Source organism: Bufo bufo, chromosome 1 (assembly GCF_905171765.1).
Source record: "Bufo bufo chromosome 1, aBufBuf1.1, whole genome shotgun sequence".
NCBI lineage: Eukaryota > Metazoa > Chordata > Amphibia > Anura > Bufonidae > Bufo > Bufo bufo.
The window spans coordinates 263,955,723-264,073,823 of record NC_053389.1 but is presented as its reverse complement, the minus strand read 5'-3'; the positions used below and the strand labels follow the sequence as shown (position 1 = coordinate 264,073,823).

Sequence of the window (118,101 nt, the reverse complement as noted above, 5' to 3'; positions counted from 1 at the left end):
GTTTGAGCAGACACATGCACATTTGTGGCCTGCTGGAGGTCATTTTGCAGGGCTCTGGCAGTGCTCCTCCTGTTCCTCCTTGCACAAAGGCAGAGGTAGCGGTCCTGCTGCTGGGTTGTTGCCCTCCTACGACCTCCTCCACGTCTCCTGATGTACTGGCCTGTCTCCTGGTAGCGCCTCCATGCTCTGGACACTACGCTGACAGACAGCAAACCTTCTTGCCACAGCTTGCATTGATGTGCCATCCTGGATAAGCTGCATTACCTGAGCCACTTGTGTGGGTTGTAGACTCCGTCTCATGCTACCACTAGAGTGAAAGCGCCGCCAGCATTCGAAAGTGACCAAAACATCAGCCAGGAAGCATAGGAACTGAGAAGTGCTCTGTTGTCACCACCTGCAGAACCACTCCTTTATTGGGGGTGTCTTGCTAATTGCCTATAATTTCCACCTGTTGTCTATCCCATTTTCACAACAGCATGTGAAATTGATTGTCACTCAGTGTTGCTTCCTAAGTGGACAGTTTGATGTCACAGAAGTGTGATTGACTTGGAGTTACATTGTGTTGTTTAAGTGTTCCCTTTATTTTTTTGAGCAGTGTACATAGTGCAGTCGCACCCAGTGCTCCCGACATGTCTTATGTCAACTCCATATTTCTTTATTTTATCTATATTTTTGTAGTAACATTTAAGGATTAGCTACGTATTTGTATGTAAGGAACCTCACTTTGATTTGTAGGTGTCAGAACACTGTGAACCTCAGCTTGCGTCCTATGGAGCTGTGTAGCCACCACCAGTCTTTTGAACCCTGTCCATCACCAGTGACATCTACAGTGGATACATCTGCTTTAGAACTGGGTCATGTAAGAAAGTGGCCTGGTTTGATGACTGGTTTCTTTTACATCATATGCCTGATTTGTGAGTGCCACTAAGTTGCAAAAGAAATGCTAGAATGCCCTATGGATTGAAGGCAAGCGATGTTGTGAATCTGGAAAGTGTGTTTGAAAAACTAAGGGGATCATTTATCATTCTGAAATACAGGTGCAGATTGCGGCGCAACAGTTAGTTGCGTCACAATCTGCAACTTCTCCCCATTCACGGCAGGTCTAAAATTGTGGGCGGGGAAGGGGGCTGGCCAGTAGGCCCATCTAATTTACCATTTTCGATGCCTGTTTTAGGCGTAGAAAAATATCTAAATGTAAGACTGGAAGGAAGCTTACTTTCAGAACTGGCGCTGGATGTGCTGAAGTTATGGAGAGGGCGGTGCAGGCTTAGGACTTTTGTAAGACCAGTGTCTAAAGCGATAAGGGGCATAAATCTAACTCTCCGGACTCCTAATAGTTGCTATAGGGAAAGAACGGTGACTCCATTACTCTGGCTACCCTTTACTTCATCATCTGGCTAACTGATTCCATAGGAATACTCATGCAGTAACCCCAGCCTAACTGCACCACACAGCACCCCATAAACACCAGCACACTAAGCTAGATCACTGCAACCTTCCTCTTAGCGGATGGACAATGATGTGGGAGTCAGGAAGGCTTCCTTTTACAGTGCTGCTGTTACTCATACAGTCAAAGCAAACTTGTGTGAATTTCGTGAGATGTTACAGGCCCACCACCCCATGGATGTTGAAAAAAATAAATAAATGAAGCTTGCTGTAGCAGATCACTTCAGCCAACAAAAAAAATCTGGACATGCATTGGAATATTTCCTTTTAAAGGTGTTATCCAGAAATATATTGATGTCTTATCCTCAGGATACGTCATCAATATCAGATCGGTGGTGGTCTGACTCCTGTCGATCAGCTGTTTGAAGAAGTCACTGTGCTCAACTGTCTCTTCACAGCTTACCAAGCACTGTTCTGTACACTGTATAGACGCTGTGCTATGTGAATGGGACTGAGCTGCGCCTAGGCACCGATGTACGGTGACGTCAATGGCCTACGAAAAGGCTTAAGTGCTCACAGAGCTCTGCAACCTCTTCAGTTGATTGGTGTGGGTCCTGGGAGTCTGACCCCAACAAAATGATATTGATGGTCTATCCTCGGGATAGGTTATAAATATCAAATTCCCAGATAACTCAAAGTATATGTTCAGTGACTTTTATTATATATTTTTTTTTCTGTACTAAAAATTTTTTGAATCCTTTTCAAAATGCCATGCAGTTTTTGGTCCTGCTCAGTGGCTGCTATGTCCATGTGACTACTGCAGCCAAGTAAACAAAGACTGGAGGGAGACCAAGGAGTGGTGGCAATGGTTAAGGGTCAAATGGGGTGTTTTTTTTTTTTTTTTTTTCGTCTTTTCCCCCCTTCCCTATGACAGAACCCTCCTCAGGACAGGAAACGGGGAAACACAACCACTTTAAAGGAGGTACTAACCAACCTCCCTCACGCCAGTTCTGTTTCCTGTCCTAAGGGACAGAGTTTGGATTCACAACCACGCCAAGGAGAGCTGCGGGCGCGCCATGTGAGTACTTATGAGGAGGCGTAAGGCTGGCTTCACACGGGCGTTGTGGGAACATGCACGATTTTTCCGCGCGAGTGCAAAACATTGTAATGTGTTTTGCACACGCATGAGAAAAATCGGCATGTTTGGTACCTAAACCCGAACTTCTTCATAGAAGTTTGGGTTAGGTGTTGTGTAGATTGTAGTATTTTCCCTTATAACATGGTTATAAGGGAAAATAATAGCATTCTTAATACAGAGTGCATAGTACAATAGGGCTGGAGGGGTTAAAAAAATAATTTAACTCTCCTTAATCCACTTGTTCGCGCAGCCCGGCTTCTCTTCTGTCTTCTTTGAGGAATAGAACCTTTGACGTCACTGCGCTCATCACATGGTCCATCACATGATCTTTTACTATGGTGATGGACCATGTGATGAGCGTAGTGACGTCACCACAGGTCCTTTTCCTGTGCACAGCAACGATGAAGACAGAAGAGAAGCCGGACTGCGCGAACAAGTGGATTAACCACCTCAGCTCCCCTAGCTTAAACACCCTTAATGACCAGACCACATTTTACAATTCTGCACTACACTATTTTACCGGTTTATTGCTCGGTCATGCAACTTACCACCCAAATGAATTTTACCTCCTTTTCTTCTCACTAATAGAGCTTTCATTTGGTGGTATTTCATTGCTGCTGACATTTTTTACTTTTTTTGTTATTAATCGAAATGTAACTATTTTTATTGCAAAAAAATGCCTTTTTTCACTTTCAGTTGTAAAATTTTTCAAATAAAACTACATTTCTATTTACATTTTTCTCTAAATTTATTGTTCTACATGTCTTTGATAAAAAAAAATGTTTGGGGGAAAAAAATGGTTTGGGTAAAAGTTATAGCGTTTACAAACTATGGTACAAAAATGTGAATTTCCGCTTTTTGAAGCAGCTCTGACTTTGAGCACCTGTCATGTTTCCTGAGGTTCTACAATGCCCAGACAGTAGAAAAAACCCACAAATGACCCCATTTCGGAAAGTAGACACCCTAAGGTATTCGCTGATGGGCATAGTGAGTTCATAGAACTTTTAATTTTTTGTCACAAGTTAGCGGAAAATTATGATTTCTTTTTTTTTTTTTTATTACAAAGTCTCATATTCCACTAACTTGTGACAAAAAATAAAAACTTCCATGAACTCACTATGCCCATCACGAAATACCTGGGGGTGTCTTCTTTCCAAAGTAGTATACTAGTAGTAGTATACAGTAGTTATACTGCCCTGGCATTTTAGGGGCCCTAATGCGTGAGAAGTAGTTTGAAATCAAAATGTGTAAAAAATGCCCTGTGAAATCCTAAAGGTGCTCTTTGGAATGTGGGCCCCTTTGCCCACCTAGGCAGCCAAAAAGTATCACACATCTGGTATCGCCGTACTCCGAAGAAGTAGGGCAATGTGTTTTGGGGTGTCTTTTTACATATACCCATGCTGGGTGAGAGAAATATCTCGGCAAAAGACAACTTTTCCCATTTTTTTATACAAAGTTGGCATTTGACCGAAATATTTCTCTCACCCAGCATGGGTATATGTAAAATGACACCCCAAAACACATTGCCCAACTTCTCCTGAGTACGGGGATACCACATGTGTCACTTTTTTGCAGCCTAGATGCGCAAAGGGGCCCAAATTCCTTTTAGGAGGGCATTTTTAGACATTTGGATCCCAGACTTCTTCTTACGCTTTAGGGCCCCAAAATGCCAGGGCAGTATAAATACCCCACATGTGACCCCATTTTGGAAAGAAGACACCCCAAGGTATTCAATGAGGGGCATGGCGAGTTCATAGAAGATTATTATTTTTTTTGCACAAGTTAGCGGAAATTGATTTTTTTTTTTTTTTTTTTTTTTTTTTCTCACAGTCTCCCTTTCCGCTAACTTGGGACAAAAATTTCAATCTTTCATGGACTCAATATGCCCCTCAGCGAATACCTTGGTGTCTTCTTTCCAAAATGGGGTCATTTGTGGGGTGTTTGTACTGCCCTGGCATTTGAGGGTCTCCGCAATCATTACATGTATGGCCAGCATTAGGAGTTTCTGCTATTCTCCTTATATTGAGCATACAGGTAATGATTTCTTCATTCGCATTGATCAATGTGGATGAAAAAATCTCTGCCAAAAAAAAAAGAGGGGAAAGGCGTTTGCCAGGACATAGGAGCTCCGCCCAACATCCAAACCCACTTAGCCCGTATGCCCTGGCAAACCCGATTTCTCCATTCACATCAATCGATGTGGATGAATAAATCATTGCAGGGATTTTTTTTTATATACAACGTGTTTGCCAAAGCATATGAACACCGTGCCGCTCAGCTCATATGCATCGGCAAACATATCTTTTACTGCAGAGGAGAAATCTCGTCTTGCAGCGCCGCATACACCAACTTTTGTGTAATCTTACAGCAGCGCAATGCTTCTGTCAGAATGCACATCAGTGCTGCAGCTGGTTCATCGGTTGGTCCACCTAGAAGGTAAAAAAAACAAAACAAAAAAGAAAAAACCAGGCCGCAACGCAATAAATTTATTAACTTTATAATAACATTTGAATGGAACATATAAACTTTATTTAACTTTTTGAACAGAACGTTAACTTTTTTGCTTACCGGTGATTTTTTTTTTTTTACCTTTTATAGGACAAACCTCTCCTTCCCCATGGGACAATGTGCAAAGCGCAAATCGCCCAAAGATGTGGCGAAGTACATTATGCACTTTGTCCCAGGTGAAAGGAGAGGTTTGCAGCAGCTGTGAGTGAAAGGGCCCTAATAGCCCTGTGTGCCTGTCCTGTGAAACGCAATCCCTATGCTAAGTGTACCTGTGTGTGGTACTTCCGGAAACACTCCCTAAGCATAGGGCAGGGTGGTCAGGACAGAAATAGCGGGTGTCACGCCTTATTCCACTCCTGCTACAGACACGACCATTTTTTTCGGAGTGGCGGCAACCAGCAACGACACTGGAAATGTCGCTCGTGTAGACTGCTCACTACACTGGTGGATGGGGCCACGGAACCTCCTGGATACAGGCGGTTCTTGATGATCTCTTCCTGAAATTTGAGGAAGGATCTTGTTCTCCCAGCCTTACTGTAGAGAACAAAACTATTATATACAGCCAATTGAATTAAATATACAGACACCTTCTTATACCAGCGTCTGGTCCTGCGGGAAAGTAGATAAGGAGCCAACATCTGGTCATTGAAGTCCACCCCTCCCATGAGCGAATTATAGTCGTGGACACAGAGGGGCTTTTCAATGACACTGGTTGCTCGTTCAATTTGGATTGTCGTGTCTGCATGAATGGAGGAGAGCATGTAAACGTCACGCTTGTCTCTCCATTTCACCGCGAGCAGTTCTTGGTTACACAAGGCAGCCCTCTCCCCTCTTGCAAGACGGGTGGTAACGAGCCGTTGGGGGAAGCCCCGGCAACTAGGTCGCTCGGTGCCACAGCAGCCAATCTGTTCTAGGAACAAATGCCTGAAGAGGGGCACACTTGTGTAGAAATTGTCCACATAAAGATGGTACCCCTTGCCAAATAAGGGTGACACCAAGTCCCAGACTGTCTTCCCACTGCTCCCCAGGTAGTCAGGGCAACCGACCGGCTCCAGGGTCTGATCTTTACCCTCATAGATCCAAAATTTGTGGGTATAGCCTGTGGCCCTTTCACAGAGCTTATACAATTTGACCCCATACCGGGCGAGTTTGCTTGGGATGTATTGTTTGAAGCCAAGGCGCCCGGTAAAATGTATAAGGGACTCGTCTACGCAGATGTTTTGCTCAGTGGTATACAAATCTGCAAATTTGGTGTTGAAGTGGTCTATGAGGGGCCGAATTTTGTGGAGCCGGTCAAAAGCTGGGTGGCCTCTGGGACGAGAGGTGCTGTTGTCACTAAAGTGCAGGAAACGCAGGATGGCCTCAAATCGTGTCCTGGACATGGCAGCAGAGAACATGGGCATGTGATGAATTGGGTTCGTGGACCAATATGACCGCAATTCATGCTTTTTGGTTAAGCCCATGTTGATGAGAAGGCCCAGAAAAAAATTTAATTCGGAAAATTGGACGGGTTTCTACCGGAAAGACTGGGCATAATAGCTTCCCGGGTTGGCGGCTATAAATTGAGTGGCATATCGGTTTGTTTCTGCCACAACTAAGTCCAAGAGCTCCGCAGTCAAGAACAGCTAAAAAAAAACAGTCCTGAACCAATCTGAGCTGTCTCAACCCGAACTCCAGACTGGGCGGTGAAAGGGGGAACTACAGGTCCGGCTGAAGTTGGGGACTGCCAATCAGGGTTTGCCAGCACCTCAGGGACTCTATGGGCCTGTCTGTGCGGTGGCTGCGACGGGGGAACTAATGCACGTGCCACCGTACCAGCTTCAACTGCCCTTCTGGTGCTCGCCACTTCACCATGTTGTACGGCAGTGCTGGTACTAGGTCCAGGATGGGCTGCGATGCTGGTGTATGCCTCACCACGTAATCCGACAGCGCCAGCCCCACTCTGCTGCCCTTGAAGCGGATCCTGCGCAACCTGTGGTGTAGCAACACGGGGCCGGGTACGCTTGGTGCTATCAGGGACCTCAACCTCCTCGTCCGAACTTTGGGTCAGACTGCCACTGCTTTCTACAGGTTCATATTCTGACCCGCTAGATTCGTCAGATGAGGGTTCCCATTCCTCATCCGACTGGGTCAGAATCCTGTAGGCCTCTTCAGAAGAATACCCCTTGTTTGCCATTTGGTCAACTAAATTTAGGGGGTATTCCCTGAGACTACCCAAGAAAAAAAGCAAGCCTGTCTTACAAATGGGAGGCTAGCAAAGTACCGGAGGCCGCTGCGATTGATAAAAAATATCAAAACTGATTTTTTTTTATCGCCGCAGCGCTTGTAAAGTGATTGTGCAGTGATCAAAAAAAATAATAATTTTTGTCACTGCGGCGGGGCGGGCGTGGGTGAACGCACGTGTGGGCGACCGATCAGGCCTGATCGGGCAAACACTGCATTTTGGGTGGAGGGCGAGCTAAGGTGACACTAATACGATTATAGATCTGACTGTGATCAGTTCTGATCACTTACAGATACTATAAAAGTACCAATGCTGATTAGCGATACGCTAATCAGCGAATCAGTGACTGCGGTGCGGTGGGCTGGGCGCTAAACGATCGCTAACTACCTAACAAAGGGGCCTAAACTATCCTAAAACCTAACAGTCAATACCAGTGGGGAAAAAATGTGACAGTTTACACTGATCACTTTTTCCCCTTTCACTAGGTGATTGCACAGGGGCGATCAAGGGGTTAATTGGGGTGATGGAGGGTGATCTGGGGGCTAAGTGTAGTGTTGGGTGTACTCACAGTGATGTGTGCTCCTCTGCTGGGACCAACCGATGAAAAGGACCAGCAGAGGAGCACAGAAGCCATTTAACAAATTATATTTATAAATATAATGTGTTAACTGGCTTCTGATTAGTTTTTTTGAAAATCATCAGCCTGCCAGCGACGATCATTGGCTGCAGGCTGATGACGAACTTGCCTTTTAACTTTTGCCGGCCTGCTTTGCCTGAAATCTCGCGTCTCGCGAGATGACGCGCCGGCGCTTCCACTCGGAATAACAGGGCCGACGCAATCCTGCGTACGGCGGTCCTGTAGTGGTTAAGGTGAGGTTTTTTTTGTTTTTTTTTTATAAACCCCTCCCGCCCTATTGTACTATGCAGTCTGTATTAAAGGGAACCTGTCACCTGCAAAACGCATATTAAACCGACCACAGTACCTTACAGTATCCCCCAGTGTGTTGCTAATCATGTTTTTCTTTCCTCTTTGTGTTTCTTCATACTTGTTAAAAACGCTGTTTTAATGTCGGTTGGCGCTGTCTCTGAGTCAGGCTTGAAGTCAAGGGGACAGCGGCCTCCTTGCTTCAAGTAAAGCTAATCCCGCCCCTTGCCCCTCCTCTCTACAATTAGATGGACATGCTGCCGTGAAGCCAGGATCGCGCTCTTCTAGCGCATGCGCGGTACGCTGCCTGTTACAGCGCAATCCTCACTCACCCGTCTGCATTTTGCTGACTGCGGATGCGCCGGACAGTTCGATCGCGCGCGCGCCCGGCCGTAACAGGCAGCGTACTGTGCATGCGCTGGAAGAGCGTGATCACGGCAGCATGTCCATCTAATTGTAGAGGAGGGGTAAGAGGCGGGCTTAGCTTTACTAGAAGCAAGGAGGCCGCTGCCCCCTTGACTTCAAGCCTGACTCGGAGACAGCGCCAACCGACATTAAAACAGCGTTTTTAACGAGTATGAAGAAACACAAAGAGGAAAGAAAAACATGATTAGCAACACACTGGGGGATACTGTAAGGTACTGTGGTCGGTTTAATATGTGTTTTGCAGGTGACAGGTTCCCTTTAAGAATGCTATTTTCCCTTATAACCATGTTATAAGGGAAAATAATAATGATTGGGTCTCCATCCCGACCGTCTCCTAGCAACCATGCGTGAAAATCGCACCGCATCCGAACTTGCTTGCGGATGCTTGCGATTTTCACGCACCCCCATTCACTTCTATGGGGCCTGCGTTGCGTGGAAAACGCAGAATATAGAACATGCTGCGATTTTCACGCAACGCACAAGTGATGCGTGAAAATCACCACTCATCTGCACAGCCCTATTGAAGTGAATGGGTCCGGATTCAGTGCGGGTGCAATGCGTTCACCTCACGCATTGCACCCGTGCGGAAATCTCGCCCGTGTGAAACCAGCCTAAGTCTTCTCAGGGAGCCGCTGCAGAGCCTGGACCTCTGACCCCCCCGCTCCGCTCCCTTCTCCATCGGGAGGTTTTACAGGTCTCCTGGATGCGCAGACCTCTGTGGCTGTGTCCGCATGTTCGGCTGCTGGTGTCTCGCCACTTCCGGTTGCTGGCGCCGACGTCACTTCCGGTTTCGGCAGCAGGAGGAAGAACAATGCTGTAGAACGGAAGTGGGGGGGGGGAGTTGGTGCATGCCCCAGCAGTTTAATTTCAGCCAGCTCACACTGGTAGCTGGAGAAGAAGCTAGCAGTATCTGTCTCCATTTTTTTTTACTGACTAGAGTGGGATCATGGAACAGACGCACCACGCAGAACCCACTGCGACCACCAATGAATCTTTGGTACCGGGGTGGGGTAAGAGGGGTGAATACCCCAAAAAATCTCTACAGCTTAAGTTTTATTATAAGGCTATTTTTATATTTAGGTTCCAAGGACAGTAGAAGGGTTTCCAGATCTAAAGACAAAGGGTGTGCTATTTGTAAGAAAAAGTTACCCTCAGGCTGGGGAAAACCTATTTGTCAAGTCTGCATAGGCAAGCTGCTAGAGGATGAGGCACCATCTCTTATGACAAGCCTAAAGCAGATGATCCGGGATGAAGTTAAGAAGTCGGTGAGAGAGTTGGTTAATAGCCTCCTGTAGAATCACCCCAGCACCTATGCAGCTGCTTCTATTCCCTCCTCCAGCGATCAGGAACTGTTGTCAGGATTGGAGGAAGAGGGAGAAAGACCATCATCGGATGAATCCTTTGATGATCATGTAGCGGGAAAGCCACTTTTTCAGGCCGAAAATATTAGCTCCTTACTCAGAGTAGTGAGAGCCACCATGGGGTTGGATGATTGTAAAGAGCCACAGTCTGTTAGAGACTCCATGTTTTGAAGGTCTGGGCCCTAGAAAGATTAAGGGTTTTGATGTCCATGAAAATATTGCCGCTGTTATCAAAAAAGAGTGGAGTAGACCAGATAGAAAATGTTTAATTCCCTCTGCCTTAAAACGTAAATACCCGTTTGATGAGGAGGTTTCGGCCTATTGGGACAGAGCCCCAAAATTGGATGCCCCAGTTGCCAAAATTTCCAGAAAAGCAGCCCTTCCCTTTGAGGACTCTGGTTCCCTGAAAGATCCCATGGATAGAAGGGCTGAGATTTATTTAAAAAAGAGCTGGGAGGCTACGGCGGGTGCCTTTAGACCTGCCATAGTGAAGTATTTAAACTTCGCTGAGAAGGAAACCCTCCTGACCAAATACAGGAAGGAGACTGGCCCAGTTCTTTTGCGAGGACATAAAATTCTGCTTTTTGGGGATTACTCTGCTGAAGTGGCCAGAAAAAGAAGACCTTTTCTTCCATATGTACACAAATAGTCAAAGAAAAAACAAAGTTCGCATTGATCTATCCAGCGATATTGCGAATCTTCAAGCAGGACGGTACTATAGTTACTTACCTCACACCAAAGGATGCTAAAGCGGAGTTTGGGGACAAGATCAGCCCTAGAAGTCAACAAGGGACTCTGAGAGGGCAGCATCACCAGGGACCTTCACGTAGAAATCCTCATGAGTCTGCCTCAAGCACCCCAAGAAGGGATCTAAACCGAGCATCAAGTCCAGAGTGGGACTGAATACGTCAGTATGAACTTTTCCTCTCCCACAAGAGAGGACGGGTATGATCTGAGAGAGGAAGAGTGTTATCTGTAATGTCAGGATATTCTCAGGGAGCTAGATAGAAAGATATGTACTAGATAATTTCTCTTGGCTGTATGGGGGGGAGCAAATTTAAAGAAAAAAAATCAGAGCACATTGGAGCCAGAAAAGGGAGAGAGTTAGGTTTAATATGTCTTATGTTAAGAGGCAAAATGTTAAGTGTTGGGGGGGGGGGGGGGGGGGTAACTAGTTTGGCTCAGCTCCAGGGTTGTAGTATGTATAAGCTCTGTAAAAAAGATATTCAGTTACTGAGGTCTGAAATGACAGTTGGTACACCTCCTCTGGAGAATCTTCCTTGCATGATTCACAGTAAGATAAAAACATGAAAATAGTGGCATGGAATGTCAAAGGCCTAAGAGCCCCACAGAAGAGAGTTTTGATTCTCAGACATCTTAGAAAATTGGGGGCGGACATTGCCCTCTTGCAGGAGACCCATCTAGAGGAGGCAGACTTTTGGCGAATGAAACGCCTTTGGGTGGGCCAAGTGTTTGGGTCCTCATCCGATGGTAGAAGAGCAGGGGTAATGATCCTAATACATAGAAAGGTACGACAGAGTTATCTCGACTCACAGTGATGACAAAGGCAGAGTGATAACAATCAAACTTGAAACCGATGCAGGGGAGCTGTCTATTTTTAATGTCTATGGACCCAACTCAGCCCAGACCACCTTTTTCAAAAATCTGGAACCTGAGGTGCTCCAAGAAGGAAAGGGACAAATACTGGTGGCAGGGGACCTTAATGTAGTAAGGGATGGAGCGGAGGATCGCAGACACCTCAGACAGGTCGCATACTCAAAGAGTCAGAGAGACTCCCTGCTTGAAAACTTCATGGAATCAACAGATATGACTGATGTCTGGAGATTCTTTAATCCGACTGAAAGGGAGTTCACCCACTATTCCCATGCTCAGCAATCTTGGTCGAGGCTGGATTATGTCCTGGCCTCGCGATTACTAATGCGGAGAGTAGAAAGGGCGGAAATAGCAGATATGGTAATTTCTGACCATGCTCCTGTAGTGATATGCATAGCGGAAAATACTCCCAGAGGGACGGACTTCATCTGGCGTCTCCTGAGTTATCTAACAAATGATGAGAAGTTTATTGAGAGATTACGAGGGGGGTGGTGGGAATACACTGACAACAACAAGGATCACAAAAATCAACATATTTTATTCTGGGAAACTGCGAAGTCAGTAATTAGAGGAAACATAATGTCTTTTGTATCAGCCAAAAAGAAAAAACTACAAACTCATTATAAATGAGCCACTGACGAAGTACGACAGGCATATACAGCCTTCTTAGGAGATCCGTCCGACTCCAACAAAATAAAATGGGTGACGGCAAAACATACATATAATCACTATGCTGAGATAAAAACCAAAATGTATTTAGACCAAAAATCGGCTGAACTTTTAAAGTTCCGCAATAAAGCGGGGAAATTGCTTGCTAACCTAGCTAAAACACAAAGAGGTAGTTTATGGATCAATAGTATAATTGATGAGGGGGGAATCAAAATACAAAACCCAAAAGATATCACAAATTGTTTTGGCAGTTTTATGCTAAGTTATACCGCCAGGATCCCCCAGAGACCTCCAAGGCAAAAGAATTACTGTCTAAAATAAAACTCCCACATGCATCAGATGAAATGCTGACACACATTAACACTAAGATCACGGAGGAAGAGGTTAGACAAACTATTAAATCCTTAAAAAATGGAAGGGCATCGGGACCGGATGGATACTCAGGTGAATTTTTTAAAGCTCTGGTAAATGAGATAGGCCCGACCCTGACATCGTTATTTAACTCCTGTATGCAAGGAGAAGATATTATGCCCACAGGAAAGATGGCCCATATAAAAGTGATTCCCAAACAGGGCAGGGACCCGACTCTTCCTGGTTCCTACAGACCGATCTCACTATTTACCGTACATTCTGAAGTGGAAGATGATCATAATTGAGATCTACATTCTTCATTGTTGCTGCACGTTCAGAGTCACTTATGGATTCCAGTACCTCTCTGTTGTTTGAGATGAATTTGTGAAGGCGCAGGTTTCCTCTTGCGCATAACTCTTGGCTTTCTTTCACTAGTTTGATTGCAGATTCTGTAGACTCTAGACTTATGAGACCATCATCTACATAAAAGTTTTTCTTTAGAACATTTTCTGCTGATGGGCATTCCTTTTTATTCTGATTAGCCAGGTACTTTATACCATAATTGGTGCAACCTGGATATGATGCTGCTCCAAACAAGTGTACTTTCATTCTGTATTCTGCTGGCTCTGTATCTGTATCTCCATCCTCCCACCTTAGAAACCTCAGGAAGTCTCTATCTTTATTCTTCACATGAAACTGGTGGAACATCTTTTCAACGTCACACATGACCGCTACGGGATACTTTCTGAATCTACAGAGTTCTCCAGGCAGAGTGTTTGTAAGATCTGGTTCTTTTAGTAGATTATCATTCAATGCAACATCATTGTACTTTGCTGAGCAAATACTACTCTAATCTTATCTGGTTTCTTTGAGTGGTAAACACCTTGATTGTGGGATGTACAACACTTCTCCTTCTTTAGGTTTGTTATTAACTTTCTCGGCATGTCCTTCTTCGAGGATGCCTTCCATGAATTTCAAATAATCCTGCTTAAATTTGGGATCTCTTCCCATCTTTTTCTTCAAACATTTCAATCTTGCTAGGGTAAGATTTCTGTTATTTGGCAGACGAGGTCGTTCTCTAAAAGGTAACGGCATTTCAAGATGACCTTGTTGATTCTGCTGAATACTTTCTTCTAGAGTGTGTACGAATTTTGTGTTCTTTAGATACACTCTTTTCTTTAGAACTTATGTCTGCAAAGTCGGATTCAAGGATCTAGATTACTTTCGCTGGACTTACAGTTGGTAACTCTTGGACAGATATTCAATGACACAATCCTGTCACCTGTCTTTAGTTTGCGATCTGCTGTTTTCCTCTAACACCCCATCCTAGATAAGTTTGAACAGCGTAGGGTTCACCCTTTCCTCCTGTGATTACCTTTCGTTTTCGTGGTACCAAGGCTTCGGGACAATCGTAGCCTATCAACAGTCCAACACCAAACTCCTTCAGCAGGGACATTTCATGAGATATGACAGATAGGTGCTCCCATTCATTGGCTGTTTCACAGGTAGGTATGCGATCTCGATCTAGAGGTATATCATCTTTTATATAAGCTGGAGGTAGCTCTAATGTGAAGTTTGAATGAAGTCCTCTAACTCTCAGTCCTTTGACTGTTCACTAATATGTCTCTCCCTGTCATTGTGGTGAGTTTGAGCTTCACTGGTTCTGTAGCCACTTGTAATTTCTTGCAGATTTCTTGATCAATGAAGGTGACGTCACTCTGGGCATCCAGTAGTGCATAGGCGTATACCTTCTTGTTCCTCCTTTTAGGATTTGAAATGCACACTGGTACAACCATTGATGTGCCATTGCTTTCTCCTTCCCTCACTCTGCAAGAGAATACCGATACTTTCTTTCCTTCCTCAGTATCTTTAGGTATTTATCTTTCTTTGAACGTTCTTCATGTAGTGGTGTAGGATGGTGTCCTTTGCAAACGCTGCATGTGGCCTTTTTCTTTCACTCCTTAGTAACATGGCCTTTCTTAGGCATCCGAAACACAGTTGGTTATCCAGCACAAATTTTTTACTTTCTTCTGGGGACTTTGCCTTCAATTGTGTAACGCACCTAGTTGATCAGTTAGGATCTCAACTGCGGAAGCAATGGACATGCACTATTATCCCACTGCCCTTGTTCTTGGCTGTGGGATTCGCGGTTACTCAGTATGTACCCCAGGCGTCTCTCTCAGTCTTGGGCGGAGAGTTTGGGGTAACAAAATCATTTACCGCTATCCATCTATTTAGTATTACTGCTGGAGAGGAAGGTCTCCCAGTATTACAGGAGTCACAAGTTAGTATAAGCTTGTGCACAGTTCAGAGTTAGTATCTAGTATGCAATAGGTTCAGGGTTAGTGTATAGCATGTCCTCAGTTTAGTATATTGTATGCCATAGGTTCAGAGCATGTCCACAGTTTAGTATATAGTATGCAGTAGGTTCAGAACATGTCCACAGTTTAGTATATAGTATGCAGTAGGTTCAGAGTTAGTATAGCATGTCCACAGTTTAGTATATAGTATGCAGTAGGTTCAGAGTTAGTATAGCATGTCCACAGTTTAGTATATAGTATGCAGTAGGTTCAGAGCATGTCCACAGTTTAGTATATAGTATGCAGTAGGTTCAGAGTTAGTATAGCATGTCCACAGTTTAGTATATAGTATGCAGTAGGTTCAGAGCATGTCCACAGTTTAGTATATAGTATGCAGTAGGTTCAGAGTTGGTTTGGGAGTATCGTCTCACACCAGTCAGGAACCACCCCACTCAGAGTTCCAGGACATTAATCAGAGCAGGTAACAGGCATATACTTGCGGTTAGTTGGTCCTGGCTAGGAAGCCAGCAGTGGGGAAGCCAGTGGCAAGAAGGTAGACAGTCCTTCACGCTGCTGTTAGGGATCCAGGTCTGGATATGTGGACAGAGTCCTCAGATGCAGTGGAGCTAGCAGGGTGCGCACTCCATTAGTGGAACACCCTGCTTAGCACCTGTCTTCTATTTAAGGGCCGGACGGTAAGTGGGCGGAGTCACAGGAAGGCCCAGCAGCCACTGCGTTCCACGCTGGAGCGCAAGCCAGCGTAACAACACAGGCGGTCGCTGCGTTCCACGCTGGAACGCAAGCCAGCGTATCATCGCAGACGGCCGGTGCGTTCCACGCTGGAGCGCAAGTCAGCGTATCGTCACAGGGAGCCGCTGTGATCCAGGCTGTACTGTTACAGTACCCCCCCCTTAAAGGACCCCTCCGGGGTACCCCACTAGGAGAGGGTCGGTTGGGAAATCTTCTATGGAACAATCTTTGGAGTCTGGGAGCATGAACCTTTTGCACATCTTCCCAAGAGTCATCCTGGGGACCATACCCCTTCCATCTAATGAGATACTGGATCTTCCCCCGTCTTCTTCTGGAATCAATGAGCTGCTCAACTTCAAATTCTTCTTCTCCTTGGACCTCTATCAGAGGCAAGGGTCGAGGATCACTTGATGGGAACGGCCTAGATCTAAACGGCTTCAGTAGTGACACGTGGAATGTGGGATGTACCTGTAATCGCGGAGGAAGGGCGAGTCTCACCGTGTTGGGGTTAATAATCCTTTCTATCGGAAAAGGACCCAGGAATTGTCTTCCCAATTTCTTGGAAGGTACCCCCAACCGAAGGTTTTTTGTTGATAACCAAACCGAGTCCCCGACCTGGTAGGGAGGACACTTCTGTCTTTCTTTTGCCCATTGAAGGTTGTCTTTTAGCGTCTTAAGGGTAGTTTGCAAAGTGGTCAGATAATCGTCTGTGGCTGGAACGTTTGTGGGAAGGCTGGTTTGAGGAAAAGACCTAGGGTGAAATCCGTAATTAGCAAAGAATGGAGTATGTAATGTGGAGGAATTCGTAGAATTATTATAGGCGAATTCAGCGAGAGGAAGTAGGCCCTCCCAGTCATCCTGGAGAAATGAGCAGTGACATCTGAGATACTGTTCCAGACACTGATTCACCCTTTCAGTCTGCCCATTAGTTTGGGGGTGATAGGCGGTAGACATTCTGTGGTCGATTTGAAGTCTGGAACAAAGTGCTCTCCAGAATTTGGATACGAATTGCGAACCCCTGTCTGATATGACCTGGCTAGGAATTCCATGTAACTTAATAATATTAGACAGGAATACCACAGCCGTTTCCTTGGAGGAGGGTAACTTCTTGAGGGGCACGAAGTGTGCCATCTTAGTCAGCAAATCCACTACCACCATGATGGTGTTGTTTCCTCTGGAAAGGGGAAGTTCAACTATGAAATCCATCGAGACCCATTCCCAGGGTCTGTTGGCGATGGGAAGACTCATTAGGAGACCATAAGGTCGGTTTCTGTCAGTTTTACATGAGGCACAGGTCTCGCACGTGGAAACGTATTCCTCAATTTGTTTGGTCATCTTTGGCCACCAGAAGTTCCTGTGTATCAGGGTTGTGGTTTTAGCAATGCCGGGATGTCCCGCGAGGGGTAAATCATGGCAAAGTTTGATCACCTGATTGGTGAGGGAGGGTGGTATGTACAGTTGGCTGTCCTTGTAAAGGAGACCCTGTTGGTTCTGCGAAAGACCAGGGGGGGTATTAGCATGGTCATTAATTAGAGCATCCTTGAGCTGGGTTTCCAACGTTATGGTGGCAAGGACGAGTTTCTTCGGTGGAATGATCCATGTGGGGGCCGTGTCTGAGGTGCGAATTTCAGCCAGTCGTGACAAGGCGTCGGCCTTCCCATTTTTTGAGCCTGGTCGGTATGTAATTTGGAAGTTAAACCTGTCAAAAAAAAAACTCCACCGTACTTGACGGCCTGATAATGTTTTATTGGTTTTCAGGTATTGTAGATTACGGTGATCCGTATAAATTGTGATGGGGTGTATTGATCCTTCAAGTAAATGCCTCCAATTTTCCAGGGAGCACTTTATGGCGAGGAGTTCCTTTTCGCCTATGGGGTAATTGAATTCGGCGGTATTTAGCGTCCGGGAGTAGAACCCGATAGGATGTAACGGAGTTGAAAAAGAGCTTCGCTGGGACAGAACAGCTCCTATGGCTGCCTGGGATGCGTCTACTTCCAGCACGTAGTGATGGTTCGGATTTTGGAGAGTCAGTATCGGTGCCGTAGTGAACCTGTTCTTTAATAACTCAAACGCTGATTGGGCGTCCTTGGACCAAACGAACTTCGTGTTGACACTAGTTAAGCGGGTTAGTGGTTTAGTGGTAGCGGAGAAATCTTTAATGAATTTCCTATAGAAGTTTGAGAACCCCAGGAACCGTTGAAGAGCTTTCCTGGAATCCGGAATCGGCCAATTTTGGATGCAAGTGATTTTTGAGGGATCCATCTGGATACCTTTGGGTGAAATTATGTATCCGAGGAAGGGAAGAGAGGTAGTCTCGAATACACATTTTTCCTGTTTGACGTATAAGCGATGAACACTTAACCGTGCGAGAACCCAACGGACATGTTTCCTGTAATCGTGTAATTTATCGGAATACACTAGTATATCATCAAGATAGATGATTACACATACGTCCAGTAGATCCCTAAAGATGTCGTTAATAAAATTTTGGAATGTGGCAGGGGCGTTGCACAACCCGAAGGGCATCACTGTATACTCGAAGAGACCATACCGAGTGCGGAAAGCTGTCTTCCATTCATCACCTTTTCTGATCCTAATTAAGTTGTATGCGCCTCTCAAATCCAGCTTGGTGTAGATTGTTGCTGTTTGTAATCTTTCTATGAGTTCGGATATTAGTGGCAAGGGGTACCGATTTTTGATTGTTACTTTGTTCAAGGCTCTGTAATCTATAATGGGCCTTAGGCTTGAGTCTTTGTTTCTCACAAAGAACATCCCTGCTGCTGCCGGGGAGGTTGAAGGCTGAATAAAACCTTTTCGTAAGTTCTCTTCTAGGTACTGTTTGAGGTGAACAAGTTCTGGTTGTGCCAATGGATAAATTCTACCCGTGGGTATCTCACTACCCGGCAGCAAGTCTATGGGGCAATCGTAAGATCTATGGGGCGGAAGAGATTCCGCCTTCTTTGAGCTGAATACCTCAGCAAAGTCTGCGTATTTGCTGGGGACCTGGTTCACTCCCACTTGCATGAGAGATTTGAGAGGAAAGCAGGTCTCCATACAATAAGGTAACGTAAACTGAACTCTCCCCTGTTTCCATAGGAGGGTTGGCTGGTGTATTTGCAACCATGGCAACCCAAGAATCACGGGAAACAATGGAGAGTGTATGATATCAAAGGATAAGAATTCTGTGTGGTTATTTTCACATGTCACCATGAGGGGTTGAGTCTGACTGTGGATAGGACTAGAAGTGGTACCGTCAATGAAACTCACGGATATCGGAACGTTTTTTCTCATGTGGGGAATTTTATTTCGCTCAACCAGATGCATATCGATAAAATTCCCCGATGCTCCCGTGTCCACCATGGCTTCAACGATAATCCGGTTTTGGTCCCACTGTAAGGTGAGAGACGTGTATATGTAACCACCAGTACTATTTTTTGTACTGCCTAAGGTACAAGACGTGCCGCTCTTACCTTCGCACTTCTTACGTATCGCGGGGCATCCGTCAACGGTATGGTCAGCAGACGCACAATATAAACAGAGGTTGAGGTTACGTCTCCTGGCTTTCTCTCTCTCGGTCAGAGGACCTCGGATCGCCCCAATCTCCATCATCTCTACAGCAGGACCCTGGCTGGACGGTCTTGGGTTGGGTGTGAAGCCTGAGACTCTCTCGGCTCTGCGTTCCCTCAGCCGTCTGTCAATGGTGGTGGCCTTCTGCATCAAGGCATTAAGTGTAAGTGGTAATTCTCCTCGGGCTAATTCGTCCTTCAGGGCCTCGGAAAGACCTAGGCGAAACTGATTCCTAAGGGTGAGGTCATTCCATTCAGTCTCCCGGGCCCAGCGAGTGTATTCCGCAATAAAGTCCTCTACAGGTCGTCTCCCTTGTTTAAGGCTGCGTATAGCGGTCTCAGCGGTCAGCTGTTTACTATGGTCCTCGTAGAGAAGGGCCATTTTTTCAAGGAACAGAGGGAAGGATTCCAGGACTGGGTCTTCTTTTTCTAAATAGGTATTGGCCCATGCTCTGGGCTCCCCCCTGAGGTATGAGATCATGGTAAGTACTTTTGTTCTGTCAGTTGGGTAAGTCCGGTGCTGCAGCTCAAACATTAGTTTGCACGCGTTCAGGAAATCCCTGAACTGCCTTCGGTCACCCGCGAATATCTCAGGTGGGCTGACCTTGGGTTCTGGTCCATCACGGGGGTGTCCTGGCCCCTGAGTGACAAGTTGCCGTATTGCCTGGTTTTCTAGCTGGAGATGTTGTATAGTCACATTGAGGGTCTCCACCCTCTTAGTGAGGGTGACGAGGTGACCTGCAACTTCCGCTGGATCCATGTAGGTTCCACTAATATGTAACGCACCTAGTTGATCAGTTAGGATCTCAACTGCGGAAGCAATGGACGTGCACTATTATCCCACTGCCCTTGTTCTTGGCTGTGGGATTCGCGGTTACTCAGTATGTACCCCAGGCGTCTCTCTCAGTCTTGGGCGGAGAGTTTGGGGTAACAAAATCATTTACCGCTATCCATCTATTTAGTATTACTGCTGGAGAGGAAGGTCTCGCAGTATTACAGGAGTCACAAGTTAGTATAAGCTTGTGCACAGTTCAGAGTTAGTATCTAGTATGCAATAGGTTCAGGGTTAGTATATAGCATGTCCTCAGTTTAGTATATTGTATGCCATAGGTTCAGAGCATGTCCACAGTTTAGTATATAGTATGCAGTAGGTTCAGAACATGTCCACAGTTTAGTATATAGTATGCAGTAGGTTCAGAGTTAGTATAGCATGTCCACAGTTTAGTATATAGTATGCAGTAGGTTCAGAGTTAGTATAGCATGTCCACAGTTTAGTATATAGTATGCAGTAGGTTCAGAGCATGTCCACAGTTTAGTATATAGTATGCAGTAGGTTCAGAGTTAGTATAGCATGTCCACAGTTTAGTATATAGTATGCAGTAGGTTCAGAGCATGTCCACAGTTTAGTATATAGTATGCAGTAGGTTCAGAGTTGGTTTGGGAGTATCGTCTCACACCAGTCAGGAACCACCCCACTCAGAGTTCCAGGACATTAATCAGAGCAGGTAACAGGCATATACTTGCGGTTAGTTGGTCCTGGCTAGGAAGCCAGCAGTGGGGAAGCCAGTGGCAAGAAGGTAGACAGTCCTTCACGCTGTTGTTAGGGATCCAGGTCTGGATATGTGGACAGAGTCCTCAGATGCAGTGGAGCTACAGTAGGTGTTTGTGAGATTGTGCTTTTAGCACGACAGCGTCGCGCTGATACTCGGCAACATGGTGCCGAGATCTCGCACTCACTGGAATAGTGACAGCACATCCCAGCAAGCGCGTCATAGAAGCGACGGGAGATCCGACTTGGATTCCCGCCAATTCTACACGTGTGCGGCGTTTGTTATGAATCCTGAGGGGGAAGTCCCCGCCGGATTTTAAATAAAAATCCGGCCTGGGTCCCCCCCTCAGGAGCATACCGGGCCCTTAGGTCTGTTATGGGTTGTAAGGAGAGCCCCCCCTACGCCGAAAAAAACGGCGTAGGGGGTCCCCCTACAATCCATACCAGACCCGTATCCAAAGCACGCTACCCGGCCAGCCAGGAAGGGAGTGGGGACGAGCGAGCGCCCCCCCCCCCCTCCTGAGCCGTACCAGGCTGCATGCCCTCAACATGGGGGGGTTGGGTGCTCTGGGGCAGGGGGCGCACTGCGGCCCCCCCACCTCAGAGCACCCTGTCCCCATGTTGATGAGGACAGGGCCCCTTCCCGACAACCCTGGCCGTTGGTTGTCGGGGTATGCGGGCGGGAGGCTTATCGGAATCTGGGAGCCCCCTTTAATAAGGGGGCCCCCAGATACCGGCCCCCCACCCTAAGTGAATGAGTATGGGGTACATCGTACCCCTACCCATTCACCTGCAAGAAAAGTGGTAAAAACACAAATAAACCACACAGTGTATTAAAATATTTTATTTTTCTGCTCCGGAGGCCGCCCCCTGTCTTCTTTATTAGCTCTTTTACCAGGGGGGGGCTCTTCTTCTTCCGCTATCCCGACGGGTCTTCTCCGCTATCCGGGGGGTCTTCTCAACTCTCCGGGGTTCTCCTTCTGTCTTCTCCGCTATCCGGGGGCGTCTTCTCAACTCTCCGGGGTTCTCCTTCTGTCTTCTCCGCTATCCGGGGGGGTCTTCTCAACTCTCCGGGGTTCTCCTTCTGTCTTCTCCTTCTGTCTTGTTGACTCGGCGCACCCCGGTTCTTCGTCTCGCGAGACTCGGCGCACCCCGGTTCTTCGTCTCGCGAGACGAAGAACCGGGGTGCGCCGAGTCAACAAGACAGAAGGAGAAGACAGAAGGAGAACCCCGGAGAGTTGAGAAGACCCCCCCGGATAGCGGAGAAGACAGAAGGAGAACCCCGGAGAGTTGAGAAGCCCCCCCGGATAGCGGAGAAGACAGAAGGAGAACCCCGGAGAGTTGAGAAGACCCCCCGGATAGCGGAGAAGACCCGTCGGGATAGCGGAAGAAGAAGAGCCCCCCCTGGTAAAAGAGCTAATAAAGAAGACAGGGGGCGGCCTCCGGAGCAGAAAAATAAAATATTTTAATACACTGTGTGGTTTATTTGTGTTTTTACCACTTTTCTTGCAGGTGAATGGGTAGGGGTACGATGTACCCCATACTCATTCACTTAGGGTGGGGGGCCGGTATCTGGGGGCCCCCTTATTAAAGGGGGCTCCCAGATTCCGATAAGCCTCCCGCCCGCATACCCCGACAACCAACGGCCAGGGTTGTCGGGAAGGGGCCCTGTCCTCATCAACATGGGGACAGGGTGCTCTGAGGTGGGGGGGCCGCAGTGCGCCCCCTGCCCCAGAGCACCCAACCCCCCCATGTTGAGGGCATGCAGCCTGGTACGGCTCAGGAGGGGGGGGGGGGGGGGGCGCTCGCTCGTCCCCACTCCCTTCCTGGCTGGCCGGGTAGCGTGCTTTGGATACGGGTCTGGTATGGATTGTAGGGGGACCCCCTACGCCGTTTTTTTCGGCGTAGGGGGGGCTCTCCTTACAACCCATAACAGACCTAAGGGCCCGGTATGCTCCTGAGGGGGGGACCCAGGCCGGATTTTTATTTAAAATCCGGCGGGGACTTCCCCCTCAGGATTCATAACAAACGCCGCACACGTGTAGAATTGGCGGGAATCCAAGTCGGATCTCCCGTCGCTTCTATGACGGCTCTGTCTCCATCGCGGCAAGCCAGCTCGGCGCTGGCTCCCGCGATGGGGCTCGTAGGTGCTCAATCTCGCCGAGAAAGAGAGCGAGATTGACACAAAATCGGGTTCACCTACTGTAGCAGGGTGCGCACTCCATTAGTGGAACACCCTGCTTAGCACCTGTCTTCTATTTAAGGGCCGGACGGTAAGTGGGCGGAGTCACAGGAGGGCCCAGCAGCCACTGCGTTCCACGCTGGAGTGCAAGCCAGCGTAACAACACAGGCGGTCACTGAATTCCACGCTGGAACGTAAGCCAGCGTATCATCGCAGACGGCCGGTGCGTTCCACGCTGGAGCGCAAGTCAGTGTATCGTCACAGGGAGCCGCTGTGATCCAGGCTGCACTGTTACAAATTGTTGGCACTTATGTATGGAGTGGTTCTCTCCACAGAACATACACTTGAAGGTAGTCTGAAGATTTGTCGGTTCTGTCTCTTTACTGATCCCAGTAGTGACTTTGAACTTGCTCTCGTAGGTATCTGGACCTTTAGCTGCTGTGTTGGTTGCAAAGCTAGTTGCTCTTGCAATTCTTATCTATCTTGCAGGCCTTTCTTCTAAGGATTTTAAGACGTAAGATGATGTTACTGGATTACATGCTATCTGTGCTTCCTTATTGATGAACTCAGAGAACTCTTTAAAACTTTGGAAGTCCTTACCTAGATCTAACTGTTCAGTCACATAGTGATTCCACCTAGAAGCCACTTCTTCAGGTAGCTTAGTTAGCATCCTGTGGTTTTCTAGATAGTTGTTCAGTACTTCCAGTCCTTGATCGTGTGGGATGGCATTGCTGCATGCTTGCAGGGAGTCACGGTACTCTTGGAGTCTGAAGTGTTCTTTAGGACCTATTTTAGGCCAGTTATTAAGTTTCTCTCTAAAAGCTCTTTGTACTAAGAAAGGATGACCATATCTTGCATTAAATTTTTCCCAAGCTTCCTTGTAGGCTTCTTAGTCTTTTCTATAGAAGTTACCTTCAAGAACTTTCTTTGCTTCCCCACCCACATATCTCTTAAGGTAGAATAACTTGTCGATTGCACTGAAGCAATGATGCTAAATGATCATTTCAAAACTTGCCTTCCACTCTATGAACTTCAGTACGTCTCCTGAAAATACAGTGGGTTCCGGAATGGGAAGTCTAGCTAGGACTGTTCTCTGTGGTATTGCTGGGACAATGGTTGTAACACTCTCCTGAGCATTGCCATGGCATCTAGGAATATAATTATTCGGTTCTATTTTCTCACTTACTTCTGAATTAGGTGAGTCCTTTTCTTTATCTTTTCCAGTAGAGCGAGAGGGTAAATTCACACACCTTTTTCATAACACTGGACTAGGCCTCTCTTTGTTTTTATGAGCAGGGATGGAAGGATACTAACTTATTTCTTCACTACATGCTGGAGATTTCCTTCCATTCTCCTGGGCATATGAAGGAAAGTAGGAGTCATTTTCTTCACTTAGTACAGATTTGAACCTATGACTACTCTGACTCATATCCTCCTCATGTACTCTGAGTCTGGCTTCTATGATCTTAACTTCTTTCTGCCTTTCAAGACTTTTATCTGTTGGCGGTGCCTCGATTTCAGCTTCCATTTGATGGCGCTGTGCCTCGATTTCAGCTTCCATCTGATGGCATTGTGCATCCTTTTCAGCTTCCTTTTCAGCGATCAGTTGGCGCTGCGCCTCGATGGCAGCTTTCATTTCAATTTCTGCTCTCTTGACAGCAAGTTGTTCAGCTAATTCCTTTCTTTTGGCTGAAGTATTTGAGGACTTTGATATGTGGGTGGCATTTGGATTGCGAACTTTGTAGCTTGCAATTTGTAGCTTGCAATTTGTATGCTGGCAATTTGAATTTGGTGGAACTGTAAGTATAACACATATAACTGGTTCAGTATACAGTTCTCATTACTATACTAACCATATGAACATAATATGACTGTTCTAAATACCTATTTTGGCCTCTTGTTCCCATAAAACTGGACTCTGACTGGAACTGTGTGTCTGTTCAGCTCCTCTCTCTGGTGAGAGGAATTCCCAGACAGGCTGTGTGTGATGCTGGATGTGATTGGTGAAAACTCTTGCTGTATGAGAAGCTGACTGTGATTGGTCTAGACTTCTGCCCAGCAACAACAGATTAACACTATGCTTTCTGTTGTTTCTGCTGTGTCACTGAATTTACCTTACACTTTCATGGCAAAGAAGGACTATGCAATTCATCTGATCACTCTTCATAACATTCTGGAATATATGCTAATTGAATATGCACAAAGAAAAGTCCAGCTCACCCAATTATCCAAACACCCGCGTGCACGGAAAAGGCTGGTGAGCCTGTATATCCTTGATATGAAAACAAATGAAGTTCCAGCACTCACGATTTTTGGTAGCTAAAATCTTCGTCTTTTATTCAGGCAGTAGACAAAATAGACAGGACATCCACCCACCAGTGTAGCAAACTTGATGCGTTTCGAACAGAAGTTCTTAGTCGTAACAATGAACAGTGTCTCTTCAGGTGATTTTATACTAGTCTGAGAAATAATTACTCTCCCCCCACCTGGAGGGCGGGGGAATAAAGGAGGAGGAAAGCATTTTAACCTCTTATTCTCCGGATGAGGCACTGCTCATGGGTTTTACAATATAGATAAATTACGCATCCATATAAAGTCACAGATTTTTATATAAATATAAAGTGCAAAATAACCACAAATAAAACAGTGAACATATTTAAAATTGCAATAATGTATCAAATGTCAAGATAAAGATAAAGTACAACACTGAGTATATATAAACAACTTGATTAGTATAAATTCATATGTGTTGGTATTGTAATATTGATCTCAACATGAACCCTATTTCTCTATTACTATTCTTAATGGAACTGAAAATTGAATAGACAAATGGTGAGAGGGGAGATGAGAATAGAAAAATCGGGTTAGAAAAAATGCATAAACTCGTTTTTCATATTCAGGCCGTTCGGATGTCTGGTGTTCAACTTAAAAATCCAAAAAGCCTCTCTAAGTCTCACAAGTCGTTTAAAATCTCCTCCTCTTCTTGGTAATCTCACTTGTTCGATTGCAAAAGCTTTGAAATTTCGCACTTGACTTTCATGTTTACAGATAAAATGTTTAGCCGCATTGGATGTGTTCACACTGTGCGGATTTTTTATGTAGTTGAGATGCTCCAAAATTAGAACTTTGAATTTTCTGGTGGTGCATCCCACATACATCATGTCACAGGCTACACATTTTATGACATATATCACCCCTATTGAGTTACAATTAATATATGATTTGATTGGATATATATGAGAATTATTCGCATCATGAAAGGTTTTCGTATTTACCGCATATGTACAAGTGCGGCAGCGTGAGCCCCCGCATCTAGTAAAACCTTTATATATGAGCCAAGGATCCTTTTTTTGTTTAACCCGTTGTGTATACATAGAGGGGGATAGGTAATTTCCTAGGAGGCATATGTATATAATATCAAAAATCCATTCGTGGAACATGTGGTCTGGTATGGCAGGTACATCGACGATATGCTCATAATATGGAGCGGCGATGTGCCTGCCATACAACACTTCATGCAATATCTCGAAAATAATCCATATAATCTAAAGTTCACATATACTGAGCATCCCAAATATATTAATTTTCTCGATCTTACACTTTCGGGAATACCCGATCAAATTATACAAACGAAAACTTTTCGCAAAGAAATAACAGGAAACACACTATTACGTGCAGATAGTCACCATCCTGCCCACACGATAAAATCAATCCCTGTGGGAGAATTCACACGTGCCTACAGAAACTGCAGTACCGCAGCGGCTTTTGAAAGGAAGGCTCGGATTATTGAAGATAGATTGGTACAGAGAGCATACCCTAAATGGATGATAGTTATAGCTAAGCCTCTGGATAAGAAGAAGAGTAGAGAAGATCTACTTTTTTTAACCCCTGCCCCTCCTGCCAATGGAGATCAAAAAGAAAGTAAAAAGAAAAGAATTCATAAACAGACACCAAAAATCGAGAAAACAGACAAAAATGAAAACTTACCTACACTGGTTCTAACATACAGTAAGCAGTTCGAAATAATTTAACAGACAATTAAAAAGTATTTGCCTATTCTTTATGATGACGAAATACTGCACTGTATGCTGAAACAAGGCTGTAGAATTGTGTCAAGACAGTCAAAAACTATAGGAAATGACCTATCCCCCTCTATGTATACACAACGGGTTAAACAAAAAAAGGATCCTTGGCTCATATATAAAGGTTTTACTAGATGTGGGGGCTCACGCTGCCGCACTTGTACATATGCGGTGAATACGAAAACCTTTCATGATGCGAATAATTCTCATATATATCCAATCAAATCATATATTAATTGTAACTCAATAGGGGTGATATATGTCATAAAATGTGTAGCCTGTGACATGATGTATGTGTATGTATGTAAAGTTCGAATTTTGGAGCATCTCAACTACATAAAAAATCTGCACAGTGTGAACACATCCAATGCGGCCAAACATTTTATCTGTAAACATGAAAGTCAAGTGCGAAATTTCAAAGCTTTTGCAATCGAACAAGTGAGATTACCAAGAAGAGGAGGAGATTTTAAACGAATTGTGAGACTTAGAGAGGCTTTTTAAGTTGAACACCAGACATCCGAACGGCCTGAATATGAAAAACGAGTTAATGCATTTTTTTTAACCCGATTTTTCTATTCTCATCTCCCCTCTCACCATTTGTCTATTCTATTTTCAGTTCCATTAAGAATAGTAATAGAGAAATAGGGTTCATGTTGAGATCAATATTACAATACCAACACATATGAATTTATACTAATCAAGTTGTTTATATATACTCAGTGTTGTACTTTATCTTTATCTCGACATTTGATACATTATTGCAATTTTAAATATGTTCACTGTTTTATTTGTGGTTATTTTGCACTTTATATTTCTATAAAAATCTGTGACTTTATATGGATGCGTAATTTATCTATATTGTAAAACACATGAGCAGTGCCTCATCCGGAGAATAAGAGGTTAAAATGCTTTCCTCCTCCTTTATTCCCCCGCCCTCCAGGTGGGGGGAGAGTAATTATTTCTCAGACTAGTATAAAATCACCTGAGGAGACACTGTTCATTGTTACGACTTCTGTTCGAAACGCGTCAAGTTTGCTACACTTGTGGGTGGATGTCCTGTCTATTTTGTCTACTGCCTGAATAAAAGACGAAGATTTTAGCTACCAAAAATCGTGAGTGCTGGAACTTCATTTGTTTTCATATCAAGGATATATGCAAATTGCTATTATAAAAACTTAAGCAGCAACTTTTCCAATTTCCAATATTTATGTAATTCTCAAAACTTTTGGCCACGACTGTATATACAGCGGCATAAAAGGCCTTTTATGTCAGGTGAATGCCTATTGCCTAATTTTTGGGGCCTATACTGCCTGACAATTACATATTTATCCTGTGACCCCCTAATGCACCTCCAGCCACAGAATCCATAGTTCTTTGCTGTCAGGTGAATGCCTTTGGCAGCACCCGATCTCTTACAGGGGGCTGTGATCCGCACAATTAACCCCTCAGGTGCCGCAGGCACATGGAGCCTAATAGGTGGCACAGACTGTCTAAAGGGCTATGAATGGTACAGGGTGCAGGACAGTGCCAGACTGGGAGAGGGCACAAGGCAGCATACTGTTTTATGTTGCCCTGGTGGCACAGGATTTCAAACAGTGGCTGAATGGCGCCTGGCAGTGAATAGGTGGCACTGCTCGTGTTTGGTGTGCCAACCTGCTGAACAGCGCAGAGTGATTGGCATCACTGGGATGGTACTAGGTGGCAGACAATGGCTGGATATTATATATACATGACCATAGTCAGACTGGCACAGGGTACGCGACCATAGTCAGACTGGCACAGGGTACATGACCATAGACTGGCACAGGGTACACGACCATAGTTAAATGTTGCATGCAATAGGTGGCTGAAAAAGGGGCGTGTAAAAGGGTGTGGTCAATGGGCGGAGTCAAGGGGGCGGCAAAATTAGCTTTTGCCTAGGGTGGCAAAAATCCTTGCACCAGCCCTGTATCTTGCCTGTTCCCATTGACTTCAATGAGAAGGAGAAGTTACACTCCGTTTGCTCCTTCCTATTGAAGTGAATGGGATGGAGGAGCTACAGTTACACCTGCTCACCGTCAACATTGAAGAGAAGGCAGCGCTCACACAAGTGCTCTGTTCTCTTCAAATAGCTGATCGGCGACGGGTGCTGGCTGTCGGACCCCCACCGATCTGATATGGAGCACCTATCCTAAGGTAAGTCATCAATATAGGAAACAGGACAACCCCTTTAAATACTCTGAGGGAGATTTATCTAACTGATGTAGGGAAAACTGGCTGTTGTCCATGGCAACCAATCATATTCCACCTTTCCACCCTGCACCATGGATCGCGGACCCATTCACTTAAATGGGTCCCCAATCAGGGAGATGCGGAACGGAGGCATGGATCGGAAGTCAACGGAACGGGTTTTCTGTCCGTGCCTCCACACTGCCTTTTTTGTAATCTGCCTTTTTTTGTGGTGCGGTTTTCTGCAGTTTTGCACACTGTTGCCCAGGGTGCACAAGTGTTATAACCAACTTAGTTTTTGGGACCACATGGTAAGGTGAGCTTTTGACATCTGTTCAAATGGTGAAGTGATGCTATGCTTATGGGTTGGTGAGGCCCAGTGCCAAGGAGGCTTAGTCTGACATCAGGAGTACTGCTTGACAGCTGGGTCTGCAGGCATTGTGTTGCAGCTGGTTGTCAAGTGGAGCTGCACCAAATTAGTAGGGACCCATTCAAATGAGACCACCTTGATGTGGTGATTGGGCTTATACATTTTTATCAAAATGTATACAAATGGCCTCATATACAGTACACTGTGCTGAGAAGCAATAATTGAATACATGGCATGTGGATATATGATCCATGCCTTTTCTTCTTTTTGGAATTTTACCAGTTTTACTAATGTGTCTGTTCCAAAAATCAATCAATCAAATTTGTTGCATCTAGGGTTTCTACACTTTTTTCTGAAATGCTTGCCAAGAGGCAGGGCTAAGCACAAAGGCGGCAGCGATTCCTGAGATTAGTGGATGCAACAGTTCCCCAAAATTGGGTCACAATTCTGGCGTAAAAAAAAAAATCTGTCTCAAAGTAAGCCAACCAATATTAGTTATACACTACTGACAAAAAGTTAGGGATATTTGGCTTGTGGGTGACATTTCAGGATGAACCTAAAATGCACTCTAAGGGTACATTCACACGACCGTATTATTTTTTCCACGTCCGATCGGCATCCGTTCCGCATTTTGCGGAATAGAAGCGGACCCATTCATTCCTATGGGTGAATAAAATGTGCGGACAACATTCAGTATGTTGTCCGCATCCGTGTGTCCGCATTTCTATTCCGCAAAAATATGAAGCATGTCCTACTATTGTCCGTACAGATCGGTCCGCAGCACCATTCAAATCAATGGATCCGCGAATTGCGGATGAAATACGGAATGGTTTCCGTATGTCATCCGTTTTTTGCGGATCCGTTTCCGTATTTTTGAAGGCCATAATTCTTTTTTTTCTCTCTCTCTTTTTTTTTTTTCCTTCCGTTTTTTGCGGACCATAAAAAACGGGAGACATACGGAAGTCATTTGTCCGCAAAATGCGGACACACGGTTCCGTTATTTGCGGACCGCAAATCGGAAAGGATTACACACGGTCGTGTGAATGTACCCTAACCTTTACAAATGAACTTAATGTGACTTTCTCTAAACTTTTGAATGCACATGTCCAACTGTTCAACGCTTCAGTACTTTTTGCACTTTTTGCTGTTCTCTAACAAGGAGCTTAACCGCAAAATTCACAACAGATGTTTGATGCATGAATCGCTCAAAAAATTTCCTGGTTCAATTAGAATTGCTATTTAGACAGTCCTTCTTATAATGCTGTTCACGTTTTGACATCATTAGACCAAGGTGACATCTAACAATTGATCAACGGTACCTCGCCATTTTAAGGCTTTAAGCAGGATTTCTCAGATAGAAGTGGCCACTGAGCTTAGAGTGTCACAGAGTGTCGGCAGCAGGTTGCAACAGAGATACAGAGAGACTGGAAGAGTCACAGAAAGGCATAGAAGTGGATGTCCTTTGGCCACATTCTACACTGAAGACCGCTTCATTGGGAACAATGCCCTACAGAACTGGATGATGACTACCACACAACTCAAGGCACGCTTACGGTAGGTGAGAGAAACCCAAGTGTCACGTTATTCGAAACCATTTACATCCGCATGGTCTGCATGCTAGATGACCTGCAAAGGTTCCTAACCACAGGCGTCATCGTCTTGCATGGGCCAGGGAGCATCTACGCTAGACGAGGGAACAGTGGGCCTCAGTGCTGTTCACTGATGAAAGTCAATTGACGCGCTGAGCAGAAATGATGGCCGCCAACGATATTGCATGCACTACTTTTTTGCGGTGCGGATGACCGGATGCGGATCGAGGACCCTATTGAAGTGAATGGGTCCACGATCCGTATGCGGCTGCCCCACGGTCGGTGCCCGTGCATTGAAGCCCGTGTTGCGGTCCGCAGCCCGGGCCCGGCCAGCACATGGTCGTGTGCATGAGCCCTTAGAGAACTGAGCTTGCCTGTGCAGGTTGAGACATGTCTGGATATGCAACACACACAGTAGCAGTTCAGTCTGATGAAAGCACTGGAGGTGCAGGTCTACAAAAAAGTTAGGGATTTGGAGCTTCGTTCAGTGATTAAATTCCTTACAAAGGAAGAAATGAAGCGTAAAGACCTGTTTGAAGCATTTTCAGAGGAAATGTGCCAAAAAGTAGAGGCCATGATTTTGGAAGATTATCAGGTCAAAGTCAGTGCTATAGCTCATGAATTAGGCATTTTCAGTTGGCATAGTTTCCAGTCTCATTCATGATGTCTTGATGATGTCAAACGTCAGTTCCAGGTGGGTGCCACAAATGTTGACTCCTGAGCAAAAAACTTGTTGCCAGATACAGCAGGCATTTTATTACGAGAATTCATGTCACACAAGACAACAATTACTGGAGACACCAGGGGGACTGTGAGAAGTTGTCCGCAGGTGTGTTGCTGCTGCACAAGAATGCCCCAGCTCACAAGTCTTGCAAATGACAAGCTGCTATCAGGGAATACGGCTTCATGGAGGTTAACCATCCAACCTACAGTCCTGACCTGGCTCCCAGTGATTACGTTCTCTTTCGCAACCTGAAGAAATTTGTGTGTGGGCAATGATTTCCTCTAAAACCTAGGTGGATCTTATGGGCGAGTGCGTCTTATAGGGCAATAAATACGGTATTCCCTTCAGCCAGGGCTAATCTCATCCAACCAATGTTGGATAATCAAATTGCGCGCCCAGTATGGCACCCTGGCCACAGCCATTTTCCCTGGCTCAGTGATCGACAGATTCTCAACATATCCCAGCACATATACAAAAGGAGTCAAATCAACAGTGACAGAGTATACTGAACTGATATTTACTAGAGCTCCAAAAGCCTTCCGATGCCAAAGATGGCCATATCATATGCAGCATACCAGCCTCTTCCCCTAGGGAGCACCTAGAATCTGATCTGAGCCCAATACTTTCCGTAGAAATCTCTAAAGAAAAAACATTTGTAAACAAAAAAAAAGCTGATGAAACTCGTTTTTTACAATCCCAAAAAGATATCATATAAAAGGGAGAAAGCCTTAAAAAATATCTGAAAACATGGCTCTAATACGTGTTTATATGATCCGAGTTTTCCCAACTTTCATGGATGAAGCCAAAACCGCTGAGTTCAGTTTTCTTATTTGCTTAACAGTTATCTTCATGGTCAATATTTAATGATGATGTTGTGTTCTTTCTCTGTGCACCCGCCTTCTTTTCCTGGTATATATCTACTTTTCACCAGCTAGTTATACTCCCAAGTGTTATACATCATGGGGCTGTACACACTGCTGCTGCTGACTGGGCTGGCACTCCTCACTCCGGGTAAGTGCAAAGTGGCATCAGTTATCATAGGGTGGTGGATACTGTCAAGTTATAATGATAGATAGATAGATAGATAGATAGATAGATAGATAGATAGATAGATAGATAGATAGATAGATAGATAGATAGATAGATAGATAGATAGATAGATAGATAGACAGACAGACAGACAGACCCACCCCTAGGGGAGACCCAGTGCATCTGATGGAACGTGCTACAAAACCTTCATATGTTTCTCTATGCAATCCGAGGCATACAGAGATTCAGTATGGTCCATGGGTGCTATATTGTGGTACAGAGGTTGTATGGAGCTGTAAAAGGCACACACTGGATTTATTTCTGCAAAATCCATGTATAAACCAATATGTTTAGAAGCAAGATTTAAATATGCTGGATCCTGTATTCCCCAGCAGATGCTTCTAGAGGAAAACATACATGTTAGGCTACATGCACACGAACGTTGTTTGTTTCAATTTTTTTTGCGGATAGGATGCGGACCCATTCATTTCAATGGGTCCGCAAAAAACACACACCGTGTGCTGTCCGCATCAGTATGTCCGTTCCGTAGCCCCTCATGTCCTATTCTTGTCCGTTTTAGGCATTGTTACAATGGATCCGCAAAAAAAAAAACGGATGGCATACGGATGTCATCCGTTTTTTACAGATCCGCAATTTGCGGACAGAAAAACACATACGGTCGTGTGCATGTAGCCTTAGCCATGGATCTGCAAAAACGCTTCTGTTACAATAATACAACCGCATGCATCCGCATGTATTATGTCTTCTATAGCCATGACGGATGCGTCTTGAGCACCATTGAAAGTCCGTTTGGCTTCGCTTCATCAGGCGGACAGAAAAACGCTGCAGGCAGCGTTTTGGTGTCCGCTTCCAGAGCGGAATGGTGACTGAACGGAGGCAAACTGATGCATTCTGAGCGGATCCTTTTCCATTCAGAATGCCTTAGCGCAAAACTAATCCGTTTTGTACCGCTTCTCAGAGCCCATGACGGATCTCACAAACGGCAAGCCAAAATGCCAGTGTGAAAGTAGCCTTAGCTGATCCAAGCATGCATGTTTATGCGCGGGTCAGAGGAGACAGCTGTTGACCGAACATCTGTTCAGATGGAGGCAATAATGATCCTTCTAAAGTGACATGGAGCTGTCTCCGAACACCACATTGGGTCAAAGAGGGCAGTATATGTTCCTTCTGTTTATGTATCAATAGCATTATGTCACTCTTATTATCATCTTTTCAACCATCCACCCATGGTCACAAAAGCATCAACAAATGATCCAAGAAATTGCTGTTGCCTTTGGGCCATTTATGCTTTAGTGTTCCCATGTGACGGCCACCTCTGCATCCGCTATAGCTTCTCCCCTGCTGTGGCTGTTCTGCATGTTTTTACTGATTGAGGAGAAAATTACTGTAAATGGCACCACTGAATCCATTAAATAATGGGAAAGTGCTGCCCCCTACAGTCAGGGAAGGAATGCATCTTGCTTCATTGTTTGCCAATCTTTGTTCAGGATGCCACTCGTTTGGCACTTGCTGCAAAAGTAAGGTTAGACTTTCTGTCTACTGCCCTGTCCTGATATTTACATACATCTACTGGTCAAGGGTAAGTGGCTTGAAAAAGCAAACAAAAATAGCACCCTGTTCCATGTGCAAAGGTACATGCAAACAATGGAACCATAATTTACTTTAAATTGCTTACTGCTATACTTACTATATATGAGCTTGCTTCAAATTTTCATATGTAGTAAGTACAGTATAGCAGTAATGTAATGTTTCTAGTGTTTGCATATGTCTTCGCGCATGGAGCACATATACAGTTTATTTGCTTTTGCATCTCACACATGATAGTGTGCACTTGCATTTTATTACATATTGTTTGGAGGTGCTGGTCTCATTTTATTTTTTGGGAGAGTGGCTTGTTCATGCTGTACCCTCTCGGCATTTGAGGCACATGCCTCATCAATCTTTCCTTCTATGTATTCCCCTGCTTACATGGTCCAGCTTGATTCCAGATGCATCCTAACATAGATACTTACCTTTCTCTCTGCTTCTCCTTCCCAGGAGTGATATCAAATTATCGCACCACAGGACTAGTTGGTGAAAACCTGATTTTAACCTGCTTCTACCCTGTTACCAGACATACAACTCTTGCATGTTGGGGAAGGGGAGATTGTACAAGTACTGGTTGTAACCACCCAGTAGCCACAATCAATGGAAGCAGAGTGATATGGACAAAGTCTATGAGATACAAGGTAACTGGGGATGCTGCCAATGGAGAACTGCCACTTACCATCACTGATGTGAACCTGGACGATTCAGGGGTTTACTGCTGCCGTGTGCGGATTCCAAATCTCGGGATTGATCTGAAGAGAGAAATTGATGTGGCGATACAACATCGTAAGTAATTTCCTATGAGTAGAGCATGTACTATTTCCTCTTCTCATCTATGAATACAGTAGGAGTTGTCCTAAAAAGACATGTATGGCCTACTGAGCAAGTCCTCCAGCAATCACACTTTTTCTTATGAAATGGATTGTTTGGTGACTGAAGAGTTTCTGAACATTAACAGAGAGAACGGCTATGCTTTAAAAACTCAAACAAGTCATCACTGCCCTACCTTCTACTAGTATGATTGATGGTAACATTCTTATTTTTAGGTTCTAATATATTATAATTTATGGAAATTTAAAAGGTCCCCCTTTTAAAGGTGATCACAGCACTCTATCTATTCTTGCTGATGTGGGTGCTCGTCAAGGGTATGTTCCTGCCTCCACCTCTTGGAACGCAATTTGTATTAAACGATTCAGACAGCACACCAATTTTTGTTATGCTTGATTAGTCTTTATTTAGCCGGACATGGTGGTACTCTGAACAACGTTTCTACAGCCGGCTCTCCCTGCTGTCAAGTGGACACACGCTTGCCTGATGAAGGGCATTCAATTTGCCCGAAACGTTGTTCAGTGTACCACCATGTCCGGCTAAATAAAGACTAATCAAGCATAACAAAAATTGGTGTGCTGTCTGAATCGTTTAATACAAATTTAAAACCAACATCACATGCATAAACAGTTTTGGTTATGAATAGGACCCAACCACGACAGGGCTAGACAGCTGTGCTAACTAATCCTGGCTAGGACACAACCCTCAAACAGCATTGAAAACAGGAGAACCTCTAAAAGAAAGACAGTCACAGGCAGGGGTGGGATTCAAATTTTGAACAACAGGTTCCCTACTCAACGGCGGGCACGCAGCGTCACGACACATGTTTACATATACATACACCATATATATGCAACACACATACACATAAATACACCATATATACACTACACACACATACCACCCAACTTTTAAAAAGCCTAAGGAGTTAAACTATGGAATTGAAGCGCTCATCTCCAGCTGACGCTGTCATTTTAACAAACAGATCTGGAGAACCTGAGGAAACTGGCTGAATCCCATGCCAGGCCACAGGAGAACCCTATCACATGTCTTATATTTGATTCCTTTCTCTCCACAGCCATGATGCCAGACAATCTCCTGCAGGGGTCCGTGGATGATACATTGACTTTAACCTGCAAATATCCTGTTGATGAAGGTCCAAGAGAGGTATGCTGGGGGAGAGGGAGCTGTCCTATCTCGGGCTGTAAAAACAAGATCATCTCTACCGATGGCACCAAAGTGACCTGGAGCGAATCGAGAAGATACAACTTATTGGGGAATATCACGCGGGGTGACGTATCCCTAACCATCAGTGGTTTGTCAAAGGATCAGGAGGACACCTACTGCTGCCGTGTACGGATCCCAGGACCATTCAATGACATTAAAAATGAGATTAAACTGGAAATAAAAGACGGTAGGATGATGTGTTTTTTTAATCAGTTTGGGATGTTACTTAATTAAAGGGGTTGTTCGCTGCTTAGAACAACCTCTACTTTTTAAAAGGTCCCTTGAGAATAAACAGATCACAAACTTTCCCCCGGCTGGGATCTTCAGCAATCAACTGTAATTTGAAGTAAGCATTCAAATTGCCTGCAGCGATACCACAAGAGAAACTAAGTATAAAAGAAGATTCATTCAATCAAATGGTTGTCTGTGTGATGCAGGACAGGTCTTCCAGTGTGAGAGATGCTGTTTGTATTCTCTCTCCTAAACAGAGGAATAATCTATTGCAGAGTTTGTCCAACTTCATATAGTTTTTAAATGCCCCCAACCAGGGGTGGACTGGGAACTTAAATTGACCCTGGAAAAAAAAATGGCCCCCATGTTGTAGGCAGGTCAATGCACAGACGGCAGGGAAACATAACTAGGCAAGGCCAACACAAGTAGGCAGATCAGCAATACCATAGTGCAGCACAAAATAATGTCCTTCTGTGGTGGCCAGCAGCTGCCACGTTCTGTCCTACTCCTCCTGGAGCGGTGGGCTTAGGAGGTGAGATGCTGGCCACAGCACTAAGCCAGCCCTACCTTCAGCATGATGCCTGGACTGCTCTTAGTAATGACCCCTATAGTGCCCCCAGTAGTATGCTCCCCAAGTGGCCAATAAAAGAAAATATAAAACCAGAGTACCTTTCCAAGCACACTGCATCAAATGGTGGCTTGAGAGTAAACAGTGGAGCAGAGAACCATGGGCTCCCGTGCCCTGTGCAGTATGCAATTGTACCACCATTCTAAGAATGGCGATACAATTGAATTTAGGAGCGCACATGCAGCCACTAGCCATGTACATATGTACCTGATGCCCTTAGTGTTAATTACCAGAGAGTGTCAGATCATTATGTACCTAACCAGGAGCAGTGAGGAGTGCTCAAGCAGCCCCCTGGGCATTGGCCCGTGGGGAAATGTCCCTCTATGGTCTATGGACAACCTACCCCCACCCTCCAGGACCTGTTGAAGGAACAATACTAACCTGCTCTCTGATCTTCGGTTCTGGCTCCTTGTATCCAAAACTATATGAAGTTGTACAAGATGTCTTCTAATCAGCAGTGAGATATCTAAGTCTCTCACTAATTTCATGGCTTCTGTTATCACCAGTGTGATCAATCTATTTTCAAATATCATGTGTCATTCAGGTAAAATAGGTTTTATCAGATTTTCAGCAGGGTTCACGGCTTTTGACAAAAAAAGAACTGAAGATTATTCCAGGCATTACACTGGAACCCAACTGTACATAACACTGATGTGAACAGAGCCTACCTGTGTATGACCATCTTTAAGCTGAATAAGGCTACTTTCACACTAGCGTTCGGGGCTCCGCTTGTGAGTTCCGTTTGAAGGCTCTCACAAGCGGCCCCGAACGGATCCGTAAAGCCCCAATGTATTCTGAGTGGATGCGGATCCGCTCACAATGCATCAGGATGGCTCCATTACGCCTCCGTTCCGCTCAGCAGGCGGACACCCGAACGCAGCTTGCAGCGTTCGGGTGTCCGCCTGGCCGTGCGGAGCCAAACGGATCCATCCAGACTTACAATGTAAGTCAATGGGGACGGATCCGTTTGAAGTTGACACAATATGGTGCAATTTCAAACGGATCCGTCACCCATTGACTTTCAATGTAAAGTCTGGACGGATCCGTCTGAACTAATTTTTTCTGAACTATAATGCAGACTGATCCGTTCTGAACGGATCCCAACGTTTGCATTACAGGAGCGGATCCGTCTGTGCAGACACCAGACGGATCGGCTCTGAACGCAAGTGTGAAAGTAGCCTTAGAGTATGAAAACAGTGAACGCTTACACAGAAGAATACAACAGACTATACAATAAGTGGAGTCACCAAAAATGTTGTTTTAATTGTTCCCCAGTTCTTAGAAGAATCTAATGCAGTATATTGGGCAGTGTCCACTTGAAGTTAAAGAGGTTGTCCAGGATTAATAAACATGGCTGCTTTCTTGTAAAAACTGTGCCAAATCTAGCTACGGGCAGTGTCTGGTATTGCAACTCATCTGTATTCACTTCAAAGGAACTGGGCTGTAATACAAGACACATCCTGTGGACAGATGTGAAGCTATTTCCAGGAGAAACCAACCATGCTGGACAATCCTTTTAAATACTAACTTGGTCTTGTGAAACAAATTACTCTAAAGATTTCCATTACGAGGTCATGAAACAATCTTACTAAAGTCTTGGTCAAAGTCACAGTTAGTTATATTGATTTAAAAATGTTCATAAGGGAAACTGTAGAAAGTGAGAGCAGGAGACCCAATACTTTATCTATATGCCATAACACTTGTGTACTACTGCTTTGTCATCACAGTTGTTCGTGTGACTGCCTCACTGAGGGATACACTCGTATTACCTTGTTCATACTCCACCGATGCTGGCACAAGCCCAGTATGCTGGGGTCACGGTCATTGTGGACTATTCTCATGTCACAATAAGGTCCTTGAAAGTGATGGCGATGAAGTGACCTGGAAAGAGTCCGATAAATACCAATTAACAGGGAACATGGCAAATGGGAATGTGTCCCTGACCATCAAAAATGCAAATGAGCATGATGGAGGAGTCTACTGCTGCAGAGTCAAGGTCCCTGGAGCTTTCAACGATATAAAGAAGGAAATCCGTGTAGAGATACGAGAAGGTATAGTATTTCCCATCCTTTAGTTTTAAGACACTGTGCTACTACTAATACTACTGTGCATTTTACAGAGAACAGATGTAGCAGAGCTTTGTTGGTTATTTGGTACAACTTAGTATATTACAATGTACCCACCCTTGCTACATCTGTACTTATGTACATGCCCTTGTGAAAGTTATGTGGAAAAATGTCTAAAAATGAGCTTTTTTTTGTTCAGAGGCTTAGCTGGATTTACCTATGGGCACAGTAGACCAGTGTCTGTGCAGGCCTAGAGGAGGGGCATCTTCTGAAGGAGACATTTACATAGGAGTACATAGAACAATGTGTATTCATATGTACATGATTTGATATGCTAATAAGGTTGACACAATAGGAAGACTGCTGATGCTGCCTGTATTGGAGGTAAGTTGATGATGAATGGAGGAAAAAAATGGCCACATGGCTGTAGGGAGTAGTGCCGATTGAGGGAGGTAAATGTTTCACCAAGTGACAGGTCCTCTTTGATTTTGTAAACAAATATTTTAAATCCATACACTACTGTAGGTGTGGCCTAGTTGATGGGTGGTGTCTAAGGCACCAGAAAATCTGCGCCTATAGGTTCATAAGACGTAAAATAGATACTGTTCACAGGAATTAATCTTTTCAAAGCCATGCATATCCACATGCGTATAACACTTGTATGTATCACAGACCCATAGGCAATTCATGTGCCACGGTATGATGCCTCCATGAGACAATTTACACTTCTAGGGAAAAATATCTCTTATATAGTTGTTAAGGTTGGAAAAAGTCCATCAAGTCCAAACTGTAAAGTCAGTGGAACCAGGGATTCCCAGCCAGTCTCCCATGCTGGTACTTGCCTGGCATTAAAGGGGTTCTCCAAGAATTAAGAAAATGTAAATATGTAAATATTACCAAATACCTTTTATTAGTTATAATGGCTCGTTTTGTCTAGGGAGCAATGATTAGGAGAAACAAAATGGCCGCTGTCCTGATAGTATACACAAAACCTGTCCTAATCACACAGGAGGTGTGACAAGTTACTTCACAACACTGAGGTAAAGAACTGCCTCATCCTCCTCTCTGCTCTGCTTCTCAGGGATTATGATCCTGACTACAGTTTAATATGATATTTAGCTAAATCTTTGTGGGAATGGAGTTCATGAGGATATATGAAGTATAGAAAAGACAGACTGTGGTAATGGAGACTGCACACAAGTGCTGCTGCTTATTAGCCACATCTGCCCATGAACTCCATTCCTGCAGAGATTCAGCTGAAGATCTTATCAGCTGTATTCAGGATCATAATCCCTAACAAGCAGAGAAGAGGACGAGGCAGCTCTTTATCTCAGTGTTGTGAAGTAACTTGTTCTGCTGTGTGATTAGGACAGGTTTTGTGTGTACTAATAGGACAGCAGCCATTTTATTTTCCCTAATGATTGCTCCCTAGAGAAAACGAGTCATTATAACTAAAGAAAGGTATTTGGGAATATATTTATAATGAAGTAATATTTAAATATTTTCTTAATTCACAGAGAACCCCTTTAAGCTCTGCATATTTTGCAATCTGATGAGTGCAGGTACATTCAGCTTAGAATGACCATTGTATTGTATGCGACAGAACATGGTCGAATTTTATTTCTGATAATTTCTTTATGAATCCATGAGGAAAAAACTTCAAGATTGTGTTTTTATAAACATGGAGGAAAACATAGGTTAAGCATGAGCACATCCCATAGCAGTCTACTGACGCCATATTACAGATCTGTAACCATCGCCATCTCCCTCCTACATGTATATTTTCTCTATTCTGTGTTCACAGCTGACCAGATTTCTGGACGTGTAGGTGACATGGTGAAATTACCATGTAAATACGATGTCAGTGAGGGCACATCCCCTATGTGCTGGGGAAAAGGCTCCTGCCCAACGTTTAAATGTTCCAACACTATTGTCTGGACTGATGGAGATGATGTCACCTGGACTGAGTCAGAAAAATACAAGCTGAGAGGAAACATAGAAACTGGAGATGTGTCTTTGACCATCAACAGTGTGACAAAGGAGGACGAAGGAGTGTACTGCTGCCGTGTGGAGGTCCCGGGACTGTTCAATGACAAGATGAAGGAAATCAATTTGGAAGTGGAATTTGGTAACTGATTTGATTAGCATGACGATAGTTTGAGATTATTTCTATAATTCATACGGTTTCTAAGAGAATTTAATGCGAATCTATCACCATCACCAGGTTAATGCTATCCTATCTGAGTTCAGAATAACGTATTGATAGAGACCCTAATTTCACCAATAGGTCATTTTATGGTTTCTTCAAGTAGTTCTCATGAAATGACTGTTCATGAGCCACAGGGTGAACTATTGGGGTCATTTATCAAACTAGTGTAAAGTAGAACTGGCTTAGTTGCCCATAGCAACCAATCAGATTCCACCTTTCATTTTTGACAGCTCCTTTGGAAAATTAAAGGAGGAATCTAATTGGTTGCTATGGCCAACTATGCCAGGTCTACTTTGCACCAGTTTGATAAGTACTTTGTGGCTTGTATTCATGCATGTTGGGATCACCCTGCTCTTCTGCTGCTAATTGACAGCTTTTCCCCATACTGTACACAGGGAAAAGCTGTCAATCAGCAGCAAGTAAAGACTTCAGCTCTTAAATATCAGGGACTCCAGAGCATGTGCACATAATTGAGAGGACTCCAGTACTGGGCATGTGCTGCTTCTCATCAACATTGATTTTATAAAAAGTACTGCATGAAAACCAGTAAGTGACACAGTGCTGGATTCAGGATCTCTGTTACTGCTCAGATATGGCAGAATAAATCTAGTGATAGATTATCTTTTAAATAGAGCTTGGGCAACCAAAATGAACGTCATAGGGGGGAGATTTATCAAACTGGTGTAAAGTAGAACTGCCTTAGTTGCCCATAGCAACCAATGAGATTGCACCTTTCATTTTTCACAGCTATTTTGGAAAATGAAAGGTGGAATCTACACTGAGCAAAAATATAAACGCAACACTTTCGGTTTTGCTCCCATTTTGCATGAGCTGAACTCACAGATCTGAAACATTTTCTACATACACAAAAGACCCATTACTCTCAAATATTGTTCACAAAACTGTCTAAATCTGTGTTAGTGAGCACTTCTCCTTTGCCGAGATAATCCATCCCACCTCACAGGTGTGGCATATCAAGGTGCTGATTAGACAGCATGAATATTGCACAGGTGTGCCTTAGACTGCCCACAATAAAAGACCACTCTGAAATGTGCAGTTTGATCACACAGCACAATGCCACAGATGTCGCGACATTTGAGTAAGCGTGAAATTAGCATGCTGACTGCAGGAATGTCTACCAGAGCTGTTGCTCGTTCAATGAATGTTCATTTCTCTACCATAAGCCGTCTCCAAAGGCGTTTCAGAGAATATGGCAGTACATCCAACCGGCCTCACAACCGCAGACCACGTGTAACCACACCAGCCCAGGACCTTCACATCCAGCATGTTCACCTCCATGATCGTCTGAGATCAGCCACCCGGACAGCTGCAGCAACAATCGGTTTGCATAACCAAAGAATTTCTGCACAAACTGTCAGAAACCGTCTCAGGGAAGCTCATCTGCATGCTCGTTATCCTCATCGGGGTCTGGACCTGACTGCAGTTCGTCGTCGTAACCGACTTGAGTGGGCAAATGTTCACATTCCATGGCGTCTGGCACGTTGGAGAGGCGTTCTGTTCACGGATGAGTCCCGGTTTTCATTGTTCAGGGCAGATGGCAGACAGCATGTGTGGCGTTGTGTGGGTGAGCGGTTTGCTGGCATCAATGTTGTTGATCGAGTAGCCCATGGTGGTGGTGGGGTTATGGTATGGGTAGGCGTATGTTATGGACAACGAACACAGGTGCATTTTATTGATGGCTGTCACTACCAGAGCTCTGAGACGTTCTCACAGCTCTGTTTCTCCACCCCTGTGATGATGTCACTACCTGAGCTTGGAGGAGTTCTCACTGCTCTGTTTCTCCGCCCCTGGGATGAGGTCATTACTTTCTGTTTCCTTCCTCTCAGCTGTTTCTCCTATGTTTGATTTCTCTGCCTTTTAAATCACCCCTCCTCCTTTTGTAGAGTGTGGATTATATTTCTCATTTGAGTTGTAGCTCTTGCTTGAGTATCTTCACTTGTATGCTATCATTTCACTGGACCTGTGTTCTGCTGCTGCAAGTACTCCGGATATTGCCACCTGTCTTTGGATCCGTCTTCTCTGCTGCTGCAACCCCTTCAGCTAAGTGTGCAGACATTGTAGTGTATCTGTTTGTTTTCTGACCGGATCCGAGGCGACCACGGTTCCCTCCATATACTGAGCAGGGCACCGGTGGCCGTGCCCCTTCCACTATTGTAGGGGTTACAGTGGTCATTAGTCTTAGGTACGCGGGCATGCCTCGTTCCACCTTTAGGATCCGGGTATGTGCTTAGCAGCGTAGGGAAAGCTTTGAGGGTCTGACAGGGGTCACCCTTTATCCTCCCTAGTTTGGGTCCGGTCAGTGGCTCTATTTTCTGTGTATGCTCTAGTTGCTCACATACAGCCGTGACATTATAATCCACCAAAACCGTCTTTTTGACATGGATCCGCTTTCTGGCCTGGTTGACCGCATGCAGGGTCTTTCTTTGGAGGTAGCGGATCTCCGTCAATCTATGACTCAGCTTCAAGCATTGGGCTCTGCTCCGGCCCATGGAGTCTGTTGCGAGCCAAAGGTCTCACTTCCGGAAACGTTCTCCGGGGGCAGTGAGAATTTTGTTCGCTTCAGAGAGGCATGCAAACTCCATTTTTGCTTGTGTCCCCATTCCTCTGGTAATGAAGAGCAGAGGGTGAGTATTGCCATCTCCCTGCTCAGGGGTAATGCTCAGACTTGGGCTTTTTCATGCCATCAGGGGATCCCTCCCTTCGATCTGTGGAAAGATTTTTTGTGGCCCTGGGGCAGATATATGATGACCCGGATCGTGTTGCGCTGGCCGAATCTAACTTACGTTTTTTATGCCAGAACAAACTGTCTGCAGAGCTTTATTGTTCTGAATTTCGGAGATGGGCAGCTGATTCAGGTTGGAATGATGCTGCACTCCGGAGTCAGTTCTGTCATGGTCTCTTAGAGAGATTGAAAGATGCGTTTGCTTTCCATGAGAGACCAACGTCCTTGGAGTCTGCCATGTCATTGGCGGTACGCCTTGACAGGCGTCTAAGAGAAAGAAACGAGACCTCTCTGTCCAGCCATTGTCAGTCTAGGGGCAGTGGTGCGGACTCATTCAGTGTGCAGGGGCCTCATCCTGTCTCGGTCCCCTCTGAGGAGGAGCCCATGCAGCTAGGTCGACTTGCCCCTGATAAAAGAGGATTTAGTCCTCAGAGTATGGTGTGTTTTTGTTGTGGGGGCATAGGTCATTTGGCAAATGTTTGTCCGTCTTGGAGATTCTTGAACTGTACTAAGAGCGATAATAAGAGAAAAACCTCAAAAGGTAAATCATCAAACTCTGCTTCATCTGCTACTTTGTAGGAATTGATGCTTTTCCTCTGACCTGCAGTTCCCGTTTTCTCCTGTCTGCCAGGGTGGCACTAGAGAGCAAAGTCATTTCTTGTGAGATTTTTGTCGATAGTGGAGCGGCCGTCAATCTTATTGACACTCAATTTGTAGCCATGCATGGTTTTCAGGTTTGTACATTAGAAAAGGATATACCTGTTTTTGCTATTGACTCTGCTCCACTCTCACAGAGATCTCTGAAGGGCATTGTTCACAATATCCGGTTGGCTGTGGGTGACACTCATGTGGAGGATATATCTTGTTTTGTCCTTAACGGATTGCCTTCTCCTCTAGTTTTGGGGTTACCCTGGCTCACTAGACATAACCCCACTATTGATTGGCAAGGAAGGCAAATAAATGAGTGGAGTGACTTTTGTAGAGAGAATTGTCTCACAGCGACTTTTGCAGAGGTGTCTACTAAAACTGTGCCATCATTTCTCTCTGATTTCTCGGACGTGTTTTCCGAGAGCGGTGTTCAGGAGCTACCTCCTCACTGGGAGTTTGACTGTCCCATTAACCTCATTCCCGGCGCCAAGCTGCCAAAAGCACGCCTCTACAATCTCTCACAACCGGAAAGAATCGCAATGCGAACCTATATCTCCGAGAGTCTCGATAAGGGGCATATTCGTCCCTCAAAATCACCTGTTGCCGCTGGGTTTTTTTTTTTGTTAAAAAGAAAGATGGCTCTCTGAGACCTTGCCTAGATTTTAGGGAGCTGAACCGTATCACGATTCGCGATCCCTATCCCCTTCCTCTGATCCCGGACCTCTTCAACCAAATTGTTGGGGCCAAGGTTTTTTCCAAATTGGATTTGAGAGGCGCGTACAACCTGGTCAGGGTCAGAGAGGGGGATGAATGGAAAACGGCCTTTAATACCCCTAACGGGCATTTCGAGAATCTCGTTATGCCTTTCGGCCTGATGAATGCTCCGGCCGTCTTTCAGCATTTTGTTAATAGTATTTTCTACCATTTAATGGGGAAATTTGTATTGGTGTATCTTGATGATATTTAGATTTTTCCCCCTGATGTTCAGACCCATCAGGATCATCTTTTTCAGGTTCTGCAGATTCTGCGGGAGAATAAATTGTACGCCAAGCTGGAGAAATGTGTTTTTATGGTTTCAGAGATTCAATTTCTGGGTTTTCTCCTCTCTGCTTCTGGTTTTCGCATGGATCCGGAGAAGGTCCGTGCTATACTTGAGTGGGAGCTTCCTGAGAATCAGAAGGCATTGATGCGCTTTCTGGGTTTTGCGAACTATTACAGAAAGTTCATTTTGAATTATTCCTCTGTTGTCAAACCCCTCACTGACATGACAAAAAAGGGGGCGGATTTTTCCTCTTGGTCGGAGGAGGCGCTTGCAGCTTTTTCTAAGATTAAAGAGAGTTTTGCGTCTGCTCCCGTCTTGGTGCATCCCGATGTTTCCTTACCTTTTATTGTTGAGGTGGATGCTTCCGAGGTGGGTGTGGGTGCGGTTTTGTCCCAGGGCCCTTCTCCTGCCAAATGGCGACCCTGTGCCTTTTTCTCTAAAAACTCTCCCCGGCAGAGAAAAACTATGATGTGGGAGATAGGGAGTTGTTGGCCATCAAGTTGGCTTTCGAGGAATGGCGCCATTGGTTGGAGGGGGCCAGGCACCCTATCACCGTTTTTACCGACCATAAGAATCTGGCATACTTGGAGTCGGCCAGGCGTATGAATCCGAGACAGGCCAGATGGTCTCTGTTCTTCTCCAGATTCAATTTTGTCGTTACATTCCGCCCTGGGATCAAAAATGTGAAGGCTGATGCTCTCTCTCGCTGTTTTCCGGGAGGAGGAAACTCCGAGGACCCGGGTCCCATTTTGGCGGAGGGGGTAGTTGTTTCTTCTCTATATTCTGATTTGGAGGCCGAGGTCCAGGCTGCCCAGACTGAGGCACCTGCCCGTTGTCCTTCTGGGAAGGTGTTTGTGCCTCCTGAGCTACGTCACAAACTCTTCAAGGAGCATCATGATACTGTTCTTGCTGGTCACCCCAGGAGTAGAGCCACGGTAGATCTCATTGCTCTGAGATTTTGGTGGCCAGCTCTTCGTAAGTCGGTGGAGGGTTTTGTGGCTGCTTGTGAGACGTGCGCTCGCGCTAAGGTCCCTCATTCACGGCCTTCAGGTTCCCTTCTCCCGTTACCCATACCTTCCCGTCCTTGGACACACCTGTCCATGGACTTTATCACGGATCTTCCTCGTTCCTCAGGGAAGTCGGTGATCCTGGTGGTGGTGGACCGTTTTAGCAAGATGGCTCATTTCGTACCTTTCCCTGGTTTACCCAATGCTAAAACATTGGCGCAAGCTTTTGTCGACCATATTGTTAAATTGCATGGCATTCCCTCTGATATTGTTTCCGATAGAGGCACGCAGTTTGTGTCCAGATTCTGGAAGGCTTTCTGTTCTCGCCTGGGGGTTCGGCTGTCCTTCTCTTCTGCTTTTCACCCGCAGTCGAATGGTCAGACTGAGCGCCTCAATCAGAATCTGGAGACATATTTGCGCTGTTTTGTGGCAGAGAACCAGGAGGATTGGTGTTCATTTCTCCCTCTTGCTGAGTTTGCTCTGAACAACCGTCGTCAGGAATCTTCTGATAAGTCACCATTCTTTGGTGCATATGGGTTCCATCCGCAGTTTGGGACATTCTCGGGAGGGGCTCCTTCTGGTTTACCTGAGGAGGAGAGATTTTCCTCGTCTTTGTCTACCATTTGGCAAAAGATTCAGAGTAATCTTAGAAAGATGAGTGAGAAGTATAAGCGTGTGCCTGATAAGAGACGTGTGCCTGATAAGAGACGTGTGCCTGGTCCGGACCTGAATGTGGGTGATCTGGTGTGGTTGTCTACAAGAAATATTAAACTGAAGGTTCCCTCCTGGAAATTGGGTCCCAAGTTTATTGGGCCTTATAAAATCTTGTCAGTCATCAATCCTGTTGCCTTCCGTCTTGATCTTCCACGGGTTTGGAAGATACATAATGTATTTCACAGATCTCTCTTAAAACCATATGTCCAGCCCACGGTACCCTCCTCTTTGCCTCCTCCTCCGATTTTGGTTGATGGCAATCTGGAGTTTGAGGTTTCCAGAATTGTGGACTCTCGCATTGTCCGCAGTTCTCTTCAGTACCTCGTTCATTGGAAGGGTTATGGTCCTGAGGAGAGGATGTGGGTTCCGGTGTCGGACATTAAAGCCACTCGCCTCATCAGGGCATTTCATAGGGCTCATCCTGAGAAGGTGGGTCCTGGGTGTCCGGAGTCCACCCGTAGAGGGGGGGGTACTGTCACTACCAGAGCTCTGAGACGTTCTCACAGCTCTGTTTCTCCACCCCTGTGATGATGTCACTACCTGAGCTTGGAGGAGTTCTCACTGCTCTGTTTCTCCGCCCCTGGGATGAGGTCATTACTTTCTGTTTCCTTCCTCTCAGCTGTTTCTCCTATGTTTGATTTCTCTGCCTTTTAAATCACCCCTCCTCCTTTTGTAGAGTGTGGATTATATTTCTCATTTGAGTTGTAGCTCTTGCTTGAGTATCTTCACTTGTATGCTATCATTTCACTGGACCTGTGTTCTGCTGCTGCAAGTACTCCAGATATTGCCACCTGTCTTTGGATCCGTCTTCTCTGCTGCTGCAACCCCTTCAGCTAAGTGTGCAGACATTGTAGTGTATCTGTTTGTTTTCTGACCGGATCCGAGGCGACCACGGTTCCCTCCATATACTGAGCAGGGCACCGGTGGCCGTGCCCCTTCCACTATTGTAGGGGTTACAGTGGTCATTAGTCTTAGGTACGCGGGCATGCCTCGTTCCACCTTTAGGATCCGGGTATGTGCTTAGCAGCGTAGGGAAAGCTTTGAGGGTCTGACAGGGGTCACCCTTTATCCTCCCTAGTTTGGGTCCGGTCAGTGGCTCTATTTTCTGTGTATGCTCTAGTTGCTCACATACAGCCGTGACAATGGCATGTTGAATACACAGAGATACCGTGACGAATACACAGAGATACCGTGAGGCCCACTGTTGTGCCATTCATCCACGACCATCACCTCATGATGCAGCATGATAATGCATAGCCCCATATTGCAAGGATCTGTACACAATTCCTGGAAGCTGAAAACATCCCAGTTCTTGCATGGCCAGCATACTCACCGGACATGTCACCCATTGAGCATGTTTGGGATGCTCTGGATCGGCGTATACGACAGCGTGTTCCAGTTCCTGCCAATATTGTGCAACTTCGCACAGCTATTGAAAAGGAGTAGACCAACATTCCACAGGCCACAATCAACAACCTGATCAACTCTATGCGACGGAGATGTGTTGCACTGTGTGAGGCAAATGGTGGCCATACCAGATACTGACTGGTTTTCTAATTCCCCCCCCCCCTCCCCCATCTCGCTAGCATTACCTATTGGAAGTGGTCCTCTATGAGTCAATAATATCCAACTTTGCAACAAGCCTTGGGATTTGACAAGGGAATATAGCCAAACCAGATATCCATCTGTATACAGCTGTTTCAGGGTGCTTGCCCCTCATCAGTATGGAGTAGAATTCTGGCTGGCTCAGTGTGATGCCTTGGAATTAGCTTAGGCAGTAAAGCAAAACTGTGCACATTTCAGAGTGGCCTTTTATGGTGGGCAGTCTAAGGCACACCTGTGCAATATTCATGCTGTCTAATCAGCACCTTGATATGCCACACCTGTGAGGTGGGATAGATTATCTCGGCAAAGGAGAAGTACTCACTAACACAGATTTGTGAACAATATTTGAGAGTAATGGGTCTTTTGTGTGTAGAAAATGTTTCAGATCTTGGAGTTCAGCTCATGCAAAATGGGATCAAAACCGAAAGTGTTGCGTTTATATTTTTGTTCAGTGTAATTGGCTGCTATGGGGAAACTAAGCCTGTTCTTCTTTACACCAGTTTGATAAAGCTCCCCCATCCTGTTTGTATCATAAATCTAGCTCTTGTGGCCCACATGCGGTTTCCCTAAAAGGGGGTCCATTACTGGTTAGTGGTAAGAACCTGCTTGAATGTAGACTTCACAACGGTGTCACAATGTTAGTTAATAGGGAGGTGGAACCTGGTTCATAAAAAAAGACGGGGCCACAAACCTCAGTTTCAGGCGGTTAGAAGTATGATAGTGTAAACCAGCAGCTGAATGTAGTCTAATTAGTTTATACAATGCTTCCCACAATGGTCAGAACAGAGTCAGAAATCTTTCTACACTGTATTACACTATCAGATTATCTGACCAATTTCTGTCCAATCAGACTAATAGTTGATGTGCATTACAAAAGATCTGTGTGTGTAAAAGGCCATCTGACCAATGATTGGTCAGAAAATCTGTTTTTTGTAATAGGATGTTAATAACTGATACTGTAATATCTGAGAGGGATAGATAAGAACGCACATTGATTTTGACTTCCCTAATCCACAACTGTGTTGAAATTTGTGGAAAAGTAGGCCACCACCAACATTGACTTCAAAGCTATGACAGGATTTGGAGATTTGAAACCCACCTCATGGAATCTGATAAATAACACAATGCTATCAGTGTTTTTTTTTTTCCATGCAATATGTGAACAGCTTGAACAGTGGTTGAGACAGCTGCCCTTCAGACCAAACAACAGTATGACCGTGGTTCTGTATCAACAAGCTAATGATCTTCATTGGTGACCATATCAACATCAATCATTGCATAGCAAGCTCCCAGCTGAAAACATAGTACTGGCAGATGCTGTGCCAGTACTGCGGAGCATAATAATGGCTACGGGAGTAGGTGAGAGGAGAAGGAGACAGCGTAGGTGTCTCCTCTCCTCAGGTCATTGGTGCCAGCACCATTATCAAGTGAGTGGAGGGGAGGACTGGCACACAACAGCTCCTGTAATGAGTGGAGATGCTACAGCAGTGACAGGAATTGTATGACCAGGTCAAGGGGACACTGCTTCTCCGCAGTTCTGCAGTCCAGCTCTAATCTCAACCACTGGTCGGTTTCCACCACTGTGTTTATAGATATGCAAGTACAAAAACCTCTTGTTTTCCTCTCCAGATGGATTCCAACAAAGAAAACCCTGATGCTTTTGGAAGGTAATCAACATAATCAGAAACAAGCAACCGTAGAAAATAACTTTCTTATCTGTAATTCCACATAAAGGGCGTCTATCTTAAAAGTTTCACCATGCTAATTTGCTGCCAACCCTAAGTAGGGGCTGGGGTGAACAGTACAAACTTCTGAGGAGCTTTTCTCCTAAGGCTTAGTGTTGATTCTGCTCAGGGCTGCACTGTGAAGTGCTCTCTGTATTGAGCTGCTTCACAGCCCCTCCCCTCTGATCAGAGTGACAGCTGTGGCATCCAATCAGGAGACCATTCCAGCTGACCACGAGCAGAGAGGAGGGGGCTGAGAAACAGCTCAATGTAGAGAACAGAGAGTGTTTCATAGTGAAGCTCTGTCTCCTGCACACTTGAGGGAGCAGAATCTGCCAGAATAAAACTTCATATTCTGACTACTCCTGATGAGAAAAGCTTTGCAAAAGTTTGTTCTTCTTAAAACTCAGTTGTTTTTTTCTTAAAACTCTGCTTTGTTTGTACCATTGTCAATTAATTCATGCATTTCCGGGTGGAATAACAGAGAAACTGCATAATGTAGAGGTCTACGGTAAACTCTGACATATCAGGAGCATTAATGGATCATCTTTATACTAGCTTTCTATAAATGTAATATAGTAATAAGGATCCTTCATATCCTATGTAATCAGAAAATGGTAGGGCTAGTCTTGCTTGGTCTCCATTGCCTACAGAGCAACATCTGGAGGTTTCTTCTGCTGCAAGCTGCCTTCCAGTCTGCTCACTACAATTTTTATTGTATATATTGATATCAGCTTTCAGGGCCGATCCTAGGGTCACAGGCGCCTGGGTGCAGAAATATTTCTGGCGCCCCCACATGGGCGTGGTTATCTTACTAACTCCTCCCCTTTACAATGTTTCTATGGCAACAACTTCAGCCCCCAACTTCAGCCCCACCAATTTGCTTTGACAATAACTTAGTCAACGGCTTTGACAAGTCAAAATAAATGTCATGTGCCAGTAGCCAGAGCCCCCCCATATCATGTGCCAGTAGCCAGAGCCCCCCATATCATGTGCCAGTAGCCCCCCTTATGTGCCAGTAGCCCCCCTATGTGCCAGTAGCCCCCCTTATCATGTGCCAGTAGACCCCCTTATCATGTGCCAGTAGCCCCCTTATCATGTGCCAGTAGCCCCCCTTATCATGTGCCAGTAGCCCCCCTTATCATGTGCCAGTAGCCCCCCATATAATGTGCCAGTAGCCAGAGCCCCCCCCCCTTATCATGTGCCAGTAGCCAGAGCCCCCCCCCATATCATGTGCCAGTAGCCAGATCCCCCCCATTATCATGTGCCAGTAGCCAGAGTGCCCCCATATCATGTGCCAGTAGCCAGAGTGCCCCCCCTTATCATGTGCCAGTAGCCAGAGCCCCCCCCTTATCATGTGCCAGTAGCCAGAGCCCCCCCCCCCATATCATGTGCCAGGAGCCAGATCCCCCCCATTATCATGTGCCAGTAGCCAGAGTGCCCCCATATCATGTGCCAGTAGCCAGAGTGCCCCCATATCATGTGCCAGTAGCCCCCCATATCATGTGCCAGTAGCCCCCCTTATCATGTGCCAGCCCAGTAGTCCCCCCTTATCATGTGCCAGCCCAGTAGTCCCCCCTTATCATGTGCCAGCCCAGTAGTCCCCCCTTATCATGTGCCAGCCCAGTAGCCCCCCTTATCATGTGCCAGCCCAGTAGTCCCCCCTTATGTGCCAGCCCAGTAGCCCCCCTTATGTGCCAGCCCAGTAGCCCCCCTTATCATGTGCCAGCCCAGTATTGTACCTATATAAAAAAATTAAAAAAAATAATACACTTATACTTACCTCCAGCAATGCGATGCGATGCAGGCCGCCTCTTCCGTCTGTGTCCCTCGCTATAAGGCTCAGGCGACGCGATGACGTCATCGCGCCGCCTGCACCGGCCTCTGATAGGCTGCCAGCACTAAGCCGGCAGCCTATCAGAGGAACAGGAGGGGACACACCTCTCCCTCCTCTGCCGCAGCACAGGCATCTGTATTGCCGTCCTGAGGATGGCAATACAGATGACTATGGAGATGAGCGCTTCCGCAATGGAGGCGCTCATCTCCTGCTCTGCCCTGCCGCCGGCCGCGGCCGCCCCCACTTGTCACCAGGGCCGCGGCCTTGCGGCACTCAGGCTTGCCGGCCCACCGGGAAATTTCCCGCTATCCCGGCAGGCCAGTCCGGCCCTGCGCTCGGCGCCTTTCGGGTGACAGCGCTGGGGTGCGGGGCACCCACTGCACCCCGTGTAGGATCGGCCCTGTCAGCTTTGCTCCCTAGATGCAATGAGGTCTATCAGCTCCCTAGTTTAGCAGTACAATACTTAGTTATTTAAAAAAAAAATCCAGTATTCCTATTTATGAGACATTCAAAATGTATAATTTTTGGACTAGATTATAGCTTTTACTCCCACCACTACAGTAGGTATGGTACATTGGACTATATCATAGAATCATCATAGTATCATTCTCTATCATTTTTTTCCATTTGTTGATACTTGAGGCTTATGTTTAACCAAAATTATGTTACTACTTATTTCTGCAGCTTTCAGTGTTAGGACCAAAGGAGCCAAAGAAGTATACAACGCAGTATAATAAGAATGCCCATTTTTTGACTACAGAGAGGAAACGCCATGAAACACTACGTCAGATATGATTACCTTTACTAGCCCTGTGGATCATTTTTTCTTTAATTACATTGCATTATCATTCTCTATCTGTGCTACTTTATTACAGTTATATGATTCTGTATGGTATTGTATTGGTGCATAGTACTGTTGGTTATATGGATTAGCCAATGTGTTCTTCTTTCTGTCATACCTTTTACATTTCTATGTGGCCTCCATGTAACTACAATAAAAAGACCTCTTAATCAGTCTCTGCTATGGAAGAAGACAGTTTATTCTTCTGAACAATAAAAGGGCACTTCCCCCTAAAATAAAAATAACCACAATTCTACAGAACAGAGCAATTCTTCTGGTAAAGAATAAATGATGGCACAAATAGCCCTAGTGATGCCTTTTAATAAAAACTAATTTAGGCAGGGTGCTGGAACTTCTTATAGAGACCAGTTCTCTATGGAGACTTACTGGAAGCACTCCATGGTATGGAGACTTATTGGCAATGCTCTATGGGAAACAAATATGCAGAGGTACCTACCAAGAAGGAGAACCATCTCGCTAGCATCACCTATTGGAAGTGGTCCTCTATGAGTCGATAATATCCAACTTTGCAACAAGCCTTGGGATTTGACAAGGGAATATAGCCAAACCAGATACTGTATCCATCTGTATACAGCTGTTTCAGGGTGCTTGCCCCTCATCAGTATGGAGTAGGATTCTGGCTGGCTCAGTGTGATGCCTTGGAATTAGCTTAGGCAGGGTGCTGAATCTCCTTAAAGAAACCAATCCTTTATGGCGACTTATAGGAATACTCCAGGGTAAGGAGGCTTATTGGCAATACTCCATTGAAAACAAATATGCAAAGATGTATCTCCCAAGAAAGACAACCAGATCTTGATTCAAAAGGGGCAACTTCCAATAGATGGTGCTTGTGAGATGGTTCTCCTTCTTGGGAGACAACTCATTGCATAACTGAAAAAATTATTAATAGGCAATAGCTCATCTAGGGGCGCAATGCAAGCCAATGAGTTTACATGTACGTGACGAGTGTACATACTGTATCTGTGTATATTGTGAGCGTACATATATGTACATCCATGTGTGTGGTGACTGCACCCTCAAGGATGGTATGAAATATCTGATACACACCGTGCAAGGAACATCAGGACTAACAAAAAGGACAATAAGAAAAATGTACTAGATTGTCATGCATGTATATGTGTGGCTGGGTAAAGGGCAGCTGAGCAGTGCTTACTCCTCATTTTTAACATTTGGGGGGGAATGAAAACGTTCAGAAAGAGGGTGCTCCTGAAAGCTTTGCATTGTGCCTACCAATAAGTTATGTCAACACCTTATCCAGCCCGTTTGGCACTATTAATAAGCTCTAAAGTTTTCTACTATTAACAGGCATTCTTAGGCCTGAGCAACTGATGCAGAACTATGTGGAGATATGCCAAGCTACAGACATTTCAGGCTCACCTACACATGGTCCTGTTACTTCCAAAGGTTGATGCCTCCCTCACTTGGTATTTACAGCTGACAGGGTCTGGGAGGGGATATCAATATAAAAATGGATTCCCTTCAGACTATGGGAATATAAAATGTCAATTTTATACAATTTTTTTTTAGCACCTGTTCTACAGAAATGTTGCAGCAAAACTTTACTTCCCTACTACAAAGATATCATCACGTTTCACAGTGTCCGACCGGTACTTCCTGTTCCCCATATACATAATATATTTAGAAAGAGGAATCAAGATATTTTCTGACTTGCATCCTCCAGAAGACCACAGAGAATGAATGTGTGCTCAGGCTGGATTATTTGTCTTGTCCTGTCCATCACAGGTGGGTGAATGAATCAGGGTTTGCTATGTATTGTGCTTTTAGGTGCAAGAATAGGGTCACTTTTTTCTGGTCCTTTTATATCACATTCCATTAATTTAATCAGAGATGTTTTAACTGATGACCTATCTGATACACACTGTGCAAGGAACATTGGGGCTAAAGTCACAGAAAATAATGCACTATAGTAATAGATGCAAACATAACATATGGACTAAGCCCTCACTCTAGTAATAAAATCTGAGACTTTTAGCCAATACATTTTAATCAAAATACATCTGTGCCCACCTACCCAGCGCCAAGGTGGTCTCAGTTCAGGCAGGTCCTACGCTAAACTTACCTATGCCGTTATGCATCTATGTTCAGGAGTGCAGACCCTGCGCATATAGTGTGTTGCTCCAAGTTACCTCCATGTGGAGAAGCAATCGTGGGAGAAGGAGCACACACACTTATATGTACCACCCTAATCAAGGTCGCCTCTTAGATAGGTGCGGCAAAAGTGCACATGAATGCTACTCCTTCAAGACAAGTCAAACAAATCATGGAAAAAAAAAAAAAAAGGGATACATATTTAGTACCATATCGTGCAGGTTTTGTATCTTTTTTTTCTTCAAGAACATTGGGACTAACAAGAAAAATCATGGGGGTCCGATACCCAGCACCGGCTCTCACAGTAGCGTCATGGCTTTTTCGCAGCTTTGTCTAGACCAGTGATGGGCAAACTGTGGCTCTCCAACTGTTGTAAAACTACAAATCCCATCATGCCCTGCTGTAGGCTGATAGATGTAGGCAGACTGGGCATACTGGGAGTTGTAGTTTTACAACAGCTGGAGAGCCACAGTTTTCCCATCCCTGGTCTAGACCATATGATGTCACGTTCCAGGGGATAGGTCATCATTTAAAAAACCTAGGAAAACCCCTTTAAACTTGTGAGTCTTTGCCACCAAAAATTTAAAAAGGTTTTAATTGACACTCAAATCAAGGCGCAACTTGTCTACAAGGATCCAAAGAGGTAAAGGGAGGATCTATTCACATAGCGCTGTGGTTCCAGGGTAACAAGTTCAGGGTAAGGCTTCATGCACATCCACGTACAGATGAATACCGTCTGGATTTTGCCTTTTTCTCACTACCATCAATAGAAATTTCTATTCTCATCCACAACGCTGGACATGCTCTATAATTTGCGGAAAGGCCACATGGATCCGCAGAGAATACAGAAATGTGCATGGCCCCGTAGAAATGAATGGGTCGTTGTGCTATCTTCAGAAAATGCATATAACACACTGATGAAAAATACGATACGGTAGTGTGAGGTTGCATGAGGCCTAATATGACCTATTGTGTTTATTGAGGTTTTCGTTGCAATGCAGTTACGCATTACGGGACCGAAGCTGTCTATTCATCAAGACAAATGCACCATAAAACAAGCACATAAAGGTAAGTATATATGCACATAAAAAGACAATGTGAGTTTCCACTGGGTCATAATGGGCATGGTGCGACGTCATGGATCACTATTGTATATGTAAGTATGGTAATAAAACAGAATAAAACCCAAAAAATAATTATACCACTAGATAAAAGATTGAGCAGGTTTCTACCGAATAAAAAACTTGTTGCCGTTGTAAAATAGAAATGTGTACATTTGTGTCGCTTTATGACAGTGTGCATATTGTCTGAATACTAACTAGTAATGCAGACAATACTTTACATACTTATCAACAGAGTCACTCTGTTGAAATGATTAAAGGAGTTTTCCAGCAATGCAATGATAATGACTTATCCTCATGATAGGTCATCAATATCTGATCTGTGGTGGTCCAACTTCCGGAACCCCCACAAATCAGCTGTTTGCACTGCAGCCTCTTTCTAGTCCAGTGACGTCACGTTCGTTGGTCACATTGCCTATGTGCAGTTCAGTCCTATTTAAAGGGGTTGTCTCACTTCAGTAAATGGGATTTATCACGTAGAGAAAGTTAATACAAGGCACTTACTAATGTATTGTTATGATCCATATTGCTTCCTTTGCTGGCTGGATTTATTTTTCATCACATTATACATTGCTCGTTTCCATGGTTACCGACCACCCTGGAATCCATCAGTGGTGGTTGTGCTTACACACTATAGGCAAAAGCATCAGCCTCTCTGGTGGCAGGGACCACAGTTCTACTTTTAGGAATCCCACCCATTCTCACAATTCTTCCCTGCACCGCGAGGTAAATGGGGCACATCCAGAGGTCCTATATTGTTGCCGTGAAAACAGAAATCTATAGATCAATTGCGTTCTCAGGAGTCGGTCCCTAGCAATCACAAGGTTATGTCTTTTCCTGGCAATATGCCATAAGTTTAGGAGATGGGGATGCCACTTTAAGCTTCTATGTGAGGCTGTGTGTAATAGGTATTAACTGTGGCATAGGATAAACTGAGTTTTTTTTATTTTATTTGGGTTGTTTACTGTGCAGCCGAACTCTGGGTCTTTTATACTGTAAAGCACTGTGCAACAATGTACTGTAAGTGCATAGTACTGTACATTATGCATAGGGACTTCCTGTTTTACTAAGCAACTACTGTACAGTTGCTGCATCCTTTGCCTGGAGGCATCTAAGTGGTGGCCAGAAACACATTCATACACCAAACAGACGAATAGTCAGCTTTTGTGACTGTTTGCACTGACTCACACCACTGCCTAGAGGCAACCAAGTGGTGGCCTGAAACTCACACACCAATTGGCAGAATATTTCAGACAATCGGCATGTGTGACTGTTTGCTATACAGTTACTGTACCTCTGCCTGGAGGCAACCAAGTGGTGGCCTGAAAGTCACACATCAATTAGCTGAATATTCCAGCCAATCGGCACATGTAACTATTTGCCACTGAATCCTGCTGCTGTCTGGAGGTATCGTATGTTGAAACTACATTGACCATTCAAGGGATTACTTACAATTGGCCTATTTTGATTTTGATGGTGATAAGTATACAAATATTACTTTTATATGTCTCAGGAGATCAGGCATTTCCCCCTCTTTCATCTCATGATATCATTTCTGGCTGGAAGGCAACTGGCTGCAGCATCCAGGAGACAAAGGATGTCTCCACCATGCTGTCATATGTTAACTAAATATGAAAAAGATCGGAAGGAATTTAACAGACATACAACAATGTACAACAGACATACAAAATCTACAGGTTTTTTACTCTTTATCAATTATTTCTTTGTTTAGAGTTCCTTTAAGTGATTACTTTCTAAGGAATGGACTGACAGCACCTTAGAATCAGTCAGAGGAGATTACAGAAAAGTATTGGAGACTAGTGATGAGTGGCACAGGCAATATTCGAATTTGCAATATTTTGTGAATTTTTGGCTGAATATTTGCCATAAATTCGCAAATTAAAGAATTTGTGATCTCCAGTCATTGTTTACTTGATTGCGAAAATTGGCAATGTAATATATTCACGATAAATTAGCGATTAGAATATTCAACACTATTCACGAATACAAATATATAGCACTATATTCTAAATATTTGCGAATTCGAAAAAATTTGAATATTCGCGCTCAACACTATTGTAGACATTAATTTCTGTTGTCATGAAGTCGCCTTTATACTAGATGATACCCAAACTATCAATTGCCCTAAACATTTTTAGAACTTCTGTCATGTTACATGGCCATTGGGGCCTACGGATGTGACAGGCTATGGAGTGTAGAGTAATTCCCAGTGTGGAAGCCACGTTTTTGCAATGTAATTTGTAGTTACAGTATATTGTATAGGAGAAAGTGAACAAGAGATCTACATCTCCTGCCTGGTGTATTAGCTTCAACCAAGATGAACACCTTGAAGTTATGACAAGACGAGTTATCACAAGATGCTCCTTTGTGAAACCCTGTAGGGAAGTTTAGCAGGAGGCCTTCCGCCCTAGGGTACACAGTATAATAATTTTGTGAGTCTCTTGATGCAGGTAGTATTTTGTTGAATTGAACTACTTACGTCTAAACTCAATGAGTGAAATGTTTATACTTTGACTCTCATAGATTTGACAGCACCAGCTGAAATGGTGACAGGTTTAGTGAATGGCATGATAAACATGCCCTGCAGATACGCCAATCAAGGTTCTGAATATACCATGTGCTGGGGACGAGGTGGCTGTCCAATCCATGGTTGTAAGGATGAGTTTATCAGGACAAATGGCAAGGACGTGACCTGGAGGAAATTTAACAGATACCAGTTACTGGGAAATATCATTGATGGAGACGTGTCCCTGACCATCATCGGGGTCACTAAACAAGATGAAGGAACTTACTGCTGCCGGGTGGAGGTCAATGGATTATTCAATGACCAAAAGAAAGAGTTGGAATTGAAAGTAGAAGAAGGTAAGATATTTCGCACTCATAATATGAAGACACCACGTTTGGGCCATGAATCAGTTGGCCTCTCCATTTCTCCCTAGTAATAATTTTAAATCTAGAGATGGATGCAAAAGTAGTCTTGGTGGGCAGAGGAAGTCAGTGGTGGTACTGCACACAAGTTATCTGGTATTTGTGCAATCCTCTGCTGTAGATGCTGACAAGGAGAATCTAATGACAGTGCTCGTCAGGTATTCAGGGCCTGCTCTCCAAGCAACATGGCAAGCAGGCCCTGGAGCAGTGGCATCAATGTTAATCCAGCCCTGAAGGACAGCAATTGCACGAGAGGCATAACTTGAAGCTACTAGGCCCTAATACAAAATCTGCAACAGGGGACTCCACCTGTCATGTGCCGTGTCTCATTTATAATACAGTTGGCACTTGTGCCCTTTCAGGCACAGGGAGTCCAATCATAATTGCTACCTCTGCACCCTGATAGCTACACCCCATATGAACAAGTGCTAATACATTATTGTTTTCTCAACAGAAAACCCGGGAACTGCAAATCATCATCCCACAACTACAGAGCAAGACAGCTTCAGCATGCGTAAGTCATTTATCAGTAAAAAGCCTAATGCACGAAACCGTGTGCCGGCCTTGCCCGTGCACAGGCACTGACCGCGTGGCCACCGTCTGCAGATGTGGACCCTTCACTTGAATGGGGTGCGCGATCTGCTTTTGACGGTCCGCACAGTGTTGCAGAGGCACGGACAGAAAACCCAAGGAAGCACTCCGCAGTGCCTCCGTGGGGTTCCATGCCTCCGTTCCGCACTGCACCTTCCGGATTGCGGACCCATTCAAGTAAATGGGTCCAGATTCGTGGTGCGGTGCACAAACGGCCAGTGCCCGTATATTGCAGACCCATGTTCATGAGGCCTAAAGCATACTTCTAAATATCTGGATTCTCTTTCCCCTCTTCTATTCTCAACTTCCCTGGGAAGAAGTTGGCAGGTCTAAAGCCAAGCAATTGCTGTAGGGTAAACACTCCTTTTCTCCTTTTCCTGACTCGCACATATACATTCACACTGTGCATGGCCGAACACGGGGATAGGAGAATAACCCATAGTCCAACCACTGTGGCAGTAGCTTATCTCCTGCGAGAGGAAATGATCAGACACGTAAGAGGTGGTTAAGAAAGAAGTAAAAAAATGACAGATTTTTTTCACACCTAAGGCTAAGGCTACACGGCGACTCTGTGTCACTCGACATTTTGTATCATGATAGTCAATGATGTCGCACTGTGACACGACAGTCGCAAAAAATCCATCCAAGTTGGATCTTTGTGCAACTGTTGTGTCGTAGTTGCAGTATGTCGCATGTCACAGTGCGACACTATTGACAATCATTACAAAAAATGTTGTGCGACTTATTGACGTGCGACACATGTCACCGTGTAGCCCTAGCCTATGGGGCACAATAAACTTAATAGTCTCAATTCCCATTGGATTGCGCAATATGCTTGGTAGTTACAATACATTTCAGATGGCACCAGTAAGAACACTTGAACAATCTAGAACACAGATGAAACGATCTTCATTTGAATTAGCTTTATCTTAGATAGGTCACTGTTAACTTCACAGAGGCCACAGGTCAGTGTTACTTTCACACCGATCACTGCAACTTACCACGGGCAAACTATATAAATTACAGCTAAATAATCTTTCCTTTTCAAAACAAGAGGAGGTTTACCCTTCACAAATCTAGTTCTTCTCCCAAAGCCAACGTCCACTTCCCTCCAGTCTACAAACGTTCAATATACACACCACGGAGCCCAGAATGTTCAAGTTAAACTTCTGGTTGGAGGAAGGGGTTAGGTCAAGGATTTTGGGGAAGGGGGGGTTCTGTTTAAATTTTTGCCTCAGGCAGTAGGAAGGCTATGTGTTCCCCTGCCCCTTGACACAATACACTGAGGGAAGGGGGCCCAAGCGGAACGATTGGCACCAGGGCCCATGAGCCTTTAGCTACACCCCTGCTTATATTTCCGACAGCCCACAAAGACCACCCAGAGCTAACTGAAGATACCACCTTGATGTCAGCCTACACAGAGTTTCCCAAGCTGTTTTCTCTCCCTAGGCTATAAAATACTCTCAGCCCACTGCTCTACAGAGGCAATAGTTTCTTTTGCCAGCTCACTGTGTGTTTCTCTGTGAGGATTTCCAGGCCTTGCAATGCAGTACAGTAGTGGCACTCCCAGCCCCTATGGTCTCCACAGAACTGTAGGTGACACACTATGCAGCGTTTCCTCAGGCACTTCTCCTCTCACCCCAGCCTCTAGACCACTGGCACTTTCATAACAGACAAACATACTCTGGTCTCCAAACCACAAACACGCTCAGACCTTAAAGAGCCTGTGTCAGCATGATAAACCCTATTAAAACAGGCATATTGCCTGGTAGGGTTGATCATGCTGATTAAAACTATACCTTTCTTTTTAGCTTACACCGCTGCAGAGATATGTGGACTTATATTTATGCAAATTAGGCAGTTTAAGCATCAAGGGGGTACGCTGCCCCCTGCCCTTTGATTGACAGGGCTAGACAGCCCTGTCTAAGGGTGCCTGTGTTGTGGCCCACTTAGTCATTGGTGCTATTGTTTTAATCAGAATGATCAACCCTACCAGGCAATATGCCTCTTTTAATAGGGTTGATCATGCTGACAGAGGCTCTTTATCTGTAACATAGGCCAATTACAAGTTCTCCAGATATTACACTTCGAACAACCGAATTCTGCTCCTTGGTGCCAATACCACTCCTTAATATTTATTCCTCTTATCCTTCCTATCAATGCTGTGGAACCACGGTTCAGTGCCAAACGCACATACTATACCTGCGTCAGCAAACCACTTTACTTGCTGTCAGCTACCATGACAGGACATGGTGGGTCCACTGCATAATGTGGACAAACAATACACAATACTATAAAATACAACATAGCATGTACACATACATCAATCAGGATAACAACAAAACAGTAAATACAATAAATCAATTCTGTACAATAATACACTCACAGTCTTTTCCTGTAAGGGCAAATATAACGTTTACCCCCACACACACACACATATGTGCCGTAAAAGTCGTCCGGTCCAGTCACTAGACTCTTCTTAAATCTAGTATTAAAGGGAACCTGTCACCAAAAAAATCGCTTATTAAGCTGTTCAGAGTACCTTATAGTGCTACATAGTAGTGTCCTATTGCACTTTTTCTTCGTTTTCCAGCATTTAGCCTCATTGAGAAATCAATGTTTTATTCGGCTGCTGCCCCGTGCTTCAAGTCAGGCTTGAAGTCAAGGGGGCAGCGGCCTAGGCGTCTCCAATCCTGCTCTCCCCGCCTCCCGCCGCCTTGATTAACACGCCGCATCTCAGTGCCGGGACCGCGCTCTCAGCCCGCATGCGCAGTAGCGCGATCCCGGCTCCGGCTCGTACACTCAGCCGGCTTCAGTCTCGCTACAGCGCATGCGTCCGCTCTGTATGCGCAGGTAGAGAAGATGCCGGGCGCGAGTATGTAAGGCTGGCGGGCGCATGCGCTGTAGCGAGACTGAAACTGGCTGAGTGTACGAGCCGGAGCCAGGATCGCGCTACAGCAGCCCTTTACTGCGCATGCGGGCTGGGAGCGCGGTCCCGGCACTGAGTTGCGGCGTGTCAATCAAGGCGGCGGGAGGCGGGGAGAGCAGGATTGGAGACGCCTAGGCCACTGCCCCCTTGACTTCAAGCCTGACTTGAAGCACGGGGCAGCAGCTGAATAAAACATTGATTTCTCAATGAGGCTAAATGCTGGAAAACGAAGAAAAAGTGCAATAGGACACTACTATGTAGCACTATAAGGTACTCTGAACAGCTTAATAAGCGATTTTTTGGTGACAGGTTCCCTTTAAAGAAATACTCATTGCAAAATTTACATACCCTATTATGCTTAGGCTAGGGCTACTGGTCGCGCAACAGCTGTCGCAGCCAGGATTGCAGAGTAGCGGTGATCGCAGCAGTGTCAGATTACTTGCGACTCGCTATTCTGCAATCTTGGCCGTGACAGCTGTCGCATGACCAGTGTCGATGTGTAGCCTTAGTCCAGGGCCTGAAGGGTGGGGCATGTTACATGGATTTTCTCTATGGTGTTCCTTGAATCCCTATGTTGTGCTCCGTCCCCTCACTCTGTACTAGTCATAAGGGCTCATGCACACGACCGTGTGCTGGCCGTTCCGTGCACTGGTGACCGCAACATCCGTGCGGCAGCCGCAGACAGATCCAGACCCATTTAACTTGAATGGGTCCGTGATCTGTCCGCACCGCAAAAAAGTAGTGCATGCACTACTTTTTTTGCGGTGCAGAGGCACGGACAGTAAACCCACGCTTCCGTTCCGTGCCTCCGTTCTGCATCTCCCGGATTGAAGTGAATGAGTCCGCTATCCATGATGCGGGATGCACATGGCCGATGCCCGTGTATTGCGGACCCGCGGTATGCGGGCCGCAATACGGCCACGGCCAGCACAGTCATGTGCACCACCGTGTGCCCCCGTGGCCGTATTGCCACCGTGTGTATTCCACTACACGGATCGCGGACCCATTCACTTGAATGGGTCCGCAATCACGGAGATGTGGAACGGAGGCACGGATCGCAACCCCACGGAAGCACTACGGAGTGCTTCCGTGGGTTTTCTGTCCGTGCCTCCGGACCGCAAAAAAGTAGTGCATGCACTACTTTTTTGTGGCGCGGACAGATCACGGACCCATTCAAGTTGAATGGGTCTGTATCTGTCTGCGGCCGCCGCACGGATGTTGCCGTGCATTGGAGACCGCAAATTGCGGTCCCCAATGCACGAAACGGCCAGCACACAGTCGTGTGCATGAGACCTAACTCTGTGACTAGTAGCTTTGTATGGAGTGTAACATGAGAAACCAGCAAAGTCTACTGTACGGCGAAGTGTATATATATATATATATATATATATATATATATATATATATATATATACAGTTGCAAGAAAAAGTATGTGAACTCTTTGGAATGATATGGATTTCTGCACAAATTGATCATAAAATGTGATCTGATCTTCATCTAAGTCACAACAATAGACAATCACAGTCTGCTTAAACTAATAACACACAAAGAATTAAATGTTACCATGTTTTTATTGAACACACCATGTAAATATTCACAGTGCAGGTGGAAAAAGTATGTGAACCCTTGGATTTAATAACTGGTTGAACCTCCTTTGGCAGCAATAACTTCAACCAAACGTTTCCTGTAGTTGCAGATCAGACGTGCACAACGGTCAGGAGTAATTCTTGACCATTCCTCTTTACAGAACTGTTTCAGTTCAGCAATATTCTTGGGATGTCTGGTGTGAATCGCTTTCTTGAGGTCATGCCACAGCATCTCAATCGGGTTGAGGTCAGGACTCTGACTGGGCCACTCCAGAAGGCGTATTTTCTTCTGTTTAAGCCATTCTGTTGTTGATTTACTTCTATGCTTTGGTCGTTGTCCTGTTGCAGCACCCATCTTCTGTTGAGCTTCAGCTGGTGGACAGATGGCCTTAAGTTCTCCTGCAAAATGTCTTGATAAACTTGGGAATTCATTTTTCCTTCGATGATAGCAATCCGTCCAGGCCCTGACGCAGCAAAGCAGCCCCAAACCATGATGCCCCCACCACCATACTTCACAGTTGGGATGAGGTTTTGATGTTGGTGCGCTGTGCCTCTTTTTCTCCACACATAGGGCCAGATTTATCATTACTGACAGCTCACTCCACTTTCACATATGGCTAAAGTCAGTTTTAGCTAGATTTATGATCGGCCCTTTAAGACTGTGATAAATGTGGTTTGACGATAGCAGTTTATCCGTCAGTAAGCAGCTTTACAAAAGTCGCACGTCTTTACGAAAAGTCGCATGTTCTTTTTTTGCGACTTTTTAAATGGTCGCAATGGTAAATCTGTCAAGAGATTTATTTACATAAGAAAACACGCCCACTTTCAGAAAACTGACGAGCATAGTGCAGAGCCAATAAAAGTCGCAAATTTTTGCGCAGTTTAAGCGATTGCGCAAAAATTTGCGACTTTTTCACTCCATTATTTTGACTTGAGCTAATGATAAATCTGGCCCATAGTGTTGTGTGTTTCTTCCAAACAACTCAACTTTGGTTTCATCTGTCTACAGAATATTTTGCCAGTACTGCTGTGGAACATCCAGGTGCTCTTGTACAAACAGTAAACGTGCAGCAATGTTTTTTTTGGACAGCAGTGGCTTCCTCTGTGGTATCCTCCCATGAAATCCATTCTTGTTTAGTGTTTTACGTATCATAGATTCGCTAACAGGGATGTTAGCATATGCCAGAGACTTTTGTAAGTCTTTAGCTGACACTCTAGGATTCTTCTTCACCCCATTGAGCAGTCTGCGCTGTGCTCTTGCAGTCATCTTTACAGGACGGCCACTCCTAGGAGAGTAGCAGCAGTGCTGAACTTTCTCCATTTATAGACAATTTGTCTTACCGTGGACTGATGAACAGCAAGGCTTTTGGAGATACTTTTATAACCCTTTCCAGCTTTATGCAAGTCAACAATTCTTAATCATAGGTCTTCTGAGAGCTCTTTTGTGCGAGGCATCATTCACATCAGGCAATGCTTCTTGTGAAAAGCAAACCCAGAACTGGTGTGTGTTTTTTATAGGGCAGGGCAGCTGTAACCAACACCTCCAATCACATCTTATTGATTGGACTCCAGTTGGCTGACACCTCATTCCAATTAGCTCTTGGAGATGTAATTAGTCTAGGGGTTCACATACTTTTTCCACTTGCACTGTGAATGTTTACATGGTGTGTTCAATAAAAACATGGTAACATTTAATTCTTTGTGTGTTAATAGTTTAAGCAGACTGTGATTGTCTATTGTTGTGACTTAGATGAAGATCAGATCACATTTTATGACCAATTTGTGCAGAAATCCATATCATTTCAAAGGGTTCACATACTTTTTTTTGCAACTGTATATATATTTCTGTATCTGATATCATGGGGTCATATGTCATTTTCATAATCTTCTAGTTGAAGAATGTCCAGATGATACAACTTAAGACCTAATCATGAAGAATTTAACACTATAACGAGATCATAAACCAGGTATGTTTGGGATAAAAAAAATTCAAGTGGATCTGGCAAGTTGAGCATGGCCTCCTATCTCCCTGCAGCAGGTTATAGAGCAGGAGGAGCTGAGCAGACTGATATATAGTTTAGTGGGGAAAAGATTCAGCAAAACTTGTAATGTATTAAGTCCCTACTTACAGTAAACTGAAAAGTCCAGTGGGTGGTTCTACTCAATGATTGACAGTTGTCTCTGTATAAGGGAACATTCACACGACCATATGTATTTTGCAGTCCGCAAAACGCGGGTTCACAACGGATGCCGTCTGTGTGATGTCTGTGTTGTACAGGTTTTTTCTGACTTACTGACTTCAATGGGTCTGTGGTCCACATTTGCGGCCAAGAATAGGACATGTTCTATCCTTTGAGGAATGGACATATGGATGGGGAAAACACACACAAGACATGTATGTGCTTTCTGCATCCATAAGTCCATTCCGCAAAAGAATGAGGACCAAGGACACATAGAAGTCAATGGGTCTGCAAAGAAAATGTAAGTCACATTAACGTCATCAGTATTTTACGGATCCACTTTTTGCAGACCCCAAAATACATACGGTCTTGTGAATGCCCCTTAAGCATTAATCTGTCAATCACTCTCTCTGCCTCCAGAATAAACTAAATGTGAAAAGGAATTTTAATGAATGAATTTTCTACTGAATATTTACTCTCAAAAACTATATATCAATCTGCTCTGCTCCTCCTGCTCTATAACCTGCTGCCTGCAGATTAGACACCATTCTCCACATGACAGACCACAACATTATATATAATAGAGGCAGGATATAAGTGCTGTGGGGCTCTTCATGGGAGGGGACATTAGCTACTTCCCCCATTTGTTGTGTTGCTGGAAGTTTATTGCATACAGATTCATGTAGCACTTATTTGGGCAGATTTACAAATCCTAAATATGATGTAAGATTAGTCACAGTGTCTAGTCCTACACCAGATTTATCACAGGGGCTCAGGCTGGGTGATAAATCTGGTGCAGGGATAGACATTTTTGTCAGACTCTATACAAAATATTGGTTGGCTTAATTTGTGCCAGAATTTTATACCGGAATTATGGTGCACTTTTGGCACAAATGGAGCATCTTAAGCCACACCCTTTCCCTATTAAGCCATGCCCCTTTCAGACTAGAGCATATAACTTCTCTGAACCTAAATGTGCAGAATTGTGCCACACTTTGGCAAAATCTAGGTGCATGTTGCTGATATTGTCCACCCTTTTTCATATTATAAACTGATTGCAGGACCCTTTGCTGGTCGGCTAATAAAGCATGGTGCTAATTAAAGGCAATAGACTTCGATTTATTTTAAATAATCATTGTAAATGATCTAATAACATATCTCCTTTTCTCTTCACAGCATGAAATGGACAGAATTGATGGAAGACCAAGAAAATCGAAATACCAATGTGTAATAAAATGCATATGACAATATTTCTTATGTGAATTATTTAATAAGGAAGGGGATGGGGAGGAGGGGTATTTAGCTGACAGCAACCAAGTTTATCTGTTTAGACTAAAGATCTCTAAATGGTAAGCTTCCAATTGTTGTGAAACTACAACTCCCAGCATGTGCTGCCATGGCATGCTGGGAGCTGCAATGTTGCCACAGCTATCTGTAGCCACCACTAGGTGGAGCTTAGGAGCTTAATGCATAAGTTTTAGGCCTCATGCACACGACCGTTGTTTAATTCTGTGTCCGTTGTGCCATTTTTCGTGATTTTCTGCGGACCCATTGACTTTCAATGGGTCCGTTGAAAACTCGCCTAATGCACCGTTTGTCATCCGCGTCCGTGATCCGTGGTTCCAGTCCGTCAAAAAAATATAACCTGTCCTATTATTTTCACGGAAAACGGTTCGCGGACCCATTCAAGTCAATGGGACCGCTAAAAAACACGGAAGCACACAAGATTGTCATCCGCGTCCGAGCCCGTTTTTTTCCTATCATTTGCATGGCAAACCTGTCTTAGATTTTTTTTTACTTTCCTTCATGTCTGGTGATCCTCTAAAAATAAAGGAAGACACACGGAAACAAAAACGGAAACGGATCACGGAACAACGGAACCCCATTTTGCGGAACGGAACACAACAACGGTCGTGTGCATGAGGCCTTAGATGCATAACTTCATAATAGCACAACATGAATTAATCTCATAGATTCCCTCTAGTGCTAGCTGGCTGCAGGCAGTGAGAATTTTATCATTTAAATGGTCACTAACTTCACACAACTGACATGGCTGAAGTTGGCTTCATATTCGTCCAGTTTCGTGCATCAATCAATAGTACAAGCGACCATAAGAAACTTTGTAATATCTCTTATCAGTGAGAAATGTCTAGTTCTCATGTTGCAAAATGTGGCCACATGAGGAAAAAGGCACTCATAGGGTGAGTAAGTTCAAAAAAGCCTCCAAACACAGGAAGAGTGGTTCTGCTCACCTGTTTTTGTTGCACCTAATATTGGGTGCAACCACAATGAAGGTGAATAGGAGTGATTGAGTCTAGCTGGTTGGTGCTGCCGATTTTGTCCGTATTCACCTTTGGCGGGGGCCAGGCCGCCGTCTGGGTCAGCAAATGTGGTAAGTTTCCACTGGACTGGGAAGGTCGAGTGGAGGGGTGGACCATAGGCGCAAAGACGCAACCAGAGTTTTTCAAACCAATAGGTTTTTTATTGTGACAACGCGTTTTTCAAATAAAAAAAATATACATACAGTCATATAAAATCGGAGCACAATGATGGGTGTAAAGAAATAAAAAAAAAAGAATAATACAAGAATTGTAACTACCAAAACAAATAATAAAAGGAACAATAATAATAATATGACCGTCACGTGGAGGGTCATTCAAGCTTAAATTTGTATATATATATAAAAATATAAATGGATAGATGAATAGATAAATAAGTGGATAAAGAGATAAAAAGATTTAAAAAAGTGCCAATTTAGGTAAAAGCAGGGGTTTATAACGGCATGGTGATAAATAGCTGTTCTAAAGTGCATATACATATAAAGATCATATGCAATAAAAATTCATATGCAAATAAAAATTAAGTTACGCGTACTTATACAGTACAGACCAAAAGTTTGGACACACCTTCTCATTCAAAGAGTTTTCTTTATTTTCATAACTATGAAAATTGTAGATTCACACTGAAGGCATCAAAACTATGAATTAACACATGTGGAATTATATACATAACAAACAAGTGTGAAACAACTGAAAATATGTCATAATCTAGGTTCTTCAAACTAGCCACCTTTTGCTTTGATTACTGCTTTGCACACTCTTGGCATTCTCTTGATGAGCTTCAAGAGGTAGTCACCTGAAATGGTTTTCACTTCACAGGTGTGCCCTGTCAGGTTTAATAAGTGGGATTTCTTGCCTTATAAATGGGGTTGGGACCATCAGTTGCGTTGAGGAGAAGTCAGGTGGATACACAGCTGATAGTCCTACTGAATAGACTGTTAGAATTTGTATTATGGCAAGAAAAAAGCAGCTAAGTAAAGAAAAACGAGTGGCCATCATTACTTTAAAAAAATGAAGGTCAGTCAGTCAGCCGAAAAATTGAGAAAACTTTGAAAGTAAGGGCTATTTGACCATGAAGGAGAGTGATGGGGTGCTGCGCCAGATGACCTGGCCTCCACAGTCACCGGACCTGAACCCAATCGAGATGGCTTGGGGTGAGCTGGACCGCAGAGTGAAGGCAAATGGGCCAACAAGTGCTAAGCATCTCTGGGAACTCCTTCAAGACTGTTGGAAGACCATTTCAGGGGACTACCTCTTGAAGCTCATCAAGAGAATGCCAAGAGTGTGCAAAGCAGTAATCAAAGCAAAAGGTGGCTACTTTGAAGAACCTAGAATATGACATATTTTCAGTTGTTTCACACTTGTTTGTTATGTATATAATTCCACATGTGTTAATTCATAGTTTTGATGCCTTCATAGTCATGAAAATAAAGAAAACTCTTTGAATGAGAAGGTGTGTCCAAACTTTTGGTCTGTACTGTAACAATTGATCAATCTGAAAAAGCGCAGAAGCGGTGGTAAAATACCACTATAGCGTCACTTGTATGGTGTGAGTAGTAAACTGTTGATATGGTAAATAAACCTGTAAAAGAAGCGGTTCAGGTGGTGGATGGAAAAGGAAGGCATGATGTGGCATTGGATATGGGGGGGACTGAGAGGATTGCCCAAAGATGAGCGGCGCTGGGAGACATACCTATGGAAAAGCTGCTGATAGAGGATGCGGTGCTCCCGGCGTCTGGCACGTGCGGCGACCAGATGTTGTGTGCTGGAAGCGCGCGCTGGGCCGGCAAAGAGAAGGGGAACGTGGGCGGGGACAAGGCAGCTTGGATGGGCGAGGATTAAGCGACCGCCCCAACTGGGCGGAGGTGGCTGTGTGATGCCAGCACGTCGATGTTGGAGTGGGTGTGTTAGTGGGCGGAGCCTGGTGATGCGATGAACCGACCGTCCCAGCTGGGCGGAGGCGGCTGGGTGATGCCGCCACATCGATGTAGGAGTTGGAGTAAGGGTGGGCAGAGCCTGGTGATGCAATGGGGCGGTAACCCTGGATGAGCGAGGACCGTTATCCTGGGGATGCTGCCTGGGTGAAAGGACGATGGAGTGAGTGGGAATGGGTAAGAGAAGGGTGCAGATGAAATGGGCTGAACCCATGGAGAAGAAAGAGCGGCATGGAAAGGTGGGCGGGGACGGTATCTGGATTGGGATGGGAACGCAGCGATGCTAGAGATGAATGAGGGAGACAGGGGAGGAGGAGGGAGGGGGAGGGGAGTGGCATGGATATAAAGATGCTGATGGTGTGAATATGAGAACAGAGAGCACTTTGTAGGAAAGTAGTTTTATTATATTTAGAAACATTTATTTTCTAGGCTTTCATTGAGACCATAAGGTTCCAGTGTTTGGAGTTTAAAGATCCGAAACATTTCTCTCCTTTGTAAAGTCCTGAATCTGACGGAGCAGCTATCAGAGACATGTTCGATGGGCGTGATAGTTAACCTCGTGGGATCCTTGTCGTGGATGGCCAGGAAATGTCTAGAAACACTATGTTTCAGATAGCCCCATTTGATATTCCATCTGGGTTGTTCATGCGTTCTCTGAGGGTCTGAGTAGTTCGACCTACATATTGCTGTCCACAGGCGCATTCTAGGAGATAAATAACATAACATGAGGAACAGTTCATGAGACTTTTGATAGAGGATTCTTCGCCTGTAACATTGCTCTTGAAGAGCGTTATCCGGTTATTGATATTAGCGCAACACTTGCATAAGTTGTGGCTGCATTTAAAACTCCCTTTAGGGTCAGGAAACCACTTAGATGTAGTAATTGAGGTACGTTTTATTCTTTTTAATTTGCTCGGGGCTAGTGCATTCTTTAGTGTGCGGACCCTCCTGAATGTGAAGTGGGGTTTGGAGGAAGTAGTTTCTTTGAGATAGGGATCGGCCTTCAGGATATGCCAATATTTTATTATGATGTTCCTTAGTGCCCCATGGTTGGGATTGAAGGTGGTGATGAAGGAAGATTTGGATTTCATAAGGTTGACCGTTGTGTCTGACTTCTTTTTGGTCGTTAGACAATCCTCTTGGCTCTGCTCGCATGCTCGTCTGAAAGCACCTTCAATTATTCCTCTTGGGTAATTTTTGTTTTGGAACCTGGAGCGTAAAATCTGGCTTTGTGCGATGAAGTCATTGGTTGTTGAGCAGTTCCTCCTTATCCGTTTAAATTGACTGAATGGAATGTTATCTTTCCATTTTCTGTAGTGTGCGCTTTCGTAGTCCAGGTAACTATTACCGTTGACTTTCTTGAAAAAAGTTTTTGTCATAATTGTGTTGCATTCAGAGTACAAAACCAGGTCCAGGTATTCAATTGAGTAGTTGGAACTTGTTGACGTGAAACTGAGGTTCCAAGTGTTGTTATTCAAATAGGACACAAATGCTTGGACTTCTTCTTCGCTTCCTTTCCAAATAAAAATTAGGTCATCAATGTACCTTTTATAGAACACAATTGAGTCCATCCAATTGTGATTGTTGTAAAGGAATGCCTCTTCAAACGCAAAGACATTGTGCGTCAGGATGAACCGGATGGCGTCAAGGATAAATTGCTTGTGTCTCGGAGTCAATTGGTCATCTATTTGCAAAAAATGGTCCGTTGCATGGATACCCGCCTTGTGTGGGATATTTGAATAGAGTGTCGCCACATCCAAAGTCAACCACCTGTAGGATGGATCCCAGTCAGGAGTGAGATCAACTGAGTTGAATCTCTTAGATGGGAGTTGAGACTGGTGACATGTTTTTGTAAAAAAATGTCCACATAATGTGAAAGGTTGCTGGTTAGGGAATTGATTCCAGAAATAATGGGCCTTCCTGGGGGGGTTCTTTTCGTTTTTATGAACCTTCGGAAGATGGTAAAAGATTGCTGTGTTCGGGTGATCAATAGTTATATACTCTTTTTCTGTTTTGGTCAGAATCTTATTATGCTCTGCTTCATTTAGGAGTATCAAGAGGTTTCTTCTATCATCGTTCAGTGGATTGACAGGGAGGGACTCATAATAAGCAGGATCATCAAGGATCCTCTTAGCCTCCGTGATGTAGTCATCCCTCTTTTGGAGAACAATCCCTCCTCGTTTGTCTGCACTTTTGATCACTAAAGTGTCATTTTTAGTGAGTTCCAATAGGGCTTCTTTTTCTTTCACAGTGAGGTTGTTCTTGTTTTTCAGGTTCTTATTGATGCTTCTTATCTCTTTGGATACTAGGGAATTTTTTTTATTTATGTGGTTCCCTTTATGATGAGTGGGGTAAAATGTAGATTTTGGCTTCAAATTGGTATGTGCCAGTGGAGTGGCTCCAGGGTCTTCTGAGGGACCTCTTTTTGAGTCAGCAAGTGGTTGTTTTTTTTAGATGGAGAAGTGCCTCTGTAGGGTGAGTTTGCAGATAAAGGTGTTGAAGTCAACGAATAGTTCAAATTTGTTGAATTTTACCGCTGGGCAATATGATAAGCCCTGAAGTATTGATGCTTGGGCTGGAGTCACAGAGAACCCTGCTAGATTGAAGATCTTTACTCCTGCATGATTCTGTTCCTTTTGGGTGTTTGGGGGTCCAATGGTGTCTCCCGGGGTTGTCTTGGTGCTTCTGATGTGGCGGTTCTTGGTTCCACCTCTTTGTCCTCTCCTGCATTTTTTCTTTTTGTCCCTTTTTAGATTTGTTTTGCTGCTGGTTTGAAGAAATTGGTTATTATCGTGGTCCCTGATGGTTGTCTTATCACGTATGTAGCCTGCGGGGTCAGGGCCCCGGTAGGCGGTAAAAAAGAGATTGAATTGTCAATGGTAATATCTGATGCTTTGTGTGAAAATTCCAGGATGCTTCATCATGAGTGGTGAGGAGAGAATCCTCAAGAATAAAAGACTCAGTCCTGGCCTGGTTCTGAGCTAGCGGGATGGAAGTGAAGGAGGTGGGAGGTAGATTGAGAGGACAACCCTGAGGGAGATCGAAGGGAACTTCAGATATTAACTTGTGATAAGAAAGAATGGTTGGAGGGGTGAACCAGATGGGGGTTCCTGAATTATTGCCGGATGGCATTGATTTGGTGCGCGGTGGAGGAGTAGCTGTGTCGGTAGTGGGAACTGGCACAGAAGTGATAGTGGACATGTGCGTTTTGCTGGGCAGCTTCCTGGGAACTATTTTGGGACGAGTGGCCAACTGGCCTGGTGGGGGGTGTGGGTACAGTGGCAAAATCCAGGTTGGGACTGTGGTAGGGTACCGCTGAGGTCTGGCGTTGTTTGGAGGGCATTTGGTAAATGTGCGTGTATGGTGGGTAGAAGGTTTAGTCTGGGTCCTGGGGGTTTGGTGGCCCTGATAGTGGTTGGGGTGCTGCGGTCGATGTTTGGGGGGGCGGGTATTGCTCTATTCTTGTTTTTATTGAGCCAGAATTTTATGTTTTTGTTAATGAAATCATATCTGTGCCTAGTGAGTTTGGTAGACTTTTTTTGATGATATCGCGCTCATGGTGCAACAATCTGCCTGTGATCAACAGATTATATTTGGTGTACTCGTGTCTTTGTAATGTTCTTGCAGTTCCGTAGCCTGCAGCTGGATTTGTTCTTTCAGGGTTTTACATAGTGACTCTCGCCTGGCGCTAAGTCTCATGATTAAACCCCTGGCACATTCCAGCAAGTAATTGTCCCCATGGGCGTCCGCAGGAGGGGGCAAGGGGGGGCAAGTGCCCCCCTGGAATTGCCCCCCCCCGTAAAGATTGCCTACCCCCCCCCTGAGCTGCTCAGAAGTGGGGGGGGGGGCAGCGGGGCACAGGGAGATGAACGCTTCCATTGTGGAAGCGTTCATCTCCATAGTCATCTGTATCGCCGTCCTCAGGACAGCGATACAGATGACTGTGCTGAGGCAGGGGAGGGAGAGGCGTGTCCCTTTCCGTTCCTTTGATAGGCTGCAGGCACTATGCCGGCAGCCTATCAGAGGCCGGCGCCGGCGGCGCGATGACGTCATCACGCCGCCTGAGCCGTACAGCGCAGGACACAGGCCGGAAGAGGCCTGCATCACATCGCTGCCAAGGAGGTAAGTATAAGTGTTTATTTTTTTTTTGTACAATACTGGTGGCTACTGGCACATAATGGGGGGCTCTGGCTACTGGCAAATAATGGGGGGCTCTGGCTACTGGCAAATAATGGGGGTCTCTGGCTACTGGCATATAATGGGGGTCTCTGGCTACTGGCACATAATGGGGGTCTCTGGCTACTGGCACATAATGGGGGCCTCTGGCTACTGGCACATAATGGGGGGCTGTCATTACTGGCACATAATGGGGGGCTGTCATTTCTGGCACATGATGGGGGGGCTGTTATTACTGGCACATGATGGGGGGGCTGTCATTACTGGCACATAATGGGGGGCTGTCATTACTGGCACATGATGGGAGGGCTGTTATTACTGGCACATGATGGGGGGGCTGTTATTACTGGCACATGAAGGGGGGGCTGTTATTACTGGCACATGATGGGAGGGCTGTTATTACTGGCACATTATTTGGGGCACTATAGGGGCATCTACTGAGGCCACAAAGAAGGGGTGTTTTATATGGTGGGCTCTGTACAGTAGAATTTTATACTGGGACACATTATGGTGGGTACTATGAGGAAGGGGGGAGAGGAGTACTATGGGGTCATCTACGGGGGGCACTAAGAAGGGGTATTTTATACTTGCAAATTATGGGGGACACTGAGGGCATCTACTGGGGCATTTTATGCTGGTACATTATGGGGGGTACTAGGAGGAAGGGGGGAGAGGAGCACTATGAAGGCATTTACTGGGGGCACTATATAGGGGTATTTTATACTGGCACATTATGGGGGCACTATGGGGACATTAGCTCAACTGGGGGCATTACAAGGGGGTATTTTTTGCACTGTCACATTATAGGAGAATTATTTCTACTGGGGGGCATTATGGTGGGCTTTATTACTACCACATGGTATGACCCCCTAGTAGCAGCACCATCCTCTCCCTGCTCTGCTATTCCTCTGCCCCTTCTCCAAATCCTTATTATGAAATCTTTTTCATTAGGATAAAACACAACATCAGCTCCGCCGAGCCCCCCAGGCAAGTGTTGAAGTGGTGTCCGAGATCTCCAAGGGCCAAGCCAAGTGATTGTAAGTTTTCATGTGAAATATGTTTATGTTATACACATATAGCCTACACTGTGCCACACAATATACAGTATACCTCTACACTGTGTAGTCTGTTCTATAAGCACCATTGTTTTGTGGCGGCGGACAGAAAATTATCTGGAAGTGCCCCTCCCGAGACCAGGCTCTAAATCCGCCACTGCACAGCTCATGCGTTATTATACTTTGTGATAATGAATATGCCCCTCCCCTTCATTACATTCTCAGAAACAAGCAGAGCATGGATGTCAATAAAATTATGCCCCCCCCCCCCCCGGAAAAATTTCTGCGGACGCCCATGATTGTCCCATTCCCTAGTAAATAGGGCATTGTTTTTTAAACAGACTTTCAAATCTAAATCTAAGTCCGCGTGGGACCAGAGATTCTTTTAGGTAGACGTCCAGTAGAATCCAATCTAGATGATGTTGAATTTCTTCCTTTAGGCTGGATTCAAGTTTAAAAAACATGTCCGCCAGTCCTTTTGAACTGATTTCTTGTTGATTGGAGACATCCGTTGCTGGTTCTATCGGGATCGTAATGTCCGTTTCATTTCAAGTCCAAATGTGGGTCAGTTTCTGCCGTTCGTGTAGGCGATGTTTACAATAATCCATTAATGATTGATTGTCTGTGGTGGAATCACCGGATATGCCCTAGAGCCGCCGTGATTCAGAGTTGGTCACAGACTCTTACCTGAAGAACTCAGGACAATACAGCAAAATGTGGCCACAGGAGGAAAAAGGCGCTCATAGGGTGAGTAAGTTCAAAAAAGCCTCCAAACACAGGAAGAGTGGTTCTGCTCACCTGTTTTTGTTGCACCTAATATTGGGTGCAACCACAATGAAGGTGAATAGGAGTGATTGAGTCTAGCTGGTTGGTGCCGCTGATTTCGTCCGTATTCACCTTTGGCGGGGGCCAGGCCGCCGTCTGGGTCAGCAAACGTGGTAAGTTTCCACTGGACTGGGAAGGTTGAGTGGAGGGGTGGACCATAGGCGCAAAGATGCAACCAGAGATTTTCAAACCAATAGGTTTTTTATTGTGACAACGCGTTTCGGGGTTCTGCGGACCCCTTTTTCAAGTCTAAAAATCTAAAAAATATACATACAGTCATATAAAATCGGACCACAATGACGGGTGTAAAGAAATTTAAAAAAATGAATAATACAAGAATTGTAACTACCAAAGCAAATAATAAAAGGAATAATAATAATAATATGACCGTCACGTGGAGGGTCATTCAAGCTTAAACTTGCATATATATATAAAAATATAAATGGATAGATGAATAGATAAATAAGTGGATGAAGAGATAAAAAAGTGCCAATTTAGGTAAAAGCAGGGGTTTATAAGAGCATGGCGATAAATAGCTGTTCTACATATAAAATTCATATGCAATAAAAATTCATATGCAAATAAAAATTAAGTTGCGCGTACTTATAACAATTGATCAATCTGAAAAAGATTTCTTGCATTGAAATCTGCTGCAATGACCCGTTTACTGCGTTCACCAGACAGCAACACAATTTCTATCCGCTCCTCACGTGTTAACCTCGGCAACATGTCAATGGCTGTAAACAAAGAGAAACTTGTAAATAACTCATGAAAGAATAAAGTTACGTTAAAGCCAAGCACACCATTGTTTTTCTTGCGAAATTCCCAATAAGTTTGATGTGTCACATGACCCGATTCCTATTGAAAAAACAAAAGTTGGATTCAAAATGGCCACCTTCAAAATGGCCGCCATGGTCACCACCCATCTTGAAAAGTTTCCCCCCTCACATATACTAATGTGTCACAAACAGGAAGTTAATATCACCAACCATTCCCATTTTATTAAGGTGTATCCATATAAATGGCCCACCCTGTACTTTCCTACAACTTGCTCTCTGTTCTCATATTCACACCATCAGCATCTTTATATCCATGCCACTGGCGCTTTTTTATCTTTTTATCTTTTCATCCACTTATTTATGTATTAATCTATCCATTTATATTTTTATATATATATCCAAGTTTAAGCTTGAATGACCCTCCACGTGACGGTCATATTATTATTATTATTATTATTCCTTTTATTATTTGTTTTGGTAGTTACAATTCTTGTATTATTCATTTTTTTTTATTTCTTTACACCCGTCATTGTGGTCCGATTTTATATGACTGTATGTATATTTTTTAGACTTAAAAAAGGGGTCCGCAGAACCCCGAAACGCGTTGTCACAATAAAAAACCTATTGTTTTGACAATCTCTGGTTGCGTCTTTGCGCCTATGGTCCACCCCTCCACTCGACGTTCCCAGTCCAGTGGAAACTTACCACATTAGTTCTCATGTTATCAGCTGTTTACCCCCTGCCACTTTGAAAAATGTTTTAAACTTGTCCAGGACAAAAGCAGCTCACAGAAGGATCATATTACACATGTCAATGCAAGTTTATGGGTAGAGGAGGGAGGAATGAGCAGGAGCTGAATGAGAAACATCCAAAGAGACTGCAACAGCTACATAGGTAGTTTATATTTCAACCAGAGTGCCTTATTAACAATCATACAGGTCAGTACTGATAGCATCGCCTGTGTAAGTGGGTATAAATAAATCGCAGTCATTTACTAATAAGACAGTCCCGTGTACAACTGAAGTAAAAAAAGGGCAGAAATTGTATGGTGTGACAGGGCATATGCTTGACCAGCTGTTCCATCAGGGCATGGGAACAGGACCCCCATATCCCCTTCACCTATGACAGCATCCCTGGAGGAATCACCTCCTTCACCACAAAACAGGAAACAGGAACCAGGACCTTGTTGTGCCTTTTCACTATCCCCAGGAGGAATTAGAGCCACTGTATCTAAAGCTGTGGGGGCCCCGGTCTTATAAGTATCCAGAGGCTTACCCCATGCGGCCTAAGCCTTCTCTAGGAGATGCTCTAGCTATGGTGTTTTTTCATGTGAATAAGGCATCATATGTGTGGAGAAAAACCTTAGATTGTGAGCCCTATTGGGGACAGTGTGATATTAATATCTGTAAAGCGTTGCGGAATATGTCAGCGCTATATAAGTGAGTATAATATAATAAATAAAACACCCACTACTGAAAAACACTTGTTAAAAAAAAACACGACATAAAAAAAAAACATTCAGTTTTATAACTTTTTAGTAGCAAAAAATGGTGAGGCCAAATTTATTTGTGTATGAGTCCTAAAGGAAGAAATATTTTAATACAAATAGTAGGGTTTTGGGGTGTTTTTGTTTGGTCTTAGATTCACACATATTTCACCAAGGGACAACACCACAACTCCTCAGCTTATGTTCGGGCGCTCATCCTTACAAACCTCTCCCACAACCAGCACCATGAAAACATAAAAGCCTGTTATCACGCTGCTCAGGTGCACTTGTCCGCTGTCCAGTTTCGCACATATTTCTTAGTAGCACAGGAAGGATACACTATTACAAGCTGCAGATGCTACATAACCACAGCTCAGTATTCATCATGAAACTTACACAGATATATGGTCAACATTTCGTGTAACGCTATATAGCAGGAAACAAAAAAAAAAAAAACACTTGACACAACGAACCTCGAAACAGTGAAGAGAAGTAGGTGATGCTGTCTTTCGTATAGAAAAACAGCTATACATCTACAAGGGGCAAGAAGACAATGAAGAACCCTGCAGCCAGTTGTCTCTATTTCTTGCATCTCTTTGGTGAGTAACTTAGCCTAAAAGTATGGATTTGTGTCCATCAGGTAGAGAGTGCCTCAGCCCATGCTTCTAAGGACATCCTTGCCTCAATATCTGCCCTCTAGAAAATGTTGCTGTACTCCTCATCCAAAGGTATTGCTATAGAGGTAGCAATCACACCCAGGTACTAAGGGGACCCAAAGGACCCTCTGCCACATAATTAAGCAGTGAGTACCAGTATCATAAAAGGTACATGGTATCTGGTGAGATTCAGTCTCAATTGTGGTTGGCAATGGAGGGTTAATAACCCCTATATCTGGCAGTGGATCCGCCAAACTTTTGAAAAGGCATCGGCCTCTACATAACTTCGGCACATTCAGTGTCAGTCTAAATGTAAGCCAGTTTCCTTGCTGGCTCAAATTTAGACCATTTTCTACGCCTAAAATAGGCATAGACAATAATAACTGATACGGACCTGGCTTGGGCGGGGAAAAGTCGCATATTGCGACGCAACCAGGGGTGCACCACCAATGAGGGGAGGTGAGGCGATTGCCTCAGGCAGCACTAGGTAGGGGCAAGAGGGGGGCAGCAAATCTGTTTCTGCAGTATAGTATTGGGAAGCACAGTATGAGGCACTGTATTACCCTGTATGTTTTGTAGCGCTATATGTCTTTTACAGTAGGGCTGGAGGGAAGGGGTTTGGTTGAGAATTTGGCATGGGGGGGAGCATTTCAAGTTTTACCTCAGGCAGCAGAAGGGTTAGATACACCCCTGGATGCAACTAACTGTTGCAGTGCAATCTGTGCCAGAAATATGGGTAATATAGGCATATTTCTGGATAATAAATGACCCCCATAGATCTGGATAAGGGCTATTTACACAAAACAGAAGGATATTTGTTTGGCACCTGGGGCGGGTCCCTTCTCTGGTACCCTCTCCCCCCTATACTTTGAAACATTGTGCCCCCCTCACAGTTGTTATGCCTTCATTTTCCCCTTCACAGTAGTTATGCCCACACTGTGCCCCCTTCACAGTAGTAATGTCCTCACTGCATCCCTTCACAGTAGTTATACCCACATTGTGCCCCCCTCACAGTAGTCATGCCCTCATTGTGCCCCCTCACAGTAGTTTTGTCCTCTCTGTGCCCCTTCACGGTAGTTATGCCCTAATTGTGCCCCCTCACAGTACTTATGCCCTCATTGTGCTCAATTTCACAGTAGTTATGCCCTCATTGTGCCCCCCTCACAGTAGTCATGCCCTCATTGTGCCCCCTCACAGTAGTTTTGTCCTCTCTGTGCCCCTTCACGGTAGTTATGCCCTAATTGTGCCCCTTCTCACAGTAATTATGCCCTCTCTGTACCTCATTTAGAGTAGTTATGTCCTCTCTGTACGCCCTTCAGAGTAGTTATGCCCCCATATAACCCCCGCTCACAGTAGATATGTTCTCGTTGTGCCCCCATAACAGTTGTTATGCTCCTTCACAGTAGTGATGTCCTTTTTTTGCCCCTTCACAGTAGTTATGTCCTCTCTGTGTCCCCTCACAGTGGTCATGCCCTCATTGTGCCCCCATCACAGTAGTTATGCCCTCTGTGCCACCCTCACAGTAGTTATGCCCTCACAGTGCCCCTTCACAGTAGTTATGCCCTCTCTGTGCCTGCTTCAGAGAAGTTATGCCCTCATTTTTCAATGGATATGCACTCTTTGTGCCCCCTTCAGAGTAGTTATGCCCTCATGTTGCCCCCTTCACAGTAGTTATGCCCACACTGTGCCCCCTTCACAATAGTAATGTCCTCATTGCATCCCTTCACAGTAGTTATGCCCACATTGTGCCCCCCTCACAGTAGTCATGCCCTCATTGTGCCCCCTCACAGTAGTTTTGTCCTCTCTGTGCCCCTTCACGGTAGTTATGCCCTAATTGTGCCCCTTCTCACAGTAATTATGCCCTCTCTGTACCTCATTTAGAGTAGTTATGTCCTCTCTGTACACCCTTCAGAGTAGTTATGCCCCCATATAACCCCCGCTCACAGTAGATATGTTCTCTTTGTGCCCCCATAACAGTTGTTATGCTCCTTCACAGTAGTGATGTCCTCTCTTTGCCCCTTCACAGTAGTTATGTCCTCTCTGTGTCCCCCTCACAGTGGTCATGCCCTCATTGTGCCCCTATCACAGTAGTTATGCCCTCTCTGTGCCACCCTCACAGTAGTTATGCCCTCTCTGTGCCACCCTCACAGTAGTTATGCCCTCACAGTGCCTCTTCACAGTAGTTATGCCCTCTCTGTGCCTGCTTCAGAGAAGTTATGCCCTCATTTTTCAATGGATATGCACTCTTTGTGCCCCCTTCAGAGTAGTTATGCCCTCATGTTTCCCCCCTCACAGTTGTTATGCCCTCATTGTGCCTTTTAACAGTAGGTATGCCCTCATTGTGCCTCCTCAACGTAATGATGCCCTTATTGTGCTCCCTTGCATTATTTATGCCCTCATTGTGCCTCCGTCACACTAGTTATGCCCTCATTGTGCCCACCTCACAGTAGTTATGCCCTCTCTTTGCCCCCCCAGTAGTTATGCCCTCACTGTGCCCCCACCTCACAGTAGATATGCCCTCTCTGTGCCCCCTCAGTGTTAATAAAAAAAATACAGTAACTACTTACCTTATCCTGTTCCTAATTATCACCTCCAGCACTCCCCTGCAGGCACAGATCGTGTGTGGGCGGAGTGCACAGGATTCCAGGGCCTGCAGACTCCTCCTACACAGTGCCTGCAGGGCTGAATGGTGAAGCAGGGAGCAGACGACGCCAGCCTGGAGGAGGGAAGGAGTGTGGGGAGTTGAACAGTCAGTAAGTGAAAGGATGGTGCTATCAATGAAGCTTCCATTTGTATTGATGGAACCGTTCATTGCCACTGGCACACTTCTGACAGCTGGCACCCAGGGCGGACCGCCCTGCCACTGTTTTTAACCCGTTCTTGAACCCTGACATAATAGTTGTTCAATAGTGTGAGAGGGGTATAAAGCAGGGTCATCCAATCCCAGTCATTTAACCACTCAGATGATGTGGTCACTAGAGACTGCTGCATTTGAGTGGTTAGACAGAGTGGGAGGGTTCCCTCTGCACTCCAATTAAAGCCCCCATGGTGAAACTGCAGGCCTCTGATTGCTATGACAGCCTTGGGCTTTCTAAAGGCTCCCAGGCTTGTGACATTGAGCTGGCGGCAAAGCCAAGCCTGTGGCACAGCCTGTCAGGTAACTTGTAAAAATCGCAAAGTCTGCCAATAGTATTCTATTGCAGTCTTTAGTACAGTCTATCAGAAGATTACAAATTCAAGTATCCTGATGGGTCTAAAAATTACACAAAATGTAAAAAAAAATAAAAGAATTATGCAAAAAAAAAAAATATTTAAAAATAAATTTTCCATATAAAAATAAACGATAAAAATGAACATAATAGGTATCGTTGTGTGTAAATATGTCCAAATTGTGTATATAATATAAAATGGAAATATAAAAATGCATGATTTTCCATTTTTTAGCACCTTGCCCCTCCCAAAAATCTGCATAAAAAGTGATCAAAAAGTAATATCTACTCCAAAATAGTATGAATAAAAACTACAGTTCAGGCCTCGTTCACATTTTCCTGTCCGTTTCACATCCGTGAAAAAAATTTGTCTCTGTTTCATACGTGAAGATGTCTGTGAAGGATCCGTGTATGGTCCGCGTGTCTGTTTTTTACTCTCTGGGTGTCATCCATATTCCACGGAATTTGCTCAGCTGAAAATTAATTTCCAAACCATCTCCTATCAGTGGTCAGTGAAAAATGGATACAACACAGATGCCATCCATGTTGTGTCCGTGACTTTCACTGACCCATAGACTTTAATGGGCGTGCTTGGTCCGCATCACAGACCAAAGTAGTGCATGTCTCAGATTTTTTCACTGACCCACGGTCATTAAAAAAATACATATGTGCGAACAGATACATCTAAATAAATGGGTACGTGTCGTGTCCGTGGAAAATGCAGACAGCACACATCAGTCATTGTACTGACTTGCAGAATAAGCTTGTCATGTCATTTCTAATTTAAAGTGATGCCATAAAACCAAAACCTGTAAGACCATTGCGGAAATGCATGTTGCTGTTTTTTTTGTACTCACCTGACAAAGAATTTTTTCCCATTTCTCAATATAAAATATAGTGCATAGTGCAATTAAGATAAAACAACTTGTCCTGCAAAAAATAAGCCCATATAAGGCTGTGTGAACGGTAAAATAAAAAAAAAAAGCGGTCACTATGATTCTGTAGAAATAAGGTCACGCAGAAGCAAACAGCATTATAAATCAGTATAATGCCATACACTCCTGCAAGACGAGCAGTGTCCAGAATGGAGGATCATACTCACGGAGCGTGATTCCTGCACTGCACACATCGTGTGAAATAGCCCCTAAGGGGTTCATGTAGGATGTTTACAAAGTTGCTTCATTTTTCAATTAGCTGCACTGGTTGTGAAGGTGGATGTAGCCATTTGCTATTATCCTGTGTCCCCTGTGTTGACGTGGTCTTTATCCACACAGTTCTGGCAGTATCCGGAGGAGAGGTCACAGGATCAGTGAATGACACATTGACTTTACCCTGCACTTACATTATTCACAAATATCAACACCCTGTATGCTGGGGACGAGGTGGCTGTACACTGACAGGGTGCAACAATGATATCATCCGGACTGATGGCCAAAAGGTGACCTGGAGGAAATCTGACAGATACCAGTTACTGGGGAACATAAGTCAGGGGGACGTGTCCCTAACCATCACGGGAGCCACTAATGAAGATGAAGGAACTTACTGCTGTCGTGTGGAGATCCCTGGAATTTTTAATGACATAAAAGAAAAGATGAACGTGACGATACAAGAAGGTGAGACGTTTATACTTTTGAAAACCTGTAGCTCAGTGCATGATCTATATCATGATATGATGTATGGGGAAACCCACAAATGTTGGCCTATGTGTAAAAAATAAGAGTATATATACCCATACCTTCCAACATTTGAAAAGCACATAGAGGGACAATATGTACAATTGTTTTCATACTAGGCCACGCCTCTAACTCTGCCCAAAACATATTTATACACACCCAATCCCACCCAGTCCCCTTAATGCCCCCACATGGTAAATATTCCTCCTTTATGCCACCACACAGTAGTTATGCCCACACTGTGTCCTTCACAGTAGTTATGCCCACATTGTGCCCCCTTCACAGTAGTAGTGCCCACACTGTGCCCCTTCTGCCCCCTTCATAATAGTTATACCCAGATTTTCCCCTTCACAATAGTTATACCTAGATGTGCCCTGTTCACAGTACTTATGCCCAGGTATAGCCTGTTTACAGCAATTATGCCCAGATATTCTCGCTTTAAGTAGTTATGCCCAGATGTGCCCCTTCACAATAGGTATGCCCTGAAGTGCCCCTTCACAGTAGTTATGCTCAGATATGTTCCCCATTCACAGTAGTTATGCCCAGATATGTGCCCCCTTCACAGTAGTTATGCACAGTTATCTGTCCCCTTTACAGTAGTTATGCCCAGTAAAAACTCATTTAGTTTTTCTGATTATCTGCGCTCCCCAGCAGCAGCAGGCAGGATACACATTGTGCTGCTGGGATGTGTAGGAAGAGCCTGGGCTGATTCCTGGGCCTGCACTGCTCCTCCTACACAGCCCAGCAGTGTGAAGCGCCGGCAGCTGCGCTGAATGGTGAAGCAAGGATTGGACAGCTCCTGCTTCAGCATTACAATCGTCTGTCTTTGCATCCTATGGACACAGAGACAGGGACATACCTCAGTTGTTCTGAGAGCGGGAGAGCGGGACATACCTCAGTTGTTCTGGGACCGCGGGACAGCCACTAAAATCAAGGACTGTTCTGCCAGATCTGGGATGGTGGAGAGGTATGTATATACCATAGAGGCAGGTCATGTGGTCGCCATGTGGCCCCGGAGAAATCCCTTATTTTAATAGGTAAAAGACAACAAGGAAAAAAATACAACTCCTGTCTCAAATAATATCAACAGCTCACTTGCACATCACAGCGCAAAGTACAAAATAACTGATTTACACAAAAAATATGACAAACATGGTGTTTCTATTCCAGACTGGGCAGTGATTATTTTTACAGGGCCCTAGGTAGATCAGAAACATAGAAGATAGATGGCAGAAAAAGGCCACCTGCTCTGTCTAACAACTTACAGAAATAGCATACAATCATTTATATTTTTATTGATAAACAGATTACTTTAGACAAAACTTGATTGCACATACTGGAACATATAAACATAAAAATTGTCCTGAACTACCAAGTCTCTTCTTGTCTCTATGGTAAGCATACATCCACATAGAGAGACAAATATGTACAGGACTGTATCTCACATTTGATCAAATAAGGCATACGTGTGAATATAGACATATGTGTACAAAGATAGCAATAAGATCTATTAATCCGTCAATATTGCTCCAAATTCCGCACTTATGACCAATGTCACATTAGGAAATCTCCACAATCCAAATGCGTTTCCCCAATACTATTGTTTCATCAGGTGTAAATAGGTGGAGATTGCCAACTATAACTGGCATTTACAGAATCCCGACACTTTTAGGACATTCAAAAAGAGAATACAAAAATAAATCTAATCACAAACACAAACAAAAAAAGGCACCTCCATAAAAGCCAAAGTAGTAATTGATTCATAGTCGGTTGTGGCACATATTCAACCCTATGGTAAGTCTCCAGTTCGTCATGGAGGATATATAGGTGAATACCTGGGAGAGGAAAAGACATACAACCAAACCGCCAATATGTGAACAGATAATAAATGTGTACAATACACTCACAGGCAGTGTGTGGAGGATAGATATAGGTGCTGCTGCAGATGCCACACTAGCTGGATGGTACACCAGGAAGATGTTCACAACAAAGAAAGCATAGTTAAAGGGGTTTTCTGGGAATTTTATACTGAAGACCTGTCCTCTGGATAGGTAATCAGTATCTGATTGGTGGGGGTCTGACACGCGGGACCCCCGCCAATCAGCTATTTGAGAAGGCAGTAACACTGCAGCCTTCTCCAGCTTTTCCTAGGCCATGTAATCACATGTTCATCGATCACATGACCTAGGCGCAGTTCAGTCCTATTGAAGTGAATGGGGCTGAGCTGCGATACTGAACACTGCCACTATACAGTGTACGGCGCTGTGCTTGGTAAGCTGCGAGAAGACCACAGTGCAGTCATTTAACCCCTCATGATGTGGTCACTAGAGACTGCTGCATTTGAGTGATTAGACAGAGTGGGAGGGTTCCCTCTGCACTCCAATTAAAGCCCCCATGGTGAAACTGCAGGCCTCTGATTGCTATGACAGCCTTGGGCTTTCTGAAGGCTCCCAGGCTTGTGACATTGAGCTGCCGGCAAAGCCAAGCCTGTGGCACAGCCTGTCAGGTAACTTGTAAAAATCGCAAAGTCTGCCAATAGTATTCTATTGCAGTCTTTAGTACAGTCTATCAGAAGATTACAAATTCAAGTCCCCTGCTGTCGGATATATTATATATATATATATATATATATATATATATATATATATATCTCCATGTACAACAACTAATAATGAGCATAGAGCCATATATGTATAAAGGATCACTATCTTAAAAGAGTGAGACTATTGTGATGTTATTTGAAACAAGGTTGGGCGTCACTCAGTATCGGGCATCAAATAGACAAAGGCAGAAATGAATGTCTGAAAATATTATTTATCTCATATTGCAACATATTATATAATACACATAAAATACATAAAATACTCTAAAAACACATGTAGCCTCCTGGGAATCGCATATGCTGGACCGCTAAAATAAATTGCCAGAGTCCATATTGCGTCAGTGTCCTTAAAGTTCATATACCGATCATAAGGTGGAGCAAAGAAAGGTTAATTATATAGTTCACAGGGTACTTTACCGCTCCTTCAGGCTGTTTGTTCTTAGAAGTGCGGCTGCTCTACTTTGAGCTGTAAGGACCTGTGTATCCGGTCTTTTTCATAGGAAGATCCCCGTTCACTGGATGTTGCTTTAAAGTGTAGTCTGTAGCTTTGACCTTCCAGGACCTTCCGGTGGCGTCCCACGTGGCTTCACTGAATAGGTCAGGTGACTCACAATTTCCAGGCGGGGTTTTCGAATTTGTACAGCGTCCGATCGTAGTTTTCAAAGTCTTCCTTATATTGTCCCACACTGTCTCTTAGCCATACGCGTTTCGGGGTCAATGGCCCCTTCCTCAGTGGCACACATTTTAAGGCGTATCTCTTGTTTTCTCTTGATAGCTAGTGTTTCTCCGGTGAATCTCACAACCCAAATGATCTTCTTGAATACACAGGTATTAAGTTTATTTTCCCAATTCTTATTTTTAGACTTAAAGCACAAAAAAATAAAAGTTATAGCAAATGGCTGAAATAATTTAGTAACATAGTACATAAGGCCGAAAAAAGACATTTGTCCATCCAGTTCGGCCTGTTATCCTGCAAGTTGATCCAGAGGAAGGCAAAAAAAAAAACTGAGGTAGAAGCCAATTTTCCCCACTTTAGGGGAATAAAAAATTCCTTCCCGACTTCAATCAGGCAATCAGACTAACTCCCTGGATCAACGACCCCTCTCTAGTAGCTATAGCCTGTAATATTATTACACCCCAGAAATACATCCAGGCCCCTCTTGAATTCCTTTATTGTACTCACCATCACCACCTCCTCAGGCAGAGAGTTCCATAGTCTCACAGCTCTTACCGTAAAGAATCCTTTTCTATGTTTGTGTACAAACCTTCTTTCCTCCAGATGCAGAGGGTGTCCCCTCGTCACAGTCACAGTCCTGGGGATAAATAACTGATGGGATAGATCTCTGTACTGACACCTGATATATTTATACATATCAATTAGATCTCCCCTCAGTCGTCTTTTTTCTAAAGTGAATAACCCTAATTTTGATAATCTTTCAGGGTACTGTAGTTGCCCCATTCCAGTTATTACTTTAGTTGCCCTCCTCTGGACCCTCTCCAGCTCTGCTATGTCTGCCTTGTTTACAAGAGCCCAGAACTGTACATAGTACTCCATGTGTGGTCTGACTAGCGATTTGTAAAGTGGTAGGACTATGTTCTTATCACAGGCATTTATGCCCCTTTTGATGCAGCCCATTATCTTATTGGCCTTGGCAGCAGCTGCCTGACACTGGTTTTTGCAGCTTAGTTTGCTGTTTATTAAAATTCCTAGATCCTTTTTCATGTCAGTGTTACCGAGTGTTTTACCATTCAGTATGTACGGGTGACTTGCATTATTCCTTCCTATGTGCATAACTTTACATTTGTCAGTGTTAAACCTCATCTGCCACTTATCTGCACAAGCCTCCAATCTATCCAGATCCCTCTGTAGTAGTATACTGTCCTCTTCAGTGTTAATTACTTTACACAGTTTAGTGTCATCTGCGAAAATTGATACTTTACAATGCAAGCCTTCTACAAGATCATTAATAAATATATTGAAGAGAATAGGGCCCAGTACTGACCCCTGAGGTACCCCACTAGTGACATTTAAACTAATGCTCCACCAAAACTTGAAAATTCAGGGTGGTTATCCCCAACATGTTTGCCCCATAGCATACTCATGAGGGCCCAGGAAGATGACAGATTTTGATTTTAGGTCGTCAGTTGTCACTAGGCCTACCAAACTCCAATAAAAAAAATTCTGGACAACTGAAGCAAAAATCATGAACGGTCCAAGCGTTTTACAGACGTGCACCCCGTACAAAATGCCCCTTTTAGGACACCATGCCCCGCACATCCTCATCCTTAATTCAGCATTGAGGCCACACACAGGTGCCAGGAGGCGTTTGCAGTACCAGTGATTTTCTGCCTGTTTAACCCCCCCCAAGCCAGTTTTCACCATAGGGACCAAGACACATTTTGCAAATCTGACATGTTTCACTTCATGTGGTAATAACTCTGGAATATTTTTACTTATATAAGCGATTCTCAGATTGTTTTCTCGTGACATATTGTACTTCATGTTAGGCTACATGCACACAAACATTGTTTGTTTCCGTGTCTGTTCCGTTTTTTTTTGCGGATAGGATGCGGACCCATTCATTTCAATGGGTCCGCAAAAAATGCGGACAGCACACCGTGTTCTGTCCGCATCAGTATGTCCGTTCCTTAATTGAACATGTCCTATTCTTGTCCGTTTTAGGAATTGTTACAATGGATCCGCAAAAAAAACGGATGGCATAGGGATGGCATCCATTTTTTTTGCGGACCGCAAAACACATACGGTCATGTGTATGCAGACTTAGTGGTAAATTTGAGTCAATATGTTTTACCTTTATTTATAAAAAATTCCAAAATTTACAGAAAATTTTGAAAAATTCTCAATTTTTAAAATTTGAATGTCCCTGCTTTTAAAGCAGATTGTGATACCTCATAAAATAGTTGTTACTGTACATTTCCCAGATGTCTACTTAATGTTGGCATCATTTTGTAATTGTCATTGTATTTTTTTAGGACGTTAGAAGGCTTAGGCCTCTTTCATACGGGCGTCCCGGATTTGCTCCGGATGCGTTGCGTGTGCATTGCAGGAAACCCGTGCAAGTGCGCACGTAATTTCAGTCAGTTTTGACTGCGATTGTGTTGCGGTGTTCAGTTTTTTTCGTGCGAGTGTAATGCATTTTGCACGCTCGTGATAAAAAACTGAATGTGGTACCCAGACCAGAACCCGGACTTCTTCACTGAAGTTCGGGTTTGGGGTTCTATAGATTTTATTATTTCCCCTTATCACATGGTTATAATGGAAAATAATAGCATTCTTAATACAGAATGCCTACTAAAATGTGGATTGAGGGGTTAAAAAAAATAATAATTTACTCATCTCACCCAATTGATCGCGCAGCCGGCATCTTCTTCTTTCTTCTTCTTTCAGGACCTGCAAAGGGACCTTTGATGACGTAATCGCGCTCACCACATGGTGAGCGTGGTGACGTCAGCGCAGGTCCTGCTGAATGAAGATAGATGTGGTACAATTGTGGGGTACATATGATTTTTGTTTGCTCAATATTACGCTTTTTGTGAGGCAAGGTAACCAAAAAATGGCTGTTGTGGCACAGTTTTTATTTTTTGTTTTTTTACGGAGTTCTCCTGACAGGATAGATCATGTGTTGCTTTTATAGAGCAGGTTGATATGGACGCGACAATACCAGTTGTTTCAGTTTTACATAATAAAGCATTTTTGAAAACAAAAATAATGTTTTTATGTCTTCATTTTCTGCCGATTTCTTTCATTTTTCTGCCGATTGTCTTGTGCAGGGGCTCTTTTTTTGCAGAAAGAGCTGACATTTTTATTGGTACCATTTTTGGGTACATATGATTTTTTTGATCATTCAATATTTTTTTGGGGCAAGGTGACCAAAAAAATTGCTATTTTGGCACAGTTTTTATTTTTTATTTTAACAGCGTTCACCTGAGGGGATAGGTCATGTGATATTTTTATAGAGCAGGTCATTATGGACGTAGCAATACCTAATATGTATATTTTTATTTCAGTTTTATACGATAAAAGAATTTGAAAAATGTCACCATTTTCTGAAAGCTATATATTTTTTCTTTCTGCCAATCGTCTTGTATAGGGGCTAATTTTTTTGCGGAAAGAGTTGACATTTTTATAGGTAGATTTTTTGGGTACATATGATTTTTTTGATCACTCAATATTACACTTTGTGTGGCAAAGTGACCAAAAATTTGTTGTTTTGGCAGAGTTTTTATTAGATTTTTTTAAATGGAATTCACCTTAGTGATTAGATCATGTGATATTTTTATACAGCAGGTTGTTACGGACGCGGAGATACCTAATATGTCCACTTTTTTATGTATTTCAGTTTTACACAATAAAAGCATATTTTTTTGGGTGATTGTCTTACATAGGGCTAATTTTTTGCGGGAAAAGATGACGGTTTAATTGGTACTATTTTGGGTTGCATATGACTTTTTGATCGCTTGGTATTACAGTTTTTGTGATGAAAGGTGACCAAAAATTGCTTTTTTTGCACAGTTTTTTTTATGGTGTTCACCTTAGGGGGTAAGTCATAAAATATCTTTATAGAGCAAGTCACTTTTACGGTGTTCATCTGAGAGGTTAGGTCATGAGATATTTTTATAGAGCTGGTTGTTACGGACGTGGCAATACCTTATGTCTACTTTTTTAAAATTTATTTCAGTTTTACACTATAAAAGCATTTTTGAAGGAAAAAAATTCATGTTTTAGTATATCATTTTCTGAAACCCATATATTCTTTTACCTTTTGGGCAATTGTCTTATGTAGGGGCTCATTTTTTGCGGGAAGAGATGACGGCTTGATTAGTACCATTTTGGGGTGTGTATGACTTTTTTGATCGCTTGTAATTACACTTTTTGTAATGTAAGGTGAAAACAAATGTCATTTTTTGCATTTTTTTTTTTTGTCCCAGTGTGGAAATTTACCTTTTATGGGTTTGATCCCTGTTTCAATTCAGTACAATACATTCTGTATTGTACTCAATTGAACTGTCAGCATCTTACACAGTAAGACGCTGACAGTTGCCTAGGACAGTGGTTGGGAAACACTGGCCTAGGAGACCCAGCCTGCAGGCTGGATCTCCTGGGCTTCCGTAGCTGGCAGGCTCCGATGCCTGTGTAAGGCATTGGAGCTGCTATGGCAACCATTGGCCCCCTGTCAGCACCTTGTCCCTCTGCAAATCCTGCATGTGCCGCTGTCAGCGCTGACCACGGCATGTGAAAGGGTTAATCTGCTGGCATCACCACATACAGCAATGCTGGTGGATGAAGCAGGGGCCCGGCTATCAGTAACAGCCGGGCCCGTGATGCTGATTGCAGCTCATGCCAGGGCCGGATTAAGAGCATCATGGGCCTGGTGCTGAGGATTTTGCTGGGCCTTTTTATGGAACTGCACTCAGTGTCTTAATTACATATATATTTTATCGATACCATTAAAGTATTTTGTTCCTGCAACTACCCCTCATTTGGCGTCTATCTTGGCAACATGGAGGGGGACCACGGGAGGGGGACCCTGAGGGTGGGGGCATCCTCAGGGCACTGTAGTGTCAGGAAAACCGCTTTGTTTTCCTGACACTATAGTGATCATTTAACATGACTATGAAGATTACTGTTTTCTAGCTGCTGTGGACTGTGGACAACAGCAGCTAGAAACAGTAATTTTCATAGTGCTGTTATGATTTATGGACACAGCTCTCAGCATGCTTAGCCAGCCTTCTATCTGGCTGTGCTTCTTGAGTCACAGTCCACAGGCTCAGAAACAGCCAGATAGAAGGCTGGCTAAGCATGCTGAGAGCTGTGTCCATAAATCATAACAGCACTATGATTGCCCTCCCTTCCAACTGGATGAGTTTATCTGATACCTGCTCCAGAAGCTCCTGCTGTCTCGCGGGTTGGTGTGGCTGAGCGCTGTGGGCCGTGTGCTGGTAGAAACTGCTGAGCAGGTTGTACACAGCGCAGCGTGCAGGAGGGATAACCGCGGGCGCACTGAGGTCATATCCGGCGGGCCGGCATTACAGGAACTGCACCAGCTGCTCTGACGTCCTGCCGCCGGATATCCTGTGACGTATATCCGGCGGCAGGACGTCAGAGCAGCTGGTGCTGTTCCTGTAATGCCGCGGCCCGCCAGATATGACCTCAGTGCGCCCGCGGTTATCCCTCCTGAATGCTGCGCTGTGTACAATAGTGATGGGAAGTTCGGATCTTTCAGATGAATCGGTTCATTTGAATCAGCTCATTCAAATGAACCGATTCATGAATCGGATCTTCGGTTCACTTGCTGAGTCACTGACTGCTGAGCTGACTCGCAAGTGAACCGAAGACTCTAGGTGCCGGTGCGCATGCGCAGATGCTATCCATTCGATTCACTTGCTGCTGCTGACTCAGTCGGCTCTTCAGCTCTCTAATGAGTGATTGATTATAGTGATAGTGAGGGGAAGCTTAGGCTGACGCTGGACAGGAGGACTCAGGAGCTGTCACTGTGGTGTGCATTGTTGTCTGTTGTGCATTGTTACCCACAGTGACAACAGTCTGACACTGACAGTAGTACAACGAACCAAGTGAAGTGAAATGTGAATGCACGCACAGGGAAAACTATGTGCTGAATTGATAACAGTATTACAGTAACACAGTCACTGGCTGATAATAAAATAGTCCCCACTTAACGGAATCCATAAAGGAGATGTGAACCCACCCTTAGTTATATAGCTACTGAACGAGATGCCTTTAACATATATATCTCCTGAGAAGCCAATTTGATCCTAAAGGGTTAATTCAACCTGTAATCTAAACTCTGTGTCATCTGTCACTTCTCTTATCTCTCTGCTCCTGTCCCTTAGGCCTCCTGCACACGACCGTTGTGTGCACCCGTGGCCGTTGTGCCGTTTTCCGTTTTTTTTCGCGGACCCATTGACTTTCAATGGGTCCGTGGAAAAAACGGAAAATGCACCGTTTTGCAGCCGCATCCGTGATCCGTGTTTCATGGCCGTGAAAAAAATATGACCTGTCCTATTTTTTTCACGGCCAACGGTTCACGGACCCATTCAAGTCAATGGGTCCGTGAAAGAACACGGATGCACACAAGATTGGCATCCGTGTCCGTGATCCGTGGCCGTAGGTTAGTTTTTATACAGACGGATCCGAAGATCCGTCTGCATAAAGCTTTTTCAAAGCTGAGTTTTCACTTCGTGAAAACTCAGAACCGACAGTATATTCTAACACAGAAGCGTTCCCATGGTGATGGGGACGCTTCTAGTTAGAATACACTACAAACTGTGTACAAGACTGCCCCCTGCTGCCTGGCAGCACCCGATCTCTTACAGGGGGCCGTGATCAGCACAATTAACCCCTTCAGGTGCGGCACCTGAAAGGGTTAATTGTACTATCATATCCCCCTGTAAGAGATCAGGGCTGCCAGGCAGCAGGGGGCAGACCCCCCCCCTCCCCAGTTTTAATATCATTGATGGCCAGTGCGGCCCCCCCCCCCCCCTATTGTAATTATTCGTTGGTGGCACAGTGTGCGCCCCCCCCCCTCCCTCCCTCTATTGTAATAATTTGTTGGTGGCACAGTGTGCGCCCCCCATCGGCCCCCCCTCCCTCTATAGCATTAACAACATTGGTGGCCAGTGTGCGGCCTCCCATCTCCCCCCCCCCCCCCCCCATCATCATTGGTGGCAGCGGAGTTCCGATCGGAGTCCCAGTTTAATCGCTGGGGCTCCGATCGGTAACCATGGCAACCAGGACGCTACTACAGTCCTGGTTGCCATGGTTACATAGCAATAGTACAATAGTAGAAGATTCATACTTACCGGCTGCTGCGATGTTTGTGTCCGGCCGGGAGCTCCACCTACTGGTAAGTGACAGCCTCAGGTCTGTGCGGCGCATTGCTAAATGAACTGTCACTTACCAGTAGGAGGAGCTCCCGGCCGGACACGAACATCGCAGCAGCCGGTAAGTATGAATCTTTTACTATTGTACTATTGCTAGTAACCCGCTGCCACCAATGATCGGGGGGGGGGGGGGGGGATGGGAGGCCGCACACTGGCCACCAATGTTGTTAATGCTATAGAGGGTGGGGGGGGGGGCGATGGGGGGCGCACACTGTGCCACCAACGATTTATTACAATAGAGGGAGGAAGGGGGGGGGGGCGCACACTGTGCCACCAACGATTTATTACAATAAAGGGAGGGGGGCGGGGGGGGGGCGCACACTGTGCCACCAACGATTTATTACAATAGAGGAAGGGGGGGGGCGGGGGCGCACACTGTGCCACCAACAAATTATTACAATAGAGGGAGGAAGGGGGGGGGGGGGCCGCACTGGCCACCAATGATATTCAAAATGGGGAGGGGGGGGGGGGTCTGCCCCCTGCTGCCTGGCAGCCCTGATCTCTTACAGGGGGATATGATAGTACAATTAACCCCTTCAGGTGCGGCACTTGAGGGGTTAATTGTGCTGATCACGGCCCCCTGTAAGAGATCGGATGCTGCTAGGCAGCAGGGGGCAATCATGTACACAGTTTGTAGTATATTCTAACTAGAAGCGTCCCCATCACCATGGGAACGCCTCTGTGTTAGAATATACTGTCGGAAATGAGGTTTCACGATCTAACTCATATCCGACAGTATATTCTAACATAGAGGCGTTCCCATGGTGATGGGGACGCTTCAAGTTAAAATATACCATCGGATTGGAGAAAACTCCGATCCGATGGTATAAAAGGGACTCCAGACTTTACATTGAAAGTCAATGGGGACGATCCGTTTGAAATGGCACCATATTGTGTCAACGTCAAACGGATCCGTCCCCATTGACTTGCATTGTAATTCAGGACGGATCCGTTTGGCTTCGCACGGCCAGGCGGACACCAAAACGACTTTTTTTTCATGTCCGTGGATCCTCCAAAAATCAAGGAAGACCCACGGACGAAAAAACGGTCACGGATCACGGGAAAACGGGACCCGTTTTTGTGGACCGCAAAAAAATACGTTCGTGTGCAGGAGGCCTTAATCTTATCACTGCTGCAACAAAATCACTGGGCCCCATAGCAGGAATCTAAATTGGGCCCTCATTCCCCTTTTATAGCCCCTCCTTTTGTTCCATGAACTATTCTTGCTGCTGCGTTTTATAATTTATGCCATCAGGGCCGGATTGAGATTACAAAACAGCCCTGGCACACAAAAGAGGTATAATAGATGCAGTGTGTACAGGTATATAGTATATTCCCTAGTGTTCTGATATGTGAGGTACAGGGTATAATATATGCAGTGTGTACAGTATATACAATAGTGTAATATGTGAGGTACGAGGTATAATAGATGCAGTGTGTACAGGTATATAGTAAATACAGCAGTGTATTGACACCTCGTACCTCACATATAAGTACACTGCTGTATATACTATATATCTGTACACACTGCATCTATTATACCTCGTACCTCACATATCAGTACACCGCTGTATATACTATATATCTGTACACTGCATCTATTATACCTCGTACCTCACTTATCAGTACACTGCTGTATATACTATATATCTGTACACTGCATCTATTATACCTCGTACCTCACATATCAGTACACTGCTGTATATACTATATATCTGTACATATTGCATCTATTATACCTTGTATCTCATATATATATATATATATATATATATATATATATATATATATTACACACAGAGCAGTGTATTGATGTGAGACATAGAAGGTATAATACTGTAGATGCAGTGTTTACAGAAATATGTGGTCAGTTATGCATTATGGTCACTGTGTGTGTGAGGTACATGAGGTAGTGGTCACTGTAACTGTCTGAAGTATTATACATGAGTGAGCAATGAGTAAAAACAGGGCATGGAGGGGGGGTAAATGATGAAAAGTGGAGGACCTCCTCTTACCTCTCCATTCCAGTCTGTATGGATCAATGCAGAGCTGATTGTGAACTTCTAATACTTGCTGTTAGGGGTTGAAGGACCTGTGATGATGTCATCACAGGTCCTGGCAGATATACCTTTGAAACCTAGGAACTACACCATTTTTGGTGCAGTTCCTTTGCTACATTCTGCAGGACCTGTGATGTTGAAGATGATGTCATCACAGGTCCTGGCAGATGCACTGTTCTAACCTGGGAACTACACTTTACACTGTGCAGTTCCCTTACAGGACCTGTGATGACATCATCAAAGGTCCTTTAGCTTTAGAAAGATAAACAGTCTACTCAGACGGCTCAGAGCTGCTGGTGCTTGCCTTGCCTCAGCTCTGATTGGTTGGTGGGCGGGGAGGGGAGGGGCTGGCAGAAGCAGCTTCCACTCTAGGATCATATTACGCTCCTCCCGAGTCCCTCCCTCAGGCTCCTGCTGCCAGCGTGAGGTGAGCGTCTCTGCATTGTCTGTGCTATGTGACAGCTGACAACAGAGGACTTTTAGCTCCCGGCGGCCTTTTGGCGGGCGGATGGGCCTATTTTATGGTAGGGGCCTGGAGCTGCAGCTCCATCAGCCCCTACGTTAATCCGGCCCTGGCTCATGCACCCGCCCGATCCCATTACGTACAGGCACGTGAGGATGTGGCAAGAAGCCGCATTCCCTCACGTACATGTACGTGAATATGCCTGAAGGGGTTAAGGAGTCTCAGATGTCTCCCTTTTTTTAAAAGCCTCCCTGATGTTGTGGGAGAGTTAGCAAGTAAGGAGCAAGCTGAGTGACAAAGTGATTCTCTCGGCAGTTTTTACTATGCAAAACTGCTGACAGCATTTGGAAGTGGCTGGGGAGAGCAGGACAAACATACCTTTTGTGGAGCTGTTACTATCAGAAGTAGAGTGAATATGAACTTTTAACCTGACATATTCTGCTCCAGGATGCACTGAGAAGTCTATAGCAGCCTTGAACTGCATCACTGTTTCTGTTAGGCTGTGCTTCTTCAGCTTCGCCCCCTCCGATTAGAATGGTCTAGATCAGTTAGAAACTGTATAAAAGTGGAGAACTAAGACCCTAGTAGTCTGCACATAGGGACTAGTGTTTAGTAAGAGAGACTCTGCCAGACTGCAGGAGTGACTAGAAGAAGATGTTGAGATATGGATACTCTTCCACAGACCCCGGGTCACCAGCCCCTTGACCAGGAAGCCAGGCAGGATGACTGAGCCACAGACCCTGGGCCACCAGCCCTTTGGCAAGTGCAACAGCCTTCTTAACAAAAGAGAGAGAGCTACAGGAGTGGACTGGGAACTTAAAGTGGCCCTGTAAAAAAAAACTAAAAAGTGGCCCTATGTTGTAGGTGATTCCAAATTGACAGAAGGCAGGGCAACACAATTAGATGGGGCAAGCAATTCCATATTGTGGCAAATAAAACTGTCCCAGCAGAACCAAGTACCACAGTGCAGCACAAAATAATTCTCCAGGAGCACAAAATACCTCCCATGAAGCTGTCCATCTGTGGTGGCTAGCCCCAGCTACCACGTTTCTTCCTCCCACTCCAGTTGTCTTGAATTCAGGAGTCATCATGAGGTCACCTGTGGCCACCGGCCAGGTACATAAATTCTTAACACTCCCAGTGTTAATTAACTCAGGGAGCACCAGATCATTACTTACCTGGCTGGCAGCTGTGAGTGGGGCCCAAGTGGACCTCTGGGCATCGGCCCATTGGGAAGTTTCCCTGTAAGGTCTATGGCCAGTCTACACCTACAGGCATTTCAATTATAGGAAAAAGAGAGATGCACACAGCTGGTATATATATTTTGCAGGTCCACAGTTTGCAGACAGCAAAATGGCAATGGCTGGGTGCATGAAGTATTAGGATACAACCAAATGGTCAGGTTTCTTGATGCAGTTTTGGAATCCAAAACCATGACTGAATTCAAAAATGAGGAAAAGTCATATTTGTCCTTTAATTTTTCTATCCTTTTGTGATCCACTCCTGGTTTGGCTTTCAAAACTACAATGGTTGCTTAAGGTGTCTTTCCCAAAATCCCCTTCCAGGTGATTAGTCCCTTGAATATGTTCCAAATCAGGTGAGACTAATTGTATTAGCTCTGTGCTAAGATTCCATCTGCACTGCTCCTTCTCTGGCATGCTAGCTCCATTATTTCTTAACCCCATCATTGGGCATACTTGTCACTCCCTCAATTGACTCACATTCCAGGACTCTGGTGTGACCCTCCATGCAAGCCACAACCAGGGCATCACTTGTTAGTCTGATGTTATAAGTTGCCCTGCCACACAGCAACTGCAACGACAACTATTTGGCGGGCGACAATCCCTTTTATCAGGTCCTTTTACAGCAGGCTAGAGGGGGAGGCAGAGAGGATGGGAGTGATGGTGGTGCTTATGGTTGTAGCTGTACTCACGGTGGCAGTTCTCTCTCCATTAGGCCATGCAATGATAGGAGGGGGCACCCTTTCTTCCCTTGGAGAACACCCTGGACTTCTTGGGTCTGTCTGTGGTCAGCGGAATGCGGAGGCAGTAACCAGGCCAGTTTGGTTAAAATAAATAGTTTACTCCTTTACTGAGTATATGATGGGAGTTACAGTACAAATGTGCACAGCAGGCACTCTTCTTAGGTATTGCAGAGAGTAGAACTTTCCCAAAGGCTGTATATGGGAGGTGTCAATTACCATAACCACACACATGCAGTTACTCTCAATATACTTTCTGCAGTTCCCAGTTGCAGGGTGTAGAACTTCAACAGATGGCCAGTCTGTCTCAGAAGTGTGGCGGTTGCCGGAAGCAATGAACCGCTTTCACATGCTGTGCATTTACCTTACTATCTTTGTTAGCATGGCCTAAAAATGGTGCTCAACCTTCTGCAAATATGCATGCTTTCTTCCTCTTAGAGGGTAATTCTTAGTGAAGTTGCTTTCTGGCAGTTTTACACTCTCAGGATTTGTGCTTTCCTGGATAAGTCTTCTCCTTAGGGCTAACTTGCACAACAAAGTACTAGCTCTGTTCAGCAACAACTCACTAACCAGAGGGTAGGGCCAGCCCACCTCCCTGCAACCTAAAACTGCCAGTTTTAACTACTTCCTACTGATATACAGTACAACCTTTTGCAAAGGTTATCATCACAGTAAACATTTTAAAGTGGTGACCCTGAGTATTAATGATTTAACAGTGAATCACAGTATTCTCTTTAGCAGTGAACCATTAGATCACTGGACTTTTAACCTAGCTCCACCTCCTAGCAGTATCACTACTTCGCCACTAGGAGTACCCTTTCACAGAGACCACAGACTACAGCTAAATTAAAGGTAGGAATCCGCCATCCTGCCATAAGCATTACTTAGCAATTTCCTTGTTATAGGCACATTAGAATAAAATACAGTTCAATTTCACAAACAGTTTACATTAACCACTTTACCCCATGAGTCCATCCTAGAAGCAAAGAAAGTGCAATGCAGCATGTAACATATCAGCTCAGGTGCAGCCATTGTCCATAACCTGTAAGGACAAAACATAAACAGTCAACAAGTGAATACATTTAAAATCATTTTTCACATTAGCAGATCTTGTATGGAGGGTGCATTCACTCCCCTACACACTTCACAGTGAAGCTCTGCCCCCTGGTCAGGAGAATAAGACCAGTCCTTGATATGGACAAGAATAGGACATGTTATATTTTTGTTGTGGTGCCGCAGAAACTTTTGCAGCCCCATTGAAGTGAATAAGTCTGCATCCGAGACGCAAAAATGTGGCTTGGATGCGGACCCAAACAACGTTCGTGTGCATGAGGCCTAAAACTGTATATTCACACTACTCCTGATATCTCTTCCCAGCCCCTACTTAATGCTGTCAGCAGTTTTGTATAGTCAAAACTGCTTAGAGACTTCCATTAACCCCTTGTCATCTTAAACAATTTTCCAAGAATCATACCAACATTTTTCATTTTCATTCACAAAGCCATATGAGGGCTTGTTTTTTTGTAGGACTCGTATTTTTAATGGCACCATTTAATTTATCATATTAAGCCCTGCCACAGGCAAGTGCTAATAGGAAGACTACCATGTTAGGCCTCCCAGAGTAATCGAGATGGACTCAATAGAAAGCCTATGGGCCCATTTTGATTTTTTCTCATGCAGCAAGAAGAGAGCGCGTGCGATGAGAACGTTTCTCACTCCTGGTTCTAGCGATCGGTGGGGGTCTCAGCACTAAAACCCACATTGATCAAAATCTTGGATATGTCGTTATGACATATTAAAAGTTTTGTGGAAGCTCAGTGACCTTTTAAAACAGCAGTCTGTCACCCTAAAAACAGCTAGCGCTGAAGACCAGGGGTTTTATATTCACCTTTTAGTCAGGGGTGCATCTGACTGTTATACTTGTGTGTTTCCAGGATGCACCGCAAGGCATTATGTCTAAATGAGCTCTTAGGGGTGCGTCTGACATCAAGAGCAACCACCAGAATTCACCAAATCTTCTGTCATGGAGCAAATACTCACAGCATGCCCTGACAGATACAGGCTGCCATTGCATGCAAAGAGTTGTACGTTTTCTAGGGAGTAACAAGTTAGGGGTCACTACTATGAGCCTTGATGATGTTGCAGTTTGTCTCTGTAGATTCATTCATAATACATGTAAAATATCTTGAGTTTTTTTTTTTTTAGGAGACCATAACCCCAAAACAATCCCAGTCCCCAGATGCCACCACTTATGTGATTCCTGGTGTTTTTGGAGCACTTTTCCTTGTCACTTTGATGGGAGGCTCCATATACATGTGTAAGTGATAGTTCTATAGGAGGATAATATGGGGCGCCACATAGAAATTTCATGTCAGAACATATGCTGATGTTCAGGGCCTCATCAGGATTCCTAATGTGGGCTTCTAAATGTGATCCGTAGCCTTATTTTGCTAAAAAACAGGTTTTACTAACCTGTCACTCAAAGAAATAAGGTGCCCAAGGGGATGTCAGGGGATGTCAAGGGATGCAAGGTGCCCACCGCACCCACCACCGTTCGGATCACATTTAGAAGCCCACATTAGGAATCCTGATGAGGCCCTGAACATCAGCATATGTTTAGCTGACAGGGGTGAAACCTGGTGACAGAATCCCTTTAAGCTTGACGGTGTCAATACAGCAGCCACAATATTAGTAATTTAATCACTAATCTAAATATATATATATATATATATATATATATATATGTATATATATATATATATATATACAGTACAGACCAAAAGTTTGGACACACCTTCTCATTCAAAGAGTTTTCTTTATTTTCATGACTATGAAGGCATCAAAACTATGAATTAACACATGTGGAATTATATACATAACAAACAAGTGTGAAACAACTGAAAATATGTCATATTCTAGGTTCTTCAAAGTAGCCACCTTTTGCTTTAATTACTGCTTTGCACACTCTTGGCATTCTCTTGATGAGCTTCAAGAGGTAGTCCCCTGAAATGGTCTTCCAACAGTCTTGAAGGAGTTCCCAGAGATGCTTAGCACTTGTTGGCCCTTTTGCCTTCACTCTGCGGTCCAGCTCACCCCAAACCATCTCGATTGGGTTCAGGCCCGGTGACTGTGGAGGCCAGGTCATCTGGCGCAGCACCCCATCACTCTCCTTCATGGTCAAATAGCCCTTACTTTCAAAGTTTTCCCAATTTTTCGGCTGACTGACTGACCTTTATTTCTTAAAGTAATGATGGCCACTCGTTTTTCTTTACTTAGCTGCTTTTTTCTTGCCATAATACAAATTCTAACAGTCTATTCAGTAGGACTATCAGCTATGTATCCACCTGACTTCTCCTCAACGCAACTGATGGTCCCAACCCCATTTATAAGGTAAGAAATCCCACTTATTAAACCTGACAGGGCACACCTGTGAAGAGAAAACCATTTCAGGGGACTACCTCTTGAAGCTCATCAAGAGAATGCCAAGAGTGTGCACAGCAGTAATCAAAGCAAAAGGTGGCTACTTTGAAGAACCTAGAATATGACATATTTTCAGTTGTTTCACACTTGTTTGTTATGTATATAATTCCACATGTGTTAATTCATAGTTTTGATGCCTTCAGTGTGAATCTACAGTTTTCATAGTCATGAAAATAAAGAAAACTCTTTGAATGAGAAGGTGTGTCCAAACTTTTGGTCTGTACTGTATATATATATATATATATATATATATATATATATGCAAAATTTGTGTGTGTTATTAAAGGGGTTGTATGAGAGTAGAAAAGAACGTCTCATTTATTACCATTACCAAACCAGCATTCAACATCTCCATGGGTTGTGTATGACATTGCAGCTCAAGTCCATTCAACCTAAATGCTCAGCTTGCTACAATGGAGGAGAGAGTGAGAGTACAGGAGTGGCAGCAAAGATGGTGGTAGTGGTACTCCTGGTGGCAGTCCTCACTATGGGGCTCCCTGGGCTGTGCAGTGAAGGGAGGGGTACATCCTTTCTTCCCCTTGGGGCACACTATGGTTTAGGGCTCCTGCCTGGTTGGTGTCAGTGGGTGTTGGGGTGCAAGGCAGGGTTCCCTTGAGGTGCAGTGAAATATAATGCAGTACAATGATGAGACTGGATTTAGGTAAAAACAATGCACTTTTACTGAACAACACAGCAGATGGTACACACAGGCACTTCTCTGACTGCTTAGGTGAATAGTGATGCGGGGAGCGGACGCCCCCCTGCTTCACCATTCCAATCAGCTGTCTCTATGTGCCCTATGGAGCAGTGACCCATAAGATGTTATGTCAACAAGACTGGTTTGTAAAGTGAGCAAACAGAGCAGAATAGGTAATACAACCATATTAGATGTATATTAGTATGGCCAGGGCATGTTTAATGGAACATAAAAGTTTAATCCCGGAAAATCCATTTAATAAAGTCCCCCTTATAATTATTACAAGCTTAGTGGTGATCCCTATGACTCTAGGAAAGCTGGATTACACGTTTAGTGGGAGCTCTACTGGCAGCCATATTGGTTGTTAAATAGATTTCACAGAAATAACAGGCATTGCTGAATAGATTATTTATTAAAGGGATTCTCCAGGAATTAAGAAAATAAAAAAACTTAAATATTACTTTATTATACATATATTCCCAAATACTTTTCATTAGTAATAATAACTCATTTTGTCAATAGAGCAATCATTAGGAGAAACAAAATGGCCGCCATCCTATTAGTACACACAAAACCTGTCCTAATCACACAGGAGGACAAGTTACTTCAGAACACTGAGCTAAAGAGCTGCCTCATCATCCTCTCTGCTCTACTTTTCAGGGATTATGATCCTGTGTATGGCTGATAAGATCTTCAGCTGAATATCTGTAGGAATGTAGTTCATGAGGAGACATGAAGTACAGAGAGGATGGACAGGACAGACTGTAGTAATGTGTGTCTGTGGTAATGGAGACTGCATTCAAGTGCTGCTGCTTATTAGTCACATCCCCACCTCCTCTCTGTACTCTATGTCTCCTCATGATCTCCATTCCTACAGAGATTCAGCTGAAGATTTTATCATCTGTATGCGGGGGACAAGTAGAAGAGGAGGATGAGGCAGCTCTTTAGCTCAGTGTTGTGAAGTAACTTGTCCTCCTGTGTGATTAGGACAGGTTTTATTTGTACTAATAGGATGGCGGACATTTTATTTCCCCTGATGAGTGCTCCCTAGACAAAACAAACCATTATAACTAATGAAAGGTATTTGGGAATATATTTAAATAAAGTAGTATTTAAGTATTTTCAGTAATTGTATTTTCTTAATTCCCGGAGAACCCTGTTAATCTGATAGAGTAAGAAGATCATTTATGGAAAATGCTGTTTAATACAATGACTTATCAATATGACTAATATGTTTGCAAATATATATTTTTTCCAGGTAAAACTCGTAGTGGGAAGCAGACAAAAACAGAGAGGTAAATAACTTATCAGGATTATCAGTTTGAATGTGTGTGTGAATTTTTTCCAATTCATATAAAATGCTAAATATAAGGGATTGTACCTAGTATGAAAGTTATCCTCTATCCATAGGATAGGAGATAACTAACTGATCAATGGAGGTCCCACCTGTAGGACCCCTACCGATCCCAAGAATGGGGGTCCCATGTTCCTGTCCTGATGGAGCGGCAGGCCAGCAGGAGCCATGCTGCTACATTCATTCTCTAGGGGACTGCCAGAAATGGCCGAGCACTGTTCTTGGCTATCTCCGGCAGTCCCTTAGAGAATGAATGGAACAGCTGGGCGAATATGCTTGACCATTCTTGGGACTGGTAGGAGTCCCATTGGTTAGACACCCACGGATCAGTTAGGTATCCTCTATTCTGTGAATGGGGGATAACTTTCATACTTGGCACAACCCCTTTAAGTAACTTCCTGATTATAAATTTCCTACCATGTTGAGTGCACAGCTCCTCTGCATACCTTTGTGTCTCCATGGCTGCAGACTACAAATAAACCCTGTGTAGCTTGGTTGTTTATTATGAAAACTACCGTCTATATGCCCCACACTTCTTTCTATCCTCCATTTTGGCCTTGTTCACACATTCAGGTTTCTTTTAGGATTCAGAAGCTGGTTCTGCACTTAAATTCTGACAGAATCCATTGACACTAATGGTAATGCTAGTGAAAAGGGTATTTAATACCTCATTCACATGCGCTGGAAAAATCTGCGCAAAGTAATGAATGGGCTACAGATTTTAAAATCCACACCATTTTTATTATTGTTGTAAATTCTGCCAGAAAAAAAAAACAGATTAGCGCCACTAAATTATAATGGAGCTAATCTGTATGTGGCCTGGACTGGCCAATCCACGGCAGAAATAGGGAAAATACAGATCTGTCCTGTACGGGCATACACTTAGAAGGTGATAATCCGTAACCATGGAGACACAAAGGTAAGCTTCGGAGCTGTAGACAAAAATGGTAGGAAGATTTTAATGATATGGCAATATTGCTGCTTTTCTTATTGTAGATGCATTGGAGCAATAAAGTAAAAAATGGCTGCAGTGGTTTAAAGTAGATCTCCACCTTATCATCATTTTTTCTTAACATATCTCTATTTTGAAAACAATTTTATAACATTTTTATTTTGAAAAGTAACACAATCAGCTACAACATAAATCCTGCTCATGGGATTCATCTTAACTCATTAATGACCCGGCCTGAAATGACCAGCAAAAAGATTTACGTTTTTTCCTCTCTTCATTTCAGCAGTCATAACTTTTTTCAATTTTGTAACGACAAGTCTATCTGAGGCCTTTTTAATGTGGGAGAAATGTTATTACCGTACTTGTCGCCCTATAAGTTGCACTTTTCCCCCCCAATGTGGGTGGAAAATGTCAGTAAGTCTTATGGGGCGAATACTAATAAGCTCTTCCATTATGGCAGCATTCATTAGTACAGGAGGACTGGGGAGCAGTGAATGCAGCGCTTTCTGTGTGAGCTCTGTACTCGCTGCTTCCTGACCGCACGGTGTGCTGTGACCTGCGCACAGCATTAGTACGTTAAGCACTCTGTGACCTCATGTTGTGCCACGTTGGGTCACAGCACAGAGCAGCAGGAAGACCAGGCAGAGTGCTGGATCTCAGGAGCAGCAGCCGCGTCTGTTGCAGGAGAGGTAAGTTGATATTTTTTTTTTGTCTGTTCTAAATAACATGGGGGTCTGATCTGAGATCTGATTGGGGCCATATTTATATCGGGGGTCTGATCTGAGGTCTAAATGGTGGTCTTTTTTTACATTGTGAGTCTGATCTGAGGTCCTATTCACATTGGGGGTCTGATCTCAGGTCTGATTGGGTGTCTTATAAACATTGGGGCTCTAAGCTGAGGTCTGATTAACATTTGGGGTCCAATTGGTGGTCTGATCTGAAGTCTAATGAAAAATATTTTTTCTTATTTTCCTCCTCTGAAACCTAGTTGCGTCTTATTGGCAGGTGAGTCTCATACAGTATTTTTGCTGTAGTTTAGGGATAAATCTAAATCACGTTGTAATATTTTTTGCTGCAGACATATAAGAAAAAAAATGTACTTATTTTGGATTTTTTTTTTTTTTAACCACCTCCGGACCGCCTAACGCAGGATTGCGTTCCGGAGGTGGCAGCGCTGCGCAGAGTCACGCATATACGCGTCATCTCGCGAGACGCGAGATTTCGCTCAAAGCCGGCCCGCGCATGCGCATCGCGGGCCGGCAAAATTAAAAGAAGTATTTCGTCACCAGCCTGCCAGCAACGATCATTGGCTGGCAGGCTGGCGATTTTCAAAAAATCCAATCCAAAGTCATATAACAGATCATATTAGTAAATATGATCTGTTATATGGCTTGTCTGCTCCTGTGCTGGTCCTTTTCGTCGGTTGGATCCAGCACAGGAGCAGACTGAACTGTGAGTACACCAAACAGCACACCTTAGCCCCAGATCACCCCCCTGCACCCCAATTAACCCTTTGATCACCCCTTTGATCGCCCCTGTCAATCACTAGTGAAAGGAAAAAAAGTGATCAGTGTAAACTGTCACTTTTTTTTTTCCACTGGTATTGGCTGTTAGGTTTTAGGGATAGTTTAGGCCCCTTGGTTAGGTAGTTAGCGTCAGTTAGCGCCCAGCCCACCGCACCGCAGTCACTTTTATTCGCTGTTTAGCGTATCACTAATCAGCATTTGTACTTTTATAGTATCTGTAAGTGATCAAAACTGATCACGGTCAGATCTATAATAGTATTAGTTTCACCTTAGCTCGCCCTCCACCCAAAACGCAGTGTTTGCCCGATCAGGCCTGATCGGTTGCCCACACGTGCGTTCACCCACGCCCGCCCCACCGCAGTGACAAAAAATATATATTTTTTGATCACTGCACATTCATTTTACACGCACTGCGGCGATAAAAAAATCAGTTTTGATATTTTTTATCAACCGCAGCAGCCTCCGGTACTTCGCTAGCCTCCCCTTTGTAAGACAGGTTTGCTTTTTTTCTTGGGTAGTCTCAGGGAATACCCCTAAATTTAGTAGTCCAAAATGTCAAACAGGGGGTATTCTTCTGAAGAGGCCTACAGGATTCTGACCCAGTCGGATGAGGAGTGGGAACCCTCATCTGACGAATCTAGCGGGTCAGAATATGAACCTGTGGAAAGCAGTGGCTCTCTGACCCAAAGTTCGGACGAGGAGGTGGAGGTCCCTGGCAGCACCAGGCGTACCCGGCCCCATGTCGCTAGACCACAGGTTACGCAGGATCAGCTTCAAGAGCAGCAGAGTGGGGCTGTCGCTGCCGAATCACGTGGTGAGGCATACACCAGCAGCGCAGCCCTTCCTGGACCTAGTACCAGCACTGCCGTACAACCTGGTGAAGTAGCGAGCACCAGAAGGGCAGTTGAGACAGACAGGCCCGTAGAGCCCCTAGAGTCCCTGAGGTGCTGGCAAATCCTGATTGGCAGTCACCAACTTCAGCCGCACCAGTAGTTCCCCCTTTCACCGCCCAGTCTGGAGTTCGGGTTGAGACGGCTCAAATCGGTTCAGCCCTGGGATTTTTTGAGCTGTTCTTGACTGCGGAGCTCTTGGACTTAGTCGTGGCAGAGAACAACCAGTATGCCACACAATTTATAACGATTGGATATGTGGAGAGAATCTCTAAATCGCACATCCTCATACCTATGCTTCTGATATACAACTGTTTTCAATTATCAGCATTTCTTATGATAAAACATGGCTATACAGCGATGCTATCAATCATTTGCTGTGCACTATAGAGAGGCAATTAGTATACAGTTTGATCAAAGCGCATAGGCCCACTTACCGCGACAAGGATGCCTCTTGTTTAAGTGGGAACCTACTCTAACCATGGCGCAGAGCCGTGCGGCGACCGACACGCCTCCACACCGCTCCAGCAGGCAATGGGATCCAGCAGCCGCACAGCGGCCCCACTGTACAGTGAGGCCACATGGGCCCCGGGTCCCATCACTCCACCAGCACGGCACAGAAGCAGAGACGGCCGCCGTCCAGCGCCGCATGTGAACTGGTGCAAATGGCTCACCTGTTCACAGCCTCTCAGGAACTCCAACTGAGATGTGGTAGGAATATATAAACCCTTTGCAGACTTCTGCTAATTAAAAAGCACCTGAGCCACATGGGGAGGAGTGCTGATTCAGGGGAGGGGGGAAAAGAAGTTTATAGCCTAAATTGTATGGATATGTGGAGAGAATCTCTAAATCGCACATCCTCATACCTATGCTTCTGATATACAACTGTTTTCAATTATCAGCATTTCTTATGATAAAACATGGCTATACAGCGATGCTATCAATCATTTGCTGTGCACTATAGAGAGGCAATTAGTATACAGTTTGATCAAAGCGCATAGGCCCACTTACCGCGACAAGGATGCCTCTTGTTTAAGTGGGAACCTACTCTAACCATGGCGCAGAGCCGTGCGGCGACCGACACGCCTCCACACCGCTCCAGCAGGCAATGGGATCCAGCAGCCGCACAGCGGCCCCACTGTACAGTGAGGCCACATGGGCCCCGGGTCCCATCACTCCACCAGCACGGCACAGAAGCAGAGACGGCCGCCGTCCAGCGCCGCATGTGAACTGGTGCAAATGGCTCACCTGTTCACAGCCTCTCAGGAACTCCAACTGAGATGTGGTAGGAATATATAAACCCTTTGCAGACTTCTGCTAATTAAAAAGCACCTGAGCCACATGGGGAGGAGTGCTGATTCAGGGGAGGGGGGAAAAGAAGTTTATAGCATAAATTGTATGGATATGTAGAGAGAATCTCTAAATCGCACATCCTCATACCTATGCTTCTGATATACAACTGTTTTCAATTATCAGCATTTCTTATGATAAAACATGGCTATACAGCGATGCTATCAATCATTTGCTGTGCACTATAGAGAGGCAATTAGTATACAGTTACAAGAGGCATCCTTGTCGCGGTAAGTGGGCCTATGCGCTTTGATCAAACTGTATACTAATTGCCTCTATATAGTGCACAGCAAATGATTGATAGCATCGCTGTATAGCCATGTTTTATCATAAGAAATGCTGATAATTGAAAACAGTTGTATATCAGAAGCATAGGTATGAGGATGTGCGATTTAGAGATTCTCTCTACATATCCATACAATTTATGCTATAAACTTCTTTTCCCCCCTCCCCTGAATCAGCACTCCTCCCCATGTGGCTCAGGTGCTTTTTAATTAGCAGAAGTCTGCAAAGGGTTTATATATTCCTACCACATCTCAGTTGGAGTTCCTGAGAGGCTGTGAACAGGTGAGCCATTTGCACCAGTTCACATGCGGCGCTGGACGGCGGCCGTCTCTGCTTCTGTGCCGTGCTGGTGGAGTGATGGGACCCGGGGCCCATGTGGCCTCACTGTACAGTGGGGCCGCTGTGCGGCTGCTGGATCCCATTGCCTGCTGGAGCGGTGTGGAGGCGTGTCGGTCGCCGCACGGCTCTGCGCCATGGTTAGAGTAGGTTCCCACTTAAACAAGAGGCATCCTTGTCGCGGTAAGTGGGCCTATGCGCTTTGATCAAACTGTATACTAATTGCCTCTATATAGTGCACAGCAAATGATTGATAGCATCGCTGTATAGCCATGTTTTATCATAAGAAATGCTGATAATTGAAAACAGTTGTATATCAGAAGCATAGGTATGAGGATGTGCGATTTAGAGATTCTCTCTACATATCCATACAATTTATGCTATAAACTTCTTTTCCCCCCTCCCCTGAATCAGCACTCCTCCCCATGTGGCTCAGGTGCTTTTTAATTAGCAGAAGTCTGCAAAGGGTTTATATATTCCTACCACATCTCAGTTGGAGTTCCTGAGAGGCTGTGAACAGGTGAGCCATTTGCACCAGTTCACATGCGGCGCTGGACGGCGGCCGTCTCTGCTTCTGTGCCGTGCTGGTGGAGTGATGGGACCCGGGGCCCATGTGGCCTCACTGTACAGTGGGGCCGCTGTGCGGCTGCTGGATCCCATTGCCTGCTGGAGCGGTGTGGAGGCGTGTCGGTCGCCGCACGGCTCTGCGCCATGGTTAGAGTAGGTTCCCACTTAAACAAGAGGCATCCTTGTCGCGGTAAGTGGGCCTATGCGCTTTGATCAAACTGTATACTAATTGCCTCTATATAGTGCACAGCAAATGATTGATAGCATCGCTGTATAGCCATGTTTTATCATAAGAAATGCTGATAATTGAAAACAGTTGTATATCAGAAGCATAGGTATGAGGATGTGCGATTTAGAGATTCTCTCTACATATCCATACAATTTATGCTATAAACTTCTTTTCCCCCCTCCCCTGAATCAGCACTCCTCCCCATGTGGCTCAGGTGCTTTTTAATTAGCAGAAGTCTGCAAAGGGTTTATATATTCCTACCACATCTCAGTTGGAGTTCCTGAGAGGCTGTGAACAGGTGAGCCATTTGCACCAGTTCACATGCGGCGCTGGACGGCGGCCGTCTCTGCTTCTGTGCCGTGCTGGTGGAGTGATGGGACCCGGGGCCCATGTGGCCTCACTGTACAGTGGGGCCGCTGTGCGGCTGCTGGATCCCATTGCCTGCTGGAGCGGTGTGGAGGCGTGTCGGTCGCCGCACGGCTCTGCGCCATGGTTAGAGTAGGTTCCCACTTAAACAAGAGGCATCCTTGTCGCGGTAAGTGGGCCTATGCGCTTTGATCAAACTGTATACTAATTGCCTCTATATAGTGCACAGCAAATGATTTATAGCATCGCTGTATAGCCATGTTTTATCATAAGAAATGCTGATAATTGAAAACAGTTGTATATCAGAAGCATAGGTATGAGGATGTGCGATTTAGAGATTCTCTCTACATATCCACACAATTTATAACCGCAAACCCGGGAAGCTATTATGCCCAGCCTTTCCGGTGGAAACCAGTCCAAGTTTCCGAACTTAAAATTTTTTTGGGCCTTCTCCTCAACATGGGCCTGACAAAAAAGCATGAATTGCGGTCATATTGGTCAACGCACCCAATTCATCACATGCCCATGTTCTCTGCTGCTATGTCCAGGACACGATTTGAGACCATCCTCCGTTTTCTGCATTTTAGCGACAACACCACCTCCCGTCCCAGAGGCCACCCTGCTTTTGACCGGCTCCACAAAATTCGGCCCCTCATAGACCATTTCAACCTGAAATTTGCAGATTTGTATGCCCCTGAGCAAAACATCTGCGTAGACGAGTCCCTAATACATTTTACCGGGCGCCTTGGCTTCAAACAATACATCCCAAGCAAGCGTGCCCGGTATGGGGTCAAATTGTATAAGCTCTGTGAAAGGGCCACAGGCTATACCCACAAATTTCGGATCTATGAGGGAAAAGATCAGACCCTGGAGCCGGTCGGTTGCCCTGACTACCTGGGGAGCAGTGGGAAGACAGTCTGGGACTTGGTGTCACCCTTTTTCGGCAAGGGGTACCATCTTTATGTGGACAATTTCTACACAAGTGTGGCCCTCTTTAGGCATTTGTTTCTAGAACGGATTTGCGCCTGTGGCACCGCGCGAACTAGTCGCGTGGGCTTCCCCCAACGGCTTGTAACCACCCGTCTTGCAAGGGGGCAGAGGGCTGCCTTGTGTAACGAAGAACTGCTCGCGGTGAAATGGAGAGACAAGCGTGACGTTTACATGCTCTCCTCCATTCACGCAGACACGACAATCCAAATTGAGCGAGCAACCCGTGTCATTGAAAAGCCCCTCTGTGTCCACGACTATAATGCGCTCATGGGAGGGGTGGACTTCAATGACCAGATGTTGTCTCCGTATTTAGTTTCCCGCAGAACCAGACGCTGGTATAAGAAGGTGTCTGTATATTTGATTCAATTGGCGCTGTACAATAGTTTTGTTCTCTACAGTAAGGCTGGGAGAACAGGATCCTTCCTCAAATTCCAGGAAGAGATCATCGAGAACCTCCTTTACCCAGGAGGTTCCGTGGCCCCATCCACCAGTGTAGTTAGCCGAGCGACATTTCCCCAGTGTCGTTCCTGGTACCTCAACCCAACCGTCACCCCGAAAAAGATGTTGTGTCTGTAGCAGGAGTGGAATAAGGCGTGACACCCGCTATTTCTGTCCTGACTGTGCTGACCACCCTGCCCTATGCTATGGAGAGTGTTTCCGGAAGTACCACACACAGGTACACCTAGCATAGGGATCACATCTCACCAGGACAGGCACACAGGGCTATTAGGGCCCATTCACTCACAGCTGCTGCAAACCTCTCCTTTCACCTGGGATAAAGTGCATAACGTACTTCGCCACATCTTTGGGCGATTTGCGCTTTGCACATTGTCCCATGGGGAAGGAGAGGTTTGTTCTATAAAGGTAAAAAAAACTAAACAAAAAAAAAAATACCGGTAAGTAAAAAAGTTACACGTTCAGTTAAAAAAGTTTAAAAAAAGTTTCTATGTTCTGTTCAACAGTTAATAAAGTTATTGTTTTGCGGCCTGGTTTTTTCTTTTTTTTTTTTTTTTTTTTTTTTACCTTTCAGGTGGACCAACCGATCGACTAGCTGCAGCACTGATGTGCATTCGGACAGAAGCATTGCGCTGCTGTCAGATTACACGCAAGTCGGTGTATGCGGCGCTGCAAGACGAGATTTCTCCTCTGCAGTAAAAGATACGTTTGCCGAGGCATATGAGCTGAGGAGGTGGCAGTGTTCATATACTTTGGCAAACACTTTGTATATATAAAAAAAAAAATCCCGGCAATGATTTATTCATCCACATCGATTGATGTGAATGGAGAAATCTGGTTTGCCAGGGCATACGAGCTGAAGTGGGTATGGATGTTGGGCGGAGCTCCTATGTCCTGGCAGACGCCTTTCCCCTCCTTTTTCTTTTTTTGGCAGAGAATTTTTCATCCACATTGATCGCTGCGAATGAAGAAATCTGTGCCGTTCATTTTTTTCTTTCAGCCCAGAGGCTGAACGGAAAAAAAAAATCTCATTACCCGTATGCTCAATATAAGGAGAATAGCAGAAACTCCTAATGCTGGGCATACATGTAATGATTGCGGAGACCCTCAAATGCCAGGGCAGTACAAACACCCCACAAATAACACCATTTTGGAAAGAAGACACCCCAAGGTATTCGCTGAGGGAAATATTGAGTCCATGAAAGATTGAAATTTTTGTCCCAAGTTAGCGGAAAGGGAGACTTTGTGAGAACAAAATCAAAAAAATCAATTTCCGCTAACTTGTGGCAAAAATTTTTTTTTTCAATGAACTCGCCATGCCCCTCATTGAATACCTTGGGGTGTCTTCTTTCCAAAATGGGGTCACATGTTGGGTATTTATACTGCCCTGGCATTTTAGGGGCCCCAAAGCGTGAGAAGAAGTCTGGTATCCAAATGTCTAAAAATGCCCTCCTAAAAGGAATTTGGGCCCCTTTGCCCACCTAGGCTGCAAAAAAGTGTCACACATCTGGTATCTCCGTACTCAGGAGAAGTTGAGGAATGTGTTTTGGGGTGTCTTTTTACATATACCCATGCTGGGTGAGATAAATATCTTGGTCAAATGCCAACTTTGTATAAAAAAATGGGAAAAGTTGTCTTTTGCCAAGATATTTCTCTCACCCAGCATGGGTATATGTAAAATGACACCACAAAACACATTCCCCACCTTCTCCTGAGTACGGAGATACCAGATGTGTGACACTTTTTTGCAGCCTAGGTGGGCAAAGGGGCCCACATTCCAAAGAGCACCTTTCGGATTTCATAGGTCATTTACCTACTTACCACACATTAGGGCCCCTGGAAAATGCCAGGGCAGTATAACTACCCCACAAGTGACCCCATTTTGGAAAGAAGACACCCCAAGGTATTCCGTGAGGGGCATGGCAAGTTCCTAGAATATTTTTTATTTTTTGTCACAAGTTAGTGGAAAATGATGATTTTTTATTTTTATTTTTTTTCATACAAAGTCTCATATTCCACTAACTGGTGAAAAAAAATAAAAACTTCCATGAACTCACTATGCCCATCAGCGAATACCTTGGGGTCTCTTCTTTCCAAAATGGGGTCACTTGTGGGGTAGTTATACTGCCCTGGCATTCTAGGGGCCCAAATGTGTGGTAAGGAGTTTGAAATCAAATTCTGTAAAAAATGACCTGTGAAATCCGAAAGGTGCTCTTTGGAATATGGGCCCCTTTGCCCACCTAGGCTGCAAAAAAGTGTCACACATCTGGTATCTCCGTACTCAGGAGAAGGTGGGGAATGTGTTTTGGGGTGTCATTTTACATCTACCCATGCTGGGTGAGAGAAATATCTTGGCAAAAGACAACTTTTCCCCTCACCCATGACGGCACCCTGTGCGACTCAGGACCTCCCATCAGGACAGGAAACCTGAGAAGATAAAAAGGACACACCTCCACACAACACCAGTTCAGGTTTCCTGTCCTCCGGATGGGAGATCCTGAGAAGCAGCACTGCTGAAGACGTACCTCCAAGACACCGGAGCTGGGGAAGGTCTGTGGCTGAGTGCCGTGGGAAGTCCTATCCCTGGGGAGCGGTAGTTCTGTGGCCGTGCCGGAAGCCGCTCCCCATAAGTCTGCCTGCGCTTGCCCTCTCTCCGGCCCTGCGGGGAGCCGCTGTGGCCGTGTCCAGGCGGCTTCCCATGCTCTTCCTCGCTCTGCCCAGTTCCAAGATGGCGCCCGCGCGTCCGTGCGCTTATGCGCATGCGCGGGGCCGTCTCCTGGAGATGACGTCGGGGGGGGCGGGGCTTAGCCCGTGCAGGACCCGGAAGTAGAGGCCGGAGCGCGTCCTTTAAAATACAAATACGGCGGCAGGTTCAGGCAGCCAGCTGGGGCACAATTTGGATGTGCCACGTAGCGATCCTGGGCAATCATGTCGGAGCCTACAGAAGGACGCGCTGAACCCCAGGAACCCTTGAGGCCTGCAAGTCCGGTACCGGTCTGAGGATGGGGAAAAAAGGAAAAGCTTCAGGGTGAGAGCGTTCCTTTTTATTCTAATATGGTGTTTCTTATGATTGTTTTTAGATCCCTAAACCACCTAAAAAATCATCTTCTAAGACAAGACACAAGGAATGTGCGGAGTGTAAAGTGCCCCTATCTGCATCTTATCAGAAGGCGTTATGCTCAGCGTGTATAGATAATCTGGTAGCAGAGCAATCCCAGACCCTTACTAAATCCATGAAATCTATTATTAAGGCGTCCTTTAAAGCATTCAGTAAGAGCCGTGCCAGGTCCCCAGATAAACCAGGAAAGGATACAGAGTACGACAGTATTGAGTTGGACTCTTCCGAAGATGGCGGAGAATCCGGACAACTATTGTCTAGTGATTCGGACTCCTCGGATGAAGATTATTCAGGGAGATCCTTCTTTTCCCCAGAGGACACGCAGCCGTTATTAAAAGCGGTCAGAGCAACCATGCAATTAGAAGAAGTTAAGCAGACCAGATCAGTTGCGGACCAGGCCTTTCAGGCATTAGGCCCTAAAAAACATCGGGTCTTCCCTATTCATGATAACATGCAAGCGATCATCAATAGAGAATGGAAGAATCCTGATAGAAAGTTTTTCTTACCCTCCTCGGTGAAAAGGAAATATCCTTATGAAGAGAAAGTTTCCTCCAGCTGGGATAGGGCTCCTACGGTAGATGCTCCAGTCGCTAAGATAGCTAAGAGATCTGCCCTCCCCTTTGATGATCTGGGTTGCCTGTCGGACCCATTAGATAAGAAAGCAGATATATACCTTAAACGGGCATGGGAAACTTCCGCTACTTGTCTTAGACCCGCAGTGGCAGCCACTTGGGTATCCCGGTCCTTAAGATTGTGGATTGAACAGCTAGAGAAACATCTGAGGGAAAAAAAGCCCAGGGAGGAAATCTTAGCTTCTCTTCCCACCTTTGCTAAAGCGGCAGATTTTTTAACGGATGCTTCTACGGATGTTATGCGCTTTGCTGCCAAGTCCTCAGCTATGACAAATGCGGCTAGAAGAGCCATTTGGCTTAGGTCATGGAAGGGTGA

At 44.7% G+C, this 118,101-nt stretch overlaps 1 protein-coding gene and 1 long non-coding RNA gene across 2 annotated transcripts in view; both read left to right on the top strand.

The window, feature by feature from the left end:
* Positions 1-17,729: 17,729 nt before the first annotated feature.
* On the top strand, positions 17,730-85,572 carry LOC121003431. Its single transcript, XM_040435320.1, has 12 exons — positions 17,730-17,734; positions 32,858-32,933; positions 35,010-35,345; positions 36,466-36,801; positions 39,201-39,524; positions 41,344-41,667; positions 59,720-60,043; positions 60,564-60,623; positions 67,109-67,131; positions 68,573-68,623; positions 83,707-83,803; positions 85,130-85,572. The coding sequence occupies exons 2-12, from the start codon at positions 32,882-32,884 to the stop codon at positions 85,570-85,572; spliced, it is 2,370 nt and encodes a 789-aa protein (XP_040291254.1). The 5' UTR covers positions 17,730-17,734; positions 32,858-32,881.
* A 22,467-nt stretch (positions 85,573-108,039) lies between these two features.
* Positions 108,040-118,101, top strand: part of LOC121006981 — a 31,989-nt gene continuing 21,927 nt past the window's right edge. Inside the window, exon 1 of the long non-coding RNA XR_005780388.1 lies at positions 108,040-108,136. This is a non-coding gene — a long non-coding RNA (uncharacterized LOC121006981). The remainder of the gene's footprint in view (positions 108,137-118,101) is intronic.

Excerpts from the sequence above, each read along its gene's own strand:
- LOC121003431 (XM_040435320.1), top strand. The coding sequence starts at position 32,882 with ATGGGGCTGTACACACTGCTGCTGCTGACTGGGCTGGCACTCCTCACT. Across the intron at positions 32,934-35,009 it reads GCTGGCACTCCTCACTCCGG|GAGTGATATCAAATTATCGC; the intron begins GTAAGTGCAAAG and ends TCTCCTTCCCAG. Across the intron at positions 68,624-83,706 it reads GAAAATCGAAATACCAATGT|GCCTCTGATTGCTATGACAG; the intron begins GTAATAAAATGC and ends GTGAAACTGCAG.